Raw genomic sequence first — 130,352 nt, forward strand, 5'->3', positions numbered from 1 at the left:
ATTATTACATTATTTTATATTTTAATATATATAATATATAATATATATATTATACATATTTTTATAATTATTATATATTCACTAATAATATATTGTATTATATTTATGTATAATATTGTTTATATATAAAATTATTTACTTATATTTTTATTTCTATATTTTATTATTTTTTGTATTATTTATTTACACAATGTATACTTTTGTTTACTAAGCATATAATATTAAGTAACTATTTTATTAATATTAAGAAAATTACTAATATTAAGTATGTATATATATATAAACATAACATAATTATGTATTTCATATACATATTTAAATATGTTTTTATATATTTTAATAATACATACAATACATATTAATAATATATGTATTATTTTTATAGTATGTATAAATTTAACAATAAATAATTATTATTGATTGATAATTAATAATTTTATTTTATTTTTGTTTGACTTAATTAATTAATTAACTTAATTAATTTTAAAAAAAATAATAAGAAATCAAAAATTAAAAAAGGAAAAAAAATCCAATATTAATTTGGTAATCTATTAATATTAATATTCATAAACGTTTTAATTATAATTATTAGCTTTATTTTAAATTATTAATTAATCAATAAATTAATTGCACATGCGGAAAAAAAAAAAGAAAAACGCCCTGCAGTTCCGCTTTTTGGCCACAGGGTGGCAGCAGAGAGCAAGAAAAAAAAAATCCCTAAAAAAATAAAATAAAAAAAAAATCGTTGCAGTTCCGCTTTTTGGCCACAGGGTGGCAGCAGAGACCAAGGAAAAAAAATCGCTTAAAAAAATAATAAAAAATAATTGGTTGCAGTTCCGGTTTTTGGCCACAGGGTGGCAGCAGAGAGCAAGGAAAAAAAAATACCTTAAAAAAATAATAATAAAAAAATTGGTTGCAGTTCCGGTTTTTGGCCACAGGGTGGCAGCAGAGAGCAAGAAAAAAAAATCCCTAAAAAAAAAAATAAAAAAAAAATCGTTGCAGTTCCGCTTTTTGGCCACAGGGTGGCAGCAGAGAGCAAGGAAAAAAACCATAAAAAAATAAATTAAAAAAAAGTCGTTGCAGTTCCGATTTTTGGCCACAAGGTGGCAGCAGAGAGCAAGGAAAAAAAAATACCTTAAAAAAATTATAATAAAAAAATTGGTTGCAGTTCCGGTTTTTGGCCACAGGGTGGCAGCAGAGAGCAAGGAAAAAAAAATCCCCCAAAAAATAACTAAAAAAAAATTGGTTGCAGTTCCCGTTTTTGGCCACAAGGTGGCAGCAGAGAGCAAGGAAAAAAAAATACCTTAAAAAATAGTAATAAAAAAATTGGTTGCAGTTTTGGTTTTTGGCCACAGGGTGGCAGCAGAGAGCTAGGAAAAAAATCACTAAAAAAATAATAATAAAATAAATTGGTTGCAGTTCCGCTTTTTGGCCACAGGGTGGCAGCAGAGAGCAAGGAAAAAAAAATCCCCAGAAAAATAACTAAAAAAAAATTGGTTGCAGTTCCGGTTTTTGGCCACAGGGTGGCAGCAGAGACCAAGGAAAAAAAAATACCATAAAAAAATAAGAATAAAAAAATTGGTTGCAGTTCCGGCTTTTGACAGCAGAGAGCAAGAAAAAAAATCACTAAAAAATATAAAATAAAAATTAAATAAAACCAAATAAAACAAAAAAACAAAAAATAAAATAAATAAGAAAAAATAAAATACAACAAAATACCTTGAAATAAAAGCAGATAAAATAAAATAAAATAAAATCAGATAGAATAAAATGAATTAAATAATGAATAACATAATGACTGTTTGAATAATATAATATATGAATACATGAATAATATAATATGATATAATTATATAGTGATTATATAATATAATGAATAATGAATAATGAATAAAAATAAAATAAAAAAAAATGGTTGCAGTTCCGATTTTTGGCCACAAGGTAACAGCAGAGAGCAAGGAAAAAAAAATACCTTAAAAAATAGTAATAAAAAAATTGGTTGCAGTTTTGGTTTTTGGCCACAGGGTGGCAGCAGAGAGCTAGGAAAAAAATCACTAAAAAAATAATAATAAAATAAATTGGTTGCAGTTCCGCTTTTTGGCCACAGGGTGGCAGCAGAGAGCAAGGAAAAAAAAATACCTTAAAAAAATAAAAAATAAAAATTAAATAAAACCAAATAAAATAAAAAAATATAAAATATATAAGAAAAAATAAAATACAACAAAGTACCTTAAAATAAAAACATAAATTTAAATAAAATCCGATAGAATAAAATGAAATAAATAATGAATAATATAATGACTGTTTGAATAATATAACATAATATATGAATACATGAATAATATAATATGATATGATAATATAGTGATTATATAATATATTGAATAATTAATAATGAATAAATATAATATAAAAAAAATCGTTGCAGTTCCGCTTTTTGGCCACAAGGTGGCAGCAGAGACCAAGAAAAAAAATCCCCAAAAAATAACTAAAAAAAAATTGGTTGCAGTTCCGCTTTTTGGCCACAGGGTGGCAGCAGAGAGCAAGGAAAAAAAAAACCTTAAAAAATAATAATAAAAAAATTAGTTGCAGTTCCGGTTTTTGGCCACAGGGTGGCAGCAGAGAGCAAGGAAAAAAAAATACCTTAAAAAATAATAATAAAAAAATTGGTTGCAGTTCCGGTTTTTGGCCACAAGGTGGCAGCAGAGAGCAAGAAAAAAAAAAATCCGTAAAAAAATATAAAATAAAAATTAAATAAAACGAAATAAAATAAAAAAATATAAAATAAAATAAATAAGAAAAAATAAAATACAACAAAATATTTTAAAATAAAAACAGATAAAATAAAATAAAATCAGATAGAATAAAATGAAATAAATAAGGAATAATATAATGACTGTTTGAATAGTATTATATATGAATACTTGAGTAATATAATATGATATAATAATATAGTGTTTATATTTTATAACGATCAATGAATAAAAATAAATTAAAAAAAAGTCGTTGCAGTTCCGATTTTTGGCCACAGGGTGGCAGCAGAGAGCAAGGAAAAAAAATCCCTAGAAAAATAACTAAAAAAAAATTGGTTGCAGTTCCGCTTTTTGGCCACAGGGTGGCAGCAGAGAGCAAGAAATAAAAAAAAACACAAAAAAAAAATAAAATAAAAATTGGCTGCAGTTCCGATTTTTCGCCACAGGGTGGCAGCAGAGACCAAGGAAAAAAAAATACCATAAAAAATAATAATAAAAAAATTGGTTGCAGTTCCGGTTTTTGGCCACAGGGTGGCAGCAGAGAGCAAGAAAAAAAATCCCTAAAAAAATAAAATAAAAATGAAAATAAAATAAAATAAAATAAAATAAAATACAATAAAATGCAATAAAATAAAATCAGCTAAAATAAAATAAAATGAAATAAAATGAAATCAAAATATTAAAATAAAATAAAATAAAATAAAATAAAATAAAATAAAATAAAATAAAATAAAACAAAATAAAATAAAATAAAACAAAATAAAATAAAATAAAATAAAACAAAATAAAATAAAGTAAAATGAAATAAAATAAACTAAAATAATAAAATAAAATAAAATAAAATAAAATAAAATAAAATAAAATAAAACATGATAAAACAAAATAAAATAAGAAAAAATAAAATAAAATAAAATACTATGAAATAAATGACATGAAATGAAATAAAATGAAATAAAATGAAATGAAATAAAATAAATAGAAAAAAATAAATAAAAAATATTTAAAAAATAGAAAAATAGAAAAAGAAAACGTACGAAATTAAAAAAATCGTTGAAAAATAAAATAATAAAAAAAATCAAAAATGAAAAAGATTCAAAAATTAAAAAGGGAAAGAAATTAAAAAATAAACAGTAAAAAAGTAAGAAATAAAAAATGAAAAATAAAATTGAAAATAAAAATTGAAAATTGAACATTGAAAAATAAAAATTACAAATTAAATATTAAAAATTGAAAATTAAAAATTAAAAATCAAAAATTAAAATTAAAAATTGAAAATTAAAAATTAAAATTTAAAAATCCAAAATTAAAAATTAAAAATTAAAATTTAATAAAGATTACAAATTAAATATTAAAAATTAAAAATTGAAAATTAAAAATTAAAATTTAATAAATAAAGATTACAAATTAAATTAAAAATTAAAAATTGAAAATTAAATATTAAATATTAAATATTAAATATTAAAATTAAAAATCAAAAATTAAGAATCGAAAATTGAAAATTAAAAATTAGAAATTGAAAATTAAAATTTTAAAATCAAACATTAAAAATTAAAAATCAAAAATTAAAAATTGAAAATTGAAAATTAAAAATTAAAAATTGAAAATTGAAAATTAAAAATTAAAAATTAAAAATTAAAATCAAACATTAAAAATTAAAAATTGAAAATTGAAAATTAAAAATTAAAAATTGAAAATTGAAATATAAAAATTAAAAATTAAAAATTAAAAATTAAAAATCAAACATTAAAAATTAAAAATTGAAAATTAAAAAATAAAAATTAAAAATTAAAAATTAAAAATTGAAAATTGAAAATTGAAAATTGAAAATTGAAAATTAAAAATTAAATATTAAAAATTAAAAATTAAAAATTAAAAATTAAAAATCAAAAATTAAATATTAAAAATTAATCAAAGTAAAGAAAGAAAAGAATCAAAAATCAAACAATAAGAACTGAAGAATCAACATAAAAAAGAGAAATAAAAGGAAAAAAGAAAAAAAAAAGAAAAAGAAACGAAAATAGAAAATGAAAAAATGAAACTAAAATGAAATGAAAATTAATAATAAAAATAAAAATGAGTGAAAAATAAAAGAGCAGGAAAATAAAAAAAAAGGACGAAAAAATGACAAAATGACAGAAAATCCAATAAAAAGGAAAACAGGGAAAATGTGGGGCTCTGTGGGGCACTGATGGGGCACAGGTCACTTGTGGGGCGCTGTGGGTCACTTGTGGGTCAGTTATGGGGCTCTATGGGTCACTTGTGGGGCGCTGATGTGTGAGTTATGGGTCACTTGTGGGGCACTGTGGATCAGTTATGGGTCACAGGAAAACCGTAGGGCTCTTAGGGGTCACTTGTGGGTCACATGTAGGGCACTTGTGGGTCACTTATGGGGCGCTGATGAGTCACTTATGGGTCACTTGTGGGTTTCTTGTGGGGCACAGGTCACTTGTGGGGCTCTATGGGGCACTTGTGGGGCACTTATGGGGCACTTGTGGGGCACTTGTGGGGCACTTGTGGGTCACAGATGACTTGTGGGGCTGTATGCATCACTTATGGGGCACTTGTGGGGCACTTATAGGACACTCACTTGTGGGGCACTTGTGGGGCTCTATGGGTCACTTGTGGGGCACAGGTCAACTGTGGGGCTCTATGGGTCACTTGTGGGGCACTTCTGGGGCACTTGTGGGGCACAGGTGACTTGTGGGGCACTTATGGGTCACTTGTGGGGCACTTGTGGGGCACTGGTCACTTGTGGGGCTCTATGGGTCACTTGTGGGGGGCTGTGGGTCAGTTATGGGTCAGTTATGGGTCACTTGTGGGGCACATATGGGTCTTTGCTGTGCCTCTTGTGGGTCACTTAGGGGTCACTTGTGGGCCTCTATGGGTCACTTGTGGGGCGCTGTGGGTCCCTGTTGTGCCACTTGTGGGTCACTTGTGGGTCACAGGTGACTTGTGGGGCTCTATGGGTCACTTGTGGGGCACTTGTGGGGCACTGGTCACTTGTGGGACTCTATGGGTCACTTGTGGGGCCCTTGTGGGGCACTAAGGGGTCACTTGTGGGGCTCTATGGGTCACTTGTGGGGCACTTATGGGTTACTTGTGGGGCACTTGTGGGACACTTGTTGGGCAAAGGTCACTTGTTGGGCAAAGGTCACTTGTGGGGCGCTGATGTGTTACTTATGGGGCACTTGTGGGTCACAGGTGACTTGTGGGGCTGTATGCGTTACTTATGGGGCACTTATGGGTCACTTGTGGGGCATCTGTGGGGCTCTTTGCATCACTTATGGGGCACTTGTGGGGCACTTATACAGCACTCATTTGTGGGGCACTTAGTGGTCACTTGTGGGGCTCCATGGGTCACTTGTGGGGCACTTCTGGGTCACTCAGTGGTCACTTGTGGGTCACAGGTCACTTGTGGGGCACTCTGGGTCACTTGTGGGGCACTTGTGGGGCACTTATGGGGCTCAATGAGTCACTTATGGGGCACTTGTGGGGCTGTGGTAGGGCACTTGTGGGACCCAGATCACTTGTGGGTCACTTGTGGGTCGCTGCTGTGTCACTTATGGGGCACTTGTGGGGCACTTAGGAGCCACTTGTGGGGCACTTATGGGGCACTGCTTTGTCACTTGTGGGTCACTTGTGGGGCACTGGGGGGCACTTGTGGGTCTGAGGTGGGTCACTTGTGGGGCAGTGGGGGGGCACTTGTGGGTCATAGGTCCCTTGTGGGGCTGTATGCGTCACTTATGGGTCACTTGTGGGGCACAGGTGACTTGTGGGGCGCTGTGGGTCACTTGTGGGGCACTGGGGGGCACTTGTGGGGCACAGGTCACATATGGGGCTGTATGGGTAACTTGTAGGGTGCTTGTGGGTCACTTAGGGGTCACTTGTGGGGCACTTGTGGGTCACAGGTCACACGTGGGGCTCTATGGGTCACTTATGGGTCACTTGTGGGGCACTTGTGGGGCAGAGGTCACTTGTGGGGCTCTATGGGTCACTTATGGGGCACTTGTGGGTCACAGTTCACTTGTGGGGCTGTATGGGTGACTTGTGGGGCACTTGTGGGGCACTTGTGGGTGACTTGTGGGGCACTGGGGGGCACTTGTGGGGCACAGGTGACTTGTGGGGCGCTGTGGGTCACTTGTGGGGCTCCATGGGTCACTTGTGGGGCACTTGTGGGGCACTTGTGGGGCGCTGATGTGTCACTTATGGGGCACTTGTGGGGCACAGGTGACTTGTGGGGCTCTATGGCTCACTTATGGGGCACTTGTGGGGCGCTGTGGGTGACAGGTGACTTGTGGGGCTGTATACGTCACTTATGGGGCACTTGTGGGGCACTTGTGGGTCACAGGTCACTTGTGGGTCACTTGTGGGGCACTTGTGGGTCACTTGTGGGTCAGTTGTGGGGCACTTGTGGGGCACTGATGTGTCACTTATGGGTCACTTGTGGGGCACTTGTGGGGCACTTGTGGGGCACTTGTGGGGCACTGGGGGGCACTTGTGGGGCACTTGTGGGGCACACAGCACTGCATAGAGCCCATAGGACGCCATAAGACCCCATAGGACTCCATGAGACCCCATATGACCCCATAGGACCCGATAGGACCCCATAGGACCCCATGAGACCCCATAGGAGTGCATGAGAGCCCATAAGACCCCATAGGGCCCCATAGGACCCCATAGGACCCCTTAAGACCCCATAAAACCCCATGAGACCCCATAGGACCCTATTGGACCCTATAAGACTCCATGAGACCCCATAGGACCCCATAAGACCCCATAGGACCCCATAAGATCCACTGGACCCCATAAGATCCCATAAGACCCCTTAAGACCCCATAAGACCCCATAGGATCCCACAGGACCCCATGAGACCCCATAAGACCCAATTAGACCCCATGAGATCCCATAGAAGCTCACAGGACCCCATAGGAACCCATAAGACCCCACAGGACCCCATAGGACCCAATGAGACCCCATAGGACCCCATATAACCCCATAGGACTCCATAGGACCCCATAGGACCCCATAAGACCCCATAAGACCCCATAGGACCCCATAAGACCCCATAAGACCCCATAGGACTCCATGGAACCCTATGAGACCCCATAGGACCCCATAAGAGCCCATAGGAGTCCATAGGAGTCCATGAGACACCATAAGACCCCATAGGACCCCATAAGAGCCCATAAGACCCCACAGGACCCCATAAGACTGCATACGACCCCATAGGACCCCATAAGACTCCACAGGACCCCATAGGACCCCATAAGACCCCATAGGACCCCATAGGACCCCATAAGACCCTATAAGACCCCATAAGACCCCATAGGACCCCATAAATCCCCCATAGGACCCCATAGGACGCCATAGGACTCCATAGAACCCTATGAGACCCCATAGGACCCCATGAGAGCCCATAAGACCCCATAGGACCCCATAAGACCCTAGGAGAGCCCATAAGACCCCATAAGACCCCACAGAATCCCCTATGACCCTATGAGACCCCATAAGACCCTATGAGACCCCATAGAACCCCATGGGACCCCATAAGACCCCTTTGGACCCTATTGGACCCTATAAGACTCCATGAGACACCACAGGACCCCATAAGACCCCATGAGACCCCCCAGGACCCCATAAGACCCTATAAGACCCCATAAGACCCCATAAGACCCCATAGGACCCCATAGGACCCAATGAGACCCTATAGGACCCCATAGGACCCCATAGGACTCCTTAAGAGCCCATAGGAGTCCATAGGACCCCATAAGACCCCATAGGACCCCATAAGACCCCATAGGACTCCATAGAACCCCATAAGACCCCATAGGACCCCATGAGAGCCCATAAGACCCCATAAGACCCCATAAGACCCTATGAGAGCCCATAGGACCCCATAGGACTCCATGAAACCCCATACGACCCCATAAGACCCCGTAAGACTCTATAAGACACAATGAGGCCCCATAAGAGTCCATAAGGACCCCATGAGACCCCATAGGACCCCATAAGACCCCATAGCACCCCATAGGACCCCATAGGACACCATAAGACCCCATAGGACCCCATAGAACCGCATAAGACCCCATAAGACCCCAAAAGACTCCATAGGACCCCATAAAACCCTATAAGACTCCATGAGACCCCATAGGCCTCCTAGGGCCCCATAAGACCCCATAGGACCCTATAAGACCCCACAGAACCCCATATGACCTAATGAGACCCCATAGAACCCCCCAGGACCCCATAAAACCCCATAAGAGCCCATAGGACCCCACAGGACCCCATAAGACCCTATAAAAGCCCATAAGACCCTATGACACCCCATAGGACCCCATAAGACCCCATAGGACCCCATAAGACCCCATGAGACCCCATAGGACCCCATATAACCCCATAGGACCCCATAGGACCCCATAGGACCCCATAGGACCCCATAAGACCCCACAGGAACCTATGAGACCCCATAGGACTCCATGAGATCCCACATGACCTCATAGGATCCCATAGGAACCCATGGGACCCCATAAGACCCCATAGGACCCCATAGAAGCTCGTAGGACCCCATAGAACCCCATAAGACCCCATGAGACCCCATAGAATCCCATGGGACCCCATAGGACCCCATACGACCCCATGAGACCCCATAAGACCCCAAAGGACCCCATAAGACCCCATGAGACCCCATAAGACCCCATAGGACCCCACAGGACCCCATGAGACCCCATAGGACCCCATAAGACCCCATAGGACCCCATAAGACCCCATAAGACCCCATAGGACCCCATAGAACCGCATAAGACCCCATAAGACCCCATAAGAAACCATAGGAACCCATGAGACCCCATAGGACCCTACAGAACCCCATGAGACCCCATAGGACCCTATGAGACCCCATAAGACCCCATAAGACCCCATAGGACCCCATAAGACCTCATACAACCCCATAAGACCCCATAGGACACCATAAGACCCCACAGGACCCCATAGGACTCCATAAAACCCCATAGGACCCCATAGGACCCCTTAAGCCCCCACAGGACCCCATAGGACCCCATAGGACCCCATAAGACCCCATAGGAACACATGAGACCCCATAAGAGTCCATAGGGTTTTTATAGGGCCTTTAGGCTCAGATGCGGACGAGGAAGTGGAGGCGCAGCGCAGGGGGGATGGGGACCCCATAGGAACACAGGAGACCCCATAAGACCCCATAGGACCCCATAAGACCCCATAAGAGCCCATAGGACCCCATAGGAACACAGGAGACCCCATAAGAGCCCATAAGAGCCCATAAGACCCCACAGGACCCCATAGGACCCCATAGAAACACATGAGACCCCATAAGAGTCCATAGGGTTTTTATAGGGCCTTTGGGCTCAGATGCGGACGAGGAAGTGGAGGCGCAGCGCAGGGGGGATGGGGACCCCATAAGACCCCATAGGACCCCATAAGACCCCACAGGACCCCATAGGACCCCATAGGACCCCATAGGAACACATGAGACCCCATAAGAGCCCATAGGACCCCATAGACCCCATAGGAACACATGAGACCCCATAAGAGTCCATCTGGTTTTTATAGGGCCTTTGGGCTCAGACGCGGACCAGGAAGTGGAGGCGCAGCACAGGCGGGATGGGGACGGCGTCCAGCGGGACGGAGGACGGGTTGTAGGGGATCTGCAGCGGGAAGCAGCGCCGCGTGTCCAGCAGCAGCTCTGCGGGGTCACCGCGATCCTTTAGGGTCGCCTGCGGGAAGGAAGGGGGGCAACAACACCTCAAAACCCCATAGGGCACCAGGAGACCCCATAAGAACCCATAGAGCCCATAAAACCCTATAAAACCCCATAAGATCCCATAAGACCCCATAAGACCCTATAAGACCCTATAAGACCCCATTAGACTCCATAAGACCCTATAAGACCCCATAAGATTCCATAGGGCCCCATAAAACCCCATGAGACCCCATAAGACCCTATAGAGCCCATAAAACCCCACAAGACCCCATAAGACCCTATAAGACCCTATAAGACCACATAAGAGCCCATAAGAACCCATAAGACCCCATAAGACCCCATAAGACGCCATAAGACCCCATAGAGCCCATAAGGCCCTATAGAGCCCATAAGACCACATAGAGATGTATAAGACCCCATAAGATCCCATAAGACCCCATAAGTCCTCACAAGATCCCATAAGACCCCATAAGACCCCATAAGATTCCATAAGACCCCATAAGATCCCATAGGGCCCCATAAAACCTTGTAAGACCCCATAGAGCCCCATAAGACCCCATAAGACCCCATAAGACCCCATAAGACACCATCAGATGCCATAAGACCCCATACAACCCATAAAACCCCATAAGATCCCATAAGACCCCATAGAGCCCATAAGACCCCATAGAGCCCATAAGACCCCATAGAGCCCATGAGACCCCATAGAGCCCATGAGACCCCATAAGACCCCATGAGATCCCATAGGGCCCCATAAGACCCCATAAAACCCCATAAGACCCCATAAGACCCCATGAGACCCCATAAACCCCACAGGACCCCATAAGACCCCATAAGAACCCATAAGACCCCATAGGACCCCATAGAGCCCCATAGGACCCCATAAAGCCCCACAGGACCCCCCCCGACCCTATAAACCCCCCCTGACCCTATAAACCCCAACCCTGACCCTATAAGCCCCCCTGACCCTATAAGACCCCTGACCCTATAATCCCCCTGACCCTATAAGCTGACCCTATAAGCGCCCCCTGACCCTATAACCCCCCTGACCCTATAACCCCCCTGACCCTATAACCCCAACCCTGACCCTATAACCCCCCCCCTGACCCTATAAGACTCCTGACCCTATAAGCCCCAACCCTGACCCTATAACCCCCCCCTGACCCTATAAGCTGACCCTATAAACCCCCCTGACCCTATAACCCCCCCCGACCCTATAAGACCCCTGACCCTATAAGCCCCAACCCTGACCCTATAACCCCCCTGATCCTATAAACCCCCCCTGACCCTATAACCCCCCTGACCCTATAACCCCCCTGACCCTATAACCCCCCCCGACCCTATAAGACCCCTGACCCTATAAGCCCCAACCCTGACCCTATAACCCCCCTGATCCTATAACCCCCCCGACCCTATAAGACCCCTGACCCTATAACTCCCCCTGACCCTATAAGACCCCCCTGATCCTTTAAGACCTCCCTGACCCTATAAGACCTGGCTGACCCTATAAGCCCCCCTGACCCTATAAACCCCCCTGACCCTATAACCCCCCCGACCCTATAAGACCCCTGACCCTATAACCCCAATGCTGACCCTATAACCCCCCCTGACCCTATAAGCCTCACCTCTGACCCTATAACCCCCCCCATGACCCTATAAACCCCCCTGACCCTATAAACCCCCCTGACCCTATAACCCCCCCGACCCTATAAGACCCCTGACCCTATAACCCCAATGCTGACCCTATAACCCCCCCTGACCCTATAAGCCTCACCTCTGACCCTATAAGCCCCCCTGACCCTATAAACTGACCCTATAACCCCCCTGACCCTATAAGACCCCTGACCCTATAACCCCCCCTGACCCTATAACCCCCCTGACCCTATAAACCCCCCTGACCCTATAAGCCCCCCCTGACCCTATAAGACCACCCCCGACCCTATAAACCCCCTGACCCTATAAGACCTGGCTGACCCTATAACCCCCCCTGACCCTATAACCCCCCCTGACCCTATAAACCCCCCCTGACCCTATAAGACCCCTGACCCTATAAGACCCCTGACCCTACAAACCCCAGTCCTGACCCTATAAACCCCCTGACCCTATAAACCCCCCCTGACCCTATAAGACCCCTGACCCTATAAACAACAACCCTGACCCTATAACCCCCCCTGACCCTATAAGCCCCAACCCTGACCCTATAAGACCCCATAAGACCCTATAAGCCCCCCTGACCCTATAAGACCACCCTGACCCTATAACCCCCCTGACCCTATAAGACCCCTGACCCTATAACCCCCCCCCCGACCCTATAAGACCCCTGACCCTATAACCCCCCCCGACCCTATAAGACCCCTGACCCTATAAGCTGACCCTATAAACCCCCCTGACCCTATAATACCCCTGACCCTATAAACCCCCCTGACCCTATAACCCCTGATCCTATAAAAGCTCCCTGACCCTATAAGACCCAACCCTGACCCTATAACCCCCCCTGACCCTATAACCCCCCCTGACCCTATAACCCCCCTGACCCTATAAGCCCCCCCTGACCCTATAACCCCCCTGACCCTGTAAGACCCCCTGACCCTATAAGACCCCTGACCCTATAACCCCCCCTGACCCTATAAGCTGACCCTATAAGAACCCTGACCCTATAAGCTGACCCTATAAACCCCCCCCTGACCCTATAACCCCCCCTGATCCTATAACCCCCCCTGACCCTATAAACGCCCTCTGACCCTATAACACCTGGCTGACCCTATAAGACCCCTGACCCTATAACCCCCCTGACCCTATAAGCTGACCCTATAAGAACCCTGACCCTATAAGCTGACCCTATAAACCCCCCCCTGACCCTATAACCCCCCCTGACCCTATAAGACCCCCCTGACCCTATAACCCCCCTGACCCTATAAGACCCCCTGACCCTATAAGACCCCTGACCCTATAAACCCCCCTGACCCTATAAGCATCACCCTATAAGACCTGGCTGACCCTATAAGCGGCCCCTGACCCTATAAGCCCCCCTTGACCCTATAAACCCCCCTGACCCTATAAGACCCCAGACCCTATAACCCCCCAGACCCTATAAGCTGACCCTATAAACCCCCCCTGACCCTATAAGCCCCCTGACCCTATAACTCCCCCTGACCCTATAAGACCCCCTGACCCTATAAGACCCCTGACCCTATAAGACCCCTGACCCTACAAACCCCAGTCCTGACCCTATAAACCCCCCTGACCCTATAAGACCCCTGACCCTATAAGACCCCCCTGACCCTATAAGACCCCTGACCCTATAAGACCCCCCCTGACCCTATAACTCCCCCTGACCCTATAACCCCCCTGACCCTATAAGACCCCTGACCCTATAAGACCCCACTGACCCTATAAGCTGACCCTATAAGCGCCCCCTGACCCTATAACCCCCCTGACCCTATAAGCCCCAACCCTGACCCTATAAGCCCCCTGTGACCCTATAAGCGGGCCCCTGACCCTATAAGCCTGACCCTATAAACCCCAACCCTGACCCTATAAACCCCCCTGACCCTATAAACCCCAACCCTGACCCTATAAGACCCCCTGACCCTGTAAGACCCCTGACCCTATAAGCCTCACCCTATAACACTCCCCTGACCCTATAACCCCCCCTGACCCTATAAGCCTCACCCTATAACCCCCCCTGACCCTATAAGACCCCCTGACCCTATAACCCCCCCCTGACCCTATAAATCCCCCGACCCTATAAGACCCCTGACCCTATAACCCCCCTGACCCTATAAAAGCCCCCTGACCCTATAACCCCAACCCTGACCCTATAAGCCTCACCTCTGACCCTATAAACCCCCCCATACCCTATAAGACCCCTGACCCTATAAACCCCCCCTGACCCTATAAGCCCCCTGACCCTATAAGACCCCTGACCCTATAAGACCTGGCTGACCCTATATGACCCCAACCCTGACCCTATAAGACCCCCTGACCCTATAAACCCCCCTGACCCTATAAAACCCCCTGACCCTATAAGACCTTCCTGACCCTATAACCCCCCTGACCCTATAACCCCCCTGACCCTATAAGCCCCCTGACCCTATAAGCTGACCCTATAAGACCCCCTGACCCTATAACCCCAACCCTGACCCTATAACCCCCCCCTGACCCTATAAGCTGCCCCCATAAGCGGCCCCCCCGGCCCCATAATGCACCTGGATGGTGCGGATGAAGGCGACGCTGACGCGCTCCTCAAAGTCGTCCAGCGGGGTGTAGAGGCTGAGCAGCTTCACCAGCTGCAAGGGATTGTGGGGGATTCGGGGGGGTGGTGGGGGATCGGGGGGGATTGTGGGGGATTAGAGAGGATTGTGGGGGATTGTGGGGGGTTATAGGATCTTATGGGGGATTATAGGGGATTATGGGGCATTGGGGGGGATTGGGGGGGATTGTGGGGGATTGGGGGGGGTTGTGGGGGATTAGAGAGGATTATGGGGGATTATAGGAGTTTATAAGGGATTATAGGGCATTATGGGGGATGGTGGGGGATTGTGGGGGATTATGGGGGATTATAGGAGCTTATAGGGGATTATAGGGGCTTATGGGGGATTATAGGGGATTATGGGGGATTATGGGGGACTGAGGGGGATTTGTAGGGGATTGTGGGGGATTATAGAGGAAAGTATAGGGGAATTGGAGGGGAGCGGGACCCCAAAAGGGAGCCCCGAACCTAAAAGGAAACCCTAAAAGGGACCCGGACCCCAAATACAACCCCATAAAGCTCCCATAGGCCCCCATAGACCCCAACAGGCCCCACAGAAACCCCATAGGCCCCATAGAACCCCATAGGCCCCTATAGAACACCCATAGAACCCCCATAGATCCCCCATAGGGCCCCACAGAACCCAACAGGCCCCTATAGAACCCAATAGAGCCCCACAGAACCCCATAGAACCCAACAGGCCCCCATAGAACCCAATAGGCCCCCATAGGTCCCCACAGGACCCCATAAAACCCCCATAGAACCCCATAGAACCCAATGGGACCCCATAAAACCCCCATAGAACCCAATAGAACCCAATAGGCCCCATAGAACCCAATAGGCCCCCATATAACCCAATAGACCCCATAGAACCCAACAGGCCCCCACAAAAACCCCATAGAACCCCATAGGACCCCATAGGCCCCATAGAACCCAATAGGCCCCCATAGAACCCCATAGAACCCAATAGGCCCCCATAGGACCCCCATAGGACCCCGTAGAAACCCCATAGGCCCCCATAGACCCCAACAGGCCCCCATAGAACATCAGAGGCCCCCATAGGCCCCCATAGAACCCAACAGGCCCCATAGAACCCCATAGAACCCAATAGGCCCCCATGGAACCCCCATAAAACCCCCATAGAGCCCCCATAGAACCCAACAGAACCCCATAGGGCCCCATAGAACCCCAAAGGGCCCCATAGAACCCCATAGAACCCAACAGGCCCCCATAGGACCCCATAGAACCCAACAGGACCCCACAGAACCCAATAGGCCCCCACAGAACCCCATAGAACCCCATAGGCCCCCATGGAACCCCCATAGAACTCAGTAGGCCCCCATAGACCCCAATAGGCCCCCATAGAACCCCATAGGGCCCCACAGAACCCCCATAGAACCCCACAGAACCCCCATAGGCCCCCATAGAAACCAATAGGGCCCCATAGAACCCCATAGAACCCAATAGACCCCCATAGGACCCCCACAGGACCCCATAGAAACCCCATAGGCCCCCATAGACCCCAACAGGCCCCCATAGAACCCAACAGACCCCATAGAACCCAACAGGCCCCCATAGAACCCCACAGGACCCCATAGAACCCCATAGAACCCAATAGGCCCCCATAGAACCCCATAGGCCCCCATAGAACCCAACAGGACCCCACAAAACCCCCAAAGGACCCCATAGAACCCAATGGGACCCCATAAAACCCCATAGAACCCCACAGGGCCCCACAGGCCCCCACAAAACCCCCATAGAACCCAATAGGCCCCCACAGAACCCCATAGGCCCCATAGAACCCCATAGAACCCAACAGGCCCCCATAGAACCCCATAGGCCCCCATAGACCCCAATAGGCCCCCATAGGCCCCCACAAAACCCCCATAGAACCCCATAGAACCCCATAGGGCCCCATAGAACCCATTAGGCCCCCATAGGGCCCCACAGGACCCCACAAAACACCCATAGAACCCCATAGGACCCCATAGGACCCAACAGGCCCCCATAGAACCCAACAGGCCCCCATAGAACCCAAGAGGCCTCATAGAACCCAACAGGCACCCACAGAACCCCCATAGAACCCAGTAGGCCCCCATAGAACCCCATAGGGCCCCAAAGAACCCAATAGGCCCCCACAGAACCCCACAGGACCCCATAGAACTCCATAGAACCCAACAGGCCCCCATAGAACCCAAAAGGCCCCCACAAAAACCCCATAGAACCCCATAGGACCCCATAGGCCCCCATAGGACCCCATAGAACCCCATAGGCCCCCATAGGACCCCCATAGGACCCCATAGAAACCCCATAGGCCCCAACAGGCCCCCATAGAACCCCATAGGACCCCATAGGACCCAACAGGCCCCCATAGAACCCAATAGACCCCCACAGAACCCAACAGGCCCCCATGGAACCCCATAGAACCCAATAGAACCCCATAGGGCCCCATAGAACCCCAAAGGGCCCCATAGAACCCCATAGAACCCAACAGGCCCCCATAGAAACCAATAGAACTCCATAGAACCCAATAGGCCCCCATAGGACCCCCACAGGACCCCATAGAAACCCCATAGGCCCCCATAGACCCCAACAGGCCCCCATAGAACCCAACAGACCCCATAGAACCCAATAGGCCCCCATAGAACCCCACAGGACCCCATAGAACCCCATAGAACCCAACAGACCCCCATAGGGCCCCACAGAACCCCAAAGGGCCCCACAGAACCCCATAGAACCCAACAGGCCACCATAGAACCCCACAGGCCCCCAAAAAACCCCCATAGGACCCCATAAAACCCCATAGGCCCCCATAGGTCCCCACAGGACCCCACAAAACCCCCATAGAACCCCATAGAACCCAATGGGACCCCATAGAACCTCATAGAACCCAATAGGCCCCCATAGGACCCCCATAGGACCCCATAGAAACACCATAGGCCCCCATAGACCCCAACAGGCCCCCATGGAACCCCCATAGAGCCCCCATAGAACCCAATAGAACCCCATAGGGCCCCATAGAACCCCATAGAACCCAACAGGCCCCCATAGAACCCCATAGAACCCCACAGGACCCCATAGAACCTCATAGAACCCAATAGGCCCCCATAGGACCCCCATAGGACCCCATAGAAACCCCATAGGCCCCCATAGACCCCAACAGGCCCCCATGGAACCCCCATAGAGCCCCCATAGAACCCAATAGAACCCCATAGGGCCCCATAGAACCCCATAGAACCCAACAGGCCCCCATAGAACCCAACAGGCCCCATAGAACCCAACAGGCCCCCATAGAACCCCATAGAACCCAACAGGCCCCCATAGGTTCCCACAGGACCCCACAAAACCCCAATAGAACCCCATAGAACCCAACAGGTCCCCATAGAACCCCATAGAACCCAACAGGCCCCATAGAACCCCATAGAACCCAATAGGCCCCCATGGAACCCCCATAAAACCCCCATAGAGCCCCCACAGAACCCAACAGAACCCCATAGGGCCCCATAGAACCCCAAAGGGCCCCATAGAACCCCATAGAACCCAACAGGCCCCCACAGAACCCCCATAGAACCCAGTAGGCCCCCATAGAACCCCATAGGGCCCCAAAGAACCCAACAGGCCCCACAGAACCCAAGAGGCCCCCATAGAACCCAATAGGCCCCCATGGAACCCCTATAGAACTCAGTAGGCCCCCATAGAACCCCACAGAACCCCACAGAACCTTACAGGCCGCAATAGAACCCCATAGGCCCCCACAAAACCCCGATAGAACCCCATAGAACCCAATAGGCCCCCATAAAACCCCCATAGAACCCAATAGGCCCCAATAGAACCCCATAGGCCCCATAGAACCCAACAGGACCCCACAAAACCCCATAGAACCCAACAGGCCCCAATAGAACCCCATAGAACCCAACAGGCCCCCATAGGACCCCATAGGCCCCCATAAAAGCCCCACAGAACCCCATAGAACCCAACAGGCCCCCACAAAACCCCCATAGAACCCCATAGAACCCAACAGGCCCCCTTAGAACCCAACGGGCCCCCATAGAACCCCACAGGACCCCATAGAACCCCATAGAACCCAATAGGCCCCCACAGAACCCAATAGGCCCCGATAGAACCCCCATAGAGCCCCCATAGAACCCAATAGAACCCCATAGGGCCTCATAGAACCCCAAAGGCCCCCATAGAAACCCATAGAACCCAATAGGCCCCCATAGGACCCAATACAACCCCACAGACCCCCATAGAACCCAACAGGCCCCCATAGAACCCAACAGGCCCCCACAGAACCCCATAGAACCCAACAGGCCCCCACAGAACCCCATAGAACCCAACGGGCCCCATAGAACCCAACAGGCCCCCATAGAACCCCACAGGCCCCATAGAACCCCATAGAACCCAATAGGCCCCCATAGAACCCCATAGAACCCCGCAGGACCCCATAGAACCTCATAGAACCCAATAGGCTCCCATAGGACCCCCATAGGACCCCATAGAAACCCCATAGGCCCCCATAGACCCCAACAGGCCCCCATAGAACCCAATAGGCCCCCACAGAACCCCATAGAACCCCATAGGACCCCATAGAACCCCCATAGAACCCAACAGGCCCCCATAGGCCCCCACAGGCCCCCTCCAAGAGCGCCACCTGCTGGCAGCTGAGCGCAGTGCAGTGGCTGCAGATGGCCTGGGCGTCCTGCTGGCTCTTCTTGTTGAGCTGCAGCAGCTGGGCGGCCTGGATCAAAGGCTGCAGGGCCTGCAGGGCCCCGCTGTGCTGCAGCTTCCGCCTGTGCAGCCACTCCTCCAGCTGGCTGATGTTGAACCTGGGGGGGGAAGATGGGGTTAGGGGGGGTCTATGGGGTGCTATGGGGCCTTATGGGGTTCTATGGGGGCCTATGGGGCCTTTATGGGAGTCCTATGGGGTTCTATGGGGTCCTATGGGGGTCCTATGGGGGCCTAATGGGGATCTATGGGGTTGTATGGGGTCTAATGGGGGTCCTATGGGGGCCTAATGGGGATCTAAGGGGTCCTATGGGGCCTTATGGGGTGCTATGGGGGCGTAATGGGGATCTATGGGGTCCTATGGGGGTCCTATGGGGGCCTAATGGGCATCTATGGGGTCTAATGGGGGTCCTATGGGGTCCTATGGGGGCCTAATGGGGATCTATGGGGTCCTATGGGGTCTTTATGGGGGTCTAATGGGGTTCCAAGGGGACTATGGGGTGCTATGGGGCCTTATGTGGGTCCTATGGGGGCCTAATGGGGATCTATGGGGTCCTATGGGGTTCTATGGGGGTCCTATGGGGGCTTACTGGCACCTATGGGGTTCTATGGGGTGCTAAGTGGGCCTATGGGGGCCTAATGGGGATCTATGGGGTCCTATGGGGGTCTAATAGGGTTCCAAGGGGCCCATGGGGGCCCATGGAGTGCTATGGGGTCTTATGGGGGTTCTATGGGGGCCTAATGGGGTTCTATAGGGGCCTAATGGGGATCTATGGGGTCCTATGGGCATCCTATGGGGTTCTATGGGGTTCCAAGGGTGACTATGGGGACTTATGGAGGTCCTATTGGGGCCTAATGGGGATCTATGGGGGCTTATGGGGGTTCTATGGGGGTCCTATGGGGGCTTACTGGGTTCTATGGGGTCCTATGGAGGTTCTATGGGGTGCTATGGGGGCCTAATGGGGATCTATGGGGTCCTATGGGGTCTTTATGGGGGTCCTATGGGGTTCCAAGGGGACTATGGGGTGCTATGGGGACTTACGGGGGTCCTATGGGGGCCTAATGGGGATCTATAGGGTCCTATGGGGCCTTTATGGGGGTCCTATGGGGGCCTAATGGGGTGCTATGGGGTCCTATGGGGGTCCTATGGGGGCCTAATGGGGATCTATGGGGGCCTAATGGGGATCTATGGGGTCATATGGGGTCTAATGGGGTGCTATGGGGTCCTATGGGGGTCCTATGGGGTCTTATGGGGGTTCTATGGGGGCCTAATGGGGATCTATGGGGTCCTATGGGGCCTAATGGGGTTCTATGGGGTCCTATGGGGTGCTATGGGGGTCCTATGGGTGCCTAATGGGGTCCTATGGGGTCTTATGGGGGCCTAAAGGGGATCTATGGGGTCCTATGGGGTCTTTATGGGGGTCCTATGGGGTTCCAAGGGGACTATGGGGTCCTATGGGGTCTTATGGGGGTCCTATGGGGCCTAATGGGGTCCTATGGGGTCTCATGGGGGTCCTATGGGGGCCTAATGTGGTTCTATGCGGCCTTATGGGGTCCTATGGGGGCCTAATAAGGATCTATGGGGTCCTATGGGGTCCTATGGGGGCCTAATGGGGATCTATGGGGTCCTATGGGGTCCTATGGGGGTCTAATGGGGTCTAATGGGGGTCCAAGGGTGGCCTAATGGGGATCTATGGGGTCCTATAGGGGTCCTATGGGGGTCTAATGGGGTTCCAAGGGTTCTGTGGGGTTCTATGGGGTGCTATGGGGGTTAATGAGGATCTATGGGGTGCTATGGGGCCTTATGGGGGTCCTATGAGGGCCTAATGGGGATCTATGGGGCCCTATGAGTTGCCATGGGGGTTTTAAGGGAGCCTAATGGGATCTATGGGGTCCTATGGGGTCCTATGGGGCCTAATGGGGTCCTATGGGGTCCTACGAGCCTTATGGGGTCTTTATGGGGGTCCTATGGGAGCCTAATGGGGATCTATGGGGTCCTATGGGGTCTCATGGGGGTCCTATGGGGGCCTAATGGGGTTCTATGTGGCCTTATGGGGTCCTATGGGGGCCTAATGGGGATCTATGGGGTCCTATGGGGTTCTATGGGGGTCCTATGGGGGCTTACTGGCACCTATGGGGTTCTATGGGGTGCTAAGTGGGCCTATGGGGTCCTAATGGGGATCTATGGGGCCCTATAGGGGTCCTATGTGGGCTTAATGGGTTCTATGGGGTCCTATGGGGCCATTATGGGGTTCTATGGGGTCCTATGGGGTCCTATGGGGTCCTATGGGGCCTAATGGGGTTCCAAGGGGCCTATGGGGTGCTATGGGGTCTTACGGGGGTCCTATGGGGACCTAATGGGGATCTATGGGGTTCTATGGGGTCCTATGGGGGTCCTATGGGAGCCTAATGGGGATCTATGGGGTCCTATGGGGTTCTATGGTGGGCCTATGGGGTGCTATGGGGCCTTATGGGGATCCTATGGGGGACTAATGGGGGCCTAATGGGGATCTATGGGGTCCTATGGGGTCCTATGGGGTCCTATGGGGGTCCTATGGGGGCCTAATAAGGATCTATGGGGTCCTATGGGGTCCTATGGGGGCCTAATGGGGTTCCAAGGGGATTATGGGGTCGTATGGGGCCTAATGGGGATCTATGGGGTCCTACGGGGGTCCTATGGGGGTCTAATGGGGTTCCAAGGGGATCATGGGGAACTATGGGTTGCTATGGGGTTCTATGGGGGCTTTATGGGGTCCTATGGGGGCCCAATGGGGATCTATGGGGTCCTATGGGGTTCTATGGTGGGCCTATGGGGTGCTATGGGGCCTTATGGGGGTCCTATGGGGGCCTAATGGGGATCTATGGGGTGCTATGGGGTCTTACGGGGGTCCTATGGGAGCCTAATGGGATCTATGGGGTCCTATGGGGTCTTTATGGGGGTCTAATGGGGTTCCAAGGGGACTATGGAGTCCTATGGGGTCTTATGGGGGTCTAATGGGGTTCTATGGGCTCCTATGGGGGTCCTATGGGGGTCCTATGGGGGTCCTATGGGGTCCTATGGGGCCTTATGGGGGTCCTATGGAGGCCTAATGGGGATCTATGGGGCCCTATGGGACCTTATGGGGTTCTATGGGAGCCTATGGAATGCTATGGGGCCCTATGGGGATCTATGGGGTCCTATGGGGCCCTAATGGGGTTCCAAGGGGATTATGGGGTCCTATGTGGTCTTAAGGGGGTCCTATGGGGTCTTTCTGGGGGTCCTATGGGGTCTTACAGGGGTCCTATGGGGGCCTAATGGGGTTCCAAGGGGATTATGGGGTGCTATGGGGCCTTATGGGGTTCTATGGGGGCCTATGGGGCCTTTATGGGAGTCCTATGGGGTTCTATGGGGTCCTATGGGGGTCCTATGGGGGCCTAATGGGGATCTATGGGGTTGTATGCGGTCTAATGGGGGTCCTATGGGGGCCTAATGGGGATCTAAGGGGTCCTATGGGGCCTTATGGGGTGCTATGGGGGCCTAATGGGGATCTATGGGGCCCTATGGGGGCTTACTGGGCGCTATAAGGTCCTATGGGGCCATTATGGGGTGCTAGGGGGTCCTATGGGGCCTTATGGGGTTCTATGGGGGCCTATGGGGCCTTTATGGGAGTCCTATGGGGGCTTGCTGGCTCCTATGGGGTTCTATGGGGTCCTATGGGGGTCCTATGGGAGCCTAATAGGGATCTATGGGGTCCTATGGGGTCTTTATGGGGGTCTAATGGGGTTCCAAGGGGACTATGGGGTGCTATGGGGTCTTATGGGGATCCTATGGGGGCCTAATGGGGATCTATGGGGTCCTATGTGGTCTTATGGGGGTCCTATGGGGTCTTTCTGGGGGTCCTATGGGGTCTTATGGGGTCTTATGGGGATCCTATGGGGTCTTTCTGGGGGTCCTATGGGGTCTTACGGGGGTCCTATGGGGGCCTAATGGGGTTCCAAGGGAACTATGGGGTCCTATGGGAGTCCTATGGGGTGCTATGGGGTGCTATGGGGTCCTATGGGGTGCTATGGGGTCTTATGCGGTCCTATGGGTTCCTTTGGGTCTTATGGGGTCCTAGGGGTCTTATAGGGTCTTATGGGGTTCTATTGTGTCCTATGGGGTCCTATGGGTTCCTATGGGTTCCTATGGGGTCCTAGGGGTCTTATGGGGTCCTATGGGGTCCTATGGGGTCTTATGGGGTCTTATGGGGTCCTATGGGGTTCTATGGGGTCTTATGGGGTCCTATGGGGGCCCAATGGGGTTCCAAGGGAACTATGGGGTCCTATGGGAGTCCTATGGGGTTTTTTATCGGGGCCTATGGGGTGCTATGGGGTCTTATGGAGGCTCTATGGGGGCCTATGGAGTCTTTATGGGGTCCTAATGGGGTTCCAAGGAGACTATGGGGTCCTATGGGGTGCTATGGGGGTCCTACAGGGGCCTAATGGGGTCCTATGGGGTCCTATGGGGGCCCTATGGGGGCCTAATAAAGTTCCAAGGGGATTATGGGGTGCTTTGGGGCCCTAATGGGGATCTATGGGGGCCTATGGGGTGCTATGAGGACCTATGGGGTGCTATGGAGACCTAATGGGGTCCTATGGGGCCCTATGGGCTGCTATGGGGGTTCCTATGGGGCTTACTGGGTTCTATGGGGTCCTATGGGGCCTTTATGGGGTCCTATGGGGTCCTATGGGTTCCTATGGGGTTCTGTGGGGTCCTATGTGATCTTACAGGATCCTATTGGGTCCTACGTGGCCCTATGGAGACTTATGGAATCCTAGGGGTCTTATGGGGTTCTATGGGGTCCTATGGGGTCCTATGGGGTCTTCGGGGTGCTATGGGGTTCTATGAGGTCTTATGGGGTCCTATGGGGCCCTATGGGGTCCTAGGGGTCTTATGGGGTCTTATGGGATCCTATGGGGTCTTATAGGGTCCTAGGGGTCTTATGGCGTAATATGGGGTCTTATGGGATCTTATGAGGTCTTATGGGGTCCTATGGGGTCTTGTGGGGTCCTATGGGGTTCTATGGGGTCTTGTGAGGTGCTATGGGGTCCTATGGGGTTTCAGGGGTCCTATGGGGTTCTATGGGGTTCTATGGGGTCTTATGGGGTCTTATGGCGTCATTTGGTGTCCTAGGGGTCTTATGGGGTTTTATGGGGTCTTATGGGGTCCATTGGGGTCTTATAGGGTCCTATGGGTTCCTATGGGGTCTTATGGGGTCCTATGGCATCATTTGGTGTCCTAGGGGTCTTATGGGGTTTTATGGGGTCTTATGGGGTCCTTTGGGCTCTTATGGGGTCCTATGGGTTCCTATGGGGTCTTACGGGGTCTTATAGGGTCCTATGGGGTTTTATGGGATTCCATGTGTTACTATAGGTTCCTATGTGCACCAACCCACCCATCCCAACCCTATACCCCCCCTCTGAACCTATAACCCCCCCCAGTGACCCTATAACCCCCCTATAACCCCCATGTGGTACCTGAGCTGCAGGCCGGTGGCCCACAAGCAGAGCTCCTTGCGGACCTATGGGGTCTTATGGGGTCCTATGGGGTCCTATGGGGTCCTTTGGGGTCTTATGGGGTCTTATGGGATCCTATGGGGTCTTATGGGATTCTGTGGGGTCCTATGGGGTCTTATGGGGTCCTAGGGGTCTTATGGGGTCCTATGGGGTCTTATGGGGTCTGATGGGGTCCTATGGGATCCTATGGGGTCTTAGGGGTGCTATGGGGTTCTATTGGGTCTTAGGGGGTCTTATGAGGTCCTATGGTGTCTTACAGGGTCGTATGGGGTCCTATGGGTTCCTATGGGGTCTTACAGGGTCCCATTGGGTCTTATGGGGTCCTAGGGGTCCTATGGGGTCCTATGGGGTCTTACAGGGTCCTATGGGGTCTTACAGGGTCCTATGGGGTCCTATGGGCTTCTATGGGGTCTTATAGGGTCCTATGGGGTCCTATGGGTTCCTATGGGGTCTTATAGGGTCCTATGGGTTCCTATGGGGTCTTATGGGGTCCTATGGGGTCCTAGGGGTCTTATCAGGTCCTATGGGGTCCTATGGGGTCTTATGGGGTCGTAGGGATCTTATGGGGTTCTGTGGGGTCCTGTGGGGTCTTATAGGGTTCTATGGGATCCTATGGGGTCCTAAGGGGTCCTATGGGGTACTATGGGGTCTTATGGGGTCCTATGGGGTCTTACAGGGTCCTAGGGGTCCTATGAGGTCTTAAAGGGTCCTATGGGGTCTTATGGGGTCCTAGGGGTCTCATAGGGTCTTATGGGGTCTTATGGCGTTCCATTGTGTCCTCTGGGGTCCTATGGGTTCCTATGGGGTCCTATGGGGTCTTACAGGGTCCTATGGGTCCTATGGGGTCTTATGGGGTCCTATGGGGTTTTATGGGGTCCTATGGGGTCTTATGGGGTCCTATGGGGTCCTATGGGGTCCTATGGGGTCCTTTAGTGTCCTAGGGGTCTTATGGAGTCCTGTGGGGTCTTATGGGGTCCTATGGGGTCTTACAGGGTCCTATGGGGTCCTATGGGCTTCTATGGGGTCTTATGGGGTCCTATGGGGTCCTAGGCGTCTTATGGAGTCTTATGGGATGCTATGGGGTCTTATGGGGTCCTATGGGGTCTTATGGGGTCCTAGGGGTCTTAAGGGGTCCTATGGGGTCCTATGGGATTCTATGGGGTTTTATGGGGTCTTATGGGGTCCTATAGGTTCCTATGTGCACCAACCCACCCATCCCAACCCTATAAACCCCCCCAGTGACCCTATAACCCCCCCATAACCCCGATGTGTTACCTGAGCTGCAGTCCGGTTGCCCACGAGCAGAGCTCCTTGCGCAGCAGCAGATGATTGAGGGCGACGGCGCTGAGGCGATAGAAGAGCTGGCGGAAGAGCTGTAGGATCACCTCGGGGTCCAGGCCGTGCTCACTCACCACCCTATAGAGCGCCTCCAGACGCCCTATAAGGTCTTGCAGGGTGTAGGAAGGATCCGCTTCGGCCCTATGGGAGCTGCGGGGACCCCACAGCTGTGGGACCCCATAACGTTTGGGATTCCAGCACGGCCGACACTGAAAGATGAAGAGATGGGGGCTATGGGGTGATGGCCCTATAAGGGGATTATGGGGTCCTATGGGGTCTTATGGGGTGCTATGGGGTGCTATGGGATGTTATGGGCTCTTATGGGGGATTTATGGGGTCCTATGCAAACTTACACGGTCCTATGAGGACTTATGGGGTGCTATGGGGTCCTATGCGGTCTTATGGGGTCTTATGGGGGATTTATGGGGTCTCATAGGGTCCTATGGGGTGCTATGGGGTTCTATGGGGACTTATGGGGTCCTATGGGGTCTTATGTGGTCTTTATGGGGTCTTATTGGGTCCTATGGGGTCCTATGGGGTCTTATGGGGGATTTATGGGGTCTCATAGGGTCCTAGGGGGTACTATGGGGTCCTATGGGGTCCTATGGGGTCTTACAGGGTCTTATGGAGTCCTATGGGGTTCTGTGGGGTCCTATGGGCTCTTACAGGGTCCTATGGGGTCCTATGGGGTCCTATAGGGTCTCATAGGATCCTACAGGGTGTTATGGGGTCTTATGGAGTCCTATGGGGTCTTAGGGGGATTTATGGGGTCTCATAGGGTCCTATGGGGTCCCATGGAGTCCTATGGAGTCCTATGGGGTCCAATGGAGTCCAATGGGGTCCTATGCGGTTTTAGAGGGTCCTATGGTGTCCTATGAGGTCTTATGGGGTTTTATGGGGTCCTATGGGGGATTTATGGGGTCCTATGGGGTCTCATAGGGTCCTATGGGGTCCTATGGGGTCTTACGGGGTCCTATGGGCTCTTATGGGGGTCTTATGGGGTCCTATGAGGTCTTATGTGGTCCTATGGGGTGCTATGGGGTTCTACGGGGTCTTATGGGGCCCTATGAGGTCTTGCAGGGTGTAGGAAGGTTCTCCTTCGGCCCTATGGGAGCTGCGGGACCCCACAGCTGTGGGACCCCATAAGGTTTGGGATTCCAGCACGGCCGACACTGCAAGGGGAACAGATGGGGGCTATGGGGTGATGGCCCTATAAAGGGATTATGGGGTCCTATGGGGTCTTATGGGGTGCTATGGGGTCTTATGGGGTGCTATGGGGTCTTATTGGGTTCTATGGGGTCTTATTGGGTCCTATGAAGTCTTATGGGGTCTTATGGCGGATTTATGGGGTCTCATAGGGTCCTATGGGGTCCCATGGGGTCTTATGGGGTCCTCATGGGGTCCTATGGGGCCTTATGGGTGTTTATGGGGTCCTATGGGGTCTTATGAGGCCCTATGGGGTCCTATGGGGTTCTATGGGGACTTATTGGGTCCTATGGCGTCCTATGGAGTCTTATGGGGGATTTATGGGGTCTCATAGGGTCCTATGGAGTCTTATGGGGTCCTATGGGGCATTTATGGGGTCCTATGGGGTTTTATGGGTCCTATGGGGTCTTGTGGGGTCTTATGGGGTCCTATGGGGTCTTATGGGGTGCTATGGGGTCCTATGCGGTGCTATGGGGTTTTATGTGGTCCTATGGGGTCTTATGGGGAGCTATGGGGTGCTATGTGGTCCTATGGGCCATTTATAGGGTCTTATAGGCTTCTATGGGGTCCTATGGGGTCCTATGGGGTGCTATGGGGGTCCTATGGGATCCTATGGGGTCCTATGGGCTCTTCTGTGGGCCTATGGGGTCTTATGGGGGATTTACGGGGTCTCATAGGGTCCTATGGGGTCCTATGAGGTCTTATGGGGTCTTATTGGGTGCTATGGGGTCCTATGGGGTCTTATGGAGTCTTATGGGGTTCTATAGGGTCCTATGGGGTCTTATGGGGTGCTACAGGGTGCTATGGGGTTTTATGGGGTCCTATGGGGCCTTATGGGGTCTTATGGGGTTCTATGGGGTCCTATGGGGTCTTATAGGCTCCTATGGGGTCCTGTGGGGTACTATGGGGTCTTATGGGGTCTTATGGGGTCTTATGGAGTCCTATGGGGTCTTATGGGGTCTTATAGGGTCCTATAAGGTCCTATGGATCCTATGGGGTCCTATGGCGTCTTATAAGGTCCTATGGGGTGTCATGGGGTGCCATGTGTTCCTATGGGGTTTTATGGGATTCTATGGGTCCTATGTGGTCCTATGGGGTCCTATGGGGAATTATGGGGTCTTATGGGGTCCTATGGGTTGCTATGGGGTCATATGGGGTCTTATGGGGTCCTATGGGGTCTCATAGGGTCCTATGGAGTCCTATGGGGTCTTGTATGGTCCTATGGGGTTTTATGGGATTCTATGGGTTCTATGGGGTCATATGGGGTCCTATGGGGTTTTATGGGTTCTATGGGGTCCTATGGGGTGCCATGTGTTCCTATGGGGCTTTATGGGTCCTATGGGGTGGTATGTGGTCTCATAGGGTCCTATATGGTCTTATGGGGTCTATAGGGTTTTATGGGGTCTTATGGGGTTCTATGGGGTCCTATGAGGTGCTATGGGGTCCTATGGGGGATTTATGGGGTCTCATAGGGTCCTATGGGGTCTTATGAATACCTATGGGGTCTTATGGGTCCTATGGGGTCTTATGGCGTCCTATGGGGTCTTATGGCGTCCTATGGGGTCCTATGGGTCCTCATGGGGTACTATGGGGTCTTATGGGGTCTTATGGGGTCTTATGGAGTCCTATAGGGTCTTATGGGGTCTTGTGGGGTCCTATAAGGTCCTATGGGTCCTATGGGGTCCTATGGCATCTTATAAGGTCCTATGGGGTGTCATGGGGTGCCATGTGTTCCTATGGGGTTTTATGGGATTCTATGGGTCCTATGTGGTCCTATGGGGTCCTACGGGGTTTTATGGGATCCTATCGGGCTTTATGGGTCCTATGGGGCTTTATGGGTTCTGTGGGGTCCTATGGGGTCCTGTGTGGTCCTATGGGGTATTATGGGGTGCCATGTGTTCCTATGGGGCTTTATGGGTCCTATGGGGTCTTATGTGATCTCATAGGGTCCTATATGGTCTTATGGGGTCTATGGGGTTTTATGGGGTCTTATGGGGTCTCATAGGGTCATCTGGGGTCTTATGGGGTCCTATGGGGTGTCATGTGGTCCTATGGAGTCTTATGGGGTCCTATGTGGTCCTATGCCGTCATATGGGGTCCTATGGGGTCCAATGGGGTCTTATGGGGTCTTATGGGGTTTTATGGGTCCTATGGGGTCTTATGGGGTCGTATGTGGTCTCATAGGGTCCTATATGGTCTTATGGGGTCCTATGGGGTCCTATGGGGTCTTATGGGGTGGCATGTGTTCCTATGGGGTCCTATGGGGTCCTATGGGGTCCTATGGGGTCTTATGAGGATCTATGGGGTCTTATGGGTCCTATGGGGTCCTATGGTGTCCTATGGGGTCTCATACGGTTCTGTGGGGTGCTATGGGGTCTTATGGGGTCCTATGCGGTTCTATGGGGTCCTATCTGGTCCTATGGGGTCGTATGGGGTTTTACGGGATTCTATGGGTCCTGTGTGGTCCTATGGGGTTGTATGGGGTCCTAGGGGTTTTATCGGGTTCCATCGGGTCTCATAGGGTCCTATGAGGTCCTATGGGGTGCCATGTGTTCCTATGGGGTTTTATGGGTGCCATGTGTTCCCATAGGGTGCTATGGGGTCCTATGGGGTTTTATGGGTCCTATGGGGTGCCATGTGTTCCTATGGGGTGCCATGTGTTCCTATGGGGTGCTATGGGGTTCTATGGGGTTTTATGGGTTCTATGGGATCCTATGGGGTCTCATAGGATCCTATGGGGTTTTATGGGTGCTACGTGTTCCCATAGGGTGCTATGGGGCGCTATATGCTCCGTACCGACCATGGGCTGCAGGTCGCTGCCCGCCGTGCTGCACAGCTGTCCGTAGATGTTGGCGCTCAGCGCGCCCAGCACCTCCCTGTACTCCGACAGGTCAAAGTGCCGCAGGCTCTGCTCCTGCTGCCGCGCGCTGCTCTCACACATGAAGCCCTGACGAACAGCAAGGAACACATAAACACCCCATAGAACACATAGGAACACATAGGAACCCATAAAAACCCCATAGGAACCCATAGAAACCCATAAGAGCCCATATGACCCATAGGAACCCATAGGAGCCCATAGGAACCCATAGGAACCAATAAAGACCCCATAGGAGCCCATAAGAACCCATAAAACCCCATAAGACCCCATAACACCCATAGGACCCCATAGGAGTCTATAGAACCCCATAGAACCCAATAAGACCCCATAAGACCCCATACAACCCATAAGACCCCATAGAACCCCACAGAACCACATAGGACCCCATAGGACCCCATAGAACCCCATAGAACCCCACAAGACCCCATAGAACCCCATAGGACCCTATTGGACCCCATAAGACCCCATAGGACCCCATAGGACCCCATAGAACCCCATAGGACCCCATAGCACTCCATAAGACCCCATAGGACCCCATAAGCCCCCATAGGACCCCATAGGACCCAATAAGACCCCATGAGACCCCATAAGACCACATACCCCATAAGACCCCATAAGACCCCATGAAACCCCATAGGACCCCATAGGACCCCATAAAACCCCATAGGACCCCACAGCACCCCATAGAACCCCATGGGACCCTATTGGACCCCATAGGACCCCATAGGACCCAATAAGACCCCATGAGACCCCATAAGACCCCATAGGACCCCATAGGGCCCCATTGGATCCCATAAATCCCCCATAGAACCCCATAGGATCCCATAGGACCCCATAGGACCCCACAGAACCGCATAAGACCCCATTGGACCCCATAAATCCCCCATAAGCCCCCATAAATTCCCCATAAATCCCCCATAGGACCCCATATGATCCCATAGAACCCCATAGGCCCCCATAGGACCCCATAAATCCCCCATAAGCCCCCATAAATCCCCCATAAATCCCCCATAAGCCCCCATAAATCCCCCATAGAACCCCATAAATCCCCCATAGGCCCCCATAAGTCCCCATAAATCCCCCATAAGCCCCCATAAATCCCCCATAGAACCCCATAGGACCCCATAAATCCCCCATAGAACCCCATAGGACCCCATAAGACCCCATAAGACCCCATAGGACCCCATTAGACCCCACAGAGCCCCATAGGACCCCATAGGCTCCCATCAGCCCCCATCAGACCCCATAAGACCCCATAGGAAACCATAAGATCCCGTAAGAGCCCATAGGACCCCATAAATCCCCCATAGGACCCCATAGGACCCCATAGGACCCCATAAATCCCCCATAGGACCCCATAGGACCCCATAGGACCCCATAAATCCCCCATAGGACCCCATAGGACCCCATAAATACCCCATAAGCCCCCATAAGTCCCCATAAATCCCCCATAGGACCCCATAAGACCCTATATGATCCCATAGAGCCCCATAAATCCCCCATAAGCCTCCTTAAATCCCCCATAAGCCCCCATAAATCCCCCATAAGTCCCCCACAGGACCCCATAAGACCCCATAAGACCCCATATGATCCCATAGAACCCCATAGGCCTCCATAAGACCCCATAGAACCCCATAAATCCCCCATAAGCCCCCATAAATCCCCCATAAGCCCCCATAGGACCCCATAAATCCCCCATAAGCCTCCTTAAATCCCCCATAAGCCCCCATAAATCCCCCATAAGTCCCCCACAGGACCCCATAAGACCCCATAAGACCCCATATGATCCCATAGAACCCCATAGGCCTCCATAAGACCCCATAGAACCCCATAAATCCCCCATAAGCCCCCATAAATCCCCCACAGGACCCCATAAGACCCCATAAATGCCCCATAAGTCCCCATAAATCCCCCATAAGGCCCCATAAATCCCCCATAAGCCCCAATAGGACGCCATATGATCCCATAGGACCCCACAGGACCCCATAAGCCCCTATAGGACCCCATAGAACCCCATAGGACCCCATATGATCCCATAGAACCCCATAAGCCCCCATAGGACCCCATAAATCCCCCATAAGCCCCCATAAATCCCCCATAAGCCCCCATAAATCCCCCATAAATCCCCCATAAGCCCCCATAAATCCCCCATAGGCCTCCATAGGCCCCCATAGAACCCCATAGGCCCCCAAGCTCATTAACCCCCCCCCCCCCCTAATTAGCGGCGCTGTTAATTGACCGGGTCCCCGCTGTATTGCTTGAGGCAGTGCAGCAGGCGCAGGCAGTTGGCCAGCCAGAAGGACGGCAGCTCCACGCCGTGGCTGTCCTGAAACGAATGGGTGCTATGGGTGCTATGGGTGCTATAGGGTGCTATGGGGGGATATGGGTGCTATAGGGTGCTATGGGTGCTATGGGTGCTATGGGGTGCTATGGGGGGATATGGAGGGATATGGGGGGATATGGGGGGATATGGGGGGATATAGGAGGATATGGGGGGATATAGAGGGATATAGGGGGATATGGGGTGCTATAGGGTGCTATGGGGTGCTATAGGGTGCTATGGGGTGCTATGGGGGGATATGGGGGGATATGGGGTGATATGGGGGGATATGGGAGGATATGGGGGGGATATGGGGTGCTATGGGGTGCTATAGGGTGCTATGGGGTGCTATGGGGTGCTATGGGGGGATATGGGGGGATATGGGGTGATATGGGGGGATATGGGAGGATATGGGGGGATATGGGGTGCTATGGGGTGCTATAGGGTGCTATGGGGTGCTATGGGGTGCTATGGGGGGATATGGGGTGATATGGGGGGATATGGGAGGATATGGGGGGATATGGGGTGCTATGGGGGGATATGGGTGCTATGGGGGGATATGGGGGGATATGGGGTGCTATGGGGTGCTATAGGGTGCTATGGGGGGATATAGGGTGATATAGGGTGCTATGGGGTGATATAGGGGGATATGGGGGGATATGGGGGGATATGGGGGGATATGGGAGGATATGGGGTGATATGGGGTGCTATGGGGGGATATGGGGGGATATGGGGGGATATGGGAGGATATGGGGTGATATGGGGGGATATGGGAGGATATGGGGGGATATGGGGGGCTGTGGGTGCTATGGGGTGCTATGGGGGGCAATAGGGTGCTATGGGGGAATATGGGGTGCTATGGGGGGATATGGGGGGATATGGGGTGATATAGGGTGGTATGGGGTGGTATGGGGGGATATGGGGGGATATGGGGGGATATAGGGGGATATAATATGATATGGGTGCTATAGGGTGCTATGGGTGCTATGGGTGCTATGGGGTGCTGTGGGGAGCTATGAGGGGATATGGGGGGATATGGGGGGATATGGGGTGCTATGGGGTGCTATGGGGGGATATGGGTGCTATGGGGGGATATGGGGGGATATGGGGGGATATGGGGGGATATGGGTGCTATGGGTGCTATGGGGGGATATGGGGTGCTATGGGGTGCTATGGGGGGATATGGGGTGATATAGGGGGATATGGGGGGATATGGGGGGATATGGGGGGATATGGGTGCTATGGGGGGATATGGGGGGATATGGGTGCTATGGGTGCTATGGGGGGATATGGGGTGATATAGGGGGATATGGGGGGATATGGGGGGGATATAGGGGGATATAGGGGGATATAGAGGGATATAGGGGGATGTAGGGGGATATGGGGAGATATGGGGTGCTATGGGTGCTATGGGGTGCTATAGGGGGATATGGGGGGATATGGGGTGCTTTGGGGTGCTATGGGGTGATATAGGGGGATATGGGGTGCTATAGGGTGCTATAGGGTGCTATGGGGGGATATGGGGGGATATGGGGGGATATGGGGGGATATGGGGTGCTGTGGGTGCTATAGGGTGCTATAGGGTGCTATGGGGGGATATGGGGGGATATGGAGGGATATGGGGAGACATGGGTGCTATGGGGTGCTATGGGGGGATATGGGGCTCTATGTGGGGCTATGGGGTGCTATGGGGTGCAATGGGGTCCTACGGGGTCACTATGGGCTCTTATGGGATCCTTATGGGGTCAGGGGGCTTTGGGGTCGCTATAGAGCCGCTATGGGGTCCTATGGGGTCTTATGGGGTCCTATGGGTTTTATGGGGTCCTATGGGTTTTATGGGGTTTACATGCAGTCCTATGGGATTCTATGGGGTCCTATGGGGCCGCTATGGGGTTCTATGGGGTCCTATGGGGTTCTATGGGGTTTTATGGGCTCCTATGGGGTCCTATGGGGTCCTATGGGGGCCGCTATGGGGTTCTATGGGGTCCTATGGGGTCTTATGGGCTCTTATGGGATCCTTATGGGGTCAGGGGCTTTGGGGTCACTATAGGGTCGCTATAGGGCCGCTATAGGGTTTCTATGGTGTTTCCATGGGGTCCTATGGTGTCCTTATGGGGTTTACATGCAGTCCTATGGGGTTCTATGTGGTCCTATGGGGTTTTATGGGGTCCTTATGGGGTTTATGGGGTCTTATGGGATCCCAGGGGCTCCTTATGGGGTTGGGGGGGATTTGGGATCCTTATGGGGTCCTATGGGGTTCTATGGGGTTTCTATTGGGTTCTATGGGTACCTATTGAGTTCTATGGGGTCCTATGGGGTTCTATGGGTTCCTATGGGGTTTTATGGGGTCCTATGGGATCCTTATGGGGTCAGGGGGCTTTGGGGTTGCTATGGGGCCGCTATGGGGTTCTATGGGATCCTATGGGGTTTCTATGGGGTCCTATGGGGTCCTTATGGGGTTTACATGCAGTCCTATGGGGTTCTATGGAGTCCTATGGGGTTTTATGGGCTCTTATGGGATCCTTATGGGGTCAGGGGGCTTTGGGGTCGCTATGGGGCCGCTATAGGGCTGCTATGGGGTCGCTATGGGGTCCTATGGGTTCCTATGGGGTCCTTACGGGGTTTATGGGGCCTTACAGGATCCCAGGGGCTCCTTATGGGGTTGGGGGGGATTTGGGATCCTTATGGGGTCACTATGGGTTCCTATGGGGTCCTATGGCGTCTTATGGGCTCCTATGGGGTTCTATGGGGCCCTATGGGGTTTTATGGGATCCTATGGGGTTTCTATGGGGTCCTATGGTGTCCTTATGGGGTTTACATGCAGTCCTATTGGTTTTATGGGGTCCTATGGGGTCCTATGGGATCCTTATGGGGTCAGGGGGCTTTGGGGCCGCTATGGGGCTCTATGGGCTCCTATGGGGTCCTATGGGGGTTTATGGGGTCCTATGGGGTCCTTATGGGGTTGCTATGGGGGTCCTATGGGATCCTATGGGTTTTATGGGGTCCTATGGGTTCCTATGGGGTTCTATGGGGTCCTATGGGGTTTTATGGGCTCTTGTGGGGTTGTTATGGGGTCAGGGGGCTTTGGGGTCACTATGGGGCCGCTATGGGGTCTTATGGGGTCCTATGGGGTCCTATGGGGCCGCTATGGGATTTCCATGGGGTTCTATGGGGTTTGATGGGTTCCTATGGGGTTCTATGGGGTCCTATGGGGTCCTATGGGGTCAGGGGTCTTTGGGGCCGCTATAGGGCCACTATGGGGCTGCTATGGTGTTTCTATGGGGTTTCTATGGGGTTTTTCTATGGGGTTTTTCCATGGGGTCGCACGCACCTGCAGCACGGCCTTGATGGCGTTAATGGCGGCTCCCAGCAGGGACTGCAGGCGGCGCGCGTCGTTGACGTCATCAGCGCGCCGGATGCACATGAACAGGATGTAGGCCGGGAGGCAGGGCAGCGCGGCGGCCATCTTGGTAGGGTCAAGCTCTAGGAAGGTCAGAGCGGGAGCGGCCTTTAGGGGCGCTCATTAAGGATGGGGGGCGTTAATTAGGGTCGTGCAGGGGGAATTAGGATGAGGGCGGTACGGGGGGGGGGGGTGAGAGGGGGGGGGAAGGGAGTGAAGGGGTCAAAAACCCCATAAGAGACCAAATGACCCCAAAAACCCCATAGAACCCATAAAACCCCATAGGATCCCATAAGACCCCATAGAACCCCATAAGAGCCCATAAGAGCCCATTAGACCCCATAGGACCCCATAGAACCCCATAAAACCCCATAAGACCCCATAGGACCCCATAGGATCCCATAAGATCCCATAGGACCCCACAGGACCCCATAAGACCCCATAGGACCCCATAAGATCCCATAGGACCCCATAGGAACCTACAAGACCCCATAAGACCCCATAGGATCCCATAAGACCCCATAAGAGCCCACAGAACCCCAAAGAACCCACAGGACCCCATAAATCCTATAGGACCCCATAAGACCCCATAGGACCCCATAAAGACCCCATAGGACCCCATAGGACGCCATAGGACCCCATAGAACCCCATAAGACCCCATAGGACTCCATACAACCCCATAGGACCCCAGAAACCCCACAAGACCCCATAGGAACCCACAGCATCCCAGAAACCCTATAAGACCCATCAGACCCCATAAAACACCATAAGACCCCATAGGACCCCATAAGACCCCATAAGACCCCATAGGATCCCATAAGACCCCATAAAACCCCATAGGATCCCACAGAACCCCATAAGACCCCATAAAATCCCATAAGACCCCATATGACTCCATAGGACCCCATTGGACCCCATAAGACCCCATAAAACCCCATAGGAGCCCACAGCACCCAGAAACCCTATAAGACCCCATAGGAACTCCAGAAACCCTATAAAACCCAACAGACCCCACCAGGACCCCATAAGACCCCATAAGACCCCATAGGACCCCATAAATCCCCCATAGAACCCCATAGAACCCCATAGGACCCCATAAGACCCCATAGGACCCCATAGGACCCCATAAACACCCCATAGGACCCCAGAAACCCCACAAGACCCCATAGGAACCTACAGCACCCCAGAAACCCTATAAGACCCATCAGACCCCATAAAACACCATAAGACCCCATAGGACCCCATAAGACCCCATAAGACCCCATAGGACCCCATAGGCCGCAGAGGCCCCCACAGGCCCCCATAGGCCCCCATAAGGCTCCCACAGGCCTCCATAGGCCCCATGAGGCCCAGCCCCATAACGACCCCATAGGCCTGGCCCCATAGGCCCCACAGGCCCCATAGGCCCCCACAGGCCCGGCTCCATAAGGCCCCATAAGGCCTGGACCCATAAGGCCCCTATAGGCCCCATAGGCCGCACAGGCCCCGCAGACCCCATAGGCCCCATAGGCCGCACAGGCCCCCATAGGCCCCATAGGCCCCATAAGGCCCCATAAGGCCCCATAGGCCCCCATAGGCCCCATAGGCCCCCATAGGCCCCCATAAGGCCCCCATAGGCCCCCATAAGGCCCCATAGGCCCCCATAGGCTCTATAGGCCGCACAGGCCCCACAGGCCCCCATAGCCCCACGAGGCCCAGCCCCATAAGGACCCCATAGGCCCCCATAAGGTTCCCATTGGCCCCATAAGTCCCCCATAGGCCCCACAAGGCTCCCACAGGCCCCATAGGGCCCCATAGGCCCCACAGGCCCCCATAGGCCCTATAGGCCGCACAGACCCCATAGGCCCCCATAGGCCGCACAGGCCGCACAGGCCCCCATAGACCCCACAGGCCCCCATAGGCCCCCATAGCCCCATGAGGCCCAGCCCCATAAGGACCCCATAGGCCCCCATAAGGCTCCCATAGGCCCCATAAGTTCCCCATAGGCCCCACAAGGCTCCCACAGGCCCCATAGGGCCACACAGGCCCCACAGGCCCCCATAGGCCCTATAGGCCGCACAGGCCCCCATAGCCCCACGAGGCCCAGCCCCACAGGCCCCATAGGCCCCATAGGCCCCATAGGCCCCACAAGTCCCCCATAAGGCTCCCATAGGCCCCATCCCCCATAGGCCCCACAAGGCTCCCACAGGCCCCATAGGCCCCCATAGGCCCCACAAGGCTCCCACAGGCCCCATAGGGCCCCATAGGCCCCACGAGGCCCAGCCCCATAAGGACCCCATAGGCCCCCATAGGCCCCACGAGGCCCAGCCCCACAGGCCCCACAGGCCCCACAGGCCCCATAGGCGTCAGACCTGTGATGAGGTAGCGGATGAGCAGCGGTTCGTCGGCAGGGTCGTAGTCCAGCATCCCTCTGTAGGGCCGGCGGCCTGCAACCGGGTCACGGGGTCACTTGTGGGGTCATGGGGTCACTTGTGGGGTCACGGGGTCACTTATGGGGTCAGTTATGGGGTCACAGGGACTCTTATGGGGTCACTTATGGGGTCATGGGGTCACTTTTGGGGTCATGGGGTCAGTTATGGGGTCACTTACGGGGCCAATTATGGGGTTATGGGGTCATGGGGTCATTTATGGGGTCACTTATGGGGTTATGGGGTCACTTAGGGGAAACTTATGGGGTCATGGGGTCACTTATAGGGTTCTTATGGGGTTATAGGGCTACTTATGGGGTCACTTATGGGGTTATGGAATCACATATAGGATTGTTATGGGGTTATAGGGTCACTTATGGGGTCACTTATGGGGTTATGTGGTCACTTACAGGGTCACAGGGACTCTTATGGGGTCACTTATGGGGTCATGGGGTCACTTATGGGGTTATGGGGTCACTTATGGGGTCATGAGGTCAGTTATGGGGTCACTTATGGGGTTATGGGGTCACTTATGGGGTCACTTATGGGGTTATGGGGTTGGTTATGGGGTTGTAGGATTATGGGGTCAGTTATGGGGTCACTTATGAGGTTATGGAGTCACTTATGGGGTCACTTATGGGATCACGGGGTCACTTATGGGGTCATGGGGTCATTTATGGGGTCACTTATGGGGTCACGGGGTCACTTATGGGACCACTTATGGGTTTATGGGGTCACTTATGGGGTCATGGAGTCACTCATGGGGTCAGTTATGGGGTGATGGGGTCAGTTATGGGGTCAGGTATGGGGTTATGGGGTCGGTTATGGGTGATGGGGTCAGATATGGGGTTATGGGGTCGGTTATGGGGTTATGGGGTCGGTTATGGGGTCGGTTATGGGGTTTATGGGGTGGATTTGGGGTCCCACCTTCCGTTTGTGGGGTCGTCCCATGAAGAGCCTCATCCACGTCCTGGAAGGCGAGGAGTTAAAAACGATCCCATAAAGAGACCCCATAAAAACCCCATAGCACCCCATAGGACCCCATAGCACCCCATAGGACCCCATAGCAACCCATAGGAACCCATAGGACCCCATAGCACCCCATAGCACCTCATAGCACCCCATAGCACCCCATAAGACCCCATAGGACCCCATAAGACCCCATAGGACCCCATAGGACCCATAAGACCTCATAGGACACCATAAGGCCCCACAGGACCCCACAGGACCCCATTGGACCCCATAAGACCCCATAAATTTCCCATAGGATCCAATAGGACCCCATAGGACCCCATAGGACCCCATAAAGACCCATAGGACCCCATAGGAGCCCATAAAACCCCATAAGACCCCATAGAACCCCATAAATCCACCGTAGGACCCCATAAGACCCCAAAGCACCCCATAAAACCCCATAGGCCCCCATAAGACCCCATAGGACCCCATAGGACCCCTAGGACCCCATAGGACCCCATAGGACCCCATAGGCCCCCATAGCACCCCATAAGACCCCATAGCACCCCATAGGACCCCATTAAAACCCCATAGAACCCCATAGCACCCCATAGAACCCCATAAATCCCCCATAGGACCCCATAGCAGCCCATAGCACCCCATAGGACCCCTTAGGCCACCATAGCACCCCATAGGACCCCATAAGACCCCAAAGGACCCCATAGGACCCCATAAATCCCTATAAGACCCCATAGGACTCCATAGCAACCCATAGCACACCATAGCACCCCATAAGAACCCATAGGACCCCATAGGACCCCATACGACCCCATAGGACCCCATAAGACCCCATAGCACCCATAGCACCCCAGAGGACCTGATAGCACCCCATAGCACCCCATAGCACCCCATTAAAACCCCATAGGACCCCACAGGACCCCATAACACCCCATAGCACCCCATAGGCCCCCATAGCACCCATAGCACCCCATAGGCCCCCATAGCACCCCATAGCACCCCATAGCACCCCATAGCACCCCATAGCACCCATAGCACCCCATAGGACGCCATAGCACCCCATAGCACCCCATAGGCCCCCATAGGCCCCCATAACACCCCATAAGACCCCATAGGACCCCATAGGACCCCATAAAACCCCATAGGACTCCATAGCACCCCATAGGACCCCATAGGACCCCACAGCACCCCATAGGAACCCATAGCACCCCAGAGGACCCCATAGCACCCCATAGCACCCCATAGGCCCCCATAAGACCCCATAGGACCCCATAGCACCCCATAGGAACCCATAGGACCCCATAGGCCCCCATAGCACCCCATAGGAACCCATAGGACCCCATAGGCCCCCATAGCACCCATAGGCCCCCTTTACCCCCCTGGCGACGCGCAGCTCCTCCCTGATGGCCTCCAGCTCGGCTTCGTGCTGCAGCCGCTGCTCCTGCAGCTGCGACTCCAACAGCCTGCAGTGGGGCACAGAGCCCCATAGGAAACCCCATAGGAGGCCCCAAACCCCATAAGACCCCATAAAACCCCATAGGACCCCAGGAGACCCCATAGGACCCAACAGACCCCATAAGAAACCCCATAGGAGGCCCCAAACCCCATAAGACCCCATAGAAACCCATAGGACCCCATAGAACCCTATAGGACCCCATAGGACCCCATGAGACCCCATAGGACCCCATAGAAAACCCCATAGGAGGCCCCAAACCCCATAAGACCCCATAGGGCTCCACAGACCCCATAGAACCCTATAGGACCCCACAGACCCCATCAGACCCCATAGGATCCCATAGGACCCCATCAGACCCCACAGACCAGACAAGATCCCCTGGGACCCCATAGGACCCCATAGAACCCCATAAGAACCCATAAGACCCAATATGACCCTATAGGACCCCATAAGACCCCACAGACCCCATAAAACCCCATAGAACCCCATGGGACCCCAATAGACCGCATTGGACACCACTGGACCCCATAAGACCCCATAAAACCCCATAGAACCACATAAGACCCCATAGAACCCCACAGAACCCAACAGACCCCATAGGACCCCATAGGACCCCATAGGATCCCAAAGGACCCGAAAAAGCCCCATAGAACCCCATAGGACCCCATCAGACCCCACAGGACCCCATAAGACCCCATAGGACCCCACAGAACCCCATAAGAAACCCTATAGGAGGCCCCAAACCCCATAAGACCCCATAGGGCTCCGCAGAAACCCATTGAGATCTATGGGACCCCATAAGACCCCACAGAACCCAAGAAAACCCCATAAGACCCCACAGGACTCCATAGCATCCCATAGGACCCCACAGACCCCAAAAAAACCCCATAGAACCCCATCAGACCCCACAGACCCCATAAGATCCCAAATAACCCTACAGGACCCCAAAAAGCCCCATAGAAACCCCATAGGACACCATAAGACTCCTTAGGAACCCATAGGACCCCATAGGACCCCATAGAACCCCATAGAACCCCACAAGACCCCATAAGACCCCATAGGACCCCATAGGACCACATAGGACGGCATAAAAACCCATAGGACCCCATAAGACCCCGTAGGACCCCATAAATCCCCGATAAGACCCCATAGGAACCCATGGGACCCCATAAGACCCCATATGACCCCATAGGACCCCATAGCACCCCATAAGGCGCCACAGGACCCCATAAGGCCCCATAAAAACCCATAAAGCAAGATAAGACCCCACAGCACCCCATAAAACCCCATAAGACCCCATAGAACCCCATAAGGCCCCATAAGACCCCATAGAACCCAATAAAACCCCATAGGATCCCATAAGACCCCATAAGACCCCATAGGACCCCATAGGACCCCATAAGGCGCCACAGGACCCCATAGGACCCCATAAGACCCCATACAACCCCATAGGAACCCCTAAGACCCAAAAGACCCCATAGGATGCCATAAGAATCCCATAAAACCCCATAAGGCCCCATAGGGCCCCACAGGACCCCATAAAACCCCATAAGGCCCCATAGGGCCCCACAGGACCCCATAAAACCCCATAAGGCCCCATAGGGCCCCACAGCACCCCATAGGACCACATAAGGCCCCATAGGGCCCCATAAGACCCCATACCACCCCATAAGACCCTATAGGATCCCATAGGACCCCAAAAAGACCCACAGAACCCCATAGGACCCCCTCAGACCCTACAGACCCCATAAAACCCCATAGGACCCCATAGCACCCCATAAGACCCCATAAGACCCCATAGGACCCCATAGAACCACATAGGACCCCACCGACCTGTTGGTCTCCGCCATCCCATAATAGGCCTCGATCAGATCCTCCCTGTCCATGTGTTGGTCGCTATGGGGCCAACGGGGCGCCGAGCCCAAAGCGCCATCCTAAATGGGGACAGGAAGCCATCAGGACCCTATAAGGACCCCCATAGGACCCCATAGGACTCCATAGGACACCATAGGACACCATAGGACACCATAGGACCCCATAAGACCACATAAAACCCCATAGGACCCCCTAAGACCCCATAAAACCCCATAGGAGCCCATAGGACCCAATAAAACCCCATAAGATCCCATAAGACCCCATAAGGACCCCATAAGACCCCACAAGAACCCATAGAATTTCATAGGACTCTATAAAATCCCATAGAATCCCATAAGACCCCATAAGACCCCATAAGACCCCATAGGTCCCCATAGGACCCCATAGGACCCCATAAAACCCCATAAAAGCCCATATAAACCGATAAGATCCCAAGAAACTCCATAGGACCCCATAAAACCTCACAAGACCCCATAAGATCCCGTATGATACCTTAAAACCCCATAAGACCCCATAAGAACCCCTAAGATTCCATAGAACTCCATAAGATCCCATAAGACCCCATAAGACCCCATAAGAACCCATAAAACTCCATAGGACCCCATAGGACCCCATAGGACCCCAAACGACGCCATAAGACCCCATAGGACCCCATAAGACCCCATAATACCCCATAAGACCCCATAAAACCCCATAGCACCCCATAAGACCCCATAGAACACCATAGGACCCCATAAGACCCCATAAGAAGCCATAGGACCCCATAAGATCCTATAAGACTCCATAGGACCCCATAGGACCCCCATAAGGACCCTATAAACCTTTTAGACCCCATAGGACCCCTTAAGACCCCATAAGACCCCATAAGATCCCATAAGATCCCATAGGACCCCATAGGATCCCGTAAGACCCCATAGGAGCCAATAAAACCCCGTAAGAACCCATAAAAACCCATAGAATTTCATAGGACCCCATAAAATCCCATAGAATCCCATAAGACCCCATAAGACCCCATAAGACCCCATAAGACCCCATAAGACCCCATAGGGACCCCATAAGACCCCATAGGACCCCATAGGACCCCATAGGACCCCATAGGACCCCATAGGACCCCATAAGACCCCATAAGACCCCATAAGACCCCATAGGGACCCCATAAGACCCCATAAGACCCCATAGGACCCCATAGGACCCCATAGGACCCCATAGGACCCCATAGGCCCCCCCATTACCCACAATCCCCCGCGCCCCTCATTAGCGCTCATTACCTTAACGACCTTCCGCTCTCCATCCTTGCTCGCCCCTGTGGGGTCAAAGGGGGGAGGGAAACCCCACACTTATGGGGTGCCGACCCCACAAATCCCCTATAGGGCCCCATAGGACCCCATAACCCCATAACCGACCCCATAACCCCATAACTGACCCCATAACCCCAATGACCCTATAACCAACCCTATAACTGACCCCATAACCCCCTGACCCCATAACCAACCCCATAACCGACCCCATAACCCCTCTGACCCTATAACTGACCCCATAACCCCATAACTGACCCCATACCCGACCCCATAACCCCATAACCCCATAACCCCATACCTGACCCCATAACCCCATACCCGACCCCATAACCCCATAACCCCATACCTGACCCCATAACCCCATACCCGACCCCATAACCCCATAACCCCATACCTGACCCCATAACCCAACACCCGACCCCATAACTGACCCCATAACCCCATCACCCCATAACTGACCCTATAACCCCATACCTCACCCTATAACCGACCCTATAACCCCATATCCGACCCCATAACCCCTCTGACCCTATAACTGACCCCATAACCCTATAACTGACCCTATAACCGACCCCATAACCCCATAAGTGACCCTATAACCCCCCTGACCCCGTAACCGACCCCATAACCCCATAACTGACCCCATAACCGACCCTATAACCCCACAGCCGACCCCATAACCGACCCCATAACCCCCCTGACCCTATAACTGACCCCCTGACCCCATACCTGACCCCATACCTGACCCTATAACCGCCCCTATAACCCCATACCTGACCCTATAACCCCCTGACCCTATAACCGACCCCATAACCGACCCCATAACCCCATAACCCCACACCTGGCCCCATAACTGACCCCATAACCCCATAACCCCATAACTGACCCCATAACCGACCCCATAAGCCCATACCTGACCCCATAACCCCCCGGACCCTATAACCGACCCCATAACTGACCCCATAACCCCATAACCGACCCTATAACTGACCCTATAACCCCATATCCCCATATGTGACCCTATAACTGACCCCACAACCCCTCTGACCCTATAACCGACCCCATAACCCCATAACCCCATAAGTGACCCCATAACCGACCCCATAACCCCATAACCGACCCTATAACCGACCCCATAACCCCATAACTGACCCCATAACCCCATAACCGACCCCATAACCCCATAACTGACCCCATAACCCCATAACCGACCCCATAACCCCATAAGTGACCCCATAACCAACCCCATAACCCCATAACCGACCCCATAACCCCATAACTGACCCCATAACCCCATAACCGACCCCATAACCCCGTAAGTGACCCCATAACCCCATAACTGACCCTATAACCCCATACCTGACCCTATAACCCCATAACCCCATACCTGACCCCATAACCCAACACCCGACCCCATAACTGACCCCATAACCCCATACCTGACCCTATAACCGCCCCTATAACCCCATACCTGACCCTATAACCCCCCTGACCCCGTAACCGACCCCATAACCCCATACCTGACCCTATAACCCCCCTGACCCCATAACCGACCCCATAACCCCATACCTGACCCTATAACCCCCTGACCCTATAACCGACCCCATAACCGACCCCATAACCCCATAACCCCACACCTGGCCCCATAACCGACCCCATAACCCCATAACCCCATAACTGACCCCATAACCCCATAACCGACCCTATAACTGACCCCATAACCCCATAACCCCATAACCGACCCCATAACCCCATAAGCGACCCTATAACCCCATACCTGACCCTATAACCGACCCCATAACCCCATAACCGACGCTATAACCCCATAACCCCATAACTGACCCTATAACTGACCCTATAACCGACCCCATAACCGACCCCATAACACCATAACCCCATACCTGACCCTATAACCGACCCCATAACCCCATAACCGACCCCATAACCCCACAACTGACCCCATAACCCCATACCCGACCCCATAACCCCTCTGACCCCATAACCGACCCCATAACCCCATAACCCCATACCTGACCCTATAACCGACCCCATAACCAACCCCCATAACCCCATAACTGACCCTATAACACTCTGACCCCATAACCGACGCCATAACCGACCCCATAACCCCATAACCGACCCCATAGGCGACCCTATAACTCCCCTGACCCTATAACTGACCCTATAACCCCATAACCGACCCCATAACCGACCCCATAACCCCATAACCGACCCCATAACCCCATAACCGACCCCATAACCCCATAACTGACCCCATAAGAGACCCTATAACCCCATAACCCCATACCTGACCCATAACCCCATAACTGACCCTATAACCCCCTAAGTGACCCCATAACCAACCCCATAACCCGATACCCGACCCCATAACCCCATACCTGACCCCATAACCCCTGTGACCCTATAACCGACCCCATAACACCCCTGACCCTATAAGTGACCCCATAACCACCCCATAACCCCATATGTGACCCTATAACTGACCCCATTACCCCATAACCCCATAACTGACCCTATAAGGAACCCGATAACCCCATAAGCGACCCCATAACCCCCCTGACCCTATAACTGACCCCATAACCAACCCCATAACTGACCCTATAACCCCCCTGACCCCATAACACCATACCTGACCCCATAACCCTATAACTGACCCTATAACCAACCCCATTACCCCATAACCCCATAACTGACCCTATAACTGACCCCATAACCGACCCCATAACCACATACCCGACCCCATAACCCCCTGACCCTATAACCAACCCCATAGGCGACCCCATAACCCCATAACTGACCCCATAACCCCATAACCGACCCTATAATCCCTCTGACCCCATAACCGACCCCATACCCCACACCTGACCCTATAACCGACCCCATAACCCCATACCCGACCCTATAAACCCCTCTGACCCTATAACCGACCCCATAACCCCATACCTCACCTTATAACTGACCCTATAACCCCCTGACCCTATAACTGACCCTATAACTGACCCTATAACCCTCTGACCCCATAACCAACCCCATAACCCCATAACTGACCCTATAACCGACCCCATACCCGACCCCATAACCCCATAACCGACCCTATAACCTCTGACCCCATAACCGACCCTATAATCCAACACCCGACCCCATAAGTGACCCCATAACCCCATAACCCCATACCTGACCCTATAACCGACCCCATAACCCCATAACCGACCCCATAACCGACCCCATGACCCCATACCTCACCCTATAACTGACCCTATAACCCCCTGACCCTAAAACTGACCCTATAACCGACTCCATAACCCCATAACTGACCCTATAACCCCATAACTGACCCTATAACCGACCCCATTACCCCATAACCCCATATGTGACCCCATAACCCTATAACTGACCCCACAGGCGACCCCATAACCCCATAACCCCACAATTGACCCCATAACCGACCCCATAACCCCATAACTGACCCCATAACCCTATAACTGACCCCATAACCCCATAACCGACCCCATAACCCCATACCTGACCCCATAACTGCCCCCATAACCCCATACCTGACCCTATAACCCCCCGACCAAATAACCGACCCCATAACCCCATAAGTGACCCCATAACCGACCCCATAACCCCATAACCGACCCTATAACCGACCCCATAACCCCATAACTGACCCTATAACCCCCTGACCCTATAACTGACCCCATACCCGACCCCATAACCGACCCCATAACCCCATAACCCCATACCTGACCCCATAACTGAGCCCATAACCCCATAACCAACCCTATAACCCCCATAACCCCATAACCGACCCCATAACCCCATAACCGACCCTATAACCGACCCCATAACCCCATAACTGACCCCATAACCGACCCTATAATCCCTCTGACCCCATAACCAATCTCATAACCCCATAACCCCGTAACTGACCCTATAAGCAACCCCATAACCCCATAAGTGACCCCATAACCCCCCTGACCCTATAACTGACCCCATAACCAACCCCATAACCGACCCCATAAGCCCATAACCCCATAACCCCATAACTGACCCCATAACCGACCCCATAACCCCCCTGACCCCATAACCCTATAACCGACCCTATAAGCAACCCCATAACCCATAAGCGACCCCATAACCCCATAACTGACCCTATAAGCGACCCCATAACCCCATACCCGACCCCATAAGTGACCCCATAACCGACCCCATAACCCATAACCCCATAACCGACCCCATAACCCCACACCTGATCCTATAAGCGATCCCATAACCCCATAAGTGACCCCATAACCCCATAACCCCATAACCAACCCCATAACCGACCCCATAACCCCCTGACCCCATACCTGACCCCATAACCCCATACCTGACCCTATAACCCCATAACTGACCCCATAACCGACCCCATAACCCCATAAGCGACCCCATAACCTCATAACCGACCCCATAACCCCATAACTGACCCCATAACCGACCCCATAACCCCATACCCGACCCCATAACCCCCCTGACCCCATAACCGACCCCATAAGCGACCCCATAACCCCCTACCTGCCCCCAGTTGCAGCTCCCTCTTTAGGGCCGCGTTCTCCTCCTCCAGCTGCTGCGCCCGCTTATGGGGTCAAACATGGCCGCCTTATAGGGCCGCCCCACACTTATGGGGTCGGCGGCAGCTTATAGGTCAGCATCGCCTTGTAGGGGCAGGGGCAGCTTATAGGGTCAGCTTATAGGGTCAGGAGCAGCTTATAGGGTCAGCTTATAGGGTCAGGGGCAGCTTATAGGGTCAGGGGCGGCTTATAGGGTCAGGAGCAGCTTATAGGGTCAGGGGCAGCTTATAGGGTCAGGGTCAGCTTATAGGGTCAGCTTATAGGGTCAGGGGCAGCTTATAGGGTCAGCTTATAGGGTCAGGGGCAGCTTATAGGGTCAGCTTATAGGGTCAGGAGCAGCTTATAGGGTCAGCTTATAGGGTCAGGGGCAGCTTATAGGGTCAGCTTATAGGGTCAGGGGTGGCTTATAGGGTCAAGGGCTGCTTATAGGGTCAGCTTATAGGGTCAGGGGCAGCTTATAGGGTCAGGGGCAGCTTATAGGGTCAGGGGCAGCTTATAGGGTTTATAGGGTCAAGGTTGGGTTATGGGGTCAAGGTTGGGTTTATAGGGTCAAGGTTGGGGTTATGGGGTCAAGGTTGGGTTATGGGGTCAAGGTTGGGTTATGGGGTCAAGGTTGGGTTATGGGGTCAAGGATGGGTTTATAGGGTCAAGATTGGGGTTATAGGGTCAAGGTTGGGTTATGGGGTCAAGGTTGGGGTTATGGGGTCAATGCAAAGTCTATGGGGTCAAGGTTGGGGTTATGGGGTCAAGGTTGGGTTATGGGGTCAATGCAAAGTCTATGGGGTCAAGGTTGGGTTTATAGGGTCAAGGTTGGGTTTATAGGGTCGCAGTTGGGTTTATGGGGTCAGGGATGGGTTGGATGGGTTTATAGGGTCAAGGTTGGGTTATGGGGTCAAGGTTGGGGTTATAGGGTCAATGCAAAGTCTATGGGGTCATGGATGGGTTTATAGGGTCAGGGTTGGCTTTATAGGGTCAAGGTTGGGTTTATAGGGTCAAGGTTGGGTTTATAGGGTCAGGGTTGGCTTTATAGGGTCAAGGTTGGCTTTATAGGGTCAAGGTTGGCTTTATAGGGTCAATGCAAAGTCTATGGGATCAAGGTTGGGTTTATAGGGTCAAGGTTGGGTTATGGGGTCAAGGTTGGGGTTATGGGGTCAAGATTGGGGTTATAGGGTCAAGGTTGGGGTTATGGGGTCAATGCAAAGTCTATGGGGTCAAGGTTGGGTTATGGGGTCAAGGTTGGGTTATGGGGTCAAGGTTGGGTTATGGGGTCAAGGTTGGGGTTATAGGGTCAAGGTTGGGTTATGGGGTCAAGGTTGGGTTTATAGGGTCACCGTTGGCTTTAAAGGGTCAAGGTTGGGTTTATAGGGTCAAAGTTGGGTTTATAGGGTCAATGTAAGGTATATGGGGTCAAGGTTGGGTTTATGGGGTCAAGGTTGGGCTTATAGGGTCAGGGATGGATTGGACGCGTTTATAGGGTCAGCATTGGCTTTATAGGGTCAAGGCCGGCTCTATGGGGTCGCGGTTCCCTATAGGGTTTCCTATGGGGTCCTTATGGGGTCACTGCCCCCCCTACCTTTCGCAGGCGCCCCATTTCCTCTTGTAGGGTTTGCAGGCGCCGTCCCCGACCCCAAAGTTCCTTTTGCAGCCCGGCCACCTCGTCCTGCAGGGCTTTGTGGGATCTGTCCTGCCACCCCATAGACGGCCCCATAAGGAAAACCCCATAAACCCCATAGGGACCCATAGCGACCCATAGCACCCCATAGAACCCCATAGGGACCTACAGGACCCCGTAGAATCCCATAAGATCCCATAGAACCCCATAAGACCCCATTAGACCCCATAAGACCCCATAGGGCCCCATAGGAGCCCATAGGAGACCATAGGACCCCATAAGACCCCATAAGACCCCATAGGACCCCACAGGACCCCATAGGACTCCATAAAACCCCATAGGACCCCATGAGACCCCATTAATCCCCTATAGAACCACATAAGACCCCATAGAACCCCATATGACCCCATAGGAACCCATAGGACGCCATAGGGCCCCATAGGACCCCATAGGAGCCCATAGGACCCATAAGATCCCATAGGACCCCATAAGATCCTATAAGACACTATAAGACCCCATAAGACCCCATAGGATCCCAAAAGGCCCCATAGAACCCCATAGAACCCCATAAAGGCCCATACAACCCCATAAGACCCCATAAAACCCCATAGGATCCCATAGGGCCCCATAGGACCCCATAAGACCCCATAGAACCCCATAAGACCCCATAGGGCCCCATAGACCCCATACAACCGCATTGGACCCCGTGGAACCCCATAGAATCCCATAGAACCCCATAGGACCCCATAAGACCCCATAAGACCCATTAGACCCCATAAAACCCCATAGGACCCCATAGGAGCCCATAGGACAACATAGGGCCCCACAGAACCCCATAAGACCCCATAAGACCCCATAGGAACCCATAAGACTCTAAAAGATCCTATAAGACCCCATAAAACCCCATAGGACAACATAGGAGCCCATACGACCCATAAGACCCCATGGGACCCCATAGGATCCCATAGGACCCTATAGAACCCCATAAGACCCCATAAGACCCCATGGGACCACATAGGACCCTATAGGGCACCATAAGACCCCATAGAATGCCATAGGGCCCCATAGGACCCCATAGAACCCCATAGGACCCCATAGGGCACCATAGGGCACCATAGGACCCCATAGGACCCCATAAGACCCCATAGGACCCCATAAGACCCCATAAGACCCCACAGAACCACATAAGACCCCATAACACCCTAAAAGATCCTATAAGACCCCATAAAACCCCATAGAACACAATAAGACCCCATAGGATCCCATAGGACCCCATAGAACCCCATAGAGCCCCATAGAACCCCCTAGAACACCATAGAACCCCATAGAACCCCATAGGGCCCCACAAGACCCCATAAGACCCCATAAGACCCCATAGAAGCCCATAAGACCCCATTACACCTCATAGGACCCTATAGGACACCATAGGACCCCACAGAACCCCATAAGACCCCACAATACCCATAAGACCCCATAGAACCCCATAAGACCCCGTAAGACCCCATAAGACCCCATAGGACCCCATAGAACCCCATAAGATCCCATAGCACCCCATAGAACCCCATAAGACCCCATTAATCCCCTATAGAACCCCATAGATCCCCATAGAACCCCATAGGAACCCATAGGACCCCATAGGACCCCATAGGACCCCATAAATCGCCCTTAGAACCCCATAGAACCCAATAGGACCCCATAGAAACCCCATAGGGCCCCACAGAAACCCCATAGAACCCCATAAATCCCTCATAGAGCCCCATAGAACCCTATAGGACCCCATACAACCCCATAAATCCCCCATAGAACCCCACAGAACCCCATAGGACCCAATAAATCCCCCATAGAACCCAATAGGGCCCCATAGAAACCCCATAGAACCCCATAAATCCCCCATAGAACTCCACAGAACCCCATAGAACCCCATAAATCCCCCATAGAACTCCACAGAACCCCATAGAACCCCATAAATCCCCCACAGAACCCCATAGGACCCCATAGAACCCCATAGAACCCCATAGGACTCCATAGGACCCCATAAATCCCCCATAGAACCCCATAGAACCCCATAAATCCCCCATAGGACCCCATAGAACCTTATAGGACCCCATAGGACCCCATAAATCCCCCATAGAACCCCATAAAACCCCATTAATCCCCCTTAGAACCCCATAAGACCCCATAGGATCCCACAGGACCCCATAGGACCACACAGAAACACCATAGAAACCCCATAGGACCCCCTACATCCCCTATAGGGCCCTATAGAAGCCCATAGGACCCCATAAATCCCCCATAGCACCCCATAGGACCCCATAGAACCCCATAAAACCCCATAGAACCCCATAAATCCCCCCATAGAAACCCCATAGAACCCCATAGGACCCCATAGAACCCCATAGACCCCCATAGCACCCCATAGGACCCCATAGAACCCCATAAAACCCCATAAATCCCCCCATAGAACCCCCATAGACCCCCATAGGACCCCATAAATCCCCCATAGATCCCCATAAAACCCCATAGGACCCCATAGAACCCCATAAATCCCCCATAGACCCCCATAGGACCCCATAAATCCCCCATAGAACCCCATAGGAGCCCATAGAACCCCATAAATTCCCCATAGATCCCCATAAAACCCCATAGGACCCCATAGAACCCCATAAATCCCCCATAGACCCCCATAGGACCCCATAAATCCCCCATAGAACCCCATAGGAGCCCATAGAACCCCATAAATTCCCCATAGACCCCCATAGAACCCCATAAGACCCCCTAGAACCCCATAAGACCCCCTAGGACCCCATAGAACCCCCATAGAACTCCACAGAACCCCATAGGACCCCATAAATCCCCCACAGAACCCCATAGGACCCCACAGAACCTTATAGGACCCCATAGAACCCCATAAATCCCCCATAGAACCCTATAGAAACCCCATAGCACCCCATAGAACCCCATAAATCCCCCATAGATCCCCACAGGACCCCATAGAAGCCCCATAGCACCCCATGGAACCCCATAAATCCCCCATAGATCCCCATAGGACCCCATAGAACCCCATAAAACCCCATAAATCCCTCATAGAACCCCATAGGGCCTCATAGAACCCCATAGAACCCCATAGGACCCTATAAATCCCCCATAATACCCCATAGAACCCCATAAATCCTCCATAGGACCCCATAAAACCCCATAGGACCCCATAGAGCCCCATAAATCCCCCATAGGACCCCATAAATGCCCCATAAATCCCCCATAAGACCCCATAGAACCCCCATAGAACCCCATAGGCCGCCATAGAACCCCATAAATCCTTCATAGCACCCCATAGGACCCCATAGAACCCTATAAATCCCCCATAGGACCCCATAAATCCCCCATAGAACCCCATAGACCCCCATAGAACCCCATAGGACCCCATAGAGGAACATAGAACCCCATAGGACCCCATAGAACCCTATAGGACCCTGATAGACCCCAATAGAACCCCATAGGGCCCCATAGATCCCCATAGAACCCCATAAATCCCCCATAGACCCCCATAGACCCCCATAGGACCCCATAAATCCCCCATAGAACCCCATAGGAGCCCATAGAACCCCATAAATCCCCCATAGACCCCCATAGAACCCCATAAGACCCCATAGACCCACATAGAACCCCATAGAACCCCATAAATCCCCCATAGAAGCCCATAGAACCCCATAGGACCCCATAGAACCCCATAGGGCCCCATAAAACCCCATAGAACCCCATAAATCCCCCATAGAACCCTATAGAACCCCATAGGACCCCATAAATCCCCCATAGGACCCCATAAGACCCCATAAAAACCCCATAGGCCCCAATAGAACCCTACAGAAACCCCATAGAACCCCATAGGACCCCATAGAACCCCATAAATCCCCCATAGACCCCCACAGACCCCATAGAACCCCATAGGACCCCATAAATCCCCCATAGAACCCTATAGGACCCCATAGGACCCCATAAATCCCCCATAGGACCACATAGAACCTTACAGGACCCCATAGGACCCCATAAATCCCCCATAGAACCCCATAGAACCCCATAAATCCCCCATAGAACCCTATAGGACCCCATAGGACCCCATAAGACCCCATAGAACCCCATAGAACCCTATAGGACCCCTTAGAACCCTATAGGACCCCATAAATCCCCCATAGGACCCCATAGGAACCCATAAATCCCCTATAGAACCCCATAACACCCCATAGCACCCCATGGAATCCCATAGAACCCCATAGGACCCCATAGAAACCCCATAGAAACCCCTGCATCCCCCATAGCGCCCCATAGACCCCCATAGCACCCCATAGAACCCCATAAATCCCCCTTAGAACCCCATAAATCCCCCATAGAACCCCATGGGACCCCATAAATCCCCCATAGAACCCCATAGGAGCCCATAGAACCCCATAAATCCCCCATAGACCCCCATAGAACCCCATAAGACCCCATAAGACCCCATAGAACCCCATAGAACCCCCATAGCACCCCACAGAACCCCATAGAACCCCATGAATCCCCCATAGACCCCCATAGAACCCCATAGGACCCCATAAGACCCCATAAAAACCCCATAGGGCCCTATAGAACCCCATAGAAACCCCATAGACCCCCATAGGACCCCATAAATCCCCCATAGGACCCCATAAATCCCCCATAGAACCCTATAGAACCCCATAGGACCCCATAGAACCCCATAGGACCCCATAGAACCCCATAAATCCCCCATAGAACCCCATAGGACTCCATAGAACCTTATAGGACCCCATGGAACCCCATAAATCCCCCATAAGACCCCATAGAAACCCCATAGAACCCTATAGGATCCCATAGAACCCTATAGGACCCCATAAATCCCCCATAGAACCCCATAGAACCCCCATAGCAGCCCATAGAACCCCGTGGTAGCGCCACCTGCTGGTGGATCCTGCGCTGCAGCTGCACCACCTTCTGCTCCATGCCGGCTCCCAGCCGCTCGGCGCCGCCCGTCGATCCCCGCTGGGATCGCAGCTCCTCCAGCCGCCGCAGCGCCACCCGCCGCCGGTAAAAGCATTGCAACGTGATGGCGGCCGCGCGGAGGCGCCGGTACCGGAAACGGGCCGCAAAACCCCGGAAGTGACGTTGGATGGTGACGGCGCTGCGCTCGGCCCCGGGCCTGCCAAAATGGCGGCGGGGGGAGGAAAAGGCGGGAAGTGGAGGGGTGAGAGGGATTATGGGGGATTTATGGGGCCCTATTGGGTTCTATGGGGCCTATTGGGTTCTATGGGGCCTATTGGGTTCTATGGGGCTCTATTGGGTTCTATGGGGTCCTATTGGGTTCTATGGGGCCCTATAAGGTTCTATGGGGTCCTATTGGGTTCTATGGGGTCCTATTAGGTTCTATGGGGTCCTATAGGGTTCTGTGGTGCCCTATAGGGTTCTATGGGGCCCTATTGGGTTCTGTGGGGCCCTATAAGGTTCTATGGGGGTTCTATGGGGCCCTATAGGACTCTATAGAACTCTGTGGGGCTCTATGGGGTTCTATGGGGCCCTATAAGGATCTATGGAGCCCTATAGGGTTCTATGGCGTTTCTATGGGGCCCTATAAGGTTCCATGGGGTCCTATGGGGTTCTATGGGGCTCTATTGCGTTCTATGGGGTCCTAAGGGGTTCTATGGGGCCCTACAGGGTTCTATGGGGCCCTATTAGGTTCTATGGGGTCCTATAGGGTTCTATGGGGCCCTATTAGGTTCTATGGGGCCCTATTGGGTTCTGTGGGGCCCTATAAGGTTCTATGGGGGTTCTATGGGGCCCTATACGACTCTATAGGACTCTATGGGGCTCTATGGGGTTCTATGGGGCCCTATGGGGTTCTATGGGATCCTATTGGGTTCTATGGGGTTCTATGGAGCCCTATTGGATTCTATGGGGCTCTATGGGTTTCTATGGGGCCTTATTGGGTTCTATGGGGCCCTATAGGGTTCTATGGGGCCCTATTAGATTCTATGGGGTTTCTATGGGGTTCTATGGGGTTTCTATGGGGCCCTATAGGTTTCTATGGGGTCCTATTGGGTTCTATGGGGTTCTATGGGGTCCTATTGGGATTCTATGGGGCTCTATGGGGTTCTATGGGGTTTCTATGGGGCCCTATAGGTTTCTATGGGGTCCTATTGGGTTCTATGGGGTTCTATGGGGTCCCATTGGGATTCTATGGGGCTCTATGGGGTTCCATGGGGCCCTATGGGGTTCTATGGGGTCCTATTGGGTTCTATGGGGTTCTATGGGGTCCTATTGGGATTCTATGGGGCTCTATGGGGTTCCATGGGGCCCTATATGTTTCTATGGGGTCCTATTGGGTTCTATGGGGTTCTATGGGGTCCCATTGGGATTCTATGGGGCTCTATGGGGTTCCATGGTGCCCTATGGGGTTCTATGGGGTCCTATTGGGTTCTATGGGGTTCTATGGGGCCCTATTGAGTTCCATTGGGCCCTATTGAGTTCTATGGGACCCTATTGGGTTCTATGGGGTCATATGGGGCTCTTTGGGGTTCTATGGGGTTCTATGGGGCCCTATTGGGTTCTATGGGGTTCTATGGGGCTCTATTGGGTTCTATGGGGTTCTATGGGGTTTCTATGGGGCTTTATTAGGTTCTATGGGGGCCTATTGGGTTCTATGGGGGCCTATTGGGTTCTATGGGGCCCTATTAGATTCTATGGGGTCCTATTGGGTCCTATGGGGTCCTATGGGGTTCTATGGGGCTCTTTGGGGTTCTATGAGATCCTATGGGGCCCTATGGGGTTCTGTGGGGTTCTATGGGGCTCTATTGGATTCTATGGGGTCCTATGAGGTTCTATGGGGCCCTATGGGGCTCTATGGGGTCCTATTGGGTTCTATGGGATCCTATGGAGCCCTATGGAGTTCTAAGGGGTCCTATTGGATTCTATGGGGCCCTATGGGGTTCTATGGGGTTCTATGGGGCCCTATTGGGTTCTATGGTAGATTTATGGGGTCCTATTGGTTTCTATGGGGTTCTATGGGGCCCTATAGGGTTCTATGGGGGATTTATGGGGTCCTATTGGGTTCGATGGGGTTCTATGGGGCCCTATTGGGTTCTATGGGGCACTATAGGGTTCTATGGAGCCCTATTGGGTTCTATGGGGTTTCTATGGGGCTTTATTAGGATCTATGGGGTCCTATTGGGTTCTATGGGGCCCCATCAGTTTCTATGGGGTTTCTATGGGGCCCTGTAAGGTTCTATGGGGTCCTATTGGGTTCTATGGGGCCCTATAGGGTTCTATAAGAGTTCTATGGGGCCCTATAGGGCTCTATGGGGCGGTATTAAGTTCTATGGGGGTTCTATGGCATTTTATGGGGTCCTATGGGGCCCTAATGGGTTCTTTGGGGCCCTATAGAGTTCTATGGGGCCCAGTTAGGATCTATGGGGTCCTATTGGGTTCTATGGGGCCCTATTGGGTTCTATGGGGTTTCTATGGGGCCCTATAGGGTTCTATGGGGCCCTATTGGGTTCTATGGTGCCCTATAAGGTTCTATGGGGGCCCTATTAGGTTCTATGGGGTTTCTATGGGGTTTATGGGCCCTATAGGGTTCCTATGGGGTCCTATTCGGTCATATGAGTTCCTATGGGGTCCTATGGGGTCTTTATGGGATCCTATGGGGTTCTATGGGGCCCTATGGGGTCTTATGGTGTTGCTGGGGTCCTATGGGGTCTTATGGGGTCCTATAGGATTCTATGGGGTCCTATGGGGCCTTATGCGGTTTCTATGGGTCCTACGGGGTCTTATGGGTTCCTATGGGTTCATATGGGGTCCTATGGGGTCCTATGGGTTCCTATGGTCCCTATGGTTTCCTATGGGGCCGCGCGGCGCTCGTTAACGCAGGCGCTAACGAAGCCTCACCTGTTGGTAATTCCTCCTAATTAAGGCGCCCCTAACGAAGGCCTGGATCTTTAATGGCGGCCGCCCGCAGCTCCTGGTAGCGCCTAGAGGAGGGGAAATTGCACCTTAATTAGCCATTAATTAGCCGGTAATCAACGCTAATTGGGTCCATTCCCTGCCTTGCGTCGTTATTAGAGCAGCTAATTAACAAGCTGTGCTAATTAAGGGTGAGATTTAGGAGGCCGGGCTGTTGATTTCAATGGGGTGGGTGAGCAAACGCCGATTTAATTGCTAATTAGCGGTCATTAATGAGCCCTAATTGACGCAATTCATTGCCTTGGTTCGTTATTAAAGGCTATTAGAGCAGTTAATTAATGAGCTGCGTTAATGAGATCCTATTAGAGCCTATTAGAAGTTATTTTCTCTATCTGCCATGACCCTGTGTTAATTAGAGCTAATTATTAGAGACTAATGAGCCTCATTATGCAGCTGCCAGGACCCTGCGTTAATTAGAGCCTATTATTAGAACTTAATGAGCCTCATTATGCAGCTGCCAGGACCTTGCATTAATTAGAGCTTATTATTAGAGGCTAATGAGCCTCATTATGCAGCTGCCAGGACCCTGCATTAATTAGAGCCTCTCATTAGAACCTAATGAGTCTCATTATGCAGCTGCCAGGACCCTGCATTAATTAGAGCCCCTCATTAGAACTTAATGAGCCTCATTATGCAGCTGCCAGGACCTTGCATTAATTAGAGCCTCTCATTAGAACCTAATGAGCCTCATTATGCAGCTGCCAGGACCCTGTGTTAATTAGAACCAATTATTAGAGCCTAATGAGCCTCATTATGCAGCTGCCAGGACCCTGCATTAATTAGAGCCTCTCATTAAACTTAATGAGGCTCATTATGCAGCTGCAAGGACCTTGCATTAATTAGAGCCTTTTATTAGAGGCTAATGAGCCTCATTATGCAGCTGCCAGGACCCTGCCTTAATTAGACCCAATTATTAGAGGCTAATGAGAGCTCATTTGCAGCTTGCCAGGACCCTGTGTTAATTAGAGCCAATTATTACAGGCTAATGAGCCTCATTATGCAGCTGCAAGGACCTGCATTAATTAGAGCCTCTCATTAGAACTTAATGAGCCTCATTATGCAGCTGCCAGGACCCTGCATTAATTAGAGCCTCTCATTAGAACCTAATGAGTATCATTATGCAGATGCCAGGCCCCTCATTAATTAAAACCCTCATTAGCGCCCATTCACCCCCCTCCCTCCTCAGATTCCGGTCCCACCTGCGCGCCAAAAAGCCCCGGATGTGACGCTGCAAGATGGCGGCCGCCAGCCGCTTCCGCCGGAAGTGACGCCGCCTGAAGCCACCCCCTGTAGGTGGCCTGAATCAAAATGGCGGCCGCCAGGAGCCGCTCTGCCCGCAGCTTCTCTAAATAGGCGACTTGGGAGGACCGGAAGAAGAGTTTGGTGCGGCCTAACCGGAAGTGCTCCGGGTCCTGGAAGGGAAACGGAACAAGGAAGGGCTCATTAACAGTCTAAAGCCTCAGGGACAGGTCTGGAAGGTCGCTATGGCTTATTGACTCTAATTAATGAGGTCCTCCAATGGGGCTAATGAGGTCCTCCAATGAGGTCCTCCAATGAAGTCCTCCAATGAGGTCCTCCAATGAGGTCCTCCAACAGGTCCTGGCAGGTCGCTAATGAGCCTAATGACTCTAATTAATGAGGTCCTCCAGGGGCTAATGAGGTCCTCCAATGAGGTCCTCCAATGAGGTCCTCCAACAGGTCCTGGCAGGTCACTAATGAGCCTAATGACTCTACTTAATGAGGTCCTCCAATGAGGTCATTAATGAGCCTAATGAGGTCCTCCAATAGGTCCTGGCAGCTCACTAATGAACCTACTTAATGAGGTCCTCCAATGAGGTCCTCCAACAGGTCCTGGCAGGTCGCTAATATGAGCCTAATGACTCTGCTTAATGAGGTCCTCCAATGAGGTCCTCCAACAGGTCCTGGCAGGTCACTAATGAGCCTAATGACTCTAATTAATGAGGTCCTCCAATGGGGCTAATGAGGTCCTCCAATGAGGTCCTCCAACAGGTCCTGGCAGGTCGCTAATGAGCCTAATGACTCTGCTTAATGAGGTCCTCCAATGAGGTCCTCCAACAGGTCCTGGCAGGTCGCTAATGAGCCTAATGACTCTAATTAATGAGGTCCTCCAATGAGGTCCTCCAACAGGTCCTGGCAGGTCGCTAATGAGCCTAATGACTCTAATTAATGAGGTCCTCCAATGAGGTCCTCCAACAGGTCCTGGCAGGTCGCTAATGAGCTTAATGACTCTGCTTAATGAGGTCCTCCAATGAGGTCCTCCAGCAGGTCCTGGCAGGTCGCTAATGAGCCTAATGACTCTAATTAATGAGGTCCTCCAATGAGGTCCTCCAACAGGTCCTGGCAGGTCGCTAATGAGCCTAATGACTCTAATTAATGAGGTCCTCCAATTAGGCCACTAATGAGCCTAATGAGGTCCTCCAACAGGTCCTGGCAGGTCGCTAATGAACCTAACGACTCTAATTAATGAGGTCCTCCAATGAGGTCCTCCAACAGGTCCTGGCAGGTCGCTAATGAGCCTAATGACTCTAATTAATGAGGTCCTCCAATGAGGTCCTCCAACAGGTCCTGGCAGGTCGCTAATGAGCTTAATGACTCTAATTAATGAGGTCCTCCAATGGGGGGAGGGGGAGGGGTGCGGGGGGGGGGTGGGGGGTGGGGCTGGGGGGGGGGTGTGGTGGGGGGGGGGGGGGGGGGGGGGTGGGGGGGGGGGGGAGAGCTATTGAGGTCCTCCAATGAGGTCCTCCATGAGGTCCTCCAATGAGGTCCTCCAACAGGACCTGGCAGGTCGCTAATGAGCCTAATGACTCTGCTTAATGAGGTCCTCCAACAGGTCCTGGCAGGTCGCTAATGAGCCTAATGACTCTAATTAATGAGGTCCTCCAATTAGGCCACTAATGAGCCTAATGAGGTCCTCCAATAGGTCCTGGCAGCTCACTAATGAACCTACTTAATGAGGTCCTCCAATGAGGTCCTCCAACAGGTCCTGGCAGGTCACTAATGAGCCTAATGACTAATTAATGAGGTCCTCCAATGAGGTCCTCCAACAGGTCCTGGCAGGTCGCTAATAAGCCTAATGACTCTAATTAATGAGGTCCTCCAATGGGGCTAATGAGGTCCTCCAATGAGGTCCTCCAACAGGTCCTGACAGGTCACTAATGAGCCTAATGACTAATTAATGAGGTCCTCCAATGAGGTCCTCCAACAGGTCCTAGCAGGTTGCTAATGAGCCTAATGACTCTAATTAATGAGGTCCTCCAATGGGGCTAATGAGGTCCTCCAATGAGGTCCTCCAACAGGTCCTGACAGGTCACTAATGAGCCTAATGACTAATTAATGAGGTCCTCCAATGAGGTCCTCCAACAGGTCCTAGCAGGTCGCTAATGAGCCTAATGACTCTAATTAATGAGGTCCTCCAATGGGCTAATGAGGTCCTCCAATGAGGTCCTCCAACAGGTCCTGGCAGGTCGCTAATGAGCTTAATGACTCTAATTAATGAGGTCCTCCAATGAGGTCCTCCAATGAGGTCCTCCAACAGGTCCTGGCAGGTCGCTAATGAGCCTAATGACTCTAATTAATGAGGTCCTCCAATGGGGCTAATGAGGTCCTCCAATGAGGTCCTCCAACAGGTCCTGGCAGATCGCTAATGAGCCTAACGACTCACCTTAATGAGGTCCTGCAACAGGTCCTGGCAGATTAATTTGGGGTCCTTCTTAACGGGGTCGGGCTTCTTAATTAAGACTCGGTAACGAGGTCAGGAAGTCCTGATAGGAGCATCTGGAACAGAAAGGTCCTGGAAGGTGAATAAATGGGGATGGAAAGGGCCTGGAAGGGGAAATACGGGGGGGGAAAAGGGTCAAAAAGGTCCTGGAAGGGGAAAGATGGGTTGGAAAGGGCCTGGAAGGGGAAAGATGGGGTGGGAAAAGGGTCAGAAAGGTCCTGGAAGGGGAAAGATGGGGTGGGAAAAGGGTCAGAAAGGTCCTGGAAGGGGAAAGATGGGGTGGAAAAGGGTCAAAAAGGTCCTGGAAGGGGAAAAACAGGGTGGGAAAAGGTCAGAAAGGTCCTGGAAGGGGAAAGATGGGGTGGGAGAAAGGGTCAGAAAGGTCCTGGAAGGGGAAAGAATGGGGTTGGAAAGGGCCTGGAAGGGGAAATACGGGGGGGGGAAAAGGGTCAAAAAGGTCCTGGAAGGGGAAGATGGGGTGGGAAAAGGGTCAGAAAGGTCCTGGAAGGGGAAAGATTGGGTGGGAAAAGGGTCAGAAAGGTCCTGGAAGGGGAAAGATGGGGTGGGAAAAGGGTCAAAAAGGTCCTGGAAGGGGAAAGATGGGGTGGGAAAAGGGTCAAAAAGGTCCTGGAAGGGGAAAGATGGGGTGGAAAAGGGTCAAAAAGGTCCTGGAAGGGGAAAAAACAGGGTGGGAAAAGGGTCAGAAAGGTCCTGGAAGGGGAAAGATGGGGTGGGAAAAGGGTCAGAAAGGTCCTGGAAGGGGAAAGAATGGGGTGGGAAAAGGGTCAGAAAAGGTCCTGGAAGGGGAAAAATGGTGGTGGAAATGGGTCAGAAAAGGTCCTGGAAGGGGAAAGATGGGGTGGAAAAGGGTCAGAAAAGGTCCTGGAAGGGAAAGATGGGGTGGGAAAAGGGTCAGAAAGGTCCTGGAAGGGGAAAATTGGGTTGGAAAGGTCCTGGAAGGGGAAAGATGGGGTGGGAAAAGGGTCAGAAAGGTCCTGGAAGGGGAAAGATGGGGTGGGAAAAGGGTCAGAAAGGTCCTGGAAGGGGAAAGATGGGGTGGGAAAAGGGTCAAAAAGGTCCTGGAAGGGGAAAGATGGGTTGGAAAGGTCCTGGAAGGGGAAATACGGGGGGGGAAAAGGGTCAAAAAGGTCCTGGAAGGGGAAGATGGGGTGGGAAAAGGGTCAGAAAGGTCCTGGAAGGGGAAAGATGGGGTGGGAAAAGGGTCAGAAAGGTCCTGGAAGGGGAAAGATGGGGTGGGAAAAGGGTCAAAAAGGTCCTGGAAGGGGGAAGATGGGGTGGGAAAAGGGTCAGAAAGGTCCTGGAAGGGGAAAGATGGGGATGGAAAGGGCCTGGAAGGGGAAATACGGGGTGGGAAAAGGGTCAAAAAGGTCCTGGAAGGGGAAAGATGGGGTGGGAAAAGGGTCAAAAAGGTCCTGGAAGGGGAAAGATGGGTTGGAAAGGTCCTGGAAGGGAAAATATGGGGGGGGAAAAGGGTCAAAAAGGTCCTGGAAGGGGAAAGATGGGGTGGGAAAAGGGTCAGAAAGGTCCTGGAAGGGGAAAATTGGGTTGGAAAGGTCCTGGAAGGGGAAAGATGGGGTGGGAAAAGGGTCAGAAAGGTCCTGGAAGGGGAAAGATGGGTTGGGAAAAGGGTCAGAAAGGTCCTGGAAGGGGAAAGATGGGGTGGGAAAAGGGTCAAAAAGGTCCTGGAAGGGGAAAGATGGGTTGGAAAGGTCCTGGAAGGGGAAAGATGGGGTGGGAAAGGGCCTGGAAGGGGAAATACGGGGTGGGAAAAGGGTCAGAAAGGTCCTGGAAGGGGAAAGATGGGGTGGGAAAAGGGTCAGAAAGGTCCTGGAAGGGGAAAGATGGGGTGGGAAAAGGGTCAGAAAGGTCCTGGAAGGGGAAAGATGGGTTGGAAAGGTCCTGGAAGGGGAAAGATGGGGTGGGAAAAGGGTCAGAAAGGTCCTGGAAGGGGAAAGATGGGGTGGGAAAAGGGTCAAAAAGGTCCTGGAAGGGGAAAGATGGGGTGGGAAAAGGGTCAAAAAGGTCCTGGAAGGGGAAAGATGGGGTGGGAAAAGGGTCAGAAAGGTCCTGGAAGGGGAAAGATGGGGTGGGAAAAGGGTCAGAAAGGTCCTGGAAGGGGAAAGATGGGGTTGGAAAGGGCCTGGAAGGGGAAATACGGGGGGGGAAAAGGGTCAAAAAGGTCCTGGAAGGGGAAGATGGGGTGGGAAAAGGGTCAGAAAGGTCCTGGAAGGGGAAAGATGGGGTGGGAAAAGGGTCAGAAAGGTCCTGGAAGGGGAAAGATGGGGTGGGAAAAGGGTCAAAAAGGTCCTGGAAGGGGAAAGATGGGATAGAATGGGCCTGGAAGGGGAAATACGGGGTGGGAAAAGGGTCAAAAAGGTCCTGGAAGGGGAAAGATGGGGTCAGAAAGGTCCTGGAAGGGGAAAGGCCCAACCTGGAAGGAAAGCCTGCGGCGCTGATGCGGACCGTCTCCAAAACCCCACAAGCCCTCAGTTGTTGCACGGCCCGATGGGGGTCGAACCTGCAAGGACCCGAAGCTGGAGGACCTGAAAGGTCCTGGAAGGGGGGGAAAAATCCTATTGGGCCCCATAGGACCCCATAGGAACCCATAGGACCCCATAAGGACCCCATAGAGCCCAATAGCACCCCATAAGGACCCCATAAGACCCCATAAAACCCCATAGGACCCCATAGGACCCCATAAGACCCCATAAAACCCCATAAGACCCCATAGCACCCCATAACACCCCATAAGACCCCATAGAAGCCCATAGGACCGTGTAAGACCCCATAAAACCCCATAGGACCCTATAGGACCCCATAGGGCCCCATAAGACCCCATAGAACCCCATAGGACCTCATAAGACCCCATAAAACCCCATAAGACCCCATAGGACCCCATAAGACCCCATAAGACCCCATAGGACCCCATAGGACCCCATAGGACTCCATAAGACCCCATAAAGACCCCATAGGACCCCACAGAAGCCCTTAAGAACCTATAGGACCCCATAGGACTCCACAGAACCCCATAAAACCCCATAGGACCCCATAAGACCCCTAAGACCCCATAAGAACCCATACAAGCCCATAAGACCCTATAGAACCCCATAAGACCCCCTAAGACCCCATAAGACCCCATAGAACCCCATATGACCCCATAAGACCCCACAGGACCCCATAAGACCCCATAGGACCCCATAAGACCCCATAAAACCCCATAGGACCCCATAGGACACCATAGGACCCCAAAAGACCCCACAGGACCCAATAGAACCCCATAAAACCCCATAGGACCCCATAAGATCGCACAGGACCCCATAAGGCCCCATAGGACCTGAAAGGACCCCATAGGACCCCATAAAGACCCCATACGACCCCACAGAAGCCCATAAGACCCTATAGGACCCCATAAGGACCCCATAGAGCCCAACAGCACACCATAAGACCCCATAAAACCCCATAAGACCCCATAAGACCCCATAAAACCTCATAAGACCCCATAGGACTCTGTAAGACCCCATAGAGCCCTATAGCACCTCATAAGGCCTAATAGGACCCTATAAGATGCCATAGAACCCCATAAGACCTCATAGGACCCCATAGAACCCCATAGGACCCCATAGGAGCCCATAGGACCCTATAGGACCCCGTAAGACCCCATAAGACCTCATAGATCCCATAGGACCCCATAAGACCCCATAGGACCCCATAAGACCCTATAGGACCCCATAGGACCCCATAGAAACCCATAAGACCCCATAAGCCCCCGTAAAACCCCATAGCGCCCCATCGGCCCCGTTACCGGAAGGGCTGTCGCTGCTCGTTGGGTTTGATGCAGCGCACGTAATGCGGCGTGGTGGCGTTGAGGGTTTCCATCAGCAGCCGCAGGGAACCCCGGAACTGTGGGGGGAAAACCCCATAAAGCACTGAAGGATTCTGGGATGGCAACAGAGCGGCATTGGAGGACCGAGGTTGGAGGACCAAGGTTGGAGGACCGAGGTTGGAGGACCAGGGTTGAAGGACCGAGGTTGGAGGACCAACATTGGAGGACCGAGGTTGGAGGACCAACATTGGAGGACCGAGGTTGGAGGACCAACATTGGAGGACCGAGGTTGGAGGACCAACATTGGAGGACCGAGGTTGGAGGACCAACATTGGAGGACCAACATTGGAGGACCAAAATTGGAGGACCAAAATTGGAGGACCAACATTGGAGGACCGAGGTTGGAGGACCAACATTGGAGGACCAAGTTTGGAGGACCGAGGTTGGAGGACCAACGTTGGAAGACCAACATTGGAGGACCAACATTGGAGGACCGAGGTTGGAGGACCGAGGTTGGAGGACCAACATTGGAGGACCAACTTTGGAGGACCGAGGTTGGAGGACCAACATTGGAGGACCAACATTGGAGGACCAACACTGGAGGACTGAGGTTGGAGGACCAACTTTGGAGGACCAACATTGGAGGACCAAGGTTGGAGGACCAAGGTTGGAGGACCAACATTGGAGGACCAAGGTTGGAGGACCAAGGTTGGAGGACCAACATTGGAGGACCAACATTGGAGGACCAACACTGGAGGACTGAGGTTGGAGGACCAACTTTGGAGGACCAAGGTTGGAGGACTGAGGTTGGAGGACCAACATTGGAGAACCAACATTGGAGGACCAGGGTTGGAGGACCGAGGTTGGAGGACCAAGGTTGGAGGACCAACGTTGGAGGACCAAGGTTGGAGGACCAAGGTTGGAGGACCGAGGTTGGAACCAACGTTGGAGGACCAACATTGGAGGACCAACGTTGGAGGACCAACATTGGAGGGCCGAAGTTGGAGGACCGAGGTTGGAGGACCAACATTGGAGGACCAAGGTTGGAGGACCGAGGTTGGAGGACCAACCCCATAACTGCCCCCCCAGACCCCATAACTGCCCCCCATTCCCCCTTATTGCCCCCTATTGCCCCCCATTCCCCCCCCTGACCCCATAACTGCCCCCCCTGACCCCATAACTGCCCCCCATTGCCCCCTATTGTCCCCTATTGCCCCCCAAACCCCATAACTGCCCCTATTGCCCCCTATCCACCCCCAGACCCCATAACTGCCCCCCCAGACCCCATAACTGCCCCATTGCCCCATAACTGCCCCCCCAGACCCCTTAACTGCCCCCCATTGCCCCCTATTCCCCCCCAAACCCCATGATTGCCCCCCATTGCCCCCTATTAACCCCCAGACCCCATAACTGCCCCCATTGCCCCCCATCCACCCCCAGACCCCATAACTGCCCCCCAGACCCCATAACTGCCCCCATTGCCCCCTATTCCCCCCAGACCCCATAACTGCCCCCCATTCCCCCTTATTGCCCCCCATTGCCCCCCATTGCCCCCCATCCACCCCCTGACCCCATAACTGCCCCCATTGCCCCCTATTAACCCCTTGACCCCATAACTGCCCCCAGACCCCATAACTGCCCCCCATTCCCCCTTATTGCCCCCTATTGCCCCCCCTGACCCCATAACTGCCCCCATTGCTCCCCATTCCCCCCCTGACCCCATAACTGCCCCCAGACCCCATAACTGCCCCCCATTCCCCCTTATTGCCCCCTATTGCCCCCCCTGACCCCATAACTGCCCCCATTGCTCCCCATTCCCCCCCTGACCCCATAACTGCCCCCCCAGACCCCATAACTGCCCCCCATTCCCCCTTATTGCCCCCTATTGCCCCCCATTCCCCCCCCAGACCCCATAACTGCCCCCATTGCCCCCCATCCACCCCCAGACCCCATAACTGCCCCTATTGCCCCCCATTCCCCCCCCAGACCCCATAACTGCCCCCCCTGACCCCATAACTGCCCCCCATTCCCCCTTATTGCCCCCTATTGCCCCCCATTTCCCCCCCAGACCCCATAACTGCGCCCCAGACCCCATAACTGCCCCCCCTGACCCCATAACTGCCCCCATTGCCCCCCATCCACCCCCAGACCCCATAACTGCCCCCCAGACCCCATAACTGCCCCCCATTCCCCCTTATTGCCCCCCATTCCTCCCCCAGACCCCATAACTGCCCCATTGCCCCATAACTGCCCATTGCCCCCTATCATCCCTCAGACCCCATAACTGCCCCCAAACCCCATAACTGCCCCCCCTGACCCCATAACTGCTCCCCATTCCCCCTTATTGCCCCCCAGGCCCCATAACTGCCCCCCCTGACCCCATAACTGCCCCCCCAGACCCCATAACTGCCCCAGACCCCATAACTGCCCCCCATTCCCCCTTATTGCCCCCCATTACCCCCCCATACCCCATAACTGCCCCCTATTGCCCCCCATCCACCCCCCAGACCCCATAACTGCCCCCAATGCCCCCCATTCCACCCCCAGACCCCATAACTGCCCCAGACCCCATAACTGCCCCCCCAGACCCCATAACTGCCCCCCATTCCCCCTTATTGCCCCCTATTGCCCCCCATTCCCCCCCAGACCCCACAACTGCCCCCTATTGCCCCCCAGACCCCACAACTGCCCCCCAGACCCCATAACTGCCCCCCATTCCCCCTTATTGCCCCCCATTGCCCCCTATTCCCCCCCCCAGACCCCATAACTGCCCCCTATCCCCCCCAGACCCCATAACTGCCCCCCATTGCCCCCCATCCACCCCCTAACCCCATAACTGCCCCCAAACCCCATAACTGCCCCCCAGACCCCATAACTGCCCCCCATTCCCCCTTATTGCCCCCCATTCCTCCCCCAGACCCCATAACTGCCCCCTATTGCCCCCCATCTACCCCCAGACCCCATAACTGCCCCCCATTCCCCCTTATTGCCCCCTATTGCCCCCCAGACCCCATAACTGCCCCCCATTCCCCCTTATTGCCCCCCATTGCCCCCCATTGCCCCCCCAGACCCCATAACTGCCCCCATTGCCCCCTATTCCCCCCCAGACCCCATAACTGCCCCCCATTCCCCCTTATTGCCCCCTATTGCCCCCCATTACCCCCCCAGACCCCATAACTGCCCCCTAGACCCCATAACTGCCCCCCATTCCCCCTTATTGCCCCCTATTGCCCCCCAAACCCCATAACTGCCCCTATTGCCCCCTATTGCCCCCCAGACCCCATAACTGCCCCCCCAGACCCCACAACTGCCCCCCCGACCCCATAACTGCCCCCCATTCCCCCTTATTGCCCCCTATTGCCCCCCCCAAACCCCATAACTGCCCCCATTGACCCCTATTCCCCCCCAGACCCCATAACTGCCCCCCATTCCCCCTTATTGCCCCCCATTGCCCCCTATTGCCCCCCCAGACCCCATAACTGCCCCCATTGCCCCCCATCCACCCCCTGACCCCATAACTGCCCCCTGACCCCATAACTGCCCCCCATTCCCCCTTATTGCCCCCTATTGCCCCCCCTGACCCCATAACTGCCCCCATTGCCCCCCATTCCCCCCCCCAGACCCCATAACTGCCCCCCAGACCCCATAACTGCCCCCCATTCCCCCTTATTGCCCCCTATTGCCCCCCCGACCCCATAACTGCCCCCAATCAACCCCCAGACCCCATAACTGCCCCCCATTCCCCCTTATTGCCCCCTATTGCCCCCTATTGCCCCCCCTGACCCCATAACTGCCCCCTATTGCCCCCCATTCCCCCCCATACCCCATAACTGCCCCCAAGACCCCATAACTGCCCCCAGACCCCATAACTGCCCCCCCAGACCCCATAACTGCCCCCCATTCCCCCCCATTGCCCCCCATTGCCCCCCACTCCCCCCCATACCCCACAACTGCCCCCTATTGCCCCCCAGACCCCATAACTGCCCCCCTGACCCCATAACTGCCCCCCCTGACCCCATAACTGCCCCCCATTCCCCCTTATTGCCCCCCATTGCCCCCCATTGCCCCCCATTGCCCCCTTTACCTGCTGGCCCACCGTCTTGCGGTTCTCCCTGTCGGGCGTTCTGATTGGCGGGCGGGCAGAGCGGACGGGGATTTTGTAAGGCTGCGTCTGATTGGTCGAATCGTCATCCCGGAAGAGGGAGGCGACGGTCGGGTCCTGGAAGGGGGGGGGGGGGGGGGGAAACAAAATGGCGGCCTTAATTAATGCCCTAATTAATGGCCCTAATGAATGCCCTAATGAACACACTATTAAGTATCCTGTTAATTAGTTGAGAGCCCTAATAAGTAGCCTAATAAGTAGCCGAATAATTAGCCTAATTAGTGCTCAAATAGCCTAATAATTAGCCTAATAATTAGGCTGATAATTAGGCTAATAATTGGGCCGATCAGCTAATTAATGCCGAATAATTAGCTTAATAAACGGCCTGACAAATTAGCTAATAATTAGCCTAATAATCTAATTAATAATGTAATAAATACCCTAATAAATACCCTAATAAGTGCCCTAATTAATACACTAATTAATATCCTAATTAATGCCCTAATGAACACACTATTAAGTACCCTAGTAAATAATTAAATGCCCTAATAAGTAGCCTAATAATTAGCCTAATTAGCACTCAAACAGCCTAATAATTAGCCTAATAAATAGCCCAATAAGTAGCCTAATAATTAGCCTAATTAGCACTCAAATAGCCTAATAATTAGGCTAACAATTAGGTAATAATTAGCCTAATAATTAGCCTAATAAGAGCCCTAATGTCCGAATAAGAACCTTAATAATTACCCTAATTAATACACTAATAAATTTGCTAATAAATGCCCTAATAATTAGCCAATTATTCTAATAGCGGCCCTATTAGCCCTAATAACCGCCCTAATTAACAATTAATAGCCCTAATAACCGCCCTAATAGCCCTAATTAACAATTAATAGCCCTAATAACAGCCCTATTAGCCCTAATAACCCCAAATAACCACCCTAATACTGCTAATAAAGCCTCTAATTAGCCCTATTAGCCCTAATAACGGCCCTAATACCCCTAATAGCGGCCCTATTAGCCCTAATAACAGGCCTATTAGCCCTAATGACGGGCTAATAACGCTAATAACAGCCCTATTACCCCTAATAATCCCCTAATAACGGCCCTATTAGCCTTAATAATGAACTAATAACGCTAATAACGGCCCTATTAGCCCAAATAACAGCCCTATTACCCCTAATAATCCCCTAATACCGGCCCTATTAGCCTTAATAACGGGCTAATAACGCTAATAACTACCCTATTAGCCCTAATAATCCCTAATAAAGGCCCTATTAGCCCTAATAACAAGCTAATAACGCTAATAACGGCCCTATTAGCCCTAATAATCCCCTAATACCGGCCCTATTAGCCCTAATACCGGCCCTATTAGCCATAATAATGGGCTAATAACGCTAATACTGGCACTATTAACCCTAACAACCGCCCTAATAACCCTAATAACAGCCCTATTAGTCCTAATAATGGGCTAATTACCCTAATCATGGCCCTATTACCCCTAATAATCCCCTAATAATGGCCCTAGTAGCCCTAATAACAACCCTACTACCCCTAATAACAGCCCTATTAGCCCTAATAGCGGCCATATTAGCCCTAATAATGGGCTAAAAGCCCTAATACCAGCCCTATTAACCCTAATAAGGGGGTAATAGCCCTAATACCGGCCCTATTAGCCCTAATACCGACCCTATTAGCCCTAATAATGGGCTAATAACCCTAATAACTCCCCCAAAACCCCTAATAATGCCCTAATAATGGCCCTAATACCCCTAATAGCGGCCCTATTAGCCCTAATAGCGGCCCTATTACCCCTAATAATCCCCTAATACCGGCCCTATTAGCCCTAATACAGCCCTATTAGCCCTAATAACAGCCCTAATAACCCTAATAACAGCCCTATTAGCCCTAACAATGGGCTAATAACGCTAATAATGGCCCTATTACCCCTAATAATCCCCTAATAACCCCAATAACTCCCCCCAAACCCCTAATAATCCCCTAATAACAGCCCTATTAGCCCTAATACCGACCTTATTACCCCTAATAACAGCCCTATTAGCCCTAATACCGGCCCTATTAGCCCTAATAAGGGGCTAATAACACTAATACTGGCCCTATTACCCCTAATAATCCCCTAGTAACAGCCCTATTACCCCTAATAGCGGCCCTATTAGCCCTAATACCAGCCCTATTACCCCTAATAATCCCCTAATACCGGCCCTATTAGCCCTAATACGGCCCTATTTCCCCTAATAACAGCCCTGATACCCCTAATAACAGCCCTATTATCCCTAATACCGGCCCTATTACCCCTAATAATCCCCTAATAACAGCCCTATTAGCCCTTATACCGGCCCTATTACCCCTAATAACTGCCCTATTACCCCTAATAATCCCTAATAACGGCCCTATTAGCCTTAATAATGAACACATAACGCTAATACCCGGCCCTATTAGCCCAAATAGCAGCCCTATTAGCCCTAATAACGGGCTAATAACGCTAATAACGGCCCTATTAGCCCTAATACCCGGCCCTATTACCCCTAATAATCCCCTAATAACAGCCCTATTAGCCCTAATACCGACCCTATTAGCCCTAATAACAGGCCTATTAGCCCTAATACTGGCCCTATTACCCCTAATAATCCCTAATAACGGCCCTATTAGCCCTAATAATGGCCCTATTAACCCTAATAACGGCCCTATTAGCCCTAATATTCCCCTAATACGGCCCTATTAGCCCTAATACCCGGCCCTATTACCCCTAATAACAGCCCTATTAGCCCTAATACCGGCCCTATTACCCCTAATAACAGCCCTATTAGCCCTAATACCGGCCCTATTACCCCTAATAACAGCTCTAATACCCCTAATAACAGCCCTATTAGCCCTAATACAGCCCTATTAGCCCTAATAACAGCCCTATTAGCCCTCATAACAGCCCTATTAGCCCTAATAATGGCCCTATTAGCCCTAATAATGGCCCTAATACCCCTAATAGCGGCCCTATTAGCCCTAATAATGGGCTAATAACCCTAATAACTCCCCCAAAACCCCTAATAATGCCCTAATAATGGCCCTAATACCCCTAATAGTGGCCCTATTAGCCCTAATAGCGGCCCTATTACCCCTAATAATCCCCTAATACCGGCCCTATTAGCCCTAATACCGGCCCTATTACCCCTAATAACAGCCCTATTAGCCCTAATACAGCCCTATTACCCCTAATAACAGCTCTAATACCCCTAATAACAGCCCTATTAGCCCTAATAATGGGCTAATAGCCCTAATAATGGCCCTATTACCCCTAATAATCCCCTAATACGGCCCTATTAGCCCTAATAGCGGCCCTATTTGCCCTAATACCGGCTCTATTAGCCCTAATACCGACCCTATTAGCCCTAATAGCGGCCCTATTAGCCCTAGTAATGGGCTAATAACGCTAATAACAGCCCTAATACCCCTAATAACAACCCTATTACCCCTAATAACAGCCCTATTAGCCCTAATAACAGCCCTATTACCCCTAATAACCGCCCTATTACCCCTAATAACAGCCCTATTAGCCCTAATACCAACCCTATTAGCCCTAATAAGGGGCTAATAACGCTAATAAAGCCCTTAATAGCGCTCACCCCGCTGGCCCTGACGACGTCCAGCAGCTCCTCATACACGGTGTCGCGGTTCTTCTCCACGAAGCCCAGGCTGCTGTATTCAACCTAGGGGGTTTTTATAGGGTTTTTATAGGGTCGGGGCTTTTATGGGGGCTTATGGGGGATTCATGGGGTCTTATGGGGCCTTATGGGGTCCTATAGGGTCTAATGGGGTTCTATGGGGGATGTATGGGGTCTTATGGGGTCCTATGGGGTCTTATGGGGTCCTATGGGGGATTTATGGGGTCCTATGGGGTCTTATAGGGCCCTATGATGTCTTATGGGGTTCTATGGGGTCCTATAAAGTCCTATGGGGTCTTATGGAGTCCTGTGTGGTCCTATGGGGGATTTATGGGGTCCTATGGGGTCCTATGGGGTTTTATGGGGTTCTATGGGGGTTGTATGGGGTTTTATGGGGTCTTATGGGATCTTATGGGGTACAATGGGGTCCTATAGGGTTCTATGGGGGTTCTGTGGGGTTTTATGGGGTCCTATGGGGTCTTATGGGGTCTTATGGGGTCCTATGGGGTCCTATGGGGTTCTATGGGGTCTTACGGGGTAAATCGGAGATTTATGGGGTCTTATGGGGTCCTATGGGGGATTTATGGGGTCATATAAAGTCCTATGGGGGATTTATGGGGATGTATGGGGTTCTGTGGGACCTTATAAGGTCCTATTGGATCCTATGGGGGATTTATGGGGTCTTATGGGGTCCAATGGGGTCTTACAGGGTTCTATGGAGTCCTATGGGGTCTTATGGGGTTTTATGGGGTCCTATGGTGGACTTATGGGGTTTTATGGGGTTCTATGGGGTCCTATGGGGTCTTTTGGGGTCCTATGGGGTTTCTATGGGGTCCTATGGGGTCCTATGGGGTCTTATGGGGTTTTATGGGGTCCTATAGGGGATTTATGGGGTCTTATGGGGTGCAATGGGTAATTTATGGGGTCCTATGGGGTCCTATGGGGTTCTATGGGGTCCTATGGGGTCTTATGGGGTCTTATGGGGTTCTATGGGGTCCTTATGGGGTCTTATAGGGTCCTATGGGGTCCTATGGGATCCTATGGGGTCCTATGGGGTCTTACATGTTGACGGGGTCCTTATAGGGTTTTTATAGGGTCGCTCACCTCCTCGGCGAAGTGCCGGATGACAAAAGTGCCGTCGGCCGCTCGGGGTTTTCGGAAATAGGGGCAAGAGGCATGGCGGCCATATAACTTTTGGGCCCACCCCAAATCGCTGCCCTTCGGGACCTATAGGGGGGTTATGGGGTCGGTGTAGGGTCAGTAGGGTCAGCGTGGGGGCTGTAGGGTCAATGGGGTCTGTATGGGGGCTGTAGGGTCTTTGTGGGGTCAATGGGGTCTGTATGGGGTCTGTATGGGGTCTGTAGGGTCAATGGGGTCTGTATGGGGGCTGTAGGGTCAATGGGGTCAGTATGGGGTCTGTATGGGGTCAGTAGGGGCTGTCGGGTCAGTAGGGTCTGTATGGGGTCAGTAGGGTCAGTGGGGTCTGTATGGGGTCAATGGGGTCTGTATGGGGTCAGTAGGGTCTGTATGGGGTCAGTAGGGTCTGTATGGGGACAGTAGGGTCAATGGGGTCTGTATGGGGTCAGTAGGGGCTGTGTGGGGTCAGTAGGGTCTTTATGGGGTCAATTGGGTCTGTATGGGGTCTGTAGGGTCTGTATAGGGTCTGTAGGGTCAACGGGGTCTGTATGGGGTCAGTAGGGGCTGTATGGGGTCAGTAGGGTCTGTATGGGGTCAGTAGGGTCAATGGGGTCTGTATGGGGTCAGTAGGGGCTGTGTGGGGTCAGTAGGGTCTTTATGGGGTCAATGGGGTCTGTATGGGGTCAGTAGGTCTTTGTGGGGTCAATGGGGTCTGTATGGGGTCTATAGGGTCTGTATGGGGTCAATGGGGTCTGTATGGGGTCAATGGGGTTGGTATGGGGGCTGTAGGGTCTTTGTGGGGTCAATGGGGTCTGTATGGGGTCTATAGGGTCTGTATGGGGTCTGTAGGGTCTGTATGGGGTCAGTAGAGGCTGTATGGGGTCTGTATGGGGTCAGTAGGGTCAATAGAAATGAATGGGAGTGAATGGGCCTCAATGGGAATGAATGGGCGTCAATGGGAGTCAATGGGAATGAATGGGAGTCAGTGGGAATGAATGGGAGTCAATGGGAATGAATGGAAATGAATGGGAGTCAATAGGAATCAATGGAAATGAATGGGCATCAATGGGCGTCAATGGGCGCCAATGGGCGTCAAAGGGGGGCCAATGGGCGCCAATAGAAATGAATGGGAGTCAATGGGCGTCAATGGGCGTCAATGGGAGTCAATGGGTGTCAATGGGTGTCAATGGGAGTCAGTGGGTGTCAATGGGTGTCAATGGGCGTCAATGGGCGTCAATGGGAGTCAATGGGCGTCAATGGGAGTCAATGGGCGCCAATGGAAATCAATGGGCGTCAATGGGAGTCAATGGGCGTCAATGGGTGTCAATGGAAATGAATGGGCGTCAATGGGCGTCAATGGGCGTCAATGGGCGTCAATGGGAGTCAATGGGTGTCAATGGGAGTCAATGGGCGTCAATGGGAGTCAATGGGCGTCAATGGGCGTCAATGGGCGTCAATGGGAGTCAATGGGAGTCAATGGGCGTCAATGGGTGCCAATGGGCGTCAATGGGCGTCAATGGGCATCAATAGGCATCAATGGGCGTCAATGGGAGTCAATGGGAGTCAATGGGCGTCAATGGGAGTCAATGGGCGTCAATGGAAGCCAATGGGCGTCAATGGGCGTCAATGGAAATGAATGGGCGTCAATGGAAATGAATGGGAGTCAATGGGCATCAATGGGAGTCAATGGGAGTCAATGAGCGTCAATGGGCGTCAATGGGCATCAATGGGAGTCAGTGGGAATCAATGGGCGTCAATGGGCGTCAATGGGAGTCAATGGGAGTCAATGGGCATCAATGGGCGCCAATGGGCGTCAATGGGCGTCAATGGGCGCCAATAGAAATGAATGGGAGTCAATAGGCGTCAATGGGTGTCAATGGGAGTCAATGGGAGTCAATGGGTGTCAATGGGCGTCAATGGGCGTCAATGGGCGTCAATGGGCGTCAATGGGCGTCAATGGGCGCCAATAGAAATGAATGGGCGTCAATGGGAGTCAATGGGTGTCAATGGGCGTCAATGGGCGTCAATGGGCATCAATGGGCGTCAATGGGAGTCAATGGGCGCCAATAGAAATGAATGGGAGTCAATGGGAGTCAATGGGAGTCAATGGGCGTCAATGGGCGTCAATGGGCGTCAATGGGCGTCAATGGGATTCAAAGGGCGTCAATGGGAGTCAATGGGCGTCAATGGGCATCAATGGGAGTCAATGGGCATCAATGGGAGTCAATGGGAGTCAATGGGAGTCAATGGGAGCAAATGGGAATGAATGGGTGTCAATGGGCGTCAATGGGCGTCAATGGGAGTCAATGGGCGTCAATGGGCATCAATGGGCGTCAATTGGAGTCAATGGGAGTCAATGGGCGTCAATGGGCGTCAATGGGAGTCAATGGGAGTCAATGGGAGTCAATGGGAGTCAATGGGCGTCAATGGGCGCCAATGGAAATGAATGGGAGTCAATGGGCGTCAATGGGCGTCAAAGGGAGTCAATGGGCGTCAATGGGCGTCAAAGGGAGTCAATGGGTGTCAGTGGGCGTCAATGGGCGTCAATGGGCGTCAATGGGAGTCAATGGGCGTCAATGGGCGTCAAAGGGAGTCAATGGGTGTCAGTGGGCGTCAATGGGCGTCAATGGGCGTCAATGGGCATCAATGGGAGTCAATGGGCGTCAATGGGCGTCAATGGGCGCCAATAGAAATGAATGGGAGTCAATGGGCGTCAATGGAAATGAATGGGAGTCAATGGGCATCAATGGGAGCCTCCCACCCAAGCCCCTCCCCTCCTAATTAACGCACCCTCATTAGCATAGCTAATTAATCACCCCTCACCTTGCACTCCTCATCCAGCAGATCCAGGATGCCCAATTTGCCCTCAATTAACTCAATGCACGGCTGATTATCGCAGAACTCAATCAAGCTCCAGGGGATGCCTTCCTTCATGTACTCCTCTTGCTCCAATTTGAATACATGCTAATGAGGAGGGGGAGCTCGTTAGCGTATGCAAATCAAGCCCGCCCCCCAGCCAATCGCACGGCTCCTCACCACGTTGAACTGCTGCTGGAGTTTCTCGTTAGCGTAATTAATGCAGAACTGCTCAAAGCTGTTGGTGGCGAAGGTCTCGAAGCTGGGGAGGAAGAAGGGAATTATGGGATATTTGGAGGGGGCTTATGGGGTTTTTGGGGGCTTATGGGGTCCTATGGGATTCTATGGGGTCTATGGGGTCCTATGTGGTCTTATAGGGTTCTATGGGGTCCTATGGGGTATTATGGGATTCTATGGGGTCTTATGGGGTCTTATGGGGTTCTATGGGGTCTAATAAGGCCTTATGGGGTCTTTTGGGGTCCTATGGGGTCTTATGGGGTCTTATGGGTTATAGGGGGTCCTATGGGGTCCTATGGGGTCCTATGGGATGCTATGGGGTCTTATGGGGTTCTATGGGGTCTATGGGGTCTTATGGGGTCTTTTGGGGTCCTATGGGGTCCTATGGGGTTTTATGGGGTTTTGTGGGGTCCTATGGGGTCCTATGGGGTTTTATGGGGTCTTATGGGGTCCTGTGGGGCGCTATGGGATCCTATGGGTCCTATGGGGTCCTATGGGGTCTTTTGGTGTCTTATAGGGTTCTATGGGGTTTTTGGGGTCTTATGGGGTCTTATAGGGTCTTATGGGGTTCTATGGGGTGCTATGGGATTCTATGGGGTCTTATAGGGTTCTATGGGGTATTATGGGGTCCTATGGGGTCTTGTGGGGTCTTATGGGATCCTATGGGCTCTTATGGGGTCCTATGGGATCCTATGGGGTCCTATGGGGTCTTATGGGCTGTTATAGGGTTCTATGGGGTCTATGGGGTCTTATAGGGTCTTATGGGGTCCTATGGGGTCTAATGAGGCCTTATGGGGTCTTTTGGGGTCCTATGGGGTCCTATGGGGCCTTATGGGGTCTTATAGGGTCTTATGGGGTCCTATGGGGTCTAATGAGGCCTTATGGGGTCTTTTGGGGTCCTATGGGGTCCTATGGGGTCTTATGGGGTCCTATGGGGTCCTATGGGGTTTTATGGGGTCCTATGGGGTCCTGTGGGGCGCTATGGGATCCTATGGGTCCTATGGGGTCCTATGGGGTCTTTTGGCGTCTTATAGGGTTCTATGGGATTCTATGGGGTCTTATGGTGTCTTATGGGGTCTTATGGGGTCTTATGGGGTCTGATGGGGTTCTATGGGATCCTATGGGGTCCTATGGGGTCCTATGGGGTTTTATGGGGTCCAATGGGGTCCTAATGGGTCCTATGGGCTCTTATGGGGTCTTATGGGATCCTATGGGGTCTTATGGGGTCCTATGAGGTCTTATGGGATTCTATGGGGCCTTATGGGGTCTTATGGGGTGATATGGGGTCCTATGGGGTCTATGGGGTCTTATGGGGTTTTATGGGGTCTTGTGGGTTTCTATGGGGTCCAATGGGGTCTTATGGGATCCTATGGTATCCTATGGGGTCCTATGGGGTCTTATGGGGTCCTATGGGGTCTTATGGGGTCTTATGGGGTCCTATGGGGTCTATGAGGTGCTATGGGGTCTTATAGGGTTCTATGGGGTCTTATGGGATCCTATGGGGTCTTATGGGGTCCTATGGGGTCTTATGGGGTCCTATGGGGTCCTACGGGGTCTTATGGGGTCCAATGGGGTGCTATGGGATTCTATGGGGTCTTATGGGGTCCTATGGGGTCTTGTGGGGTCTTATGGGGTCCTATGGGGTTGTATGGGCTGTTATAGGATTCTATGGGGTCTTATGGGATCCTATGGGATCCTATGGGCTCTTATGGGGTCCTATGGGATCCTATGGGGTCCTATGGGGTCCTATGGGGTTCTATGGAGTCTTATAGGGTTCTATGGGGTCTTATGGGGTCCTATGGCATCCTATGGGGTTTTATGGGGTCTTATGAGGTCCTATGGGATCTTATGGGGTCCTATGGGGTTCTATGGGGTCTTATAGGGTCCTATGGGGTCTTATGGGGTTCTATGGGGTGTTATGGGTTTCTATGGGGTCCTATGGGGTTCTATGGGGTCTTATAGGTTTCTATGGGGTCCAATGGGGTCTTATGGGGTCCTATGGGTCTTATGGGGTCTTACGGGGTCTTATGGGGTCCTATGGGGTCTTATGGGGTCTTATGGGGTTCTATAGGGTCTTATGGGGTCCTTTGGGTCCTATGCAGTCCTATGGGGTCTTATGGGATCCTATGGGGTTCTATTTGATCTTATGGGATCCTATGGGATCCTATGGGGTTGTATGGGATCCTATGGGGTCCTATGCGGTCCTATGGGTCCTATGGGGTCTTATGGGGTCCTATGGGGTCCTATGGGATTCTATAGGATCCTATGGGGTCCTATGGGTTCCTTATAGGGTCCGTCCCCCCCCATATTGTACCCATAGACATCCAGCACCCCGATGAAGCGCTGCCGCTCCTGGGCGTCCCTCAGGGCCCCGTTGAGGATCTCCAACACCCAGAGGAAGAGGCGAGCGTAGAGGAACTTGGCCAGAGCGTCTCGAGCCGCCAGGCCCTGCGCGGCGGCCATGTTGGTGACGCAGCTCTCGGCGGCGGCCCGCAGGCGACGGTGGCAGAGCCAATGGGCGACGGGGGGGGGGTCGAGGGTCAGCAGGGTGCAGAAGTGGGACAGGTGGGGGTCGTCGTCCTGGGGGGGGGTCGTTAATTAGGTTAATTAGGTTAATTAGGGGGTTAATTAGGGTGGAGGGGTTAATTGGGATGGAGGAGTTCATTGGGGGGGGGAACGGGGGAGGGAGGGTAGAAGGAAGTGAAAGTGAAAGAGGAAGTGGAAGGGACAGGAAGTTGAATGGGAAGAGGAAAAGGAAGAGGAAGGGGAAGAGGAAGTGGAAGAGGAAGAGGAAGTGAGAGGGACAGGAAGTTGAATGGGAAGAGGAAAAGGAAGCAGGAAAAGGAGAAGAGGAAGTGAAAGTGGAAGCGGAAGTGAAAGCGAAAGGGACAGGAAGTTGGATGGGAAGAGGAAGAGGAAAGGGAAGGGGGCAGGAAAAGGGGAAGAGGAAGTAGAAGGGAAAGGGACAGGAAGTTGAATGGGAAGAGAAAGAGGAAGAGGAAGAGGAAGAGGAAGAGGAAGAGGAAGAGGAAGAGGAAGAGGAAGGGAAAGCGGAAGTGAGAGGGAAAGGGACAGGAAGTGGAATGGGATGAGGAAGAGGAAGAGGAAGAGGAAGAGGAAGTAGAAGGGAAAGCGGAAGTGAGAGGGAAAGGGACAGGAAGTTGAATGGGAAGAGGAAGAGGAAGTTGAATGGGAAGAGGAAGCGGAAGTGAAAGGGAGAGGAAGTTGAATGGGAGGAGGAAGAGGAAGAGGAAGGGGAAGGGACAGGAAGTTGAATGGGAAGAGGAAGGGGAGAAGGAAAAGGAGAAGAGGAAGTGGAAGTGAAAGTGAGAGGGACAGGAAGTTGAATTGGAAGAGGAAGGGGAAGGGGGAAGGAGAAGAGGAACAGGAAGTGGAAGCGAAAGTGAAACTGAGAGGGACAGGAAGTTGGATGGGAAGAGGAAGAGCAAGGGGAAGGGTCAGGAAGTTGAATGGGAAGAGGAAATGGAGCAGGAAAAGGAGAAGAGGAAGTGGAAGAGAAAGAAACAGGAAGTTGAATGGGAAGAGGAAGAGGAAGCGAAAGGAAAAGAGGAAGTGGAAGAGAAAGTGAAAGCGAGAGGGACAGGAAGTTGAATGGGAAGAGGAAGAGGAAGGGAAGGGGAAGGGAAAGAGGAAGGGGAAGAGGAAGAAGAAGAGGAAGAGGAAGAGAAAGTGGAAGGGAAAGCGGAAGTGAGAGGGAAAGGGACAGGAAGTGGAATGGGATGAGGAAGAGGAAGGGGAAGGGGAAGAAAGTGAAAACGAAAGTGAAAGTGGAAGTGAGACGGAAAGGGACAGGAAGTTGGATGGGAAGAGGAAGAGGAAGAGGAAGAGGAAGAGGAAGAGGAAGAGGAAGAGGAAGAGGAAGAGGAAGAGGAAGAGGAAGAGGAAGAGGAAGGGAAAGCGGAAGTGAGAGGGAAAGGGACAGGAAGTGGAATGGGAAGAGGAAGAGGAAGGGAAAGGGGAAGAGGAAGGGAAAGGGGAAGAGGAAGCAGAAGTGAAAGGGACAGGAAGTTGAATGGGAGGAGGAAGAGGAAGAGGAAGGAGAAGAGGAAGTGGAAGAGGAAGAGGAAGTGAAACTGAGAGAGACAGGAAGTTGAATGGGAAGAGGAAGAGGAAGGGGAAGGGACAAGAAGTTGAATGGGAAGAGGAAGAGGAAGGGAAAGGGACAGGAAGTTGGATGGGAAGAGGAAGAGGAAGGGAAAGGGACAGGAAGTGGAATGGGATGAGGAAGAGGAAGAGGAAGAGGAAGAGGAAGAGGAAGTAGAAGGGAAAGCGGAAGTGAGAGGGAAAGGGACAGGAAGTTGAATGGGAAGAGGAAGAGGAAGGGGAAGGGACAGGAAGTTGAATGGGAAGAGGAAGAGGAAGGGAAAGGGGAAGAGGAAGCGGAAGTGAAAGGGACAGGAAGTTGAATGGGAGGAGGAAGAGGAAGAGGAAGGGGAAGGGACAGGAAGTTGAATGGGAAGAGGAAGGGGAGGAGGAAAAGGAGAAGAGGAAGTGGAAGTGAAAGTGAGAGGGACAGGAAGTTGGATGGGAAGAGGAAGAGGAAGGGAAAGGGGAAGAGGAAGTAGAAGGGAAAGGGACAGGAAGTGGAATGAGAAGAGGAAGAGGAAAAGAAAGGGGAAGAGGAAGTGAAAGGGACAGGAAGTTGAATTGGAAGAGGAAGAGGAAGAGGAAGAGGAAGAGGAAGAGGAAGAGGAAGAGAAAGAGGAAGGGGAAGGGGAAGGGAGAAGGAGAAGAGAAAGCGGAAGTGAAAGAGGAAGTGAGAGGGAAAGGGAGAGGAAGTTGGATGGGAAGAGGAAGAGGAAGGGAAAGGGGAAGAGGAAGCAGAAGTGAAAGGGACAGGAAGTTGAATGGGAAGAGGAAGAGGAAGAGGAAGGAGAAGAGGAAGTGGAAGAGGAAGAGGAAGTGAAACTGAGAGGGACAGGAAGTTGGATGGGAAGAGGAAGAGGAAGGGGAAGGGACAAGAAGTTGAATGGGAAGAGGAAGAGGAAGAGGAAGGGGGCAGGAAAAGGGGAAGAGGAAGTAGAAGGGAAAGGGACAGGAAGTTGGATGGGAAGAGGAAGAGGAAGTGAAAATGAAAGTGAAAGGGACAGGAAGTTGAATGGGAAGAGGAAGGGAAAGGGGGCAGGAAATGGGAAAGAGGAAGCGGAAGTGAAAGCGAAAGGGGAAGCGGAAGTGAGAGGGGGGAAGGGAAACAGGAAGAGGAAGTGGCCGTACCGAAACGCTGCTGGCGTCGCCGTCCCGTTCGGCCTTCACTTCCACGTTGCCCAGATGCAAGATGGCGGCCAGGAGGCGGAAAATGGCGGCCTGCTGAGCTTCCGGAACTCCTAGAAGAAGATGGCGGCCTCTCTGTAGCTCCATAGGGTGCAACTCTATGGTTGTGGAGGACTTCCGGGCACGGGGAGCCCAAAATGGAGTCCTCCTCTCTGTATCTCCATAGGGTGCGACTCTATGGTTGTGGAGGACCTCCAGGGATAGAGAGCCCAAAATGAAATCCTCCAAGCAAAGGCGCCACTCTGTACCCCCATGGGGCTCAACTCTATGGTTGTGGAGGACCTCCAGAGATAGAGCCCAAAATGGAGTCCTCCAAGCGGAAGCTGAACTCTCTGTACCTCCATAGGGTGCAACTCTATGGTTGTGGAGGACTTCTGGGCACGGGGAGCTCAAAATGGAGTCCTCCAAGCAACCCCTGTGCCGCTCTGTATCCCCATGGGACGCAACTCTATGGTTGTGGAGGACCTCCAGGGATAGAGCCCAAAATGGAGTCCTCCAAGCAAAGGCGCCACTCTGTACCCCCATGGGGCTCAACTCTATGGTTCCGGAGGACCTCCAGGGATAGAGAGCCCAAAATGGAGTCCTCCAAGAGGAGACTGGGTACTCTGTACCTCCATAGGGTGCAACTCTATGGTTGTGGAGGACCTCCAAGGATAGAGAGCCCAAAATGGAGTCCTCCAAGCAACGGCGCCACTCTGTACCCCCATAGGACTCAACTCTATGGCTCTGGAGGACCTCCAGGTATGGGGAACTCAACAGTGAGTCCTCCAAGCAGGTCCTGGAAGGGATGGGGAGCCAAAATGGAGTCCTCCAAGCTAAGGCGACACTCTGTACCCCCATGGGGCTCAACTCTATGGCTCTGGAGAACCTCCACAAGTAGACACCCCTAAAATTGAGTCCTCCAAGCAGGTCCTGGAAGGGACGGGGAGCCAAAATGGCGTCCTCCAAGCAACGGCGACACTCTGTACCCCCATGGGGCTCAACTCTATGGCTCTGGAAGACCTCCACAAGTAGATACCCCTAAAAGTGAGTCCTCCAAGCAAGTCCTGGCAGGGATTGGGAGCTAAAATGGAGTCCTCCAAGCTAAGTTGACACTCTGTACCCCCATGGGACACAACTCTATGGTTCTGGAGGACCTCCAGGGATCAAGACCCCTAAAATTGAGTCCTCCAAGCACATCCTGGAAGGGATGGGGAGCCAAAATGGAGTCCTCCAAGCTAAGAGGCCACTCTGTACCCCCATGGGACACAACTCTATGGTTCTGGAGGACCTCCAGGGATCAAGACCCCTAAAATTGAGTCCTCCAAGCAGGTCCTGGAAGGGATGGGGAGCCAAAATGGAGTCCTCCAAGCTAAGGCGACACTCTGTACCCCCATGGGGCTCAACTCTATGGCTCTGGAGGACCTCCACAAGTAGATACCCCTAAAATTGAGTCCTCCAAGCAGGTCCTGGAAGGGATGGGGAGCCAAAATGGAGTCCTCCAAGCAATGGCGCCACTCTGTACCCCCATGGGGCTCAACTCTATGGCTCTGGAGGACCTCCACAAGTAGATACCCCTAAAATTGAGTCCTCCAAGCAGGTCCTGGAAGGGACGGGGAGCCAAAATGGAGTCCTCCAAGCAATGGTGCCACTCTGTACCCCCATGGGGCTCAACTCTATGGCTCTGGAGGACCTCCACAAGTAGATACCCCTACAAGTGAGTCCTCCAAGCAGGGTCTGGAAAGGATGGGGAGCCAAAATGGAGTCCTCCAAGCAACGGCGCCACTCTGTACCCCCATGGGACACAACTCTATGGCAATGGGGGGCCCTTACCCAACATGCCCAAGGCATTCTGGGTCTTTTCCATCTCCTTGGCGTCGTCCACGCCGTCGATGGCGGCCTCCCCTCCTTGGGAGGTGTAGAAGAAGCCCTCGGAACCTTCTAGAAAGAAGCAACGGGGCTGAAGGCAAAAACCCCCCTTGGATCCAAGATGGCGGCCGACCCGGAAGTCGGTCGGGGGGGGTGGGGGGGTGGGGGGCACCCATGGGTGCTGCTCACCCAAGGCCAGGCTTTGGAATTGGGGGCGGTGGGCGCAGGCGCAGAGCTGGTAGAAGATGTGGTAGTTGCGCTCCTTCTCGGCCTATGGGACGCAAGGGGGGGGTATTATGGGATGGCGGCACCCATGGGTGCAAGGGGGGGGGGGGGGGGTGAGCACCCATGGGTGGGGGTGGGGGGGGGAGGACCCATAGGACCCAGAATGGAGCACCCATGGGTGTAGGGGGTGAGGGGTGGGCACCCATGGGTGCAAGGGGAGGGGGGGGTGCACCCATAGGACCAAACATGGGGCACCCATGGGTGCAGGGGAGGGGTAGGCACCCATAAAACCAAGTATGGGGCACCCATGGGTGCCGGAATGGGGCACTATGGGGTCCTATGGGGTCTTATGAGATCCTATGGGGCCTTATGAGATCCTATGAAGTCTTATGGGGACTTATGGGGTCCTATGGGGTCCTATGGGGTCCTATGGGGTCTTATGGGGTCCTATGGGGTCCTATGGGTTTCTATGGGATCCTATGGGGTCTTATGGGGTCTTATGGGCTCCTATGGGGTCCTATGGGGTCTTATGGGGTTCTATGGGGTCTTCTGGGGTCTTATGCGATCCTAAAGAGTCTTATGGGGTCTTTTGGGGTCTTAGGGGGTCTTATGGGTTCTATGAGCTCCTATGGGGTCTTATGGGGTCCTATCGGCTCCTATGGGGTCCTATGGGGTCCTATGGGCTCCTACGGGGTCCTATGGGCTCTTATGGGGTCCTATGGGGTCTTATGGGTTCTATGAGGTCCTATGGGGTCTTATGGGGTCCTATGCGGTCTTATGGGGTCCTATGGGGTCTTATGGTGCCTTATGGGTTCTATGGGGTCTTATGGGGTCCTATGGGGTTTTATGGGGTCCTATGGGCTCCTATGGGGTCCTATGGAGTCTTATGGGGTCCTATGGGCTCCTATGGGGTCCTATGGGGTCTTATGGGGTCCTATGGGATCCTATGGGGTCCTATGGGGTCTTATGGGGTCCTATGGGATCTTATGGGGTGCTATGTGGTCCTATGGGGTCTTATGGGGCCCTATGGGGTCTTATGGGGTCCTATAGGGTCTTATGGGGTCTTATGAGATCCTATGGGGTCTTATGGGATCTTATGGGGTCTATGGGGTCCTATGGGGTCCCATTGGGGTTTATGGGATCTATGTGGTCTTATGGGTTCTTATGGGGTCTTCTAGGGTCTTACAAAGTCCTATGGGGTCCCATGGGGTTCTATGGGGTCTTATAGGGTTCTATGGGGTCTTATGTGGTGCTGTGTTGACTTATGGGGTCTTATAGGGCCTTATGGGATCTTATGGGGTCCTATGGGCTCCTATGGGGTCTTATGGGGTCTATGGGATCCTATGGGGTTCTATGGGGTCTTATGGGATCTTATGGGGTCTTATGAGGTCTTTGGGACCTTATGGAGTCTTATGGGATCCTATGGGGTCCTATGGGGTCTTATGGGGCCCTATGGGGTCTTATGGGGTCCTATAGGGTCTTATGGGGTCTTATGGGGTCCTATGGGGTCTTATGGGGTCTTATGGGGTCTATGGGGTCCTATGGGGTCCCATTGGGGTTTATGGGATCTATCTGGTCTTATGGGTTCTTATGGGGTCTTCTGGGGTCTTAGAAAGTCCTATGGGGTCCCATGGGGTTCTATGGGGTCTTATAGGGTTCTATGGGGTCTTATGTGGTGCTGTGTTGACTTATGGGGTCTTATAGGGTCTTATGGGATCTTATGGGGTCCTATGGGGTCCTATGGGGTCTTATGGGGTCTATGGGATCCTATGGGGTTCTATGGGGTCTTATGGGATCTTATGGGGTCTTATGAGGTCTTTGGGACCTTATGGAGTCTTATGGGATCCTATGGGGTCTTATGGGGTCTTATGGGGTCCCATGTGGTCTTATGGGCCTTATGTGGTCCTATGGGGTGTTATGGGATGTTATGGGATCTAATGGGGCCTTATGGGGTCCTAAGGGGTCCTATGGGGTCCTATCGGGGTCCTATGGGGTCCTATGGGGTCTTATGGGGTCCTATGGGCTCCTATGGGCTCCTATGGGGTCCTATGGGGACTTATGGTGTCCTATGGAGTCCTAGGGGGTCTTATGGGGTCTTATGGGGTCTTATGGGGTCCTATGGGATCCTATGGGGTCCTATGAAGCCTCATGGGGTCTTATGGGGTGTTATGGGTTCTATGAGATCCCATGGGGTCTTATGGGGTGTCATGGGGTCTTATGGGGTCCTATGGGGTCTTATTGGTTCCATGGGGTCCTATGGGGTCCTATGGGGTCCTATGGGGTCTTATGGGGTCCTATGGGGTCCTATGGGGTCTTATGGGGCCTTATGGGGTCCTATGGGGTCCTATGGGGTCTTATGGGCTCTTATAGGGTTCTATGGGTTCCTAATGGATTCTATGAGGTCTTATTGGATCTTACGGGGTCTTTTGGGGTCTTATGAGGTCTAATGGGATCCTGTGGGGTCCTATGGGGTCCTATGAAGCCTCATGGGTCTTATGGGGTGTTATGGGGTCCTATAGGGTTTTATGGGTTCTATGGGATCCTATAGCATCTTACGGGGTCTTATAGAGTCTTATGGAGTCTTATGGGATCTATGTGGTCCTATGGGGTCGTATGGGGTCCTATGGGTCCCTATGTGTTCCTATGTGCTCCTATGGGTCCCTATGTGTTGTTATGGGTCCCTATGGGTCCCTATAGGTCCCTATGGGCTCCTATGTGTCCCTATGGCTCCCTCTGAGTCCCCATGGTGTTTTGGGTGCCCCTCTGGGTGCTGACCTGCAGCACCACCCTGCTCTTCTCCAGCAGGAAGGTGGTGATGCGGGCGCCCTGCAGGGTGTTATGGGGTCCTATGGGGTCTTATAGGGTCCTATGGCGTCCTATGGGGTCCTATGGGGTCTTATGGGGTCCTAAGGGGTCCTATGGGGTCCTATCGGGGTCCTATGGGGTCCTATGGGGTCTTTTGGGGTCCTATGGGCTCCTATGAGCTCCTATGCGGTCCTATGGGGACTTATGGTGTCCTATGGAGTCCTAGGGGGTCTTATGGGGTCTTATGGGGTCCTATGGGATTGTATGGGGTCCTATGGGGTCTTATGGGGTCCTATGGAGCCCTAATGGGGTCTAATGGGATCCTATGGGGTCCTATGAAGCCTCGTGGGGTCTTATGGGGTGTTATGGGTTCTATGAGATCCCATGGGGTCTTATGGGGTCCTATGGGGTCTTATGGCTTCTATGGGATCCTATGGGGTCTTATGGGGTCCTATGGGGTCTTATTGGTTCCATGGGGTCCTATGGGGTCCTATGGGGTCCTATGGGGTCTTATGGGATCTTATGGGGTCCTATGTGGTCTTATGGGCTCCTATGGAGTCCTATGGGGTCTTATGGGGTCCTATGGGTTCCTATGGGTTCCTATGGGGTCCTATGGGGTCCTATGGGGTCTTACGGGGTCCTATGGAGTCCTATGGGGTCTTATGGGATACTATGGGGTCTTATGGGGTCTTATTGGGTCCTATGGGTTCTTATGGGGTCTTATGGGGTCCTATGGGGTCCTATGGGGTCTTATTGGGTCCTATGGGGTCCTATGGGTTCTTATGGGGTCTTATGGGATTCTATGGGGTTGTATGGGTTGTTAGGGGATCTATGAGGTCCTATGGGATCCTATGGGGTCTTATGGGGTCCTATGGGGTCCTATGGGGTCCTATGGGGTCTTATGGCTTCTATGGGATCCTATGGGGTTTTATGGGGTCCTATGGGGTCTTATGGGTTCCACGGGGTCCTATGGGGTCCTATGGGGGTTTATGGGATCTCTATCGTCCTATGGGGTCTTATGGGGTCCTATGGGGGTTTATGGGATCTATGTGGTCCTATGGTGTCTTATGGGGTCTTGTAGGGTCTTACGGGGTCCTATGGGTTCCATGGGGTCTTATGGGGTCCTATGGGGTCCTATGGGGTCTTATGGGGTCTTATTGGGTCTTATGGGGTCCTATGGGGTCTTATTGGGTGCTATGGGGTCTTATGGGGTCCTATGGGGTCTCATGGGTTCTATGGGGTCTTATGGCTTCTATGGAATCCTATGGGGTCTTATGGGGTCCTATGGGTCCCTATGTGTTTCTATGGGTCCCTATGGGTCTCTATGGGTCCCCATGGTGTTTTGGGTGCCCCCTGGGTGCCGACCTGCAGCACCACCCTGCTCTTCTCCAGCAGGAAGGTGGTGATGCGGGCGCCCTGCAGCCGCTGCCGCCGGTCGAAGCTCAGCTCCACGTATTTCCCAAAGCGGCTGCTGTTGTCGTTGCGCGTCGTCTTGGCGTTGCCCAGAGCCTATGGGGGGAAGAGATGGCACCCATGGGTGCTGCTGGGGGGTGGGGACAGCAAGGGCAACAGCAGGGCACATAGGAACCATAGGAACACCATAGGAAGACATAGGGCCCCATAGGAGGACATAGGACCCCATAAGACCCCATATAACCCCATAGGACCCCATAAGACCCCATAGGACCCCATAGGACCCAATAAGACCCCATACGACCCCATAGGACCCAATAAGATGCCATAAGACCCCATAGACCCCATAAGACCCTATAAGATCCCATACGACACCATAGAAACCCATAGAAGCCCACTAAACCCCATAAGACCCCATAAGACCCCATAAGACGCTATAGGACCCCATAGGGCCCCATAAGACCCCATAGATCCCATAAGACCCCATAGATCCCATAAGACCCCATAGGATCCCTTAGAACCCCATAGAAGCCCACTGGACCCGAAAAGACCCCTTAAGACCCCATAGGACCCCATAAGACCCCATACGACCCCATAGGACCCCATAAGATGCCATAAGACTCCATAGACCCCATAAGACCCTATAAGATCCCATAGGACCCCATAGAACCCCATAGAAGCCCACTGGACCCCCTAAGACCCCCTAAGACCCCATAGGACCCCATAAGACCCCATAGGACTTTATAGGACCCCATAATACCCCGTACAATCCCATAAGACGCCATAGGACCCCATAGGACCCCAAAAGGCCCATAGGACCCCATAAAACCCCATAGGATCCCATAGAACCCCATAGAAACCCACTGGACCTCATAAGACCCCTTACGACCCCATAGGAACCCATAAGACCCCACAATACCCCATAGAACCCCATAAGATGCCATAGAATCCCACAGGACCCCATAGAACCCTAAAAAACCCCATTGAAACCCATAAAAACCCATAGCACCCCAAAGACCCCATAAGACCCCATATAACCCCATAGGACCCCATAAGACCCCATAGGACCCCATAAGACCCCATAGCACCCCATATCCCCCCATAGCACCCCATAGGCCCGCACACAGGCCCCCATAGGCCCCCATAGGCCCCCATAGCACCCCATACGACCCCATAAGACTCCATAGCATCCCATAGGCCTCCATAGACCCCCATAGGCCCCCATAGAACCCCATAAGACCCCATAGGCCCCCATATCCCCCCATAGGCCCCCATAGGCCCGCATAGGCCCCCATAACACCCCATATCACCCCATAGGCCCGCATAGGCCACCATAGGCCCCCATAGCACCCCATAGCATCCCATAGGCCCCCATAGAACCCCATAGCACTCCATAGGCCCCCACAGGCCCCCACAGCATCCCATATCCCCCCATATCTCCCCATATCCCCCCATAGGACCCCATAGGCCCGCATAGGCCCCCATAGGCCCTCATAGCACCCCATAAGACCCCATAGCGTCCCATAGGCCCCCATAGGACCCCATATCCCCCCATAGGCGCCCATATCACTCCATATCCCCCCATAGTCCCCCATAGGCCCCTATATCCCCCCATATCCCCACATATCCCCCCATAGACCCACATATCCCCCCATATCCCCTTATAGCCCCTCATATCCCTCCACAGCACCCCATAGGCCCCCACCTCGAGCACAGGCCCGGCCGCCAGCACCCTGCTCTCCACATCCCCACAGCATCCCATATCCCCCCATAGGCCCCCATAGCACCCCATAGAGCTCCATAGCACCCCATAAGACCCCATAGAGCCACATAGGACCCCATAGAAGCTAATAGGGACCCCATAGGACCCCATAGGACCCCATAGGCCTGCATAGGCCCCCATAGGCCTCCATAGGCGCCCATAACACCCCATAGCACCCCATAGGAACACATAGCACCCCATAGGCCCTCATAGGCCCGCATACGCCCCCATAGCACCCCATAGGCCCCCATAGGCCCCCATAGCACCCCATACGACTGCATAGGAGTCCATACCATCCCATAGGCCCCCGTAGGCCCCTATAGGCCCCCACAGAACACCATAGGCCCTTATAGGCCCGGATAGGCCCCCATAGCACCCCATAAGCCCCCATAGGCCCCCATAGGCCCCCATAGGCCCCCATAGGCCCCCACAGGCCCCCTTAGGCCCCCATAGGCCCCAATAGGCCCCCATAGCACCCCATAGGCCCGCATAGGCCCCCATAGCCGTGCATAGCACCCCATAGGCCTGCATAGGCCCCCATAGGCCCCAATAGGTCCCAATAGAACCCCATAGGCCCGCATAGGCCCGCATAGGCCCCCATAGCACTCCATAGGCTTGCATAGGTCCCCTTAAGCCCCCATAGCACCCCATATCACCCCATAGCACCCCATAGGACCCCATAGGACCCCATAGGCCCTCATAGGCCCCTATATCCCCCCATATCCCCCCATAGGACCCCATAGGCCCGCATAGGCCCCAATAGCACCCCATAGGCCTGCATAGGTCCTCTTAAGGCCCCATAACACCCCATATCCCCCCATAGCACCCCATAGGCCCCCATAGCACCCCACAGGCCTGCATAGGCCCCCATAGGCCTCCATAGGCCCCCATAACACCCCATAGCACCCATAGCACCCCATAGGCCCACATAGGCCCCAATAGGCCCGCATAGGCCCCCATAGGACTCCATAGGCCCCCATAACACCCCATAGCACCGATAGCACCCCATAGGCCCACATAGGACCCAATAGGCCCGCATAGGCCCACATAGGCCGGCATAGGCCCCCACAGGGCCCCATAGCACCCCATAGGACCCCATAGAACCCCACAGCATCCCATAGCACCCCATATCACCCCATAGCACCCCATATCACCCCATAGGCCCCCATAGGCCCCTATATCCCCCCATATCCCCCCATAGCACCCCACAGGCCCCCATATCCCCCCATAGCCCCCCATATGCCCCCATATCCCCCCATAGCCCCCACCTCGAGCACAGGCCCGGCCGCCAGCACCCTGCTCTCCACATCCCCACAGCATCCCATAAGACCCCATAGGCCCCCATATCCCCCCATAGGCCCCCATAGAACCCCATAGCACCCCATAGAGCCCCATAGCACCCCATAAGACCCCATAAAGCCACATTGGACCCCATAGAAGCTAATAGGGACACCATAGGACCCCATAGGACCCCATAGGCCTGCATAGGCCCCCATAGGCCTCCATAGGCCCCCATAACACCCCATAGCACCCCATAGGAACACATAGCACCCCATAGGCCCTCATAGGCCCGCATAGGCCCCCATAGCACCCCATAGGCCCCCATAGACCCCCATAGGCCCCCACAGCACCCCATAGGCCCCCATAGGCCCGCATAGGCCCCCATAGATCCCCATAGCACCCCATAGGCCTTCATAGGCCCCCATAGCAGCCCATAGGCCCCTACAGGCCCCCATAGCACCCCATATCCCCCCATAGGACCCCATAGCACCCCATAGGCCCCCACCTCGAGCACAGGCCCGGCCGCCAGCACCCTGCTCTCCACATCCCCACAGCATCCCATAAGACCCCATAGCACCCCATAGAACCCCATAGCACACCAATAGGCCCCCATAGCACCCCATAGAGCCCCATAGCACCCCATAAGACCCCATAAAGCCATATTGGACCCCATAGGACCCCATAGAAGATAATAGGGACACCATAGGACCCCATAGGACCCCATAGGCCCGCATAGGCCCACATAGGCCTCCATAGACCCCCTAACACCCCATAGCATCCCATAGGAACACATAGCACCCCATAAGCCCCCATAGACCCCCATAGGCCCCCATAGCAACCCATAGCACCCCATAGCCCTGAATAGAGCCCCATAGGCCCCCATAGACCCCCATAGCACCCCATAGGACCCCATATCCCCCCATAGCACCCCATAGCCCTGCATACAGCCCCATAGGCCCCCATAAGACCCCATCGCACCCCATATCCCCCCATAGCACCCCATATCCCCCCATAGCACCCCATAGGCCCCCATAGCACCCCATAGACCCGCATAGGCCCCCATAGCACCCACAGGCCACCATAGCCCTGCATAGAGCCCCATAGACCCCCATAGCACCCCATAGCACCCCATAGGCCCGCATAAGCCACAATAGCACTCCATAGGCCTGCATAAGTCCCCTTAAGCCCCCATAGCACCCCATATCACCCCATAGCACCCCATAGGACCCCATAGGACCCCATAGGCCCCCATAGGCCCCTATATCCCCCCATATCCCCCCATAGGACCCCATAGGCCCGCATAGGCCCCAATAGCACCCCATAGGCCTGCATAGGTTCCCTTAAGCCCCCATAACACCCCATATCCCCCCATAGCACCCCATAGGCCCCCATAGCACCCCACAGGCCTGCATAGGCCCGCATAGGCCCGCATAGGCCCCCATAGCACCCCATAGGCCCCCATAGCACCCCACAGGCCTGCATAGGCCCGCATAGGCCCGCATAGGCCCCCATAGCACCCCATAGGCCCGCACAGGCGCCCATAGGCCCCCATAGCACCCCATAGGCCCGCATAGGCCCCCACAGCACCCTATAGGCCCCCATAGGCCTCCATAGGCCCCCATAACACCCCATACCACCCATAGCACCCCATAGGCCCACATAGGCCCACATAGGCCCCAATAGGCCTGCATAGGACCACATAGGCCGGCATAGGCCCCCACAGGGCCCCATAGCACCCCATAGGACCCCATAGAACCCCATAGACCACCATAGAACCCCACAGCATCCCATAGCACCCCATATCACCCCATAGGCCCCCACAGCACCCCATAGGCCCGCATAGGCCGCCATGGCACCCACAGGCCCCCATAGCCCCGTATGGAGCCCCATAGGCCTCCATAGACCCCCATAGCACCCCATAGCCCTGCATAGAGCCTCATAGGCCCCCATAGCACCCCATAGCACCCCATAGGCCCGCATAGGCCCACATAGGCCCGCATAGGCCGCAATAGCACCCCATAGGCCCGCATAGGCCCCCATAAGCCCCTATATCCCCCCATAGCACCCCATAGAAGCCCTTATCCCCCCATATCCCCCCATAGCCACCCCATATCCCCCCATAGCCCCCCATATCCCCCCATAGCACCCCATAGACCCCCATAGCACCCCATATCCCCCCATATCCCCCATAGGCCCCCACCTCGAGCACAGGCCCGGCCGCCAGCACCCTGCTCTCCACCTCCCCACAGCCGCCCCCTCCGACGGTGGCGAAGAACCTCATGGCGAATTTGGCCGACACGGTTTTGCCCGCCCCGGATTCGCCGCTCACCACCAGCGACTGATCGCGGCCTTCCCTGCAGCCAATTAACAGCCGCCGTTAATTGCTGCCCTTGGTTAAGGGCCCCCCTTCGTTAAGGGCCCCCCCTTCCATCCCAATGTGCCATAAAGATCCCATAGGACCCCATAGGAACCCATAGGAACCCATAGGAACCCATAGACACCATAAAACCCCATAGGACCCCATAGGACCCCAAAGGACGCCTTAGGACACCAGAGAACCCCATAGGACCCCATAAAACCCCATAAGACCCCATAGAACCCCATAAAACCCCATAGCATCCTATAGGACCCCACAGGACCCCATAGGACCCCATAAAACCCCATAAAACCCCATAAGGCCCCAAGGACACCATAAGGACCCATAGAACCCCATAAGATCCCATAGAACCCCATAAGACCCCATAGGACCCCATAAGGCCCCATAGGACCCCATAAGGCCCCATAGGATCCCATAAAACCCCATAGGACCCCATAAAACCCCACAAGACCCCATAGGACCCCACAGGACCCCATAAGACCCCATAGGACCCCATAGCACCCCATAGCACCCCACAGGACACCAGAAGACCCCATAGAACCATATAGGACCCCATAAGACCCCATTAGACCCCATAGGACCTCATAGAAGCCCAAAGGACACCATAAGACCCCATAAGAACCCATAGGACCCCATAGGACCCCACAAGACCCCATAGGACTCCTCTGCCCCATAAAGAACCAATTAACAGCCCGCGTTAATTGCCGTCCTTTGTTAAGGTCCCCTCTTGCAACCCAATGTCCCATAAGGATCCCATAGAAGCCCATAGGACCCCATAAGACCCCATAGGACCCCATAGAAGCCCATAAGACCCTACAAGACCCCATTAGACCCCATAAGATCCCTCAGCCCCACTAGAATCCCATAAGACTCCATAGGACCCCATTGGACCCCATAGGACCCCATAAGACCCCATAGAACCGCATAGAACCCCATGAAAGCCCATAAGACCCTATAAGACCCCATAGGACCCCATAGGATCCCTCAGCCCCATTAGAATCCCATAAGACTCCATAGGACCCCATAGGACCCCATAGGACTCCATAGGACCCCATAGGACACCATAGGACCCCATAAGACTCCATACGACCTCATAGGACCCCATAAAACCCCATAGAATCCCATAGGACCCCATAAAACCCCATAGGACTCCATAGAGCCCCATAGGACCCCATAGGACCCCATAGAACCCCATAAAACCCCATAAGACCCCATAGGACCCCATAAGACCCCATAAGACCCCACAGAACACGATAGAACCCTATAAGACCCCATACAGCCCCATAAGACCCCATAGAACCCCATAGAAGCCTATAGGGTCCCATAGGACCCCAAAGGACCCCATAGGACCCCACAAGAACCCGAATGACCCCATAAGGACCCATAAGACCCCATAGGACCCCATAGGACCCCATAAGACCCCATAAGACCCCATAGAACCCCATAAGACCCCGTAGAACCACACAGGACCCCATAGGACGCCATAGGACCCCATAGCACACCGTAGGACCCCATAAGACCCCATAAAGCCCCATAGGACCCCATAAAACCCCATAGGATTCTTCTCTCCCCTAACGACCCCGTAAGACCCCATAGAACCCCATAGAACCCCAAAAGACCCCATAGAACCCCATAGGACCACATAGGACCCCATAGAACCCCATCAGGCCCTATAAAATCCCATAGGACACCATAAAAGCCCATGAGACCCCATAAAACCCCATAAGATTCCATAGGACCCCATAGGACCCCACAGGACCCCATAGGACCCCATAAGACCCCGTAAGACCCCATAAAGCCCCATAGGACCCCATAAGATCCCATAGAACCCCATAGAACTCTATAGAACCCCATAAGACCCCATAGGACCCCATAGGACCCCATAGTACCGCACAGGACACCATAAGACCACATAGAGCCCCATAGGACCTCATAAAACCCCATAAGGCTCCATAGGACCCCATAGGACCCCATAGGACACCACAGGAACCCATAGGACCCCATAAGACCCCACACGACCCCATAGGACCCCATAGGAACGTAGAACCCCATAAGACCCCATAGGACCCCATAGGACCCCATAGAACCCCATAAAACCCCATAAGACCCCATAGGAACCCATAAGACTCCATAGGACCCCATAGGACCCCATAAAGCCCCATAGAACCCAATAGGACCCCATAAAACACCCTAAGACCCCATAGGACTCCATAGGACCCCATAAATCCCCCATAGGATCCCATAGCACACCATAAGACCCCATAAGACCCCATAGAACCCCATAGGATCCCATAAGACCCCATAAAACCCCGTAGAACCCCACAGGACCCCATAGGACGCCATAGGACCCCATAGAACCCCATAAGACCCCATAGGACCCCATAAAACCCCATACAACCCCATAAGACCCCATAAGACCCCCATAGAACCCCATAATACCCCATAGGGCCCCATAAATACCCCATAAGACCCCATAGAACCCCATAGGATCCCATAGGACCCCATAAGACCCCATAGAACCCCATAGGACCCCATAAGACCCCATAAGACCCCATAGGACCCCATAGGACCCCATAGGGCCCCATAAAACCCAATAAGACCCCATAGGATGCCATAGGAACCCATAAGACCCCATACAACCCCAAAGAACCCCATAAGGACTTATAGAAGCCCCATAAGACCCCATAGCATCCCATAAGACTCCATAGGACCCCATACGACCCCATAGAACCCCATAAGACCCCATAAGACCCCATAGAACCCCATAGGAGCTCATAAGACCCCATAAGGCCCCATAAAGACCCCATAAAACCCCATAGGACCCCATAGGACCCCACAGGAACCCATAGGACCCCATAAGATCCCATAGAAGCCCATAGGACTCCATAGGACCCCATAGAACCCCATAGAACCCTATAGGGTCCCATAGGACCCCAAATGACCCCATAGGATCCCATAGAACCCCATAACACCCCATAAGACCCCATAAGACCCCATAGGACCCAATAGGACCCCATAGGAACCCATAGAAGCCCATAGGACGCCATAAGACCCCATAAGAACCCATAAGACGCCATAGGACCCCATAGGACCCTATAGAACCCCATAAGAAACCACACAACCCCATAAAACTCCATAGGACCCCACAGGACCCCATAGGACCCCATAAGACCCCATAGGACCCCACAGGACACCATAGGACCCCATAAGACCCCATAGGACCCCATAGGACCCCATAACACCCCATAACACCCTATAGATCCCCATAAGCCCCCATAAGGACCCCATAAGACCCCATAGGACAACACAGAACCCCATAGAACCCCATAGGACCACATAGCACTCCATAAAGCCCCATAGGACCCCATAAGACCCCATAGGATTCCTCTGCCCTATAAGGCCCAATAAAACCCCATAAGACCCCATAGAACCCCATAGGCCCCCATAGAACTCCATAAGACCCCATACGACCCCATAAGACCCCATAAGATCCCATAGGACCACATAGGACCCTATAAAACCCAATAAGACCCCATAGGACGCCATAGGACCCCACAAAACCCCGAATGACCCCATAAGGACCCATAAGACCCCATAGGACCCCCTAAGACCCCATAAGACCCCATAGAACCCCACAAGACCCCATAAGACCCCATAGAACCCCATAAGGCCCCATAAACCCCATAAGACCCCATAGAACCCCATAGGACCCCATAGGACCCCATAGGACCCCATAAGACCCCATAAAACCCCATAAGTTCCAATAGAACCCCATAAGACCCCATAAGACCCCATAAGACTCCATAGGACCCCATAGAACCCCATAAAACCCCATAAAACCCCATAAGACTCCATAGGACCCCATAGGACCCCAAAGAACCCCATAAGACCCCATAGGACCCCATAGAACCCCATAGGACCCCATAGAACCCCATAGAACCCCATAGAACCCCATAAGGCCCCATAAACCCCATAAGACCCCATAGAACCCCATAGGACCCCATAGGACACCATAGGACCCCATAAAACCCCATAAGTTCCAATAGAACCCCATAAGACCCCATAAGACCCCATAGAACCCCATAAGACCCCATAAGACCCCATAAGACCCCATAGAACCCCATAAATCCCCCATAGGATCCCATAGGACCCCATAAGACCCCATAGAACCCCATAGGACCCCATAAGACCCCATAAGACCCCATAGGACCCCATAGGACCCCATAGAACCCCATAAGACCCCATAGGACCCCATAGAACCCCATAGAACCCCATAAGACCCCATAGAACCCCATAGGACCCCATAAGACCCCATAAGACCCCATAGAACCCCATAGGACCCCATAAGACCCCATAAGACCCCATAGGACCCCACAAGACCCCATAGGACCCCATAGGACCCCATAGAACCCCATAAGACCCCATAGGACCCCATAAGACCCCATAGAACCCCATAGAACCCCATAAGACCCCATAGGACCCCATAGGACCCCATAGAACCCCATAAGACCCCATAGGACCCCATAAGACCCCATAGGACCCCATAGAACCCCATATAACCCCATAAGACCCCATAGGACCCCATAAGACCCCATAGGACCCCATAGAACCCCATAACACCCCATAGGACCCCATAAAACCCAATAAGACCCCACAACACCCCATAAGCCCCCGTAAATCCCCCATAAGCCTTTGCGGCTCACCTGGCCATCCTCCTATAGGCCTCTTCGGCCACCCCATAGATGTGGGGGTCCATGTCCCCCCGGCTGTGGCCGCTGTAGGCCCAGATGACGTCGTCCCCGTAGATGGGCAGCTCCTCGTAGGGGTTGATGGCCACCAGCACGATGCCTGCCAATCACAACGCGCCCTCGGTCCTCCAGCCCCGCCCCCAGGTCCTCCAACCCCGCTCCTAAGTCCTCCAACCCCGCCCCCAAGTCCTCCAACCCCGCCCCCATTCCCAACCTCATTGCCAATCCCTATGTGTGATGCTGAGTCCTCCAACCCCGCCCCCAGTCCTCCAACCCCGCCCCCAAGTCCTCCAACCCCGCCCCCAGTCCTCCAACCCCGCTCCCAGTCCTCCAACCCCGACCCTCAGTCCTCCAGCCCCGCCCCCAGTCCTCCAACCCTGCCTCCAATCCTCCAACCCCGCCCTCAGTCCTCCAACCCCGCCCCCAAGTCCTCCAGCCCCGCCCCCAGTCCTCCAACCCCGCCCCCAAGTCCTCCAGCCCCGCCCCCAGTCCTCCAACCCCGCCCCCAGTCCTCCAACCCCGCCCCCAGTCCTCCAACCCCGCCCCCAGTCCTCCAACCCCGCCCTCAGTCCTCCAACCGTGCCCCCAGTCCTCCAACCCCGCCCCCAAGTCCTCCAGCCCCGCCCCTATTCCCAACCTCATTGCGAATCCCTATGAGTGATGCTGAGTCCTCCAACCACGCCCCCAAGTCCTCCAACCCCACCCCCAGTCCTCCAGCCCCGCCCTCAGTCCTCCAACCCCGCCCCCAGTCCTCCAACCCCACCCCAAGTCCTCCAACCCCGCCCCCAGTCCTCCAACCCCGCCCCCAAGTCCTCCAGCCCCGCCCCCATTCCCAACCCCATTGCAAAGCCCTATTAGCGACCCTTAGTCCTCCAACCCCGCCCCTCAGTCCTCCAACCCCGCCCTCAGTCCGCCAACCCAACCCCCAGTCCTCCAGCCCCGCCCCCAGTCCTCCAACCCCGCCCCCAGTCCTCCAACCCCGCCCCCAAGTCCTCCAGCCCCACATCCCAGTCCTCCAGCCCCACACCTCAGTCCTCCAGCCCCACATCTCAGTCCTCCAGCCCCACAAGTGAGTCCTCCAGCCCCACATCTCAGTCCTCCAGCCCCACAAGTGAGTCCTCCAGCCCCACATCTCAGTCCTCCAGCCCCACATCTCAGTCCTCCAGCCCCACACCTCAGTCCTCCAGCCCCACATCTCAGTCCTCCAGCCCCACAAGTGAGTCCTCCAGCCCCACATCCCAGTCCTCCAGCCCCACACCTCAGTCCTCCAGCCCCACAAGTCAGGTCCTCCAGCCCCACATCTCAGTCCTCCAGCCCCACATCTCAGTCCTCCAGCCCCACATCCCAGTCCTCCAGCCCCACATCTCAGTCCTCCAGCCCCACATCCCAGTCCTCCAGCCCCACAAGTGAGTCCTCCAGCCCCACAAGTGAGTCCTCCAGCCCCACATCCCAGTCCTCCAGCCCCACATCTCAGTCCTCCAGCCCCACACCCCAGTCCTCCAGCCCCACATCTCAGTCCTCCAGCCCCACATCCAAGTCCTCCAGCCCCACATCTCAGTCCTCCAGCCCCACAAGTCAGTCCTCCAGCCCCACATCCCAGTCCTCCAGCCCCACATCTCAGTCCTCCAGCCCCACAAGTGAGTCCTCCAGCCCCACATCCCAGTCCTCCAGCCCCACACCTCAGTCCTCCAGCCCCACAAGTGAGTCCTCCAGCCCCACAAGTGAGTCCTCCAGCCCCACATCTCAGTCCTCCAGCCCCACAAGTGAGTCCTCCAGCCCCACATCTCAGTCCTCCAGCCCCACATCCCAGTCCTCCAGCCCCACATCTCAGTCCTCCAGCCCCACATCTCAGTCCTCCAGCCCCACATCCCAGTCCTCCAGCCCCACACCGCAGTCCTCCAGGCCCACATCCAAGTCCTCCAGCCCCACAAGTGAGTCCTCCAGCCCCACATCTCAGTCCTCCTGCCCCACACCTCAGTCCTCCAGCCCCACATCTCAGTCCTCCAGCCCCACATCTCAGTCCTCCTGCCCCACACCTCAGTCCTCCAGCCCCACATCTCAGTCCTCCAGCCCCACACCTCAGTCCTCCAGCCCCACATCTCAGTCCTCCAGCCCCACATCCCAGTCCTCCAGCCCCACACCTCAGTCCTCCAGCCCCACATCCCAGTCCTCCAGCCCCACATCTCAGTCCTCCAGCCCCACAAGTGAGTCCTCCAGCCCCACATCCCAGTGCTCCAGCCCCACATCTCAGTCCTCCAGCCCCACAAGTGAGTCCTCCAGCCCCACAAGTGAGTCCTCCAGCCCCACATCTCAGTCCTCCAGCCCCACAAGTGAGTCCTCCAGCCCCACATCTCAGTCCTCCAGCCCCACATCCCAGTCCTCCAGCCCCACATCTCAGTCCTCCAGCCCCACATCTCAGTCCTCCAGCCCCACACTTCAGTCCTCCAGCCCCACATCCCAGTCCTCCAGCCCCACATCTCAGTCCTCCAGCCCCACATCTCAGTCCTCCAGCCCCACAAGTGAGTCCTCCTGCCCCACATCCCAGTCCTCCAGCCCCACATCTCAGTCCTCCAGCCCCACATCTCAGTCCTCCAGCCCCACACCTCAGTCCTCCAGCCCCACATCCCAGTCCTCCAGCCCCACATCTCAGTCCTCCAGCCCCACATCTCAGTCCTCCAGCCCCACACCTCAGTCCTCCAGCCCCACATCTCAGTCCTCCAGCCCCACATCTCAGTCCTCCAGCCCCACACCTCAGTCCTCCAGCCCCACATCCCAGTCCTCCAGCCCCACAACCAAGTCCTCCAGCCCCACATCTCAGTCCTCCAGCCCCACACCTCAGTCCTCCAGCCCCACATCTCAGTCCTCCAGCCCCACATCCCAGTCCTCCAGCCCCACATCCCAGTCCTCCAGCCCCACATCTCAGTCCTCCAGCCCCACAAGTGAGTCCTCCAGCCCCACATCCCAGTCGTCCAGCCCCAAATCTCAGTCCTCCAGCCCCACAAGTGAGTCCTCCAGCCCCACAAGTGAGTCCTCCAGCCCCACATCTCAGTCCTCCAGCCCCACATCCCAGTCCTCCAGCCCCACACCTCAGTCCTCCAGCCCCACATCTCAGTCCTCCAGCCCCACATCTCAGTCCTCCAGCCCCACATCCAAGTCCTCCAGCCCCACATCTCAGTCCTCCAGCCCCACATCTCAGTCCTCCAGCCCCACATCCCAGTCCTCCAGCCCCACATCTCAGTCCTCCAGCCCCACAAGTGAGTCCTCCAGCCCCACAAGTGAGTCCTCCAGCCCCACATCTCAGTCCTCCAGCCCCACATCCCAGTCCTCCAGCCCCACACCTCAGTCCTCCAGCCCCACATCTCAGTCCTCCAGCCCCACATCTCAGTCCTCCAGCCCCACATCTCAGTCCTCCAGCCCCACACCTCAGTCCTCCAGCCCCACACCTCAGTCCTCCAGCCCCACATCTCAGTCCTCCAGCCCCACATCCCAGTCCTCCAGCCCCACATCCCAGTCCTCCAGCCCCACATCTCAGTCCTCCAGCCCCACAAGTGAGTCCTCCAGCCCCACATCTCAGTCCTCCAGCCCCACATCCCAGTCCTCCAGCCCCACAAGTGAGTCCTCCAGCCCCACATCTCAGTCCTCCAGCCCCACATCCCAGTCCTCCAGCCCCACATCTAAGTCCTCCAGCCCCACATCTCAGTCCTCCAGCCCCACATCCCAGTCCTCCAGCCCCACACCGCAGTCCTCCAGGCCCACATCCAAGTCCTCCAGCCCCACAAGTGAGTCCTCCAGCCCCACATCCCAGTCCTCCAGCCCCACATCCAAGTCCTCCAGCCCCACATCTCAGTCCTCCTGCCCCACACCTCAGTCCTCCAGCCCCACATCTCAGTCCTCCAGCCCCACACCTCAGTCCTCCAGCCCCACATCTCAGTCCTCCAGCCCCACATCCCAGTCCTCCAGCCCCACACCTCAGTCCTCCAGCCCCACATCCCAGTCCTCCAGCCCCACAACCAAGTCCTCCAGCCCCACATCTCAGTCCTCCAGCCCGACAAGTGAGTCCTCCAGCCCCACAAGTGAGTCCTCCAGCCCCACATCCCAGTCCTCCAGCCCCACATCCCAGTCCTCCAGCCCCACATCCCAGTCCTCCAGCCCCACATCCCAGTCCTCCAGCCCCACATCTCAGTCCTCCAGCCCCACATCTCAGTCCTCCAGCCCCACAAGTGAGTCCTCCAGCCCCACATCCCAGTCCTCCAGCCCCACATCTCAGTCCTCCAGCCCCACAAGTGAGTCCTCCAGCCCCACAAGTGAGTCCTCCAGCCCCACATCTCAGTCCTCCAGCCCCACAAGTGAGTCCTCCAGCCCCACATCTCAGTCCTCCAGCCCCACATCCCAGTCCTCCAGCCCCACATCTCAGTCCTCCAGCCCCACATCTCAGTCCTCCAGCCCCACACTTCAGTCCTCCAGCCCCACATCCCAGTCCTCCAGCCCCACATCTCAGTCCTCCAGCCCCACATCTCAGTCCTCCAGCCCCACAAGTGAGTCCTCCTGCCCCACATCCCAGTCCTCCAGCCCCACATCTCAGTCCTCCAGCCCCACACCTCAGTCCTCCAGCCCCACATCCCAGTCCTCCAGCCCCACAACCAAGTCCTCCAGCCCCACATCTCAGTCCTCCAGCCCCACACCTCAGTCCTCCAGCCCCACATCTCAGTCCTCCAGCCCCACATCCCAGTCCTCCAGCCCCACACCTCAGTCCTCCAGCCCCACAAGTGAGTCCTCCAGCCCCACAAGTGAGTCCTCCAGCCCCACATCTCAGTCCTCCAGCCCCACATCCCAGTCCTCCAGCCCCACACCTCAGTCCTCCAGCCCCACATCTCAGTCCTCCAGCCCCACATCTCAGTCCTCCAGCCCCACATCCAAGTCCTCCAGCCCCACATCTCAGTCCTCCAGCCCCACATCTCAGTCCTCCAGCCCCACATCCCAGTCCTCCAGCCCCACATCTCAGTCCTCCAGCCCCACAAGTGAGTCCTCCAGCCCCACAAGTGAGTCCTCCAGCCCCACATCTCAGTCCTCCAGCCCCACATCCCAGTCCTCCAGCCCCACACCTCAGTCCTCCAGCCCCACATCTCAGTCCTCCAGCCCCACATCTCAGTCCTCCAGCCCCACATCCAAGTCCTCCAGCCCCACATCTCAGTCCTCCAGCCCCACATCTCAGTCCTCCAGCCCCACATCTCAGTCCTCCAGCCCCACAAGTGAGTCCTCCTGCCCCACATCCCAGTCCTCCAGCCCCACATCTCAGTCCTCCAGCCCCACATCTCAGTCCTCCAGCCCCACACCTCAGTCCTCCAGCCCCACATCCCAGTCCTCCAGCCCCACAACCAAGTCCTCCAGCCCCACATCTCAGTCCTCCAGCCCCACACCTCAGTCCTCCAGCCCCACATCTCAGTCCTCCAGCCCCACATCCCAGTCCTCCAGCCCCACATCCCAGTCCTCCAGCCCCACATCTCAGTCCTCCAGCCCCACAAGTGAGTCCTCCAGCCCCACATCCCAGTCCTCCAGCCCCACATCTCAGTCCTCCAGCCCCACAAGTGAGTCCTCCAGCCCCACAAGTGAGTCCTCCAGCCCCACATCTCAGTCCTCCAGCCCCACATCCCAGTCCTCCAGCCCCACACCTCAGTCCTCCAGCCCCACATCTCAGTCCTCCAGCCCCACATCTCAGTCCTCCAGCCCCACATCCAAGTCCTCCAGCCCCACATCTCAGTCCTCCAGCCCCACATCTCAGTCCTCCAGCCCCACATCCCAGTCCTCCAGCCCCACATCTCAGTCCTCCAGCCCCACAAGTGAGTCCTCCAGCCCCACATCCCAGTCCTCCAGCCCCACATCTCAGTCCTCCAGCCCCACAAGTGAGTCCTCCAGCCCCACAAGTGAGTCCTCCAGCCCCACATCTCAGTCCTCCAGCCCCACAAGTGAGTCCTCCAGCCCCACAAGTGAGTCCTCCAGCCCCACACCTCAGTCCTCCAGCCCCACATCCCAGTCCTCCAGCCCCACATCCCAGTCCTCCAGCCCCACACCTCAGTCCTCCAGCCCCACATCTCAGTCCTCCAGCCCCACATCTCAGTCCTCCAGCCCCACATCCAAGTCCTCCAGCCCCACATCTCAGTCCTCCAGCCCCACATCTCAGTCCTCCAGCCCCACATCCCAGTCCTCCAGCCCCACATCTCAGTCCTCCAGCCCCACAAGTGAGTCCTCCAGCCCCACAAGTGAGTCCTCCAGCCCCACATCTCAGTCCTCCAGCCCCACATCCCAGTCCTCCAGCCCCACATCCCAGTCCTCCAGCCCCACACCTCAGTCCTCCAGCCCCACATCTCAGTCCTCCAGCCCCACATCTCAGTCCTCCAGCCCCACATCCAAGTCCTCCAGCCCCACATCTCAGTCCTCCAGCCCCACACCTCAGTCCTCCAGCCCCACACCTCAGTCCTCCAGCCCCACATCTCAGTCCTCCAGCCCCACATCCCAGTCCTCCAGCCCCACATCCCAGTCCTCCAGCCCCACATCTCAGTCCTCCAGCCCCACAAGTGAGTCCTCCAGCCCCACATCTCAGTCCTCCAGCCCCACATCTCAGTCCTCCAGCCCCACATCCCAGTCCTCCAGCCCCACACCGCAGTCCTCCAGGCCCACATCCAAGTCCTCCAGCCCCACAAGTGAGTCCTCCAGCCCCACATCTCAGTCCTCCAGCCCCACACCTCAGTCCTCCAGCCCCACAAGTGAGTCCTCCAGCCCCACACCTCAGTCCTCCAGCCCCACACCTCAGTCCTCCAGCCCCACATCTCAGTCCTCCAGCCCCACACCTCAGTCCTCCAGCCCCACATCCCAGTCCTCCAGCCCCACAGCTCAGTCCTCCAGCCCCACACCTCAGTCCTCCACCCCCACATCTCAGTCCTCCAGCCCCACATCTCAGTCCTCCAGCCCCACATCCCAGTCCTCCAGCCCCACACCTCAGTCCTCCAGCCCCACACCTCAGTCCTCCAGCCCCACATCTCAGTCCTCCAGCCCCACAAGTGAGTCCTCCAGCCCCACATCTCAGTCCTCCAGCCCCACACCGCAGTCCTCCAGCCCCACACCTCAGTCCTCCAGCCCCACAAGTGAGTCCTCCAGCCCCACATCTCAGTCCTCCAGCCCCACACCTCAGTCCTCCAGCCCCACAAGTGAGTCCTCCAGCCCCACATCTCAGTCCTCCAGCCCCACACCTCAGTCCTCCAGCCCCACAAGTCAGTCCTCCAGCCCCACAAGTGAGTCCTCCAGCCCCACACCTCAGTCCTCCAGCCCCACACCTCAGTCCTCCAGCCCCACATCTCAGTCCTCCAGCCCCACATCTCAGTCCTCCAGCCCCACAAGTGAGTCCTCCAGCCCCACATCTCAGTCCTCCAGCCCCACATCCAAGTCCTCCAGCCCCACATCCCAGTCCTCCAGCCCCACATCTCAGTCCTCCAGCCCCACATCTCAGTCCTCCAGCCCCACACCTCAGTCCTCCAGCCCCACATCTCAGTCCTCCAGCCCCACACCTCAGTCCTCCAGCCCCACATCTCAGTCCTCCAGCCCCACATCTCAGTCCTCCAGCCCCACAAGTGAGTCCTCCAGCCCCACAAGTGAGTCCTCCAGCCCCACATCCAAGTCCTCCAGCCCCACATCTCAGTCCTCCAGCCCCACAAGTGAGTCCTCCAGCCCCACATCCCAGTCCTCCAGCCCCACACCTCAGTCCTCCAGCCCCACACCTCAGTCCTCCAGCCCCACATCCCAGTCCTCCAGCCCCACACCTCAGTCCTCCAGCCCCACATCTCAGTCCTCCAGCCCCACATCTCAGTCCTCCAGCCCCACATCTCAGTCCTCCAGCCCCACATCTCAGTCCTCCAGCCCCACACCTCAGTCCTCCAGCCCCACATCTCAGTCCTCCAGCCCCACATCTCAGTCCTCCAGCCCCACAAGTGAGTCCTCCAGCCCCACAAGTGAGTCCTCCAGCCCCACATCCAAGTCCTCCAGCCCCACATCTCAGTCCTCCAGCCCCACAAGTGAGTCCTCCAGCCCCACATCCCAGTCCTCCAGCCCCACACCTCAGTCCTCCAGCCCCACACCTCAGTCCTCCAGCCCCACATCTCAGTCCTCCAGCCCCACATCCAAGTCCTCCAGCCCCACATCCCAGTCCTCCAGCCCCACATCTCAGTCCTCCAGCCCCACATCTCAGTCCTCCAGCCCCACAAGTGAGTCCTCCAGCCCCACATCCAAGTCCTCCAGCCCCACATCTCAGTCCTCCAGCCCCACAAGTGAGTCCTCCAGCCCCACATCCCAGTCCTCCAGCCCCACATCCCAGTCCTCCAGCCCCACATCTCAGTCCTCCAGCCCCACACCTCAGTCCTCCAGCCCCACATCTCAGTCCTCCAGCCCCACATCCAAGTCCTCCAGCCCCACACCTCAGTCCTCCAGCCCCACATCTCAGTCCTCCAGCCCCACATCTCAGTCCTCCAGCCCCACACCTCAGTCCTCCAGCCCCACATCCCAGTCCTCCAGCCCCACAGCTCAGTCCTCCAGCCCCACATCCAAGTCCTCCAGCCCCACACCTCAGTCCTCCAGCCCCACACCTCAGTCCTCCAGCCCCACACCTCAGTCCTCCAGCCCCACATCCCAGTCCTCCAGCCCCACACCTCAGTCCTCCAGCCCCACACCTCAGTCCTCCAGCCCCACATCTCAGTCCTCCAGCCCCACAAGTGAGTCCTCCAGCCCCACATCTCAGTCCTCCAGCCCCACACCGCAGTCCTCCAGCCCCACACCTCAGTCCTCCAGCCCCACAAGTGAGTCCTCCAGCCCCACATCTCAGTCCTCCAGCCCCACACCTCAGTCCTCCAGCCCCACAAGTGAGTCCTCCAGCCCCACATCTCAGTCCTCCAGCCCCACATCTCAGTCCTCCAGCCCCACACCTCAGTCCTCCAGCCCCACATCTCAGTCCTCCAGCCCCACATCTCAGTCCTCCAGCCCCACATCCCAGTCCTCCAGCCCCACATCCAAGTCCTCCAGCCCCACATCCCAGTCCTCCAGCCCCACATCTCAGTCCTCCAGCCCCACACCGCAGTCCTCCAGCCCCACATCTCAGTCCTCCAGCCCCACACCTCAGTCCTCCAGCCCCACAAGTCAGTCCTCCAGCCCCACATCTCAGTCCTCCAGCCCCACATCCCAGTCCTCCAGCCCCACACCTCAGTCCTCCAGCCCCACATCCCAGTCCTCCAGCCCCACACCTCAGTCCTCCAGCCCCACATCTCAGTCCTCCAGCCCCACATCCCAGTCCTCCAGCCCCACATCTCAGTCCTCCAGCCCCACATCCAAGTCCTCCAGCCCCACATCCCAGTCCTCCAGCCCCACATCCCAGTCCTCCAGCCCCACATCCAAGTCCTCCAGCCCCACACCTCAGTCCTCCAGCCCCACAAGTGAGTCCTCCAGCCCCACATCCCAGTCCTCCAGCCCCACACCTCAGTCCTCCAGCCCCACATCTCAGTCCTCCAGCCCCACATCTCAGTCCTCCAGCCCCACACCTCAGTCCTCCAGCCCCACATCTCAGTCCTCCAGCCCCACATCTCAGTCCTCCAGCCCCACACCTCAGTCCTCCAGCCCCACACCTCAGTCCTCCAGCCCCACATCTCAGTCCTGCAGCCCCACACCTCAGTCCTCCAGCCCCACATCTCAGTCCTCCAGCCCCACAAGTGAGTCCTCCAGCCCCACATCCAAGTCCTCCAGCCCCACATCTCAGTCCTCCAGCCCCACATCTCAGTCCTCCAGCCCCACACCTCAGTCCTCCAGCCCCACATCTCAGTCCTCCAGCCCCACATCTCAGTCCTCCAGCCCCACAAGTGAGTCCTCCAGCCCCACATCCAAGTCCTCCAGCCCCACATCTCAGTCCTCCAGCCCCACAAGTGAGTCCTCCAGCCCCACATCCCAGTCCTCCAGCCCCACATCTCAGTCCTCCAGCCCCACACCTCAGTCCTCCAGCCCCACACCTCAGTCCTCCAGCCCCACATCTCAGTCCTCCAGCCCCACATCTCAGTCCTCCAGCCCCACACCTCAGTCCTCCAGCCCCACATCTCAGTCCTCCAGCCCCACACCTCAGTCCTCCAGCCCCACAAGTGAGTCCTCCAGCCCCACATCTCAGTCCTCCAGCCCCACATCCAAGTCTTCCAGCCCCACAAGTGAGTCCTCCAGCCCCACACCTCAGTCCTCCAGCCCCACACCTCAGTCCTCCAGCCCCACATCTCAGTCCTCCAGCCCCACAAGTGAGTCCTCCAGCCCCACATCTCAGTCCTCCAGCCCCACATCCCAGTCCTCCAGCCCCACAAGTGAGTCCTCCAGCCCCACATCCCAGTCCTCCAGCCCCACATCCCAGTCCTCCAGCCTCCCACATCCCAGTCCTCAAGCCCCACAAGTGAGTCCTCCAGCCCCACAAGTGAGTCCTCCAGCCCCACATCTCAGTCCTCCAGCCCCACACCTCAGTCCTCCAGCCCCACAAGTGAGTCCTCCAGCCCCACATCTCAGTCCTCCAGCCCCACATCTCAGTCCTCCAGCCCCACACCTCAGTCCTCCAGCCCCACATCTCAGTCCTCCAGCCCCACATCTCAGTCCTCCAGCCCCACATCCCAGTCCTCCAGCCCCACATCCAAGTCCTCCAGCCCCACATCCCAGTCCTCCAGCCCCACATCTCAGTCCTCCAGCCCCACACCGCAGTCCTCCAGCCCCACATCTCAGTCCTCCAGCCCCACACCTCAGTCCTCCAGCCCCACAAGTCAGTCCTCCAGCCCCACATCTCAGTCCTCCAGCCCCACATCCAAGTCCTCCAGCCCCACACCTCAGTCCTCCAGCCCCACATCCCAGTCCTCCAGCCCCACACCTCAGTCCTCCAGCCCCACATCCCAGTCCTCCAGCCCCACACCTCAGTCCTCCAGCCCCACATCTCAGTCCTCCAGCCCCACATCCCAGTCCTCCAGCCCCACATCTCAGTCCTCCAGCCCCACATCCAAGTCCTCCAGCCCCACATCCCAGTCCTCCAGCCCCACATCCCAGTCCTCCAGCCCCACATCCAAGTCCTCCAGCCCCACACCTCAGTCCTCCAGCCCCACAAGTGAGTCCTCCAGCCCCACATCCCAGTCCTCCAGCCCCACACCTCAGTCCTCCAGCCCCACATCTCAGTCCTCCAGCCCCACATCTCAGTCCTCCAGCCCCACACCTCAGTCCTCCAGCCCCACATCTCAGTCCTCCAGCCCCACATCTCAGTCCTCCAGCCCCACACCTCAGTCCTCCAGCCCCACACCTCAGTCCTCCAGCCCCACATCTCAGTCCTGCAGCCCCACACCTCAGTCCTCCAGCCCCACATCTCAGTCCTCCAGCCCCACAAGTGAGTCCTCCAGCCCCACATCCAAGTCCTCCAGCCCCACATCTCAGTCCTCCAGCCCCACACCTCAGTCCTCCAGCCCCACATCTCAGTCCTCCAGCCCCACATCTCAGTCCTCCAGCCCCACAAGTGAGTCCTCCAGCCCCACATCCAAGTCCTCCAGCCCCACATCTCAGTCCTCCAGCCCCACAAGTGAGTCCTCCAGCCCCACATCCCAGTCCTCCAGCCCCACATCTCAGTCCTCCAGCCCCACACCTCAGTCCTCCAGCCCCACACCTCAGTCCTCCAGCCCCACATCTCAGTCCTCCAGCCCCACATCTCAGTCCTCCAGCCCCACACCTCAGTCCTCCAGCCCCACATCTCAGTCCTCCAGCCCCACACCTCAGTCCTCCAGCCCCACAAGTGAGTCCTCCAGCCCCACATCTCAGTCCTCCAGCCCCACATCCAAGTCTTCCAGCCCCACAAGTGAGTCCTCCAGCCCCACACCTCAGTCCTCCAGCCCCACACCTCAGTCCTCCAGCCCCACATCTCAGTCCTCCAGCCCCACAAGTGAGTCCTCCAGCCCCACATCTCAGTCCTCCAGCCCCACATCCCAGTCCTCCAGCCCCACAAGTGAGTCCTCCAGCCCCACATCCCAGTCCTCCAGCCCCACATCCCAGTCCTCCAGCCTCCCACATCCCAGTCCTCAAGCCCCACAAGTGAGTCCTCCAGCCCCACATCTCAGTCCTCCAGCCCCACACCTCAGTCCTCCAGCCCCAAATCTCAGTCCTCCAGCCCCACATCTCAGTCCTCCAGCCCCACAAGTGAGTCCTCCAGCCCCACATCTCAGTCCTCCAGCCCCACATCCCAGTCCTCCAGCCCCACATCTCAGTCCTCCAGCCCCACATCTCAGTCCTCCAGCCCCACAAGTGAGTCCTCCAGCCCCACATCTCAGTCCTCCAGCCCCACATCTCAGTCCTCCAGCCCCACATCCCAGTCCTCCAGCCCCACATCCCAGTCCTCCAGCCCCACATCTCAGTCCTCCAGCCCCACAAGTGAGTCCTCCAGCCCCACATCTCAGTCCTCCAGCCCCACAAGTGAGTCCTCCAGCCCCACAAGTGAGTCCTCCAGCCCCACATCTCAGTCCTCCAGCCCAACATCCCAGTCCTCCAGCCCCACACCTCAGTCCTCCAGCCCCACATCTCAGTCCTCCAGCCCCACATCTCAGTCCTGCAGCCCCACAAGTGAGTCCTCCAGCCCCACATCCCAGTCCTCCAGCCCCACATCCAAGTCCTCCAGCCCCACATCCCAGTCCTCCAGCCCCACGCCTCAGTCCTCCAGCCCCACATCTCAGTCCTCCAGCCCCACATCCAAGTCCTCCAGCCCCACACCTCAGTCCTCCAGCCCCACACTTCAGTCCTCCAGCCCCACAAGTGAGTCCTCCAGCCCCACACCTCAGTCCTCCAGCCCCACATCTCAGTCCTCCAGCCCCACATCCAAGTCCTCCAGCCCCACATCCCAGTCCTCCAGCCCCACACCTCAGTCCTCCAGCCCCACATCTCAGTCCTCCAGCCCCACATCCCAGTCCTCCAGCCCCACATCCCAGTCCTCCAGCCCCACATCTCAGTCCTCCAGCCCCACATCTCAGTCCTCCAGCCCCACATCCCAGTCCTCCAGCCCCACATCTCAGTCCTCCAGCCCCACATCCCAGTCCTCCAGCCCCACATCTCAGTCCTCCAGCCCCACATCCAAGTCCTCCAGCCCCACATCCCAGTCCTCCAGCCCCACACCTCAGTCCTCCAGCCCCACATCTCAGTCCTCCAGCCCCACACCTCAGTCCTCCAGCCCCACACCTCAGTCCTCCAGCCCCACATCCCAGTCCTCCAGCCCCACATCTCAGGCCTCCAGCCCCACATCTCAGTCCTCCAGCCCCACATCCAAGTCCTCCAGCCCCACATCCCAGTCCTCCAGCCCCACAAGTGAGTCCTCCAGCCCCACATCCAAGTCCTCCAGCCCCACATCTCAGTCCTCCAGCCCCACACCTCAGTCCTCCAGCCCCACACCTCAGTCCTCCAGCCCCACATCTCAGTCCTCCAGCCCCACATCCCAGTCCTCCAGCCCCACATCCCAGTCCTCCAGCCCCACATCCAAGTCCTCCAGCCCCACATCTCAGTCCTCCAGCCCCACATCTCAGTCCTCCAGCCCCACATCCCAGTCCTCCAGCCCCACAAGTGAGTCCTCCAGCCCCACATCCCAGTCCTCCAGCCCCACAAGTGAGTCCTCCAGCCCCACATCTCAGTCCTCCAGCCCCACATCCCAGTCCTCCAGCCCCACAAGTGAGTCCTCCAGCCCCACATCCAAGTCCTCCAGCCCCACACCTCAGTCCTCCAGCCCCACATCCCAGTCCTCCAGCCCCACATCCCAGTCCTCCAGCCCCACATCCCAGTCCTCCAGCCCCACACCCCAGTCCTCCAGCCCCACATCCCAGTCCTCCAGCCCCACATCTCAGTCCTCCAGCCCCACATCCAAGTCCTCCAGCCCCACAAGTGAGTCCTCCAGCCCCACATCCCAGTCCTCCAGCCCCACATCCCAGTCCTCCAGCCCCACATCCCAGTCCTCCAGCCCCACATCTCAGTCCTCCAGCCCCACATCTCAGTCCTCCAGCCCCACATCCAAGTCTTCCAGCCCCACAAGTGAGTCCTCCAGCCCCACACCTCAGTCCTCCAGCCCCACATCCAAGTCCTCCAGCCCCACATCTCAGTCCTCCAGCCCCACACCTCAGTCCTCCAGCCCCACATCTCAGTCCTCCAGCCCCACATCTCAGTCCTCCAGCCCCACACCTCAGTCCTCCAGCCCCACATCCCAGTCCTCCAGCCCCACATCTCAGTCCTCCAGCCCCACATCTCAGTCCTCCAGCCCCACATCCCAGTCCTCCAGCCCAACAAGTGAGTCCTCCAGCCCCACATCCCAGTCCTCCAGCCCCACAAGTGAGTCCTCCAGCCCCACATCTCAGTCCTCCAGCCCCACATCCCAGTCCTCCAGCCCCACATCTCAGTCCTCCAGCCCCACATCGCAGTCCTCCAGCCCCACATCCAAGTCTTCCAGCCCCACAAGTGAGTCCTCCAGCCCCACATCTCAGTCCTCCAGCCCCACACCTCAGTCCTCCAGCCCCACAAGTGAGTCCTCCAGCCCCACATCTCAGTCCTCCAGCCCCACAAGTGAGTCCTCCAGCCCCACACCTCAGTCCTCCAGCCCCACACCTCAGTCCTCCAGCCCCACAAGTGAGTCCTCCAGCCCCACATCTCAGTCCTCCAGCCCCACACCTCAGTCCTCCAGCCCCACAAGTGAGTCCTCCAGCCCCACAGCTTAGTCCATTCGGAGCCATAGAAACACACTGGGACCCATAGAGACCCATAGAGACCCACAGAGACGCACTGGCACCCATAGAGACGCACTGGGACCCATAGAGACCCATAGAGACCCACTGGCACCCATTGGGACCCATAGAGACGCACTGAGACCCACAGAGACCCCCAGAGAGCCATGGGCACCATAGAGACGCCCCGGGCCCAGCAGTGAAGGCCGCCGCTCGCAGGGCGCCGCCCGCAACCCTCCGGCCTCAGCAGGCGCTCTGCAACACAGCCCGAGCGCCACGGCGGCCCTGCAGGCCTCATCCTCACGCACACACACTGCACCGGGCCCAGCCCAGCGCCTGCGCATCCAAACAGGCCGCGATGCACAGCGCCACCCCCGCGGCCGGCGGGGGAAGAGCGGCCGGCCAGCCGGCTCCCAGCATGCTTTGCAAGCAGCGCCGAGCCCGGCGTGGGGCTGCAAGCAGGGCCAGGCGGCGGGAGTCCTCCAGCGCCAAAGTGAGTCCTCCAGCCCCACAATTGAGTCCTCCAGCCCCACACCTCAGTCCTCCAGCCCCACATCCCAGTCCTCCAGCCCCACATCCCAGTCCTCCAGCCCCACATCCCAGTCCTCCAGCCCCACATCTCAGTCCTCCAGCCCCACAAGTGAGTCCTCCAGCCCCACAAGTGAGTCCTCCAGCCCCACATCTCAGTCCTCCAGCCCCACAAGTGAGTCCTCCAGCCCCACATCCCAGTCCTCCAGCCCCACACCTCAGTCCTCCAGCCCCACACCTCAGTCCTCCAGCCCCACATCTCAGTCCTCCAGCCCCACATCTCAGTCCTCCAGCCCCACAAGTGAGTCCTCCAGCCCCACATCTCAGTCCTCCAGCCCCACATCCAAGTCCTCCAGCCCCACATCTCAGTCCTCCAGCCCCACACCCCAGTCCTCCAGCCCCACACCTCAGTCCTCCAGCCCCACAAGTGAGTCCTCCAGCCCCACAGCTTAGTCCATTCGGAGCCATAGAAACACACTGGGACCCATAGAGACCCATAGAGACCCACAGAGACGCACTGGCACCCATAGAGACGCACTGGGACCCATAGAGACCCATAGAGACCCACTGGCACCCATTGGGACCCATAGAGACGCACTGAGACCCACAGAGACCCCCAGAGAGCCATGGGCACCATAGAGACGCCCCGGGCCCAGCAGTGAAGGCCGCCGCTCGCAGGGCGCCGCCCGCAACCCTCCGGCCTCAGCAGGCGCTCTGCAACACAGCCCGAGCGCCACGGCGGCCCTGCAGGCCTCATCCTCACGCACACACACTGCACCGGGCCCAGCCCAGCGCCTGCGCATCCAAACAGGCCGCGATGCACAGCGCCACCCCCGCGGCCGGCGGGGGAAGAGCGGCCGGCCAGCCGGCTCCCAGCATGCTTTGCAAGCAGCGCCGAGCCCGGCGTGGGGCTGCAAGCAGGGCCAGGCGGCGGGAGTCCTCCAGCGCCAAAGTGAGTCCTCCAGCCCCACAATTGAGTCCTCCAGCCCCACACCTCAGTCCTCCAGCCCCACATCCCAGTCCTCCAGCCCCACATCCCAGTCCTCCAGCCCCACATCCCAGTCCTCCAGCCCCACATCTCAGTCCTCCAGCCCCACAAGTGAGTCCTCCAGCCCCACACCTCAGTCCTCCAGCCCCACATCTCAGTCCTCCAGCCCCACACCTCAGTCCTCCAGCCCCACATCCCAGTCCTCCAGCCCCACATCTCAGTCCTCCAGCGCCAAAGTGAGTCCTCCAGCCCCACATCTCAGTCCTCCAGCCCCACATCTCAGTCCTCCAGCCCCACACCTCAGTCCTCCAGCCCCACACCTCAGTCCTCCAGCCCCACAAGTGAGTCCTCCAGCCCCACAGCTCAGTCCTCCAGCCCCACATCTCAGTCCTCCAGCCCCACACCTCAGTCCTCCAGCCCCACACCTCAGTCCTCCAGCCCCACATCCAAGTCCTCCAGCCCCACACCTCAGTCCTCCAGCCCCACAAGTGAGTCCTCCAGCCCCACAGCTTAGTCCATTCGGAGCCATAGAAACACACTGGGACCCATAGAGACCCATAGAGACCCATAGAGACCCACAGAGACGCACTGGCACCCATAGAGACGCACTGGGACCCATAGAGACCCATAGAGACCCACTGGCACCCATTGGGACCCATAGAGACGCACTGAGACCCACAGAGACCCCCAGAGAGCCATGGGCACCATAGAGACGCCCCGGGCCCAGCAGTGAAGGCCGCCGCTCGCAGGGCGCCGCCCGCAACCCTCCGGCCTCAGCAGGCGCTCTGCAACACAGCCCGAGCGCCACGGCGGCCCTGCAGGCCTCATCCTCACGCACACACACTGCACCGGGCCCAGCCCAGCGCCTGCGCATCCAAACAGGCCGCGATGCACAGCGCCACCCCCGCGGCCGGCGGGGGAAGAGCGGCCGGCCAGCCGGCTCCCAGCATGCTTTGCAAGCAGCGCCGAGCCCGGCGTGGGGCTGCAAGCAGGGCCAGGCGGCGGGAGTCCTCCAGCGCCAAAGTGAGTCCTCCAGCCCCACAAGTGAGTCCTCCAGCCCCACACCTCAGTCCTCCAGCCCCACATCCCAGTCCTCCAGCCCCACAAGTGAGTCCTCCAGCCCCACACCTCAGTCCTCCAGCCCCACATCTCAGTCCTCCAGCCCCACACCTCAGTCCTCCAGCCCCACATCTCAGTCCTCCAGCCCCACAAGTGAGTCCTCCAGCCCCACATCTCAGTCCTCCAGCCCCACAAGTGAGTCCTCCAGCCCCACACCTCAGTCCTCCAGCCCCACATCCCAGTCCTCCAGCCCCACAAGTGAGTCCTCCAGCCCCACATCCCAGTCCTCCAGCCCCACAAGTGAGTCCTCCAGCCCCACAAGTGAGTCCTCCAGCCCCACATCTCAGTCCTCCAGCCCCACAAGTGAGTCCTCCAGCCCCACATCCCAGTCCTCCAGCCCCACACCTCAGTCCTCCAGCCCCACACCTCAGTCCTCCAGCCCCACATCTCAGTCCTCCAGCCCCACATCTCAGTCCTCCAGCCCCACAAGTGAGTCCTCCAGCCCCACATCTCAGTCCTCCAGCCCCACATCCAAGTCCTCCAGCCCCACATCTCAGTCCTCCAGCCCCACACCCCAGTCCTCCAGCCCCACACCTCAGTCCTCCAGCCCCACAAGTGAGTCCTCCAGCCCCACAGCTTAGTCCATTCGGAGCCATAGAAACACACTGGGACCCATAGAGACCCATAGAGACCCACAGAGACGCACTGGCACCCATAGAGACGCACTGGGACCCATAGAGACCCATAGAGACCCACTGGCACCCATTGGGACCCATAGAGACGCACTGAGACCCACAGAGACCCCCAGAGAGCCATGGGCACCATAGAGACGCCCCGGGCCCAGCAGTGAAGGCCGCCGCTCGCAGGGCGCCGCCCGCAACCCTCCGGCCTCAGCAGGCGCTCTGCAACACAGCCCGAGCGCCACGGCGGCCCTGCAGGCCTCATCCTCACGCACACACACTGCACCGGGCCCAGCCCAGCGCCTGCGCATCCAAACAGGCCGCGATGCACAGCGCCACCCCGCGGCCGGCGGGGGAAGAGCGGCCGGCCAGCCGGCTCCCAGCATGCTTTGCAAGCAGCGCCGAGCCCGGCGTGGGGCTGCAAGCAGGGCCAGGCGGCGGGAGTCCTCCAGCGCCAAAGTGAGTCCTCCAGCCCCACAATTGAGTCCTCCAGCCCCACACCTCAGTCCTCCAGCCCCACATCCCAGTCCTCCAGCCCCACATCCCAGTCCTCCAGCCCCACATCCCAGTCCTCCAGCCCCACATCTCAGTCCTCCAGCCCCACAAGTGAGTCCTCCAGCCCCACATCTCAGTCCTCCAGCCCCACAAGTGAGTCCTCCAGCCCCACATCCCAGTCCTCCAGCCCCACATCCCAGTCCTCCAGCCCCACATCCCAGTCCTCCAGCGCCAAAGTGAGTCCTCCAGCCCCACAAGTGAGTCCTCCAGCCCCACATCCCAGTCCTCCAGCGCCAAAGTGAGTCCTCCAGCCCCACATCCCAGTCCTCCAGCCTCCCACATCCCAGTCCTCAAGCCCCACAAGTGAGTCCTCCAGCCCCACATCTCAGTCCTCCAGCCCCACACCTCAGTCCTCCAGCCCCACATCTCAGTCCTCCAGCCCCACAAGTGAGTCCTCCAGCCCCACATCTCAGTCCTCCAGCCCCACATCCCAGTCCTCCAGCCCCACAAGTGAGTCCTCCAGCCCCACACCTCAGTCCTCCAGCCCCACATCCCAGTCCTCCAGCCCCACAAGTGAGTCCTCCAGCCCCACACCTCAGTCCTCCAGCCCCACATCTCAGTTCTCCAGCCCCACATCTCAGTCCTCCAGCCCCACACCTCAGTCCTCCAGCCCCACATCCCAGTCCTCCAGCCCCACAGCTCAGTCCTCCAGCCCCACATCCAAGTCCTCCAGCCCCACAAGTGAGTCCTCCAGCCCCACATCTCAGTCCTCCAGCCCCACATCCAAGTCCTCCAGCCCCACACCTCAGTCCTCCAGCCCCACACCTCAGTCCTCCAGCCCCACACCTCAGTCCTCCAGGCCCACATCTCAGTCCTCCACCCCCACATCTCAGTCCTCCAGCCCCACATCTCAGTCCTCCAGCCCCACATCCCAGTCCTCCAGCCCCACACCTCAGTCCTCCAGCCCCACACCTCAGTCCTCCAGCCCCACATCTCAGTCCTCCAGCCCCACATCCCAGTCCTCCAGCCCCACATCTCAGTCCTCCAGCCCCACACCGCAGTCCTCCAGCCCCACATCTCAGTCCTCCAGCCCCACACCTCAGTCCTCCAGCCCCACAAGTCAGTCCTCCAGCCCCACATCTCAGTCCTCCAGCCCCACATCCAAGTCCTCCAGCCCCACACCTCAGTCCTCCAGCCCCACATCCCAGTCCTCCAGCCCCACACCTCAGTCCTCCAGCCCCACATCCCAGTCCTCCAGCCCCACACCTCAGTCCTCCAGCCCCACATCCCAGTCCTCCAGCCCCACATCTCAGTCCTCCAGCCCCACATCTCAGTCCTCCAGCCCCACATCCCAGTCCTCCAGCCCCACATCTCAGTCCTCCAGCCCCACATCCAAGTCCTCCAGCCCCACATCCCAGTCCTCCAGCCCCACATCCCAGTCCTCCAGCCCCACAAGTGAGTCCTCCAGCCCCACACCTCAGTCCTCCAGCCCCACAAGTGAGTCCTCCAGCCCCACATCCCAGTCCTCCAGCCCCACACCTCAGTCCTCCAGCCCCACATCTCAGTCCTCCAGCCCCACACCTCAGTCCTCCAGCCCCACACCTCAGTCCTCCAGCCCCACATCTCAGTCCTCCAGCCCCACACCTCAGTCCTCCAGCCCCACATCTCAGTCCTCCAGCCCCACATCTCAGTCCTCCAGCCCCACAAGTGAGTCCTCCAGCCCCACAAGTGAGTCCTCCAGCCCCACATCCAAGTCCTCCAGCCCCACATCTCAGTCCTCCAGCCCCACAAGTGAGTCCTCCAGCCCCACATCCCAGTCCTCCAGCCCCACATCTCAGTCCTCCAGCCCCACACCTCAGTCCTCCAGCCCCACACCTCAGTCCTCCAGCCCCACATCTCAGTCCTCCAGCCCCACATCCAAGTCCTCCAGCCCCACATCTCAGTCCTCCAGCCCCACACCTCAGTCCTCCAGCCCCACATCTCAGTCCTCCAGCCCCACATCCAAGTCCTCCAGCCCCACATCCCAGTCCTCCAGCCCCACATCTCAGTCCTCCAGCCCCACATCTCAGTCCTCCAGCCCCACATCTCAGTCCTCCAGCCCCACAAGTGAGTCCTCCAGCCCCACATCCAAGTCCTCCAGCCCCACATCTCAGTCCTCCAGCCCCACAAGTGAGTCCTCCAGCCCCACAAGTGAGTCCTCCAGCCCCACATCCAAGTCCTCCAGCCCCACATCTCAGTCCTCCAGCCCCACAAGTGAGTCCTCCAGCCCCACATCCCAGTCCTCCAGCCCCACATCTCAGTCCTCCAGCCCCACACCTCAGTCCTCCAGCCCCACACCTCAGTCCTCCAGCCCCACATCTCAGTCCTCCAGCCCCACATCCAAGTCCTCCAGCCCCACATCCAAGTCCTCCAGCCCCACACCTCAGTCCTCCAGCCCCACATCTCAGTCCTCCAGCCCCACATCCAAGTCCTCCAGCCCCACATCCAAGTCCTCCAGCCCCACACCTCAGTCCTCCAGCCCCACATCTCAGTCCTCCAGCCCCACTGACCACAGTAGGTGTAGATGAGGTTGGACTCCACAAAGCGAACCCTGAGGTTGTGCAGCACCGCCGGCTCATGCAGGTGGCTGAGGGCCGTCAGGTCGTTTTGCCCCACCAAGATGTCGGGGTTGCGGAGGAAGGGGAGGCCGCGGCCGTTGGCTTCGATGGGGAGATCATAGAGCTGCAAGGGAAACCATAGAGATGGTGGCGATGGAGGCCTGTGGGGAAGCGTGGAGTTGTGGAGGGCTGTGGAGGTCAATGAGGAACCATAGAGTTTTGGAGGACCGTGGCGCTCGATGGTCAACCATAGAGAGTTGGAGGACCATGGAGGTCCATGGGAAACCATTGAGTTTTGGAGGACTGCGGAAGTCCTTAAGAAACCATAGAGATTGGGAGGACCACGAAGGTCCGTAAGGAACCATAGAGTTTTGGAGGACCATACAGGTCCACGGGCAACCATAAAGTTTTGGAGGACCATTGAGATCCTTAAGGAACCATAGAGTTTGGGAGGACCACAGAGATCCATGGGCAACCATAGACAGTTGGAGGACCATGGAGATCCATGGGCAACCATGGAGTTTTGGAGGACCATGGAGATCCATAAGGAACCATAGAGTTTTGTAGGACCATACTGGTCCATGGGAAACCATAGAGTTTTGGAGCACTATGGAAGTCTATAAGGAACCACAGAGTTTTGGAGGGCTGTGGAGGTCTATAAGGAACCATAGAGTTTTGGAGGGCTGTGGAGGTCTATAAGGAACCATAGAGTTCTAAAGCACCACAGAGGTCCTTAAGGAACCATAGAATTTGTTGCTTTGGGGGTCCGTGGGGAACCATAGAGTTTTGGAGGACCGTAGTGGTCGATGGGCAATCATGTAGAGTTGGAGGACTGCAGAGCTCCATAAGGAACCATAGAGTTTTGGAGGACTGTGGAGGTCAATGGGGAACCATAGAGTTTTGGAGGACCACAGAGGTGCATGCGGAACCATAGAGTTCGTTGCTATGGGGGCCTGTGGGCAACTATAGAGTTTTGGAGGACCACAGAGATCCATGGGCAACCATGGAGTTTTGGAGGACCATGGAGATCCATAAGGAACCATAGAGTTTTGGAAGACCATGGCGGTCCATGGGCAACCATAGAGATTTGGAGCACTATGGAGGTCTATAAGGAACCATAGAGTTTTGGAGCACCACAGAGGTCCTTAAGGAACCATAGAGTTTTGTAGGACCATACAGGTCCATGGGCAACCATAGAGTTTTGGAGGACCACAGAGGTCCATAAGAAACTATAGAGTTTTGGAAGACCATGAAGGTCCATGGAGAACCATAGAGTTCATTACTTTGGGGGTCCATGGGGAACCATAGAGTTTTGGAGGACCGTGGAGGTCCATAAGGAACCATAGAGTTTTTGGAGGACCATGGAGATCCATGGGCAACCATAGAGTTTTGGAGGACCGCAGAGGTCCATAAGGAACCATAGAGATTTGGAAGACCATAGAGGTCCATGGGAAAACATAGAGTTTTGGAGGGCTGTGGAGGTCCCAAAGGAACCATAGAGTTTTGTAGGACCATACAGGTCCATGGGCAACCATAGAGTTTTTGGGGGCTGTGGAGGTCCATAAGGAACCATAGAGTTTTGGAGCACTATGGAGGTCTATAAGGAACCATAGAGTTTTGGAGGACTTTCCTTACAGTGCCATCTTCCAGCTGCAGATGGAGGCTGCGATCGCCTTCTTTGTAATCCTGGGTGATCTCTGCTGACTTCCAAACCTCGTCGGGGTCGGGGATCCAAACCCGGGTGGACTGCATGGCAGGGAGAGAGAAACAAGCGCCAAGTTAAGGCTTGGATTGGACCTCCAAGACCATAGAGTTCAACCCAAACAGGCCGCGAACTGAAGGACGGTCCTCCAAGTCCATAGAGTGGGACTCAAACAGGCCGCAAGGAGAACTTAAGCCTGCCAAGACCATAGAGTCCAACCCAAAAAGTCCCGAACAGAACCATGGACCTCCAAGACCATAGAGTTCAACCCAAACAGGCTGCACACTGAACGACGGTCCTCCAAGACCACAGAGTGCAAACCAAACAGGCCCCAAACACAACCTAAGTCCGCCAAGAACACAGAGTGCAAACCAAACAGGCCCCAAACAAAACCAGTCCTCCAAGACCATAGAGTTCAACCCAAACAGGCTGCACACTGAATGACGGTCCTCCAAGACCACAGAGTGCAAACCAAACAGGCCCCAAACACAACCTAAGTCCGCCAAGACCACAGAGTCCAACCCAAACAGGCCCCAAACTCAACCAGTCCTCCAAGACCACAAAGTCCAACCCAAACAATCCTGAACAGAAAAATGGACTTCCAAGACCATAGAGTTCAACCCAAATAGGCCGCGAACTGAACGACAGTCTGCCAAGACCATAGAGTGGGACCCAAACAGGCCGCAAAGAGAACTTAAGTCCACCAAGACCATAGAGTCCAACCCAAAAAGTCCCAAACAGAACCATGGACCTCCAAGACCATAGAGTTCAACCCAAACAGGCTGCAAACTGAACGACGGGCCTCCAAGACACAGACTGTAAACCAAACAGGCTCCACACGCAAACAGTCCTCCAAGACCATAGAGTGTGACCCAAACAGGCCACAAACTGAACAACAGTCCTCCAAGACCACAGACTGCAAACTAAACAGGCCCCAAACACAACCAGTCCTCCAAGACAATAGAGCTCGACCCAAACAAGCCCCAAACAGAACCATAGACCTCCAAGACCATAGAGTTCAACTCAAACAAGCCCCAAACTGAACAACAGTCCACCATGACCATGGAGACCAACTCAAACAGGCCCCAAACACAATCAGTCCTCCAAGACCATAGAGAGTGACCCAAACACTCCCAAACAGAACCATGGACCTCCAAGACCATAGAGTGTGATCTAAACAGGCCCCAAAGAGAACCTAAGTTCTCCAGGACCATGGAAACCAACTCAAACAGGCCCCAAACAAACCAGTCCTCCAAGACCATAGAGCGCGACCCAAACAGTCCCAAACACGACCATAGACCTCCAAGACCATAGAGTGTGATCTAAACAGGCCCCAAACAGAACCTAAGTTCTCCAGGACCATGGAAACCAACTCAAACAGGCCCCAAACAAACCAGTCCTCCAAGACCATAGAGCGTGACCAAAACAGGCCGCAACCAGAGCCCGAACTCTATGGTCAAAGTGGGTCTCTCCCCACAGGCCCCATCAATAGGGCTTTCTTAAAGGGGCCACGCCTGCAGGGCCCCACCGCCCATAGAGCAGCAAAGGGGGGGGGCCTTGAAAAGCAACGCGGCCCCTTTAAGAGAAGCAGAGGGGAAAAGTGGGTCAGCGCTGATTGGCTGCGGCCCAAAGCCAGGAAACAAAGCTGAGGGGAGCGGAAAGGGGGGCGCAAGTCCTCCAGCCCCACATCTCAGTCCTCCAGACCCATAAGTGAGTCCTCCAGACCCACAAGTGAGTCCTCCAGCCCCATAAGTGAGGTCCTCCATCCCACAGCGAGGTCCTCCAGCCCCAAAGTCAGTCCTCCAGCCCTATAGCAAAGTCCTCCAGCCCCACAAGTGAGGTCCTCCAGCCCCACACCCAAGTCCTCCAGCCCCACAAGTCAGTCCTCCAGCCCTATAGCAAAGTCCTCCAGCCCCACATCTCGGTCCTCCACCCCATAAGTCAGTCCTCCAGCCCCATAAGTGAGTCCTCCAGCCCCACACCTCAATCTTCCAGCCCCACAAGTGAGGGCGGCATTAAATGGGTCGCTGTCCCTTTAAGAAGCAGCGCTGTGCTTTGCAGGGGTCAAAGGGCGCCGTATTCAATGCAGGTGCAAAGGGCGCCACACCCCTGCCGGTCCTCCAGCCCCACACCTCAGTCCTCCAGCCCCACAAGTCAGGTCCTCCAGCCCTATAGCAAAGTCCTCCAGCCCCACAAGTGAGTCCTCCAGCCCCATAGCGAGGTCCTGAAGACCCACAAGTGAGTCCTCCAGCCCCACATCCAAGTCCTCCAGCCGCACATCCAAGTCCTCCAGCCCCACATCCAAGTCCTCCAGCCCCACATCGCAGTCCTCCAGCCCCATAAGTCAGTCCTCCAGCCCCACATCTCAGTCCTCCAGCCCCACAAGTGAGTCCTCCAGCCCCACACCTCGGTCCTCCAGCCCCCCCCCCCCCCCCCCTCACCTTACAATAGAGCTGCGCGGGCCGCCATGGCCGCCCTCCCCTTCTCCCTATGGGGCGGAGTTATGGGGCGGCCCTATAGGGCGGGGTGATGGGGCCGGCCTCCGCCCCGCAAGGGATTCTGGGGGATGGGGAGCTGCCTCGGCTCCTATGGGGTCCTATGGGGTCTTATGGGGTTTTATGGGGTCTTATGGGGTCTCATGGGGTCCTTATGGGATCTTATGGGGTCCTTATGGGGTCCTATGGGGTCCTATGGGGTCTTATGGGGTCTTATGGGGTCCTATGGGGTATTACGGAGTCTTATGGGGTCCCTATGGCATCCTATGGGGTTTTATTGGGTCCTATGGGGTCTCTTATGGGGTCCTATAAGTTCCTATGGGGTTCTTATGGCATCTTATGGGGTCTTGTGGGGTCCTATGGGGTTTTTTAGGGTCCTTATGGGGCCCTATGGGGTCCTTATGGGGCCCTATGGGGTCCTTATGGGGTCCTATGGGGTCTTATGGAGTCCTATGGGGTCCTATGGGGTCCTATGGGGTCTTATGGGCTTTTATGGGGTCTTATGGGGTCCTATGGGGTCTTATGGGCTTTTATGGGGTCTTATGGGGTCCTATGGGGTCTTATGGGCTTTTATGGGGTCTTATGGGGTCTTATGGGGTTCAATGGGGTCCTATGGGGTTTTTTAGGGTCCTTATGGGATCCTATGGGGTCCTATGGGGTCCTTATAAGGTTCTATGGGGTCTTATGGGGTCCTATGGGGTCTTATGGGTTTATAGGGTCCCTTTGGGGTTCCTATGGTGTCCTATGGGGTCTTATGGGGTTCTATGGGGTCCTATGGAGTCCTTATGGGGTCCTTATGGGGTCCTATGGGGTTTAATGGTGTCTTATGGGGTCTTATGGGGTCCTATGGGGTCTTATGGGGTTATAGGGTCCCTATGGGATCCCTATGGGGTCCTATGGGGCCCTTTGGGGTCCTTATGGGGTCCTATGGGGTCTTATGGGGTTCAATGGGGTCCTATGGGGTTTTTTAGGGTCCTTATGGGGTCCTATGGGGTCTTATGGGGTCCTATGGGGTCTTATGGGTTTATAGGGTCCCTTTGGGGTCCTTATGGGGTCCTATAGGGTCTTATGGGGTTCTATGGGGTCCTATGGGGTTTTTTAGCGTCTTTATGGGGTCTTATGGGGTCCTATGGGGTCTTATGGGGTCAGGAAATTCTTATGGGGTCTTATGGGGTCCTTATGGGATCCTATGGGGTCGAAAGGGTTTATAGGGTCCTTATGGGGTCCTATGGGGTCTTATGGGGTCCCTATGGCATCCTATGGGGTCCTATGGGGTCCTTATGGGGGTCTTATGGGATCTTATGGGGTCCTATGGGGTCTTATGAGGCCTTATGGGGTCCTTATGGGGTCCTATGGGGTCCTATGGGGTCTTATGGGTTTACAGGGTCCCTTTGGGGTCCCTATGGGGTCCTATGGGGTCTTATGGGGTTCTATGGGGTCCTATGGAGTCCTTATGGGGTCCTTATGGGGTCCTATGGGGTTTAATGGGGTCTTATGGGGTCCTATGGGGTTTAATGGGGTCTTATGGGGCCCTATGGGGTTCTATGGGGTCCTATGGGGTTTTTTAGGGTCCCTATGGGGTCCCTATGGGGTCCTATGGGGCCCTTTGGGGTCCTTATGGGGTCCTATGGGGTCTTATGGGGTCTTATGGGGTCCTATGGGGTCTGAGGGGTTTTATAGGGTCCTTATGGGGTCCTATGGGGTCTTATGGGGGTCTTATGGGATCTTATGGGGTCCTATGGGGTCCTATGGGGTTTTTTAGGGTCCCTATGGGGTCCCTATGGGGTCTTATGGGGTCTTATGGGGTCTGAACGGTTTATAGGGTCCCTATGGCACCATGTGGGGTCTTATGGGATCCTATGGGGTCCTATAGGATCCTTATGCGGTCCTATGGGGTCTTATGGGGTCCTATGGGGTTATAGGGTCCCTATGGGATCCCTATGGAGTCCTATGGGGCCCTTTGGGGTCCTTATAGGGTCCTATGGAGTCCTTATGGGGTCTTATGGGGTCCTTATGGGGTCCTATGTGGTCTGAGGGGTTTTATAGGGTCCTTATGGGATCCTATGGGGTCCCAAAGGTTTTATAGGGTCCTTATGGGGTCCTATGGGGTCTTATGGGGGTCTTATGGGATCTTATGGGGTCCTATGGGGTCCTATGGGGTCTTATGGGGTCTTATGGGGCCTTATGGGGTCCTTATGGGGTCCTATGGGGTCTTATGGGGTTCTATGGGGTCCTATGGGGTCTTATGGGGTCTTAAGGGATCCTTATGGGACCCTATGGGGGTCTAAAGGGCGTATAGGGTACTTATGGGGTCCTATGGGGTTTATAGGGTCCTTATAAGGTCTTATGGGATCCTATGGGGTCTTATGGGGTCCCTATGGCTTTCTATGGGGTTCTATAGGGTCCTATGGGGTCTTATGGGCTCCTTATGGGGTCCTATGGAGTCTTAGGGGGTCTTATGGGGTCTTATGGGGTCCTATGGGGGTTTATAGGGTCTTATGGGGTCCTATGGGGCCCTATGGGGTTTTATAAAGTCCTATGGGGTCCTACAGGGTCTTATGGGGTCCTATAAGTTCCTATGGGGTCTTTATGGGATCTTATGGGGTCTTGTGGGGTGCTATGGGGTTTATAGGGTCCTTATGGGGTCCTATGGGGTCTTATGGGGTTCTATGGTGTCCTATGGGTTCCTTATATGGTCAGGAGGTTCTTATGGGGTCCTATGGGGTCCTTATGGGGTCAGGAGGTTCTTATGGGGTCCTATGGGGCTCTTATGGGGTCAGGAGGTTCTTATGGGGTCCTATGGGCTTCTTATGGGGTCAGCAGCTTCTTATGGGGTCCTGTGGGGTTCTTATGGGGTCCTATGGGGTTCTTATGGGATCAGGAGGTTCTTATGGGATCCTATGGGGTCCTTATGGGGTCAGGAGGTTCTTATGGGGTCCTATGTGGTTCTTATGGGGTCCTATGGGGTCCTTATGGGGTTAGGAGGTTCTTATGGGGTCAGGAGGTTCTTACGGGGGTCCTATGGGGATCAGTCCTCCAACACCATAGAGTTGGCGCACGGTGGGCTAGGAAGGGGTCCTTCATGACCATGGAGATGTGATAAGGGGGAGGGGGTGCGCTAGCAATGGTCCTCCAAGACCATAGAGATGAGGGGAGAATATGAATCATCTTCCAGGTCCTCCAAGACCATAGAGAAGGGGGGGGGAGTGGAATTCGAATGGTCCTCCAAGACCATAGAGTTGGGGGTATGGTGGGCTAGGAAAGGTCCTCCAAGACCATAGAGCTGCTCCACCTGGGCTAATTAACGGCTCCTGAGGGCAATTAACGCCACCTGGGGACTAATTAACCTCAGCTGCTGCTCCCCATTGCCCTTCATTAAGACACTGCTAATTAACAAAGCCGCCCCGACCCCCCCATTCAAAGCGCGGCGCCATTTTCTGCCCACTGCACGCCGCAATTCCGCCTTCAAACCGCTTCCAACGCGCTCATCACCACCAAACGCCTCTTAATTAGCAACGCTGTAATTAACGAAGGCAATTAAACCCTAATTAGCAGCAAACAGCTCGCTAAAACAGCAACTCGGCGCTCAACGCAGCTTCCAAACCCCAAAATGACCCCAAGCCAAACCAAGCCGCGCTCATTCATACCCAATCATGCAAATGAGCCGCTAATTAGTGGCGAATTAATGAAGAAAATAGCGGTAATTAATAACCTGGATAACGGTCCGCCCCGCCGCCGCTTCAATGCCGCTTTAATGGCGCCGCCCCGCGCCGCCCCCTTTTCTACCCTCGCCCTGCGACGGAAGTGACGTCATCAGGCGGCGCCGCGCAACCGGAAGCGAGGCGGGAAAAATGGCGGCGCGCAGCGCTCGGCGGGCGATGAAGAAGCGGAAGAAGGAGCGGAGGGTTTTAGCGGCTTTTTTTTCTTCTTGCTTTAATCGGTGGCGAATAAAAGATCCCATAAAAACCCCATAGGAACCCATAGGACCCCATAGAAACCCATAAGGACCCAATAAAAACCCATAGGAACCCATAGGGCCCCATTAAGACCCCATAAAGAGCCCATAGGAACCCATAGGACCCCATAAGGACCCCAAAAGATCCCATAGGAACCCATACGACCCCATAGAACCCCATAAGATCCCATAGGAACCCATAGGGCCCCATAAGGACCCCATAAAGACCCCAAAAGACCCCATAGGGCCCCATAGGACCCCATAAGGACCCCATAGGACCCCATAAAGACCCCAAAAGACCCCATAGGACCCCACAGGGTCCCATAAAGACCCCATAGGACCCCATAAAGACCCCAAAAGACCCCATAAGACCCCATAGGTTCCCATAAAGCCCCCATATGACCCCATAAGATCCCACCAGGAACCCATAAGGCATGACCCATAAGACCCCAAAAGTCCCATAGGAACATAGGACCCCCATAAGGACCCCATAAAGACCCCAAAAGATCCATAAGAACCCATAGGGTCCCCATAAGACCCAAATGAGCCTCAAAATGACCCCAAAGCGACCCCCCCACCCCCCTATAAAAACCAACATGACCCCAAAATCTCACAGAATGACCCCAAAAATCCCCCCAAAAGGACCCCCACCCCAAAAGACCCCCAAAACCGCCCCAAAATGAGACTCAAAACGACCCCAAAGTGACCCCCCCCACCCCCAAAAAGTGACCCCAGAAACCCCCCCCACCCCAAATAACCCCCCAAGAGACCCCAAAAAGGCTCTGAATGACCCCAAAAATGGGCCTTCAATGACCCCAAAGCGACCCCCCACCCCAAAAAAACCCCAAATGACCCCAAAATCTCACAAAATCCCCGAAAATATCCCCAGAAATGAACCCAAAGTGACCCCCAAAAAACATCACAATTTCCAATTCGGACCCCAAAATCCCCCACTTCTCACTGCAAAGCTTCCAATTCTGACCCCAAAATCCCCATTTCTGACCCCAAAACCCCTCCAAACCCCCATCCCCCCAAATTCCGACCCCACCAAATCCCCATTTTTCATCCCCAAATCCCCATTTCTCACCCCAAAAACCCCCCCCACCCCCCCACCTTCAGCCCCCCCCCCAACCCCAACCCGACCCCTTCCCCAAACCCCGACCCCAAAATCCCCATTTTTTAGCCCCCAAAGCCCCAAAATCTCCATTTTTAAACCCCAAATTCTCCCCCCTTTTGCCCCTCCCCCCACCTCCACTCCACCGCCTCTCCGCGTCCCTCCGCGCTTCCGCTTCCGGCCTCACACGGCCGCCTGCCAATCACCGCCC

The 130,352-nt window shown here is 54.6% G+C and overlaps 3 protein-coding genes and 3 long non-coding RNA genes across 10 annotated transcripts; 4 read left to right on the forward strand and 2 right to left on the reverse strand.

Moving 5' to 3' along the window:
* Positions 1–9,850: 9,850 nt before the first annotated feature.
* Positions 9,851–99,887, reverse strand: LOC125686997 (unconventional myosin-Vb-like). Its single transcript, XM_048931708.1, is given in 33 exon segments — positions 9,851–10,501; positions 14,697–14,777; positions 19,395–19,569; positions 26,279–26,550; positions 27,470–27,513; positions 30,344–30,494; positions 32,668–32,754; positions 36,080–36,231; positions 38,501–38,575; positions 39,485–39,527; positions 40,905–40,992; positions 42,819–42,919; positions 44,129–44,163; positions 50,366–50,476; positions 55,352–55,647; positions 59,608–59,681; positions 59,683–59,820; positions 62,091–62,177; positions 62,179–62,203; positions 64,600–64,686; positions 65,971–66,068; positions 70,076–70,210; positions 73,732–73,815; positions 74,875–74,997; positions 77,731–77,871; positions 77,944–78,025; positions 80,315–80,580; positions 83,236–83,345; positions 85,105–85,212; positions 85,330–85,411; positions 89,536–89,679; positions 94,827–94,980; positions 99,707–99,887. Coding segments are annotated over 33 exon segments (3,855 nt in total). The 5' UTR covers positions 99,760–99,887; the 3' UTR covers positions 9,851–10,348.
* LOC125686579 (uncharacterized) lies at positions 48,812–49,916 on the forward strand. Of its 2 annotated transcripts, none has more exons than XR_007373844.1 (3): positions 48,812–49,307; positions 49,347–49,366; positions 49,850–49,916. It is a non-coding gene; the product is annotated as an uncharacterized LOC125686579 (long non-coding RNA). The 2 variants fall into 2 exon arrangements; XR_007373842.1 differs by lacking the exon at positions 49,347–49,366 and adding an exon at positions 49,523–49,542.
* LOC125686580 (uncharacterized) lies at positions 59,896–60,986 on the forward strand. Of its 2 annotated transcripts, XR_007373845.1 has the most exons (5): positions 59,896–59,953; positions 60,069–60,231; positions 60,394–60,625; positions 60,695–60,807; positions 60,898–60,986. It is a non-coding gene; the product is annotated as an uncharacterized LOC125686580 (long non-coding RNA). The 2 variants fall into 2 exon arrangements; XR_007373846.1 differs by lacking the exon at positions 60,069–60,231 and having other exon boundaries at positions 59,902–60,048; positions 60,372–60,625.
* LOC125686578 (uncharacterized) lies at positions 66,080–67,127 on the forward strand. 3 transcript variants are annotated; one of them, XR_007373841.1, is made up of 4 exons: positions 66,080–66,503; positions 66,602–66,699; positions 66,854–66,895; positions 67,034–67,061. It is a non-coding gene; the product is annotated as an uncharacterized LOC125686578 (long non-coding RNA). The 3 variants fall into 3 exon arrangements; XR_007373840.1 differs by lacking the exon at positions 66,854–66,895 and having other exon boundaries at positions 67,006–67,127; XR_007373839.1 differs by lacking the exon at positions 67,034–67,061 and having other exon boundaries at positions 66,854–66,979.
* Positions 99,888–113,985: 14,098 nt separating the features above from the next.
* On the reverse strand, positions 113,986–118,475 carry LOC125686577 (uncharacterized). The gene is made up of 4 exons (XM_048930710.1): positions 117,698–118,475; positions 116,512–117,109; positions 116,219–116,364; positions 113,986–114,055 (listed from the first exon to the last, which is right to left on the reverse strand). The coding sequence occupies exons 1-2, from the start codon at positions 118,046–118,048 to the stop codon at positions 116,555–116,557; spliced, it is 906 nt and encodes a 301-aa protein (XP_048786667.1). The 5' UTR covers positions 118,049–118,475; the 3' UTR covers positions 113,986–114,055; positions 116,219–116,364; positions 116,512–116,554.
* A 6,730-nt stretch (positions 118,476–125,205) lies between these two features.
* On the forward strand, positions 125,206–128,263 carry LOC125686998 (shematrin-like protein 2). The gene is made up of 3 exons (XM_048931709.1): positions 125,206–125,259; positions 126,825–126,867; positions 127,150–128,263. The coding sequence occupies exons 1-3, from the start codon at positions 125,206–125,208 to the stop codon at positions 127,410–127,412; spliced, it is 360 nt and encodes a 119-aa protein (XP_048787666.1). The 3' UTR covers positions 127,413–128,263.
* The last annotated feature ends 2,089 nt before the right edge of the window (positions 128,264–130,352 follow it).

The sequence above is a fragment of the Lagopus muta genome, chromosome Z (genome assembly GCF_023343835.1).
Source record: "Lagopus muta isolate bLagMut1 chromosome Z, bLagMut1 primary, whole genome shotgun sequence".
In the NCBI taxonomy this organism is placed as follows: domain Eukaryota; kingdom Metazoa; phylum Chordata; class Aves; order Galliformes; family Phasianidae; genus Lagopus; species Lagopus muta.

Coding starts and splice junctions, on each gene's coding strand:
- LOC125686577 (XM_048930710.1), bottom strand. CDS start 118,048: ATGAGGCCTGCAGGGCCGCCGTGGCGCTCGGGCTGTGTTGCAGAGCGC. Junction 117,110..117,697: donor TGTGGGGCTGGAGGACTGAG/GTGTGGGGCTGG, acceptor TGGAGGACTGAG/GTGTGGGGCTGGAGGACTCA.
- LOC125686998 (XM_048931709.1), top strand. CDS start 125,206: ATGGGGTCTCATGGGGTCCTTATGGGATCTTATGGGGTCCTTATGGGG. Junction 125,260..126,824: donor GGGTCCTTATGGGGTCCTAT/GGGGTCCTATGG, acceptor GGGGTCCTATGG/GGTTTTTTAGGGTCCCTATG. Junction 126,868..127,149: donor TCCCTATGGGGTCTTATGGG/GTCTTATGGGGT, acceptor GGGGTCCCAAAG/GTTTTATAGGGTCCTTATGG.